We start from the raw sequence: 144,179 nt of genomic DNA, 5'->3' as shown, positions 1-144,179 counted from the left end.
CTGTTTAAATAGACTATGTGTGCTGCAGGGTGCTGGTTAAATAGAATTTGTTTGCTGTAGTTTGCTGATAAATAGGCACTGTTTGCTGTAGTGTGTTGTTTAAATAGATTCTGTTTGCAGTAGTGTGCTGTTTAAATAGACTCTGTTTGCTGTAGTGTGCTGTTTAAATGATCTCTGTTTGCTGTAGTGCGCTGTTTAAATAGAATTTGTTTGCTGTAGTGTGCTGTTTGAATAGACTCAGTTTGCTGTAGTGTGTTGTTTAAATAGATTCTGTTTGCGGCAGGGTGCTGTTTCAATTGACTCTGATTGCTGGAGTTTGCAGTTTAAATAGACTCTGCTGTCATGTGCTGTTTAAATAGATTCTGTTTGCTGCAGGGTGCCGTTTAACTAGACTCTGTTTGCTGTAGTGTGCTGGTTACATAGACTCTGCTGTAGTGTGCTGTTTAAGTAGACTGTTTGCTGCATTGTACTATTTAAATAGACTCTGTTTGCTGCAGTGTGTTGTTCAAATAGACTCTGTTTGCTGTAGTGTGCTCTTTAAATAGACTCTGTTTGCTGTAGTGTGTTGTTTAAATAGACTGTTTGCTGCAGTGTGCTGTTTAAATAGACTCTGTTCGCTGTAGTGTGCTATTTATATAGACTTTGTTTGCTTTAGTGTGCTCTTTAAATAGAGCCTGTTTGCTGTTGTGTGCTGTTTAAATAGACTCAGTTTGTTATAGTGTGCTGTTTAAATAGACTCTGTTTGCTGTAGTGTGCTGTTTAAATAGACTCTGTTTGCTATAGTGTTATGTTTAAATAGACTCTGTTTGCTGTAGTGTGCTCTTTAAATAGACTCTATGCTGTAGTGTGCTGGTTAAATAGAAACTGTTTGTTATAGTGTGCTGTTTAAATAGACTCTGTTTGCTGTAGTGTGCTGTTTAAATAGACTCTATTTGCTGTAGTGTTCTGTTTAAATAGACTCTGTTCGCTGTAGTGTGCTGTTTAAATAGTCTCAGTTTGCTGTAGTGTGATGTTTAAATAGTCGCTGTTTGCTGCAGTGTGCTGTTTAAATAGACTCTGTTCGCTGTAGTGTGCTGTTTAACTAGACTCTGTGCGCTGTAGTGTGCTGCTTAAATAGACTCTTTTTGCTGCAGTGTGCTGTTTAAATAGACACTGTTTGCGGTAGTGTGCTGTTTAAATAGACTGTCTGCTGCAGTGTGTTGTTTAAATAAACTCTGCTTGCTGCAGTGTGTTGTTTAAATAGACTCTGTTCGCTGTAGTGTGCTGTTTAGATAGACTCTGTTTGCTGTAGTGTGCTGTTTAAATAGAATGTCTGCTGTAGTGTGCTGTTTAAGTAGACTCTGTTTGCTGTAGTGTGCTGTTTAAATAGAGTCTTTTTGCTGCAGTGTGCTGTTTAAATAGACTCTGTTTGCTGTAGTGTGCTGTTCAAATAGACTCTGTTTGCTGCAGTGTGCTGTTTAAATAGACTCTGTATGCTGTAGTGTGCTGTTTAAATAGACTCTGTTTGCTGTAGTATGCTGTTTAAATAATCTCGGTTTGCTGTAGTGCGCTTTTTAAATAGAATTTGTTTGCTGTAGTGTGCTGTTTGTATAGACTCAGTTTGCTGTAGTGTGTTGTTTAAATAGATTCTGTTTGCGGCAGGGTGCTGTTTAAATTGACTCTGATTGCTGGAGTGTGCAGTTTAAATAGACTCTGCTGTCGTGTGCTGTTTAAATAGATTCTGTTTGCTGCAGGGTGCCGTTTAACTAGATTCTGTTTGCTGTAGTGTGCTGGTTACATAGACTCTGCTGTAGTGTGCTGTTTAAGAAGACTGTTTGCTGCATTGTACTATTTAAATCTGTTTGCTGCAGTTTGTTGTTTAAATAGACTCTGTTTGCTGTAGTGTGCTCTTTAAATAGACTCTGTTTGCTGCAGTGTGCTGTTTAAATAGACTCTGTTTGCTGTAGTGTGCTATTTATATAGACTTTGTTTGCTTTAGTGTGCTCTTTAAATAGAGCCTGTTTGCTGTTGTGTGCTGTTTAAATAGACTCAGTTTGTTATAGTGTGCTGTTTAAATAGACTCTGTTTGCTGTAGTGTGCTGTTTAAATAGACTCTGTTTGCTATAGTGTTATGTTTAAATAGACTCTGTTTGCTGTAGTGTGCTCTTTAAATAGACTCTGTTTGCTGTAGTGTGCTGTTAAAATAGAAACTGTTTGTTATAGTGTGCTGTTTAAATAGACTCTGTTTGCTGTAGTGTGCTGTTTAAATAGACTCTGTTTGCTGTAGTATGCTCTTTCAAAAGACTCTGTTTGCTTTAGTGTGCTGTTTAAATAGACTCTGTTTGCTGTAGTGTGATGTTTAAATAGACTCTGTTTGCTGTAGTGTTCTGTTTAAATAGACTCTGTTCGCTGTAGTGTGCTGTTTAACTAGACTCTGTTCGCTGTAGTGTGCTGCTTAAATAGACTGTCTGCTGCAGGGTGTTGTTTAAATAGACTCTGCTTGCTGCAGTGTGTTGTTTAAATAGACTCTGTTTGCTGTAGTGTGCTGTTTAAGTAGACTCTGTTTGCTGTAGTGTGCTGTTTAAATAATCTCTGTTTGCTGTAGTGCGCTGTTTAAATAGAATTTGTTTGCTGTAGTGTGCTGTTTGTATAGACTCAGTTTGCTGTAGTGTGTTGTTTAAATAGATTCTGTTTGCGGCAGGGTGCTGTTTAAATTGACTCTGATTGCTGGAGTGTGCAGTTTAAATAGACTCTGCTTTCGTGTGTTGTTTAAATAGATTCTGTTTGCTGCAGGGTGCCGTTTAACTAGATTCTGTTTGCTGTAGTGTGCTGGTTACATAGACTCTGCTGTAGTGTGCTGTTTAAGAAGACTGTTTGCTGCATTGTACTATTTAAATCTGTTTGCTGCAGTTTGTTGTTTAAATAGACTCTGTTTGCTGTAGTGTGCTCTTTAAATAGACTCTGTTTGCTGCAGTGTGCTGTTTAAATAGACTCTGTTTGCTGTAGTGTGCTATTTATATAGACTTTGTTTGCTTTAGTGTGCTCTTTAAATAGAGCCTGTTTGCTGTTGTGTGCTGTTTAAATAGACTCAGTTTGTTATAGTGTGCTGTTTAAATAGACTCTGTTTGCTGTAGTGTGCTGTTTAAATAGACTCTGTTTGCTATAGTGTTATGTTTAAATAGACTCTGTTTGCTGTAGTGTGCTCTTTAAATAGACTCTGTTTGCTGTAGTGTGCTGTTAAAATAGAAACTGTTTGTTATAGTGTGCTGTTTAAATAGACTCTGTTTGCTGTAGTGTGCTGTTTAAATAGACTCTGTTTGCTGTAGTATGCTCTTTCAAAAGACTCTGTTTGCTTTAGTGTGCTGTTTAAATAGACTCTGTTTGCTGTAGTGTGATGTTTAAATAGACTCTGTTTGCTGTAGTGTTCTGTTTAAATAGACTCTGTTCGCTGTAGTGTGCTGTTTAACTAGACTCTGTTCGCTGTAGTGTGCTGCTTAAATAGACTGTCTGCTGCAGTGTGTTGTTTAAATAGACTCTGCTTGCTGCAGTGTGTTGTTTAAATAGACTCTGTTTGCTGTAGTGTGCTGTTTAAGTAGACTCTGTTTGCTGTAGTGTGCTGTTTAAATAGAGTCTTGTTGCTGCAGTGTGCTGTTTAAATAGACTCTGTTTGCTGTAGTGTGCTGTTTAAATAGAGTCTGTTTGCTGTAGTGGGCTGTTTTAATAGACTCTGTTTGCTGTAGTGTGCTGTTGAAATAGACTCTGTTTGCTGCAGTGTGCTGTTTAAATAGACTCTGTATGCTGTAGTGTGCTGTTTAAATAGACTCTTTTTGCTGTAGATTGTTTTTTTAAATAGACTCTGTTTGATGAAGTGTGCTGTTTAAATAGACTCTGTTTGCTGTAGTGTGCTGTTTAAATGGACTCTGTTTGCTGTAGGGCGCTGTTTAAATAGACTCTGTGTGCTGTAGTTTGCTGTTTAAATAGACTTTTTTCCTATAGTGTGCTGTTTAAATAGAATCTGTTAGCAGTGATTGACGTTTCAATAGGCTGTTTGCCATGACATGTTGTTTAAATAGTCTCTGTTTGCAGTCATGTGCTTTTTAAATTGACTCTGTTTGCTGTAGTGTGCTGTTTGAATAGACTCTGTTTGGTGTAGTGTGCTGTTTAAATAGTCTCTGCTGCGATGTACTGTTTAAATAGATTCTGTTTGCTGTGACATGCTGTTAAAATAGACTCTGTTTGCTGTGACATATTGTTTATATAGGCTCTATTTACTGTGACATGTTTAATAGACTCTATTTACATTGACATGTTGCTTAAATAGACTGTTTGTTGTAGTGTGCTGCGTAAAAAGACTCTGTTTGCTGTAGTGTGCTGTTTAAATAGACTCTGTTTGCTGTAGTGTGCTGTTTAAATAGACTCTGTGTGCTGCAGGGTGCTGGTTAAATATAATTTGTTTGCTGTAGTTTGCTGATAAATAGGCACTGTTTGCTGTAGTGTGTTGTTTAAATAGATTCTGTTTGCAGTAGTGTGCTGTTTAAATAGACTCTGTTTGCTGTAGTGTGCTATTTATATAGACTTTGTTTGCTTTAGTGTGCTCTTTAAATAGAGCCTGTTTGCTGTTGTGTGCTGTTTAAATAGACTCAGTTTGTTATAGTGTGCTGTTTAAATAGACTCTGTTTGCTATAGTGTTATGTTTAAATAGACTCTGTTTGCTGTAGTGTGCTCTTTAAATAGACTCTGTTTGCTGTAGTGTGCTGTTAAAATGGAAACTGTTTGTTATAGTGTGCTGTTTAAATAGACTCTGTTTGCTGTAGTGTGCTGTTTAAATAGACTCTGTTTGCTGTAGTATGCTCTTTCAAAAGACTCTATTTGCTTTAGTGTGCTGTTTAAATAGACTCTGTTTGCTGTAGTGTGATGTTTAAATAGACTCTGTTTGCTGTAGTGTTCTGTTTAAATAGACTCTGTTCGCTGTAGTGTGCTGTTTAACTAGACTCTGTTCGCTGTAGTGTGCTGCTTAAATAGACTGTCTGCTGCAGTGTTTTGTTTAAATAGACTCTGCTTGCTGCAGTGTGTTGTTTAAATAGACTCTGTTTGCTGTAGTGTGCTGTTTAAGTAGACTCTGTTTGCTGTAGTGTGCTGTTTAAATAGAGTCTTTTTGCTGCAGTGTGCTGTTTAAATAGACTCTGTTTGCTGTAGTGTGCTGTTTAAATAGAGTCTGTTTGCTGTAGTGGGCTGTTTTAATAGACTCTGTTTGCTGTAGTGTGCTGTTGAAATAGACTCTGTTTGCTGCAGTGTGCTGTTTAAATAGACTCTGTATGCTGTAGTGTGCTGTTTAAATAGGCTCTTTTTGCTGTAGATTGTTTTTTTAAATAGACTCTGTTTGATGAAGTGTGCTGTTTAAATAGACTCTGTTTGCTGTAGTGTGCTGTTTAAATGGACTCTGTTTGCTGTAGGGCGCTGTTTAAATAGACTCTGTGTGCTGTAGTTTGCTGTTTAAATAGACTTTTTTCCTATAGTGTGCTGTTTAAATAGAATCTGTTAGCAGTGATTGACGTTTCAATAGGCTGTTTGCCATGACATGTTGTTTAAATAGTCTCTGTTTGCAGTCATGTGCTTTTTAAATTGACTCTGTTTGCTGTAGTGTGCTGTTTGAATAGACTCTGTTTGGTGTAGTGTGCTGTTTAAATAGTCTCTGCTGCGATGTACTGTTTAAATAGATTCTGTTTGCTGTGACATGCTGTTAAAATAGACTCTGTTTGCTGTGACATATTGTTTATATAGGCTCTATTTACTGTGACATGTTTAATAGACTCTATTTACATTGACATGTTGCTTAAATAGACTGTTTGTTGTAGTGTGCTGCGTAAAAAGACTCTGTTTGCTGTAGTGTGCTGTTTAAATAGACTCTGTTTGCTGTAGTGTGCTGTTTAAATAGACTCTGTGTGCTGCAGGGTGCTGGTTAAACAGAATTTGTTTGCTGTAGTTTGCTGATAAATAGGCACTGTTTGCTGTAGTGTGTTGTTTAAATAGATTCTGTTTGCAGTAGTGTGCTGTTTACATAGACTCTGTTTGCTGTAGTGTGCTGTTTAAATAGACTCTGTTTGCTGTAGTGTGCTGTTTAAATAATCTCTGTTTGCTGTAGTGCGCTGTTTAAATAGAATTTGTTTGCTGTAGTGTGCTGTTTGAATAGACTCAGTTTGCTGTAGTGTGTTGTTTAAATAGATTCTGTTTGCGGCAGGGTGCTGTTTAAATTGACTCTGATTGCTGGAGTGTGCAGTTTAAATAGACTCTGCTGACGTGTGCTGTTTAAATAGATTCTGTTTGCTGCAGGGTGCCGTTTAACTAGATTCTGTTTGCTGTAGTGTGCTGGTTACATAGACTCTGCTGTAGTGTGCTGTTTAAGTAGACTGTTTGTTGCATTGTACTATTTAAATAGACTCTGTTTGCTGCAGTGTGTTGTTTAAATAGACTCTGTTTGCTGTAGTGTGCTCTTTAAATAGACTCTGTTTGCTGTAGTGTGTTGTTTAAATAGACTGTTTGCTGCAGTGTGCTGTTTAAATAGACTCTGTTTGCTGTAGTGTGCTATTTATATAGACTTTGTTTGCTGTAGTGTGCAGTTTTAATAGACTCTGTTTGCCACAGTGTTATATTTAAATAGACTCTGTTTGCTGTAGTGTGCTCTTTAAATAGACTCTGTTTGCTGTAGTGTGCTGTTTAAATAGAAACTGTTTGTTATAGTGTGCTGTTTAAATAGACTCTGTTTGCTGTAGTGTGCTGTTTAAATAGAGTCTGTTTGTTGCAGTGTGCTGTTTAAATAGACTCAGTTGGCTGTAGTGTGCTGTTCAAATATACTCTGTTTGCTGTAGTGTGCTGTTTAAATAGACTCTGTTTGCTGTAGTGTGCTGTTTACATAGACTCTGTCAGCTGCAGTGTGCTATTTAAGTAGACTCTGTTTGTTGTAATGTGCTGTTTAACTGGACTCAGTATGCTGCAGTCTGCTGTTTAAGTAGAGTCTGTTTGCTGTAGTGTGCTCTTTAAATAGAGGCTGTTTGTTGCAGTGTGCTCTTTAAATAGAGTCTGTTTGCTGTAGTGTGCTGTTTAAATAGACTCTGTTTGCTGTAGTGTGGTGTTTAAATAGACTCTGTTTGCTGCAGTGTGCTGTTTAAATAGAGTCTGTTTGCTGTAGTGGGCTGTTTTAATAGACTCTGTTTGCTGTAGTGTGCTGTTCAAATAGACTCTGTTTGCTGCAGTGTGCTGTTTAAATAGACTCTGTATGCTGTAGTGTGCTGTTTAAATAGACTCTTTTTGCTGTAGTTTGTTTTTTTAAATAGACTCTGTTTGATGAAGTGTGCTGTTTAAATAGACTCTGTTTGCTGTAGTGTGCTGTTTAAATAGACTCTGTTCGCTGTAGTGTGCTGTTTAGATAGACTCTGTTTGCTGTAGTGTGCTGTTTAAATAGAATGTCTGCTGTAGTGTGCTGTTTAAGTAGACTCTGTTTGCTGTAGTGTGCTGTTTAAATAGAGTCTTTTTGCTGCAGTGTGCTGTTTAAATAGACTCTGTTTGCTGTAGTGTGCTGTTTAAATAGAGTCTGTTTGCTGTAGTGGGCTGTTTTAATAGACTCTGTTTGCTGTAGTGTGCTGTTCAAATAGACTCTGTTTGCTGCAGTGTGCTGTTTAAATAGACTCTGTATGCTGTAGTGTGCTGTTTAAATAGACTCTTTTTGCTGTAGTGTGCTGTTTGAATAGACTCTGTTTGCTGTAGGGTGCTGTTTAAATAGTCTCTGCTGTGATGTACCGTTCAAATAGATTCTGTTTGCTGTGACATGCTGTTAAAATAGACTCTGTTTGCTGTGACATATTGTTTATATAGGCTCTATTTACTGTGACATGTTTAATAGACTCTATTTACATTGACATGTTGTTTAAATAGACTGTTTGTTGTAGTGTGCTGCGTAAATAGACTTGTTTGCTGTAGTGTGCTGTTCAAATAGACTCTGTTTGCTGTAGTGTGCTGTTTAAATAGACTCTGTGTGCTGCAGGGTGCTGGTTAAATAGAATTTGTTTACTTTAGTTTGCTGATAAATAGGCACTGTTTGCTGTAGTGTGTTGTATAAATAGATTCTGTTTGCAGTAGTGTGCTGTTTAAATAGACTCTGTTTGCTGTAGTGTGCTGTTTAAATAGACTCTGTTTGCTCTAGTGTGCTGTTTAAATAATCTCTGTTTGCTGTAGTGCGCTGTTTAAATAGAATTTGTTTGCTGTAGTGTGCTGTTTGTATAGACTCAGTTTGCTGTAGTGTGTTGTTTAAATAGATTCTGTTTGCGGCAGGGTGCTGTTTAAATTGACTCTGATTGCTGGAGTGTGCAGTTTAAATAGACTCTGCTGTCGTGTGCTGTTTAAATAGATTCTGTTTGCTGCAGGGTGCCGTTTAACTAGACTCTGTTTGCTGTAGTGTGCTGGTTACATAGACTCTGCTGTAGTGTGCTGTTTAAGTAGACTGTTTGTTGCATTGTACTATTTAAATAGACTCTGTTTGCTGCAGTGTGTTGTTTAAATAGACTCTGTTTGCTGTAGTGTGCTCTTTAAATAGACTCTGTTTGCTGTAGTGTGTTGTTTAAATAGACTGTTTGCTGCAGTGTGCTGTTTAAATAGACTCTGTTTGCTGTAGTGTGCTATTTATATAGACTTTGTTTGCTGTAGTGTGCAGTTTTAATAGACTCTGTTTGCCACAGTGTTATATTTAAATAGACTCTGTTTGCTGTAGTGTGCTCTTTAAATAGACTCTGTTTGCTGTAGTGTGCTGTTTAAATAGAAACTGTTTGTTATAGTGTGCTGTTTAAATAGACTCTGTTTGCTGTAGTGTGCTGTTTAAATAGAGTCTGTTTGTTGCAGTGTGCTGTTTAAATAGACTCAGTTGGCTGTAGTGTGCTGTTCAAATATACTCTGTTTGCTGTAGTGTGCTGTTTAAATAGACTCTGTTTGCTGTAGTGTGCTGTTTACATAGACTCTGTCAGCTGCAGTGTGCTATTTAAGTAGACTCTGTTTGTTGTAATGTGCTGTTTAACTGGACTCAGTATGCTGCAGTCTGCTGTTTAAGTAGAGTCTGTTTGCTGTAGTGTGCTCTTTAAATAGAGGCTGTTTGTTGCAGTGTGCTCTTTAAATAGAGTCTGTTTGCTGTAGTGTGCTGTTTAAATAGACTCTGTTTGCTGTAGTGTGGTGTTTAAATAGACTCTGTTTGCTGCAGTGTGCTGTTTAAATAGAGTCTGTTTGCTGTAGTGGGCTGTTTTAATAGACTCTGTTTGCTGTAGTGTGCTGTTCAAATAGACTCTGTTTGCTGCAGTGTGCTGTTTAAATAGACTCTGTATGCTGTAGTGTGCTGTTTAAATAGACTCTTTTTGCTGTAGTTTGTTTTTTTAAATAGACTCTGTTTGATGAAGTGTGCTGTTTAAATAGACTCTGTTTGCTGTAGTGTGCTGTTTAAATAGACTCTGTTCGCTGTAGTGTGCTGTTTAGATAGACTCTGTTTGCTGTAGTGTGCTGTTTAAATAGAATGTCTGCTGTAGTGTGCTGTTTAAGTAGACTCTGTTTGCTGTAGTGTGCTGTTTAAATAGAGTCTTTTTGCTGCAGTGTGCTGTTTAAATAGACTCTGTTTGCTGTAGTGTGCTGTTTAAATAGAGTCTGTTTGCTGTAGTGGGCTGTTTTAATAGACTCTGTTTGCTGTAGTGTGCTGTTCAAATAGACTCTGTTTGCTGCAGTGTGCTGTTTAAATAGACTCTGTATGCTGTAGTGTGCTGTTTAAATAGACTCTTTTTGCTGTAGTGTGCTGTTTGAATAGACTCTGTTTGCTGTAGGGTGCTGTTTAAATAGTCTCTGCTGTGATGTACCGTTCAAATAGATTCTGTTTGTTGTGACATGCTGTTAAAATAGACTCTGTTTGCTGTGACATATTGTTTATATAGGCTCTATTTACTGTGACATGTTTAATAGACTCTATTTACATTGACATGTTGTTTAAATAGACTGTTTGTTGTAGTGTGCTGCGTAAATAGACTTGTTTGCTGTAGTGTGCTGTTCAAATAGACTCTGTTTGCTGTAGTGTGCTGTTTAAATAGACTCTGTGTGCTGCAGGGTGCTGGTTAAATAGAATTTGTTTACTTTAGTTTGCTGATAAATAGGCACTGTTTGCTGTAGTGTGTTGTATAAATAGACTCTGTTTGCTCTAGTGTGCTGTTTAAATAGACTCTGTTTGCTGTAGTGTGCTGTTTAAATAGAATTTGTTTGCTGTAGTGTGCTGTTTGTATAGACTCAGTTTGCTGTAGTGTGTTGTTTAAATAGATTCTGTTTGCGGCAGGGTGCTGTTTAAATTGACTCTGATTGCTGGAGTGTGCAGTTTAAATAGACTCTGCTGTCGTGTGCTGTTTAAATAGATTCTGTTTGCTGCAGGGTGCCGTTTAACTAGACTCTGTTTGCTGTAGTGTGCTGGTTACATAGACTCTGCTGTAGTGTGCTGTTTAAGTAGACTGTTTGCTGCATTGTACTATTTAAATAGACTCTGTTTGCTGCAGTGTGTTGTTTAAATAGACTCTGTTTGCTGTAGTGTGCTCTTTAAATAGACTCTGTTTGCTGTAGTGTGTTGTTTAAATAGACTGTTTGCTGCAGTGTGCTGTTTACATAGACTCTGTTTGCTGTAGTGTGCTATTTATATAGACTTTGTTTGCTTTAGTGTGCTCTTTAAATAGAGCCTGTTTGCTGTTGTGTGCTGTTTAAATAGACTTAGTTTGTTATAGTGTGCTGTTTAAATAGACTCTGTTTGCTGTAGTGTGCTGTTTAAATAGACTCTGTTTGCTATAGTGTTATGTTTAAATAGACTCTGTTTGCTGTAGTGTGCTGTTAAAATAGAAACTGTTTGTTATAGTGTGCTGTTTAAATAGACTCTGTTTGTTGTAGTGTGCTGTTTAAATAGACTCTGTTTGCTGTAGTATGCTCTTTAAAAAGACTCTGTTTGCTTTAGTGTGCTGTTTAAATAGACTCTGTTTGCTGTAGTGTGATGTTTAAATAGACTCTGTTTGCTGTAGTGTTCTGTTTAAATAGACTCTGTTCGCTGTAGTGTGCTGTTTAACTAGACTCTGTTCGCTGTAGTGTGCTGCTTAAATAGACTGTCTGCTGCAGTGTGTTGTTTAAATAGACTCTGCTTGCTGCAGTGTGTTGTTTAAATAGACTCTGTTTGCTGTAGTGTGCTGTTTAAGTAGACTCTGTTTGCTGTAGTGTGCTGTTTAAATAGAGTCTTTTTGCTGCAGTGTGCTGTTTAAATAGACTCTGTTTGCTGTAGTGTGCTGTTTAAATAGACTCTGTTTGCTGTAGTGGGCTGTTTTAATAGACTCTGTTTGCTGTAGTGTGCTGTTCAAATAGACTCTGTTTGCTGCAGTGTGCTGTTTAAATAGACTCTGTATGCTGTAGTGTGCTCTTTAAATAGACTCTTTTTGCTGTAGTGTGCTGTTTAAATAGACTCTGTTTGATGAAGTGTGCTGTTTAAATAGACTCTGTTTGCTGTAGTGTGCTGTTTAAATAGACTCTGTTTGATGAAGTGTGCTGTTTAAATAGACTCTGTTTGCTGTAGTGTGCTGTTTAAATAGACTCTGTTTGCTGTAGGGTGCTGTTTAAATAGACTCTGTGTGCTGTAGTTTGCTGTTTAAATAGACTTTTTTCCTATAGTGTGCTGTTTAAATAGAATCTGTTAGCAGTGATTGACGTTTCAATAGGCTGTTTGCCATGACATGTTGTTTAAATAGTCTCTGTTTGCAGTCATGTGCTTTTTAAATTGACTCTGTTTGCTGTAGTGTGCTGTTTGAATAGACTCTGTTTGGTGTAGTGTGCTGTTTAAATAGTCTCTGCTGCGATGTACTGTTTAAATAGATTCTGTTTGCTGTGACATGCTGTTAAAATAGACTCTGTTTGCTGTGACATATTGTTTATATAGGCTCTATTTACTGTGACATGTTTAATAGACTCTATTTACATTGTCATGTTGCTTAAATAGACTGTTTGTTGTAGTGTGCTGCGTAAAAAGACTCTGTTTGCTGTAGTGTGCTGTTTAAATAGACTCTGTTTGCTGTAGTGTGCTGTTTAAATAGACTCTGTGTGCTGCAGGGTGCTGGTTAAATAGAATTTGGTTGCTGTAGTTTGCTGATAAATAGGCACTGTTTGCTGTAGTGTGTTGTTTAAATAGATTCTGTTTGCAGTAGTGTGCTGTTTAAATAGAATGTCTGCTGTAGTGTGCTGTTTAAGTAGACTCTGTTTGCTGTAGTGTGCTGTTTAAATAGAGTCTTTTTGCTGCAGTGTGCTGTTTAAATAGACTCTGTTTGCTGTAGTGTGCTGTTTAAATAGAGTCTGTTTGCTGTAGTGGGCTGTTTTAATAGACTCTGTTTGCTGTAGTGTGCTGTTCAAATAGACTCTGTTTGCTGCAGTGTGCTGTTTAAATAGACTCTGTATGCTGTAGTGTGCTGTTTAAATAGACTCTTTTTGCTGTAGTGTGCTGTTTGAATAGACTCTGTTTGCTGTAGGGTGCTGTTTAAATAGTCTCTGCTGTGATGTACCGTTCAAATAGATTCTGTTTGCTGTGACATGCTGTTAAAATAGACTCTGTTTGCTGTGACATATTGTTTATATAGGCTCTATTTACTGTGACATGTTTAATAGACTCTATTTACATTGACATGTTGTTTAAATAGACTGTTTGTTGTAGTGTGCTGCGTAAATAGACTTGTTTGCTGTAGTGTGCTGTTCAAATAGACTCTGTTTGCTGTAGTGTGCTGTTTAAATAGACTCTGTGTGCTGCAGGGTGCTGGTTAAATAGAATTTGTTTGCTGTAGTTTGCTGATAAATAGGCACTGTTTGCTGTAGTGTGTTGTATAAATAGATTCTGTTTGCAGTAGTGTGCTGTTTAAATAGACTCTGTTTGCTGTAGTGTGCTGTTTAAATAGACTCTGTTTGCTCTAGTGTGCTGTTTAAATAATCTCTGTTTGCTGTAGTGCGCTGTTTAAATAGAATTTGTTTGCTGTAGTGTGCTGTTTGTATAGACTCAGTTTGCTGTAGTGTGTTGTTTAAATAGATTCTGTTTGCGGCAGGGTGCTGTTTAAATTGACTCTGATTGCTGGAGTGTGCAGTTTAAATAGACTCTGCTGTCGTGTGCTGTTTAAATAGATTCTGTTTGCTGCAGGGTGCCGTTTAACTAGACTCTGTTTGCTGTAGTGTGCTGGTTACATAGACTCTGCTGTAGTGTGCTGTTTAAGTAGACTGTTTGCTGCATTGTACTATTTAAATAGACTCTGTTTGCTGCAGTGTGTTGTTTAAATAGACTCTGTTTGCTGTAGTGTGCTCTTTAAATAGACTCTGTTTGCTGTAGTGTGTTGTTTAAATAGACTGTTTGCTGCAGTGTGCTGTTTACATAGACTCTGTTTGCTGTAGTGTGCTATTTATATAGACTTTGTTTGCTTTAGTGTGCTCTTTAAATAGAGCCTGTTTGCTGTTGTGTGCTGTTTAAATAGACTTAGTTTGTTATAGTGTGCTGTTTAAATAGACTCTGTTTGCTGTAGTGTGCTGTTTAAATAGACTCTGTTTGCTATAGTGTTATGTTTAAATAGACTCTGTTTGCTGTAGTGTGCTGTTAAAATAGAAACTGTTTGTTATAGTGTGCTGTTTAAATAGACTCTGTTTGTTGTAGTGTGCTGTTTAAATAGACTCTGTTTGCTGTAGTATGCTCTTTAAAAAGACTCTGTTTGCTTTAGTGTGCTGTTTAAATAGACTCTGTTTGCTGTAGTGTGATGTTTAAATAGACTCTGTTTGCTGTAGTGTTCTGTTTAAATAGACTCTGTTCGCTGTAGTGTGCTGTTTAACTAGACTCTGTTCGCTGTAGTGTGCTGCTTAAATAGACTGTCTGCTGCAGTGTGTTGTTTAAATAGACTCTGCTTGCTGCAGTGTGTTGTTTAAATAGACTCTGTTTGCTGTAGTGTGCTGTTTAAGTAGACTCTGTTTGCTGTAGTGTGCTGTTTAAATAGAGTCTTTTTGCTGCAGTGTGCTGTTTAAATAGACTCTGTTTGCTGTAGTGTGCTGTTTAAATAGACTCTGTTTGCTGTAGTGGGCTGTTTTAATAGACTCTGTTTGCTGTAGTGTGCTGTTCAAATAGACTCTGTTTGCTGCAGTGTGCTGTTTAAATAGACTCTGTATGCTGTAGTGTGCTCTTTAAATAGACTCTTTTTGCTGTAGTGTGCTGTTTAAATAGACTCTGTTTGATGAAGTGTGCTGTTTAAATAGACTCTGTTTGCTGTAGTGTGCTGTTTAAATAGACTCTGTTTGATGAAGTGTGCTGTTTAAATAGACTCTGTTTGCTGTAGTGTGCTGTTTAAATAGACTCTGTTTGCTGTAGGGTGCTGTTTAAATAGACTCTGTGTGCTGTAGTTTGCTGTTTAAATAGACTTTTTTCCTATAGTGTGCTGTTTAAATAGAATCTGTTAGCAGTGATTGACGTTTCAATAGGCTGTTTGCCATGACATGTTGTTTAAATAGTCTCTGTTTGCAGTCATGTGCTTTTTAAATTGACTCTGTTTGCTGTAGTGTGCTGTTTGAATAGACTCTGTTTGGTGTAGTGTGCTGTTTAAATAGTCTCTGCTGCGATGTACTGTTTAAATAGATTCTGTTTGCTGTGACATGCTGTTAAAATAGACTCTGTTTGCTGTGACATATTGTTTATATAGGCTCTATTTACTGTGACATGTTTAATAGACTCTATTTACATTGTCATGTTGCTTAAATAGACTGTTTGTTGTAGTGTGCTGCGTAAAAAGACTCTGTTTGCTGTAGTGTGCTGTTTAAATAGACTCTGTTTGCTGTAGTGTGCTGTTTAAATAGACTCTGTGTGCTGCAGGGTGCTGGTTAAATAGAATTTGGTTGCTGTAGTTTGCTGATAAATAGGCACTGTTTGCTGTAGTGTGTTGTTTAAATAGATTCTGTTTGCAGTAGTGTGCTGTTTACATAGACTCTGTTTGCTGTAGTGTGCTGTTTAAATAGACTCTGTTTGCTGTAGTGTGCTGTTTAAATAATCTCTGTTTGCTGTAGTGCGCTGTTTAAATAGAATTTGTTTGCTGTAGTGTGCTGTTTGTATAGACTCAGTTTGCTGTAGTGTGTTGTTTAAATAGATTCTGTTTGCGGCAGGGTGCTGTTTAAATTGACTCTGATTGTTGGAGTGTGCAGTTTAAATAGATTCTGTTTGCTGCAGGGTGCCATTTAACTAGATTCTGTTTGCTGTAGTGTGCTGGTTACATAGACTCTGCTGTAGTGTGCTGTTTAAGTAGACTGTTTGTTGCATTGTACTATTTAAATAGACTCTGTTTGCTGCAGTGTGTTGTTTAAATAGACTCTGTTTGCTGTAGTGTGCTCTTTAAATAGACTCTGTTTGCTGTAGTGTGTTGTTTAAATAGACTGTTTGCTGCAGTGTGCTGTTTAAATAGACTCTGTTTGCTGTAGTGTGCTGTTTAATTAGAAACTGTTTGTTATAGTGTGATGTTTAAATAGACTCTGTTTGCTGTAGTGTGCTGTTTAAATAGACTCTGTTTGCTGTAGTATGCTCTTTAAAAAGACTCTGTTTGCTTTAGTGTGCTGTTTAAATAGACTCTGTTTGCTCTAGTGTTCTGTTTAAATAGACTCTGTTTGCTCTAGTGTTCTGTTTAAATAGACTCTGTTTGCTCTAGTGTGCTGTTTAAATAGACTCTGTTTTCTGTAGTGTGCTGTTTAAATAGACTCTGTTTGCTGTAGTGTGCTGTTTAAATAGAGTCTGTATGTTTCAGTGTGCTGTTTAAACAGACTCTGTTTGCTGCAGAGTGCTCCTTAAATAGACTCTGCTTGCTGCAGTGCGTTGTTTAAATAGACTCTGTTTGCTGTAGTGCGCTGTTTAAGTAGACTCTGTTTGCTGTAGTGTGCTGTTTAAATAGAGTCTTTTTTTCTGCAGTGTGCTGTTTAAATAGACTCTGTTTGCTGTAATGTGCTGTTTAAGTAGACTCTGTGTGCTGTAGTGTGCTGTTTAAATAGAGTCCGATTGCTGTAGTGTGCTCTTTAAAAAGACTCTGTTTGCTATAGTGTGCTGTTTAAATAGACTCTGTTTGCTGTAGAGTGCTGTTTAAAAAGACTCTGTTTGCTGTAGTGTTCTGTTTAAATAGACTCTGTTTGCTGTAGTGTGCTGTTCAAATCGACTCTGTTTGCTGTAGTGGGCTGTTTAAATAGACTCTGTATGCTGCAGTGTGCTGTTTAAATCGACACTTTTTGCTGTAGTTCGCTTTTTAAATAGACTCTGTTTGTTGAAGTGTGCTGTTTAAATAGACTCTGTTTGCTGTAGTGTGCTGTTTAAAAAGACTCTGTTAGCTGTTGTGTGCTGTTTAAATAGATTCTGTTTGTTGCAGTGTGCTGTTTAAATAGACTCTGTTTGCTGTAGTGTGCTGTTCAAATAGACTCTGTATGCTGTAGTGTGCTGTTTTAATAGACTCTGTTTGCTATTGTGTGCTGTTTAAATAGACTCTGTTTGCTGTAGTGTGCTCATTAAATAGAGTCTGTTTGTTGCAGTGTGCTGTTTAAAGTGACTCTGTTTGCCATAGTGTGCTCTTTAAATAGTATCTCTTTGCTGTAGTGTGCTGTTTAAATTGACTCTGTTTGCTGTAGTGTTCAGTTTAAATAAACTCTGTTTGCTGCAGTGTTCTCTTTAAATAGACTCTGTTTGCTGTGGTGTGCTGTTTAAATAGACTCTGTTTGCTGTAGTGTGCTCTTTAAACAGACTCTGTTTGCTATAGTGTGCTGTTTAAATAGACTCTGTTTGCTGTAGTGTTCTGTTTAAATAGACTCTGTTCGCTGTAGTGTGCTGTTTAAATAGACTCTGTTTGCTGTAGTGTGAGGTTTATATAGACCCTGTTTGCTGCAGTGTGCTGTTTAAATAGACTCTGTTCGCTCTAGTGTGCTGTTTAACTAGACTCTGTTCGCTGTAGTGTGCTGCTGAAATAGACTCTGTTTGCTGCAGTGTGCTGTTTAAATAGACTCTGTTCGCTGTAATGTGCTTTTTAAATAGACTCTGTTTGCTGTAGTGTGCTGTTTAAATAGACTGTTTGCTGCAGAGTGCTCCTTAAATAGACTCTGCTTGCTGCAGTGTGTTGTTTAAATAGACTCTGTTTGCTGTAGTGCGCTGTTTAAATAGACTCTGATTGCAGTAGTGTGCTGCATAAATAGAATCTGCTTCCTGCAGTGTGTTTTTTAAATAGACTCTGTTTGCTGTAGTGTGCTGCTAAAATAGAGTTTGTTTGCTGTAGTGTGCTGTTTAAATAGAGTCTGTTTGCTGCAGTGTGCTGTTTAAATAGACTCTTTTTGCTGTAATGTGCTGTTTATGTAGACTCTGTGTGCTGTAGTGTGCTGTTTAAATAGAATCTGTTTGCTGTAGTGTGCTGTTTAAATAGACTCTGTTTGCTGTAGTGTGCTGTTTAAATAGATTCTGCTTGCTGTAGTGTGCTGTTTAAATAGACTCTGTATGCTGTAGTGTGCTCTTTAAATAGACTCTTTTTGCTGTAGTGTGCTGTTTAAATAGACTCTGTTTGATGAAGTGTGCTGTTTAAATAGACTCTGTTTGCTGTAGTGTGCTGTTTAAATAGACTCTGTTTGATGAAGTGTGCTGTTTAAATAGACTCTGTTTGCTGTAGTGTGCTGTTTAAATAGACTCTGTTTGCTGTAGGGTGCTGTTTAAATAGACTCTGTGTGCTGTAGTTTGCTGTTTAAATAGACTTTTTTCCTATAGTGTGCTGTTTAAATAGAATCTGTTAGCAGTGATTGACGTTTCAATAGGCTGTTTGCCATGACATGTTGTTTAAATAGTCTCTGTTTGCAGTCATGTGCTTTTAAAATTGACTCTGTTTGCTGTAGTGTGCTGTTTGAATAGACTCTGTTTGGTGTAGTGTGCTGTTTAAATAGTCTCTGCTGCGATGTACTGTTTAAATAGATTCTGTTTGCTGTGACATGCTGTTAAAATAGACTCTGTTTGCTGTGACATATTGTTTATATAGGCTCTATTTACTGTGACATGTTTAATAGACTCTATTTACATTGTCATGTTGCTTAAATAGACTGTTTGTTGTAGTGTGCTGCGTAAAAAGACTCTGTTTGCTGTAGTGTGCTGTTTAAATAGACTCTGTTTGCTGTAGTGTGATGTTTAAATAGACTCTGTGTGCTGCAGGGTGCTGGTTAAATAGAATTTGGTTGCTGTAGTTTGCTGATAAATAGGCACTGTTTGCTGTAGTGTGTTGTTTAAATAGATTCTGTTTGCAGTAGTGTGCTGTTTACATAGACTCTGTTTGCTGTAGTGTGCTGTTTAAATAGACTCTGTTTGCTGTAGTGTGCTGTTTAAATAATCTCTGTTTGCTGTAGTGCGCTGTTTAAATAGAATTTGTTTGCTGTAGTGTGCTGTTTGTATAGACTCAGTTTGCTGTAGTGTGTTGTTTAAATAGATTCTGTTTGCGGCAGGGTGCTGTTTAAATTGACTCTGATTGCTGGAGTGTGCAGTTTAAATAGATTCTGTTTGCTGCAGGGTGCCATTTAACTAGATTCTGTTTGCTGTAGTGTGCTGGTTACATAGACTCTGCTGTAGTGTGCTGTTTAAGTAGACTGTTTGTTGCATTGTACTATTTAAATAGACTCTGTTTGCTGCAGTGTGTTGTTTAAATAGACTCTGTTTGCTGTAGTGTGCTCTTTAAATAGACTCTGTTTGCTGTAGTGTGTTGTTTAAATAGACTGTTTGCTGCAGTGTGCTGTTTAAATAGACTCTGTTTGCTGTAGTGTGCTGTTTAATTAGAAACTGTTTGTTATAGTGTGATGTTTAAATAGACTCTGTTTGCTGTAGTGTGCTGTTTAAATAGACTCTGTTTGCTGTAGTATGCTCTTTAAAAAGACTCTGTTTGCTTTAGTGTGCTGTTTAAATAGACTCTGTTTGCTCTAGTGTTCTGTTTAAATAGACTCTGTTTGCTCTAGTGTTCTGTTTAAATAGACTCTGTTTGCTCTAGTGTGCTGTTTAAATAGACTCTGTTTTCTGTAGTGTGCTGTTTAAATAGACTCTGTTTGCTGTAGTGTGCTGTTTAAATAGAGTCTGTATGTTTCAGTGTGCTGTTTAAACAGACTCTGTTTGCTGCAGAGTGCTCCTTAAATAGACTCTGCTTGCTGCAGTGCGTTGTTTAAATAGACTCTGTTTGCTGTAGTGCGCTGTTTAAGTAGACTCTGTTTGCTGTAGTGTGCTGTTTAAATAGAGTCTTTTTTTCTGCAGTGTGCTGTTTAAATAGACTCTGTTTGCTGTAATGTGCTGTTTAAGTAGACTCTGTGTGCTGTAGTGTGCTGTTTAAATAGAGTCCGATTGCTGTAGTGTGCTCTTTAAAAAGACTCTGTTTGCTATAGTGTGCTGTTTAAATAGACTCTGTTTGCTGTAGAGTGCTGTTTAAAAAGACTCTGTTTGCTGTAGTGTTCTGTTTAAATAGACTCTGTTTGCTGTAGTGTGCTGTTCAAATCGACTCTGTTTGCTGTAGTGGGCTGTTTAAATAGACTCTGTATGCTGCAGTGTGCTGTTTAAATCGACACTTTTTGCTGTAGTTCGCTTTTTAAATAGACTCTGTTTGTTGAAGTGTGCTGTTTAAATAGACTCTGTTTGCTGTAGTGTGCTGTTTAAAAAGACTCTGTTAGCTGTTGTGTGCTGTTTAAATAGATTCTGTTTGTTGCAGTGTGCTGTTTAAATAGACTCTGTTTGCTGTAGTGTGCTGTTCAAATAGACTCTGTATGCTGTAGTGTGCTGTTTTAATAGACTCTGTTTGCTATTGTGTGCTGTTTAAATAGACTCTGTTTGCTGTAGTGTGCTCATTAAATAGAGTCTGTTTGTTGCAGTGTGCTGTTTAAAGTGACTCTGTTTGCCATAGTGTGCTCTTTAAATAGTATCTCTTTGCTGTAGTGTGCTGTTTAAATTGACTCTGTTTGCTGTAGTGTTCAGTTTAAATAAACTCTGTTTGCTGCAGTGTTCTCTTTAAATAGACTCTGTTTGCTGTGGTGTGCTGTTTAAATAGACTCTGTTTGCTGTAGTGTGCTCTTTAAACAGACTCTGTTTGCTATAGTGTGCTGTTTAAATAGACTCTGTTTGCTGTAGTGTTCTGTTTAAATAGACTCTGTTCGCTGTAGTGTGCTGTTTAAATAGACTCTGTTTGCTGTAGTGTGAGGTTTATATAGACCCTGTTTGCTGCAGTGTGCTGTTTAAATAGACTCTGTTCGCTCTAGTGTGCTGTTTAACTAGACTCTGTTCGCTGTAGTGTGCTGCTGAAATAGACTCTGTTTGCTGCAGTGTGCTGTTTAAATAGACTCTGTTCGCTGTAATGTGCTTTTTAAATAGACTCTGTTTGCTGTAGTGTGCTGTTTAAATAGACTGTTTGCTGCAGAGTGCTCCTTAAATAGACTCTGCTTGCTGCAGTGTGTTGTTTAAATAGACTCTGTTTGCTGTAGTGCGCTGTTTAAATAGACTCTGATTGCAGTAGTGTGCTGCATAAATAGAATCTGCTTCCTGCAGTGTGTTTTTTAAATAGACTCTGTTTGCTGTAGTGTGCTGCTAAAATAGAGTTTGTTTGCTGTAGTGTGCTGTTTAAATAGAGTCTGTTTGCTGCAGTGTGCTGTTTAAATAGACTCTTTTTGCTGTAATGTGCTGTTTATGTAGACTCTGTGTGCTGTAGTGTGCTGTTTAAATAGAATCTGTTTGCTGTAGTGTGCTGTTTAAATAGACTCTGTTTGCTGTAGTGTGCTGTTTAAATAGATTCTGCTTGCTGTAGTGTGCTGTTTAAATAGACTCTGTTTGCTGCAGTGTGCTGTTTAAATAGACTCTGTTTGCTGTAGTGTGGTATTTAAATAGACTCTGTTTGCCCAAGTGTGCTGTTTAACAAGATTCTGTTTGCTGTAGTGTGCTGTTTAAATAGACTCTGCATGTGGTAGTGTGCTGTTTAAATAGAGTCTCTTTGCTGCATTGTGCTGGTAAAATAGACTCTGTTTACTGTAGTGTGCTGATAAAATGGACACTGTTTGCTGTAGTGTGCTGTATAAATAGACTCTGTTTGCTTTAGTGTGCTTTTTATATAACTCTCTTTCATGTAGTGTGCTGTCTAAATAGACTCTGTTTGCTGTAGTGTGCTCTTAAATAAACTCTCTCTGCTTTAGTGTATTGTTTAAATAGACTCTGTTTGCTGTAGTTCGCTGTTTAAATAGACTCTGTTTGCTGTAGTGTGCTGTTTAAATAGACTGTTTGCTGCAGTGTGTTGTTTAAATAGACTCTGTTTGCTGTAGTGCGCTGCTTAAATAGACTCTGTTTGCTGTTGTGCGCTGTTGAAATAGTCTCTTGTTGTAGTAGTGTGCTGTTTAAATAGACTCTGTGAGCTCCAGTGTGCTGTTTAAATAGACTCTGTTTGCTGTAGTGTGCTCTTTATAAAGACTCTGGTTGCTGTGGTGTGCTGTTTAAATAGACTCTGATAGCTCCAGTGTGCTCTTTAATTAGACTCAGTTTGCTCTAGTGTGCTGCTTAAATAGACTCTGTTTTCTGTAGTGTGCTGTTTAAATAGACTCTGTTTGCTGTAGTGTGCTGTTTAAATAGAGTCTGTATGTTTCAGTGTGCTGTTTAAACAGACTCTGTTTGCTGTAGTGTGCTGTTTAAATAGACTCTGGTCGCTGTAATGTGCTGTTTAAATAGACTCTGTTTGCTGCAGAGTGCTCCTTAAATAGACTCTGCTTGCTGCAGTGTGTTGTTTAAATAGACTCTGTTTGCTGTAGTGCGGTGTTTAAGTAGACTCTGTTTGCTGTAGTGTGCTGTTTAAATAGAGTCTTTTTTTCTGCAGTGTGCTGTTCAAATAGACTCTGTTTGCTGTAGTGGGCTGTTTAAATAGACTCTGTATGCTGCAGTGTGCTGTTTAAATAGAGTCCGATTGCTGTAGTGTGCTCTTTAAAAAGACTCTGTTTGCTATAGTGTGCTGTTTAAATAGACTCTGTTTGCTGTAGAGTGCTGTTTATAAAGACTCTGTTTGCTGTAGTGTTCTGTTTAAATAGACTCTGTTTGCTGTAGTGTGCTGTTCAAATCGACTCTGTTTGCTGTAGTGGGCTGTTTAAATAGACTCTGTATGCTGCAGTGTGCTGTTTAAATCGACACTTTTTGCTGTAGTTAGCTTTTTAAAGAGACTCTGTTTGTTGAAGTGTGCTGTTTAAATAGACTCTGTTTGCTGTAGTGTGCTGTTTAAATAGATTCTGTTAGCTGTTGTGTGCTGTTTAAATAGATTCTGTTTGTTGCAGTGTGCTGTTTAAATAGACTCTGTTTGCTGTAGTGTGCTGTTCAAATAGACTCTGTATGCTGTAGTGTGCTGTTTTAATAGACTCTGTTTGCTGTTGTGTGCTGTTTAAATAGACTCTGTTTGCTGTAGTGTGCTCATTAAATAGAGTCTGTTTGTTGCAGTGTGCTGTTTAAATTGACTCTGTTTGCCATAGTGTGCTGTTTAAATAGTATCTCTTTGCTGTAGTGTGCTGTTTAAATTGACTCTGTTTGCTGTAGTGTTCAGTTTAAATAAACTCTGTTTGCTGCAGTGTTCTCTTTAAATAGACTCTGTTTGCTGTAGTGTGCTGTTTAAATAGACTCTGTTTGCTGTAGTGTGCTCTTTAAACAGACTCTGTTTGCTATAGTGTGCTTTTTAAATAGACTCTGTTTGCTGTAGTGTTCTGTTTAAATAGACTCTGTTCGCTGTAGTGTGCTGTTTAAATAGACTCTGTTTGCTGTAGTGTGATGTTTATATAGACCCTGTTTGCTGCAGTGTGCTGTTTAAATAGACTCTGTTCGCTGTAGTGTGCTGTTTACATAGACTCTGTTTGTTATAGCGAGCTGTTTAAATAGATTCTGTTTGCTGTAGTGTGCTGTTTAAATCGACTCTGTTTGCTATAGTGTTCTGTTTAAATAGACTCTGTTTGTTATAGTGTGCTGTTTAAATAGACTCTGTTTGCTGTTGAGTGCTGTTTAAATAGACGCTGGTTGCTGTAGTGTGCTGTTTAAATAGACTCTGTTTGCAGTAGTGTGCTGTTTAATTTGACTCTGCTGTAGTGTGCTGTTTAAATAGACTCTTTTGGCTGTAGTGTGCTGTTTAAATAGACTCTGTTTGCTGTGGTGTGCTGTTTAAATAGACTCTGTTTGCTGTAGTGTGCCTTTTAAATAGACTCTGTTTGCTGTAGTGTGCTGTTTAAATAGAGTCTGTTTGCTGTAGTGTGCTGTTTAAATAGAGTGTGTGTTTGCAGTGTGCTGTTTAAATAGACTGTGTTTGCTGTAGTGTGCTGTTTAAATACCCTGTTTGCTGTATCGTGCTGTTTAAAGAGTCTCTGTTTGCTATAGTGTTCTGTTTAAATAGAGTCTGTTTTCTGTAGTCTGCAGTTTAAATAGACTCTGTTTGCTGCAGTGTGCTGTTTAAATAGAGTCTGTATTTGCAGTGTGCTGTTTAAATAGTATCTGTTTGCTGTAGTGTGCTGTTTAAATAGACGCTGTTTGCGCTAGTGTGCTGTTTAAATAAACTCTGTTTGCTGCAGTGTGCAGTTTAAATAGACTCTGTTTGCTGTAGTGTGCTGTTTAAATAGACTCTGTTTGCTGTAGTGTGCCGTTTAAATAGACTCTGTTTGCTGTAGTGTGCTGTTTAAATAGAGTCTGTTTGCTGTAGTGTGCTGTTTAAATAGAGTGTGTGTTTGCAGTGTGCTGTTTAAATAGACTGTGTTTGCTGTAGTGTGCTGTTTAAATACTCTGTTTGCTGTATCGTGCTGTTTAAAGAGTCTCTGTTTGCTGTAGTGTGCTGTTATAATAGAGTCTGTATTTGCAGTGTGCTGTTTAAATAGTCTCTGTTTGCTGTAGTGTTCTGTTTAAATAAACTCTGTTTGCTGCAGTGTGCTGTTTAAATAGACTCTGTTTGCTGTAGTGTGCTGTTTAAATAGACTCTGTTTGCTGTAGTGTGCAGTTTAAATAGACTCTGTTTGCTGTAGTGTGCTGTTTAAATAGACTCTGTTTGCTGTAGTGTGCTGTTTAAATAGAATATGTTTGCTGTAGTGTGCTGTTTAAATAGACTCTTTTTGCTGTAGTGTGCTGTCTAAGTAGACTCTGTTTGCTATAGTGTTCTCTTTAAATAGACTCTGTTTGCTGTATTGTTCTCTTTAAATACACTCAGTTTGCTTTAGTGTGCTGTTTAAATAAACTCTGTATGCTGCATTGTGCTGTTTAACTGTGCTCTGTTTGCTATAGTGTTCTGTTTAAATAGACTCTGTTTGCTCTATTGTGCTGTTTAAATAGACTCTGTTTGCTGCAGTGTGCTGTTTAAATAGACTCTGTTTGCAGTAGTGTGCTGTTTAAATAGACTCTGTTTGCTGCAGTGTGCTGTTTAAGTAGACTCTGTTCGCTGTTGTGTGCTCTTTAAATAGACTCTGTTTGCTGTAGTGTGCTGTTTAAATAGACTGTTTGCTGCAGAATGCTGTTTAAATAGACTCTCCTTGCTGCAGTGTGTTTTTTAAATAGACTCTGTTTGCTGTAGTGGGTTGTTTAAATAGACTCTGTTTGCTGTAGTGTGCTGTTCAAATAGACTCTGTTTGCTGTAGTGTGCTGTTCAAATAGACTCTGTTTGCTGTAGTGTGCTGTTTAAATAGACTCTCTGTGTTGTAGTGTTCTGTTTAAATACAATCTGTTTGCTGTAGTGTGCTGTTTAAATAACCTCTGTTGGCTATAGTGTGCTGTTTAAATAGACTCTGTTTGCTGTAGTGTGTTGTTTAAATAGATTCTGTTTGCTGCTGGGTGCTGCTTAAATAGACTTTGTTTGCTGTAGGTGTGCTGTTTCAATAGGCTCAGTTTGCTGTAGTGTGTTGTTTAAATAGACTCTGTTTGCTGTAGTGTGCTGTTTAAATAGACTCTGTTTGCTGCAGTGTGCTGTTTAAATAGACTCTGTTTGCAGTGATTGCCGTTTAAATAGGCTGTTTGCTATGACATGTTGTTTAAATAGACTCTGTTTGCCATCATGTGCTGTTTAAATAGACTCTGTTTGCTGTAGTGTGCTGTTTAAAAAGACTTTGTTTGCTGTAGTGTGCTGTTTAAATCGACTCTGCTGTGATATACTGTTTATATAGACTCTGTTTGCTGTGACATATTGTTTAAATAGGCTCTATATACTGTGACATGTTTAATAGACTCTATTTACTGTTACATGTTGTTTAAATAGACTCTATTTGCTGTAGTGTGTTGTTTAAATATACTCTGTTTGCTGTAGTGTGTTGTTTAAATAGATTCTGTTTGCTTTAGTGTGCTGTTTAAATTGACTCTGTTTGCAGTAGCGTGCTGTTTAAATAGAGTCTGTTTGCTGTAGTGTGCTGTTTAAATAGACTCTGTTTGCTGTAGTGTGCTGTTTAAATAGACTCTGTTTGCTGTAGTGTGCTGTTTAAATAGACTCTGTTTGCTGTAGTGTGCTGTTTAAATAAACTCTATGCTGCAGTGTGCTGTTTAAATTTACTCTGTTTGCTATAGTGTTCTGTTTAAATAGACTCTGTTTGCTGTATTGTGCTGTTTAAATAGACTCTGTTTGCTGCAGTGTGCTGTTTAAATAGACTCTGTTTGCAGTAGTGTGCTGTTTAAATAGACTCTGTTTGCTGCAGTGTGCTGTTTAAATAGACTCTGTTTGCAGTAGTGTGCTGTTTAAATAGACTGTTTGCTGCAGAATGCTGTTTAAATTGACTCTCCTTGCTGCAGTGTGTTGTTTAAATAGACTCTGTTTGCTGTAGTGTGCTGTTTAAATAGAGTCTGTTTGCTGTAGTGGGTTGTTTAAATAGACTCTGTTTGCTGTAGTGTGCTGTTCAAATAGACTCTGTTTGCTGTAGTGTGCTGTTCAAATAGACTCTGTTTGCTGTAGTGTGCTGTTTAAATAGACTCTGTGTTGTAGTGTTCTGTTTAAATACACTCTGTTTGCTGTAGTGTGCTGTTTAAATAACCTCTGTTTGCTTTAGTGCGCTGTTTAAATAGACTCTGTTTGCTGTAGTGTGCTGTTTAAATAGAATGTGTTTGCAGTGATTGCCGTTTAAATAGGCCGTTTGCCATGACATGTTGCTTAAATAGACTCTGTTTGCCGTCAAGTGCTGTTTAAATAGACTCTGTTTGCTGTAGTGTCCTGTTTAAATGAATTCTGTTTGCTGTAGTGTGCTGTTTAAATAGTCTCTGCTTTGATGTACTGTTTAAATAGATTCTGTTTGCTATGACATGCTGTTTAAATAGACTCTGTTTGCTGTGACATATTGTTTATATAGGCTCTACTTACTGTGACATGTTTAATAGACTCTATTTACAGTGACATGTTGTTTAAATAGACTGTTTGTTGTAGTGTGCTGTGTAAATAGACTCTGTTTGCTGTAGTGTGCTGTTAAAATAGACTCTGTTTGCTGTAGTGTGTTGTTTAAATAGATTCTGTTTGCTGTATTGTGTTGTTTAAATAGATTCTGTTTGCTGTAGTGTGCTATTTAAATAGACTCTGTTTGCTGTAGTGTGCTGTTTAAATAGACTCTGTTTGCTGCAGTGTGCTGTTTAAATAGACTCTGTTTGCAGTGATTGCCGTTTAAATAGGCTGTTTGCTATGATATGTTGTTCAAATAGACTCTGTTTGCCATCATGTGCTGTTTAAATAGACTCTGTTTGCTGTAGTGTGCTGTTTAAAAAGACTTTGTTTGCTGTAATGTGCTGTTTAAATCGACTCTGCTGCGATGTACTGTTTAAATAGACTCTGTTTGCTGTGACATATTGTTTAGTCTCTATATACTGTGACATGTTTAATAGACTCTATTTACTGTGACATGTTGTTTAAATAGACTCTGTTTGCTGTAGTGTGTTGTTTAAATATACTCTGTTTGCTGTAGTGTGTTGTTTAAATAGATTCTGTTTGCTTTAGTGTGCTCTTTAAATAGACTCTGTTTGCTGTAGTGTGCTATTTAAAAGGAGTCTGTTTGCTGTAGTGTGCTGTTTTAATAGACTCTGTTTGCTGTAGTGTGCTGTTTAAATAGACTCTGTTTGCTGTAGTGTGCTGTTTAAATAGACTCTGTTTGCTGTAGTGTGCTGTTTAAATAGACTCTGTTTGCTGTAGTGTGCTGTTTAAATAGACTCTGCTTGCTGTAGTGTACTGTTTAAATCGGCTCTGTTTGCCGTGATTGCTGTTTAAATAGACCTTCTTTGCTGTAGTGTTCTGTTTTAATCGACTCTGTTTGCTGTAGTGTGCTGTTTAAATAGACTCTGTTTGCTGTAGTGTGCTGTTTAAATGGACTCTGTTTGCTGTAGTGTGCTGTTTAAATAGACTCTGCTTCCTGTAGTGTACTGTTTAAATCGGCTCTGTTTGCCGTGATTGCTGTTTAAATTGACCTTCTTTGCTGTAGTGTTCTGTTTTAATCGACTCTGTTTGCTGTAGTGTGCTGTTTAAATAGACTCTGTTTGCTGTAGTGTGCTGTTTAAATAGACTCTGTTTGCTGTAGTGTGCTGTTTAAATAGACTCTGCTAGCTGTAGTGTACTGTTTAAATCGGCTCTGTTTGCCGTGATTGCTGTTTAAATAGACTTTCTTTGCTGTAGTGTTCTGTTTTAATCGACTCTGTTTGCTGTGATTGCTGTATAAATAGGCTGTTTGCTATAACATGTTGTATAAATAGACTCTGTTTTCATCATGTGCTGTTTAAATAGGCTCTGTTTGCTGTTTATATGGAGTCTGGGCAGAATTGTCCCAGATTTGCACTAAGTGTGGTATCGGGCGTGAAAAATGATGTTTTACCCACTCACCGCAATTGCAGATTTTCGTGCTGTATCACCAGTATTCCTACCTGATAAACGATGCAGTCATGGGAAAATTTGCCAGTTTGTGGGCGACCAGCCACTGATTTGCCCACCATGTGGTTAGCTGGCCGCTTCCTCACACAGGGTGCATATTTAAACTGCAGGCACACGTACGCTTCTCAATGCTTGTAGGCTCAGGACTGCTCTGGTGAAGACATGGCCCCAAAAGCCAGGATTCAGTGAGGCATCCCTGGGATGCCTTTTGGATGCCGTGGAGACGTATCACGATGTCCCTTACCCCGTCTCTGCTGCGGGAGGCCACAGCTCACCACTCTGGCTGCAGATGTGGTCACTGCCAACACTGTACACAAGATATTGGCCATCCATTGCAAGAAAAGGATGAATGATTTCATCTGTGCCACCAGGGTAAGCCAACTATCTCATCACTGTCAACTCACACACTCACAAGGCCATCACACATTCATTGGCATCTCACCCACTGCCAGTTCAAGGGACATCACCACTCATTCTCTCACAGAGACCCTTACATCTCCATCTGGCCTCATCTCCTCTGGAGATCGCCTCCTCATCCTGCCCATGGCTCCGCTCAGCACACACACATGCCTGAAATCCTTCTCGTTTGGCCTGGCATACAACTTGCTTACACTCTCTTCATCTGACAAGGTCGCACACAAGCAACACATGGTCCCAGACCTCGGGGGGGAGGTGGTGCGGTGGGGGTAGGGGGGATGCGGTTGAGGGGGGGGGTTTGGGCGTGGGGGGGGGGGGAGGTGGGTGGTGAGGTGGGGGTTGGGGGGATGCAGTGGGGGTGGAGGGGATGTGGTTGAGGGGGGGAGGGGTGCGATGGGGGTGGGGGGGATGCGGTTGAGGGGGAGAGTGGTGCGATGGGGGTGGGGGGGTGGAGGGGGTAGGGGGGTAGGGTGGGGTGTTGGGTGGAGTGCCAGACATCAAGCCCCTTCCTCTGTTAGAGAGTTCCATGTTGGAACTGGCTGGAGAGGACGTGGACTGTTCCTGTTGCGATGGTGAGGTCAGCGGCAAGCTTCCACGTGAGGATCCTGCACCACATCGACTCTCTCTCAACGCTAGTCTGAGTCCATCGTTCTGTGTGTAACGCAGCTACCAAGCACTAATAATCTTCACTTTTCCCCCTCGACACATCTGACACGTCGCCCTCAGGCAACCTTGACCCTGACCCCAGTGCCGGGAGCACCTTGGATGAGGACCGTGAGGTCAGCACTGTTGAAGGGTCCTTCACGGCGCTCGCCCACACCCTCCACCAGCACAGCGACACACAGCTCGGTGGGACCTCATTGTAGAGCAGCCTCGGGAGCATAATATGGTGAGCACAGCACACAATCTGTTCCGCAGCAGGCGGAGGCAGCGACAACTGAGGTCGCCAGCGCTCGGAGGACTGCTGGGGGCAAGGAATCTGCTGAGTCCGAGTCAGATGATGAATCTCTGGACTCGGTCCTCAATTAGTTGCTGGAGCTTCTAAGACAATGACGGGAACATCAGGAAGGGATGTCCACTGCACGCCTCAGATTGCAAGGGATGATGGAGGAGTCCATCCGATTTCAGTCCGAGGTGATAGCGCCGACATGCCAATGCATGTGGTCAACACTGGTAGGATGGTGGCCACCATGGAGACCTTGCCTCAGGATATTTGTCCTGCACTGCTTCAGGAGTTGCGCTCCAGCACTGTAGCACTTGCAGGCATCCATCAGTGTCAACGCGAGAGGGGACAGGACATCTTGACCTCACTCCAGCTGCCCCTGCCTCTCAAGGAATCAGCCAGGGGCCCTCGGGCACCCATTGGGAGGAGGATCTGCACGTACACACCCCGAGGGCCATCCACCAAGGTGTCTCCGGGAGTGTCCGGCCCATCCGAATCCCCTCTTCCTGTGACCCCAGCAGCTCCAGCTCCACAGCTCGAGGAGGGTGCCACTGCCACACAGCAGGACCCCGAAAGCAGGCCGGGGCCATCCAGGTCTTGGCTCTTCAGAGGATGCCCGCCAAAGTCATCACAGACAGGATGTAGCAGTCAGCAGGCTGCCTCCACCTCTGTGGATGTCGGGGGAGCACCAAGACATAGCGGCAGGGTCAGGTAGGTTAAAAAGCTATAGCTGCACCGTGTAGGAACAGGTGTGAATCACTTGTATACACTGTTCACTATTGTAAATAAACTCCCAAGAATGTCTCCCTGCCTATGGCTCCTTGTTCTGATGAGCAGTGTTCGTGTCACTCAGACGTGAAACCTTTCTGCACAAGACAAAGGCAGGTGTCTCAGTCCAGGGCCTCTTCCCTGTGCTGTGTGCAACTTTCAGAGTAAGGTGATGGACACATCAGTGATGCCTGGACCTCAATGGTGCTGGTCATTGCTGCCAGTATGCTGTGGGCAGACATCACAGAGTTCTCTCATTCTCGCTGTCTGCTCTCAGCACCTTTAAGGTGGGGCTGGTCCCCTTCTCTTCAGCTTTTGTGTCTGGTGATGGTGGGCTCCTGAAGAGGACAGGCTGCCAGAGGATCAGGTGCATTTAAAGTTTCACGGGTGCGTCTTCGTGATGTGACGCTAATCGCCAGAGTGCTGGCGAGCTGTCCTCAGCCAGACAGGAGTCAGGCATTCACAGAGGCAACATGAAGATCTATGGAGTGTCCTTCCCGCATGTTGCCATCATCCTCCTGGAGTCTAGCAACTACTAGGGCCTCTGCTGTGTCTCCATGACATGTGCCTGAGCACTGAGGGTATGTGCGCTGCTATCATCCACACAGGAGTCACAGATGCAAGGTGAGGATGTCAGGACTGTCCTCACTGCATCTCGTCATCATCCTCCACGAATCCTGTGGCTATTAGGGCCTCACAAGCGCACCCACCTTGTCTGGCCAGTGTGATGACCTCATTGATGGCATCCTCGCCTTCAAGGAACTCATCACCCTCATCTTCTTCGACGTCCTCCTCATTGGAGGAGACATGCAGCTGTCCCATCTCCTCCTCAGCCGGCTCCTCTCCCTGTTACAGCGCCAGTTGTGCAGCGCACAGCAAGCTCCATTGATGCGCAGCACCCTCTGGGGACCGCAGTGTGCTATTTCACTAGCATCTATTTGCTGTAGTGTGTAGTTTAATAGACTCTGTTTGCTGTAGTGTGCTGTTTAAATAAGCCCTGTTTTTTGTAGTGTGCTGATTAAATAGACTCTATTCTAGTGTGCTATTTATATAGCATCTGTTTGTTGTAGTCTGCTGTTTAACTAGATTCTGTTTGCTGTTATGTCCTATTTAACTAGATTCTGTTTACTGTCATGTACTGTTTAACTAGATTCTGTTTGCTGTTATGTGTTATTTAACTAGATTCTGTTTACTGTCATGTACTGTTTAACTAGATTCTGTTTGCTGTTATGTGTTATTTAACTAGATTCTGTTTACTGTCATGTACTGTTTAACTAGATTCTGTTTGCTGTTATGTGTTATTTAACTAGATTCTGTTTACTGTCATGTGCTGTTTAATTGGACTCTGCTGCGACGTGCTGTTTAAATAGACTCTGTTTTCTATAGTGTGCAATCGGCAGGTCCGGGAGCAGACGGGAAATCGCACCCCCCCGGCCGCGATCGGCATCCAACCACGATTTCACACCGGCCAGCCAATTAACGGCCAACCAGCATGAAATGCGTGCCGAGAAAGGCTCAGCACTGCAGGTGGGGGCAGGAAGGGGGCGGGTGCTGACATCACCGTGGGCGCTGGTGAGCGCTTCCACTGAGCTACCCGAAGGCGGACAGCTGCCCCCAGGGAGCTGCAGACCTCCACAGGATGAACAAAACATCCTGAAAAAATGCTGCAAACAATGTCCATGCAGCACCACCAAGCGCCTGAAAGCATACCTCACTAAAAAAAAACAGTCCCCAGATATTTCTTCTTATTTTAAATCCTAACAGCGATTTCATCTCGTCCTTGGATGAGGGTCCATCAAAAATGTAAAGCCCACCTGGCCGATTGGCCCGTCCGCCAACTGTAAAGTTGGCCGGGCCTTGAAAAATCGCTCAGGATTGGGCTGTTCATGAGCTTACTTGCCCGCTTAATGGTTGGTGGGCACTCTCCTGACTTTTGCGAATACCAGCCGAGAGAAATATCGTGTGAGTGCGCGATGACGCTGGGATACTTGCCCGACGTGTCATTTTACGCTCGCTCGGGTCGGGCGCGTGTCCACCCAACAAGCTAAAAATTCTGGTCCTAGGCTCTGTCTGTTGCATGCTGGGTAAAAACACTTCCCTCTGCAAGGTTGCTTCTGCCTGATGTGAGCTCCATGTGGGTCATGCACTTCTTCCAGCTCGCCGTCTAGACAGAGTGACATCACTATTCGCTTTGTCTCTTCAAATATCGGCAGAGTGTCGGGATTCGAGACCCCTGGGAATATCTTGGGTTTTGATGAATTCTTGAGAGAGTTCCAGTGTTTGAAAAGCATCTCCGTGATTGTGTGTCAATATTTGCAGGATTCTTGGGATGTGTCAGAGTTATTGGGAGTGCGTCATTACGTGAGTTCACTTTTCACAGCCTGTTGTTAACTATTTTTAAATGAATGTCTTTACATCCATTTCAAGTTGTCAGTCGTTTTGACTGACAAGGTAAGTGTTCAATCTTTGTCATTCATGGAGTGTTTACAGCGCAGTTACATGCCAGCTTGTTCATTCAGTTATACTAAGGATAGATTTAAGCATTTGCTTCTGACATGGCAAGAGGAACAACATTTACCAAACTACCCAACAAATCAGACAATGCTGTACCTTAAAAGGAACGCAGATGGTTTATTCAATGGCAGGCAGTCTTATCCTATGGATATTACAAGCCCATTAATTATACTCAAGCTTTGAACAAAAAGAGCACTTACGGGGGCAAAAATAATTCAGAAATTAAATACGTGGAAAACAAATTGCTAATGAGTACATAAATCAGTCGCTTAATTTATTCATGCATTCCTCGTTAACTTATTCGCAAACATGTTTTCTAATTGTTTAATTCACTTATATTCATATCTTAACCCAATTGATAAATATATTGGCATATTCAGTGCTAAGTTGGTTAATTAGCATGCAACTCAATTCATTTCATCACACAATGCAGATGTTGAGGTTATTGCTCATGACAGTGTGTGGCAGCAAATCTGTTCTGTGTTTTTACTGATTGGGTGTGCAAATTCGGAGTCTTGCTCAAATTTGATGGCAAGTGTTTTTTTTTAACCTCAAACTACAAGCAACATAATTAAAGAACCAATTCACAATGTTCAACCAAAATACATTCATTTCATTGATAAACAAAATCTCAGCAAAAACAAAGTCCATCCGCAGCTTTCTGAGCAGGTTAAGGATAGTATCAGATTAAAACAAGAGGCTGAGAATGTTGCAAGGAATAGTGTTCAGTCCGAAGATTCGGAGTGTTTTAGGAACCAGCAAAGGGTCATCATCAGGCACCGACTGAGCATGTGCCTGGTCCCCTGCAGTCCTCCGACTGCTGGCGCCATGGGCACTCTCTGTCTCTGCCAGCTCCTTCAGCGGCTGTGAAGTGCCCTCACCGCTGTGCCCCGGGACACTAGCCGATGTTTTAACTCCCACCGAGGTGCTAGTATCTGTGCTGGTGCCCGCCTGGCAGAGATGGTGTGACGCTGGTGAGACTTCAGGGCCCTCGGGTGTGAGAGGGGCCACTGCTGCTCCTCCTCCCAGCCCTGCTCCGCTGATGCTGAAAGGAAGAACAAGGACATTGTCTCCACGTTAACTGATCCAATGTCAATGTGTATCCCTGTCCCCCGGGTCATTATGCGCTCATCCTTCCATGAGCAAAGGTCAAGCCATGTTGCAAACTTCAATCACTGAACACTCAGCACTGCCATGGCTGTTGGGGGAACAATGGTGACCTCACTGCTGGGCAAACATACCTGCCCGTGGCACCTGTATTGGAGAAAACAAGTATTGGATGAAAACTTAACAAATCCCCAGGACCTGATGGCCGACATCCTAGGGTTCTAGCTGCAGAGACAGTGGGTGCTCTGGCTATGATTTTCCAAATTCCAAAATTGGACTGCAGTGGTTCAAGAGGGCAGCTCACCACCACCTTCTCAAGGGCAATCAGGCATGGGCAATAAATGCTGGCCCGGCCAGCACCGCTGGCACGAACGAATAAACCAAAAACAGTCCCAGCAGTTTGGAAGTTAGCAAATGTCATCCCGCTATTCAAGAAAGGAGGGAGAGAGAAAACAGCAAACTACAGACCAGTTAGCCTAATGTCAGTCACCAGGAAAGTGCTGGAATCTATTGTTAAGGAAGTCTTAACGGTGCACTTAGAAAATCTGATGTGATCAGACAAAGTCAATGTGGTTTTTGGTCACCAAAAGGGTAAAGGGGAAACAGTAGATGTAGTATACTTAGATTTCCAAAAGGCATTTGATAAATTGCTGCACAAGACAGGGGCTCATGGAATTGAGGGTGATAAAATAATATGCAGAGGATAGGAAGCAAAGATAGGAATAAATGGTGGGGGGGGGGGGTGTGGGGCATTGGCGGGTGGGAGGGAGGCTTCAAATTGGCAGGCTGTGTCTGAGGAGGTGCCACAGGATCAGTGCTGAGGCCTCAACTATTTACAATCTATAATAATGACTTAGTCTAAGAGACAGAGAGTAATGAATTTAATTGTACAGGGCTTTGATGAGACTACACCTGGAACACTGTGTGCAGTTTTGGTCTCCATATTTAAGGAAGGATACACTGGCACTGGAGGCGGTACAGTGAAGGTTCACTAGGTTGGTTCCTGAGATGAGAGGCTGAGTAAATTGGGTTCATATTCTCTGGAGTTTATGAGAGGCGACCTCTTTGGAAGATATAAGGTACTGAAGAAGCTTGAGAGGGCGGACACAGAGATGTTGTTTCCCCAACCTGAGGAAGCTAGAAAACGAGGCACAGTTTTGGGATAAGGGGGTCGATTATTTAGGACTAAGATGAGGGGAAATTTCTTCACTCAAAGGATTGTGAACCTTTGAATTCTCCAACCCAGGAGGATGTGGATGCTTGATTGTTGAATATATTTCAGGCTGGGATAGACAGATGTTTGGTCTCTCAGGGAATTAAGGGATATGGGGAGTGGGTGGGAAAATGGAGTTGAAGCTGGAGAGCAGCCAGGATCGTATTGAATGGCCACCGAGGCTCAATGGGCCATATGGTCTACTCCTGCTCCTATTTCTGACGTTCTTCTGTTCTTAAAATGAGTATACAAGTTGGATATTGGGTGCTGTTCACCCAGGATGTATCATAAGTATTGTAGACACAGGATAGTGGCTTAAAAATTGGCTCTTGCAACAGCCTTTTGTTGGGTGCTAAGTGGCCAACTGGTCCCCAATATTGAGGGCAGGAAATGTGCCTTTCCAGCTGGAAATATGTCATCTACTATAAATTTGCAGATGATACAAAGATAGGTAGCAAAGCAAGCTGCAAGGAGGATACAAAGTGTCTGCAAAGGAATATAGATCGGTTAAGTGAGCGTGCAACAATTTGTCAGATGGAGTATAATGTGGAAAAATGTGAGGTTGTCTATTTTGGTAGGAAGAACAGAAAAGTAGAATATTATTTAACTGGACAGAGAGTGCAGAATGCTGCAGCACAGAGGGATCTGGGCATTCTTGTACATTGTCATGAATACTTGGATCACAGAAAATGATTTATCTCCAAGGACTAAGAACATTCTGGAAGAATTTGTGTTTTCACAAAACACTGCCCCTTAAAGGGTTAATGCAAGGACTCTGGTTGCTGCTGTTCTTGGAAAAGAGGGCATTTTAAAAGAAAAGGTAATTAAGCAGTTTCAAGGAAGCTGGAAGCCTCTTGACCCTGGTGCACTGTTTACAAAAGGGGCCACATGGTGGTTTACGGCTATGAAAAAAACCATGCCTGGAAAAACTGTGTTTAAAAAGCTAGTTTTGGTTTTGTTTCGGGATCAACTGCTTATGTAAAGAAGACCACAGCTCTTTCCAGTCCAGAGCCAATCCAAAGCCGAAAGTGAATAGAAGCTGCTCCGAAGTTGCTCCGAAGGTGCTGAAATTGAGTGCCCGCAAGTTTTCCTTGAGTCCGCCTGAAAGCAGTGCAAGAGTCAACGATTGTTTCACAGACCAGCACTGAGAAGCCAACCATATAACCCAGACATCATTTCAAGGACTCCACCATCTATCCTTTTCCCTTGAACCATTGATTTTAAATTTTTTGGCAGAATTCCTCTATTTGGTGTGTGGGTGTGTGTGTGTGTGGGTGGGAGTTAGGGTATTTAGAAAGAGTAATTACGATACTGTCATATTTCGTACTGTATGTTAATAAGCTTTGCCTTTCTCCTTGACAAGACTGGTTTTATCATAAACGAATAACTTTGTTGTTTATTGAAGCAATTTGGCACTGAGTGGTCATTCAAGGATTCACAGGTAAAGTACATCGTTGGCTGTAAAAGTAGCTGGAGAAATCATTTAAATAGATGTTGTGACCCGTGAATTGGTGGAACTATATACAGACAGGCCACTCCTCCCATCTTGGCTTTAGCAGCATGAATCACAAAAGGTTAGCATCACAAAAGGTTACAACAAGTAATGAGGAAGGCAAATGGGATGTTGGCTTTCATTGCAAGGAAGATGGAGCATCAAAGACAGGAAGTCTTGCCAAAGCTGTACAGGACGTGGGCACAATCACACGTGGCGCACGGTGTACAGTTCTGGTCTCCTTACTTGAGTCGGGATGTACAATATACTTGCATTGGAAGCAGCTCAGGGAGGGTTCACTGGGCTGATTCCTGGGATGAAGGGGTTGTCATGATGAGGAAAGGTTGAGCAGGTTGGGCCTGTACTCATTGGAGTTCAGGAGAGTGACAGATGATCCCATTGAAACATATAAGATCCTGAGGGGACTTGACAGGGTGGATGCCCTCGTGGGGGAATCTAGAACGAGGGAGCACAGTTTCAGGATATGTCATTTCCCACTTAAGACGGAGATGAAAATGAATTTCTTCTCTCAGGGGATCGTTAATCTTTGGAATTCTCTACCACAGTGGAGGTTGGGCCAGGGAGTATGTTTGAGGCTCAGTTAAACAGATTTTTGATTGACAAGGGTTATGGGGGGTGCAGGCAGGAAAGTGGAGTTAAGGGCACAATCAGATCAGCCATCGTCTTATTGAATAGCGGAGCAGGCTCGAGGCGCCAAATGGCCTCCTCCTGCTCCTATCTCTTATGTCCTTACGTTCATACCGAAATAGGAGGTGAGGCTATCAGCCTGAACACATGCTGACAACGGTAAGGAATAACAGACTGGATCTCTTCTCCATCCAGAGGGTGGTGAGAATGTGGAACTCGCTACGAGTGGTTGAGGTGAATAGTCTAGATGGGTTTCAGGGCAAGCTGGATAAACACATGAGGGAGAAAGGAATAGAAGGATAGGGTGATGGGGTGAGATGGAGAAGGCTGAGAGGAGACTGGTGTAAAGCATGAACTCTGGCTTGGAGCAGGTTGACCTGTTTCTGCGCTGCACGCTGGGTGTAATGTGTGGAATTGAAGCTCCTTTGCTTCTTGGAGAACATGTTCAATTATCACACGCAGAAATCTCAAAGCACAGCGTGACACTAACTGGCATGAACGTTCCCTCTCCAGCATTTTGAAAAGGCATAATTCAGTACCTACAGGTTATTGGCTGCTTTAGTATTTTTGTCTTGCAGGTGTTACCTGCTCTGATCTGTCACTTTGGGATGCGTGGATTGACAGCTCTGAGAAACCGCAATGCTTCTGCCCTGTCTGCCTCCTAGAAAGTCTGGCTTTAGGCATGCGTGGCCTTTGGGAATTGTGGATCAGAGGGACCAGCAAAGAAGATACCCTACAGCAGGGGAAGCTGCTCTAAGAAGGAGGACTGAATAGGGGGTCAGATCCACAGAGAACTCCTCCTTCCACAGCTTCACCAAGGAGCAAGCTCAGAGGTGAGGAGGCTGCCACTGTGATCCATCAGCTGCTGCAGACACAACTCAACTCTCACACCAGGTTGCAGACAGCACTCCCAAATGCCGTCTCAGGTCACCACTGCAGTCCTCAACCAATACGCTGAGAGCTCCTCTCAGCTTGCGCCAGCAACATGAATGTGTGAGCTGCAGGGGACTTGAGCTGGCTGAGTCCACCCAATAAGGCAACTGGATGGCATTGTGACCATCCTGAGACCTGCCTCTCTCACAGAGCTGATGGCATACCCCTGGGGCCTGACCTCAGTGCTCCGAGGGCTCTGTGGTGCTTGTGAGGCCATCTACTTCCAACAGAGCCCACCACCGCCCCCCCCACCCAAAGCCAAGTTGGCGCCACCTGAGAATCCATGGCAGCCACACGGGGTGGACATCAGGATTACTCTGGATTACTTCTGGTGCCATGTGTCAGTGAGTATAGAAATAGGAGGTTAGTCCAGATGACTGCGTGGCTGGAGAGATGGTGCAGGAGGGAGGGCTTTAGACTTCTGGGACATTGGGACCATTTCTGGAGGTGGTGGGACCTGTACAAGGTGGACGGGTTGCACCTGAACCGGAATGGGACCAACATCCTTGCGGGGAGGTTTGCTAGTGCTATTGGGGAGGGTTTAACCTAACTTGGCAGGGGGATGGGATCCTGAGAGGAGGTTCAGCAGGGGGAGATACGCAGCCAAAATTGGAAGAGAGAGCAAGTGAGTCTGGAAGGCATGGAAATTATAGGCCAGTTAAGGTACAAGGGAGTTTGGCAAGGTTGAATGGTATTTATTTTAATGCAAGGGGTCTGATGAATAAGGCAGATGAGTTGAGGGCACAAATTAACACATGGAAGTATGATGTAATTGCTGTCACAGAGACATGGTTGAGAGAGGGGCAGGATTGGCAGCTCAATGTTCCAGGATATAGGGTCTTCAGGCGAGACAGGGAAGGAGGTAAAAGAGGAGGGGGTATCGCAATATTGATCAAGGAATCAATTACAGCAGTAAGGAGGGATGACATCTTAGAAGGTTCCTCAAATGAAGCCATATGGGTAGAACTGAAAAACAAAAAAGGAGCAATCACATTGCTGGGAGTGTACTATAGGCGCCCAAACAGTCAGAGAAATAGCAGATATGTAGGCAAATTTCAGAGAAGTGTAAAAATAATAGGGTAGTAATAGTGTGGTTTTCAACTTCCCCAACATTAACTGGGTTAGTCATAGTGTGATAGGCTTAGAGGGAGCAGAATTCTTAAAATGCATCCAGGAGAGTTTTTTAAGCTGGTCTGGAGAAGGTCCTACAAGAGAGGGGGTGGTCCTGGACTTAATTTTAGGGAATGAAGCTGGGCAAGTGGTAGAGCTATCAGTGGGGGAGCATTTTGCAGATAGTGATCATACCTCCGTTAGATTCAAGGTTGTTATGGAAAAGGACAAGGATGGGCCAGGAATCAGTGTTCTAAATTGGGGGAAGGCCGATTTTAATAAGATCAGACATAATTTGGCCAGAGTGGACTAGGAGCAGCTACTTTTAGGTGAATCTGCAACGGAGCAGTGGGACTCATTCAAGAAGGAAATAGGGAGAGCACAGGGTCAACATATTCTAGTAAAGACAAAGGGTGGGACCAACAAATCCAGGGAACCCTGGATGTTGAGGGATATACAGGATTGGATAAAAAGAAAAAGGGAGGCTTATGGCAGATACCGAGGGCTCAAAACAGCGGAAGCTCTAGAGGAGTATAGAATGTGTAGGGGGGAAACTTAAAAAGGAAATTAGGAGAGCAAAAAGGGGGCAGGAAAAAAACATTGGCAGGTAAAATAAAGGAAAATCCAAAGTTATTTTACAAGCACATTAAGAGTAAGACGATAACTAGGGAAAGAGTAGGGCCTATTGTGGAGCCGGAAGATGTAGGTAGGGTTCTAAATGAATACTTTGTGTCGGTGTTCACAAGTGAGAGGGACGACATGGGTATGGAAATCAGGCAGAAGGACTGTGATATAATTAAAGAAATTAGCATAGAAAGGCAGGAGGTTCTAACTGGCATGCTTAAAATTAGATAAATCTCCAGGCCTGGATTAAATGTATCCCAGGCTGTTGAGTGAGGCAAGACAGGAGACAGCAGGGGCACTGGCAATAATTTTCAATACCTCTCTGGCCACAGGAGAGGTTCCAGAAGATTGGAGGACAGCCAATTTGTGTACCTGTGGTACCTGTGGTACTGTTATTCAAGAAGGGAGGAAGGAATAAACCAAGAAACTACAGGCCAGTCAGTCTAACTTCAGTGGTGGGGAAACTATTGGAAGCAATTCTGAGGGACAGAATTAACCTACACTTGGAGAGGCAGGGATTAATCAAGGACAGTCAGCATGGTTTAGTTAATGGGAGGTCATGTCTGACCAATTTGATTGAATTTTTCGAGGAGGTGACCAGGTGTGTAGCTGAGGGCAATGCATTTAACATAGTCTCCTTGGACTTCAGCAAGGCTTTTGATAAGGTCCCACATGGGAGACTGATAATGAAGGTAAGAGCCCATGGGATCCAAGGCAATTTGGCAAAATTGGATCCAGAATTGGCTGAGTGGCAGGAAGCAGAGGGTGATGGTTGAGGGGTGTTTTTGTGACTGGATGCCTGTGTCCAGTGGGGTTCCACAGGGATCGGTGTTGGGTTCCTTGCTGTTTGTGGTGTATACAAATGACTTAAACTTGAATGTAGGAAGGTTGATCAGTGAGTTCGCGGATGACACGAAAATTGGTGGGATGGTAAATAGTGAGGAGGATAGCCTGAGATTACAGGAGGATATAAACGGGCTGGTCAGATGGGTTGATCAGTGGCAAATGAAATTTAATCCGGATAAGTGTGAGATGATGCACTTGGGCAGGACAAACAAGGTACGTGAACACATGATGAATGGAAGGACCCTGGGAAGTACCGAGGATCAGAGGGACCTTGGTGTGCATGTCCACCGGTCCCTTAAAGTAGCGGGACAGGTAGATAAGGTGGTTGAGAAGGCATATGGGATACTTGTCTTTATTAGCCAAGGCACAGAATATAAGAGCAGGGAGGTTATGCTGGAACTGTATAAAATGCTGGATAGGCCACAGCTAGAGTATTGCGTGCAGTTCTGGAATCCGCATTATAGGAAGGATGTGATTGCACTAGAGAGAGTGCAGAGGAGATTTACCAGGATGTTGCCTGGGCTGGAGAGTTTTAGTTATGAGGAGAGATTGGATAGACTGGGGTTATTTTCCCTGGAGCAGAGGAGATTGAGGGGGGAACATGATTGAGGTGTATAAAATTATGAGGGGCATAGATAGGGTAGACAGGAAGGAACTTTTCTCCTTGGTGAAGGGATCAATAACCAGGGGGCATAGATTTAAGGTAAGGGGCAGGAGGTTTAGAGGGGATGCGAGGAAGAATTTTTTCACCCAGAGGGTGGTGGGAATCTGGAACTCACTGCCTGAAAGGGTGGTAGAGGCAGAAACCCTCATAACATTTAAGAAGTATTTGGGTGTGCACTTGCGATGCCATGGCATACAAGGCCATGGCCTAGTGCTGGAAAATGGGATTAGAATAGTTAGGTACTTGTTTGACCGGCGCAGACTCAATGGGCCGAAGGGCCTTTTTCTGTGCTGTAGAACTCTATGACTCTATGACAGGGTGGCTTCCACTGTGAGGTTAATCGAGCCGTCCACGTCGGGCAGAATGGATGCCAAGCTCCAGTGCAAAGCCTTCACCCGTGTCAATAGGATGCTCTGGCAGTGCAGCATTTCCCGGTTTATGTCCCATAGCTTTCCTCTGTAGCTTGTATCGAGACAGAATAGATAGCTCGTCCTGCCTTTGTAACAGGCTGACTCATGGAACATCATTACAATTTGTCCAGTCAGACAATGATTTGGCTTGTTTGTTGTCAATGGGGCTCGAGCTATTCATGGTAAAAATACCAAAATAGGCAATTAGAATCAGTTCATTTTCAGATTTGAACAATTCACCACATCACCCCTAATCTCGCCTGACCTTCTTTGAAGTCTGAAATCTATCATTCGGATTGTAGGTCAGCGCGTTGGGCAAGAGGTGTTTATCCTATAACCTGACAAGACATACATCAGTTTTGCTTTTAAATAGCGGAATGTCTGAACCAGAAGGCAAAAAATAGAATAAGGTAATTAAGAATAAATAAAGAAATTTAGCTGGCAGAGGCCTGATGGAAGAGATAGCCACAGGTGCCTGCGAATTGCTTATCTGACTGTACAATTAAGTAAGCTAAAATGAAAGTTTTGATGTTCCCAGAGGCACTTCACTCAATGCTGGTCAGTTTTAATAAAGTCTAAAGCTGATTCAGATGAAAATGAACTCTGCTAAAATTGTTCTGATGTGGAGCTGTTTGATTCTGTCAAAGGCAAGCTTCCCTCTGGCAACTCAATGGTTCAGCACTCCAACCTTTAATTGATTCTAATGAAATAAATGTTACAATTTAATTCAGAGGCAGCCTCTGGTCATGGTACGTGATGCAACAGGTCACATAGAGAGGGTAATCCAGTAATAATAATACAATTAAGAAGTGCAGTGCCTGGCATGCCCTCATTGCAATGATTCTGCCCAATCTGTTGAAAGCTTACTGTACCCTGCACCGATGTTTAAACGTGGTGAAACCTCTTCTTCCATCATCCTGAGTTCGAAGGGGTATTCAGATCGTAAGTGCCAATTGCTGAACTTCAGGCAGGGAGAGTTGGAAAAATTGCTGATCGCCCTCAACACTTTGTGGGAAGAGCTTCCATCTCAATGTGGGCAAACTGGACGCAAACCACCCATGAAAGTTGTGTCGCTTTCCCAAGGCGAAATTCTGGTTCAAGTTTCAGCGCAAACCCATTCACACAAGCCTAAATTCTTCCCTAAACCTGCCCAATCGCCCATAATCATTTCTTTTTTTCTGCCTTGCATTAAAAGTATCCCTTGATATATTTAAGAGTAGTGTAGCGTTATTAGTACAGCTGAAAATTGGTTTCTCACAATAGTTATTTTAGATTTGTATAGCTAGCTATATGAGTTCTAATGAAAGATCATTTGACTTGTTAACTTTAACAATGTAATTGACATGATATTAAGAGAAACAGGTGATGGGTATTAATTGTCTTTGAGCACGTATAAATAAGGGGCAACTAGGACTCTGGGTTGTGTAGGAGGAGAGTTGTGAGACTGAACAAGTCTCGAAGCTGTTGATAAAGGAAAGCTCCGTGTCTTGGTTTTGGCTTCACTGACTGGCTTTGATCCAATTCACAACGTTAACTCTGTTTCTCTCCACAGATGGCTGCCTGGCCTGCTGAGTATTTCCAGATGGGCCAATCTATTGCATATACTGCACTTGCTATCTATTCTGTCCTGATACAAGCTGCTGAGGAAGGCTAAGGGACACACAGAAGGAAATGCTGCACTGCCAGAGAGTCTGGTTTGTAGTAATTTTATATTCTTAGGTATTTATCACATGGGTTTATCAAAAAATAAAGACTTTTAGTAAGTGTCTTGTCCTTCATCTGTGAGTAGCCTGATTTTAAAATCACTGGAAATGGCTTAAAAAGAACGATACTCCACCAGTTAACCGTTGTATTAGTGTACTCCAGTTAGTCTGTCAGTAAATTTAAATATTTTTTAACGTGTAAAATCTACATCACAACATTGAGGGACTGAATAGCATCCCTGCAATGCAATAAGCAGAAGGCCCAAGAAATCTCAATCATTATATAAATCTTTGATTCAGCCCCTCAGACCAAGTGGTTAATCTTCCAATTTCTGTTAAGTTTCTGAGTTGGGCTTTGGTGGGTGGGTGGGGGGGGTTGTAAATAAAATGGGTATGGAAGGAAATTTGAGTAAGAAGTGTGATTGAAATTATAAGTAACTGTATTCATTGTACTTTTAATATGTTTAATGTAACTGGCTAAGATAGAGTGTGGTTATTAGTATTCATGTTGCTTGAGTTTGGTCTAGTGAAATTATTTTGTTTTAAACCATGAACTTGCGGCTTTATTCTTTTAGTAAATCCTTGGATTTTCAGATTCTAAAAAGAAAATAAAAAATGTTACTGGTGCCGACTGGGATCAGAACAGCTGTGATTGTGGTAAATAGGTCAGAAGTGAAACTCACACCAGCAAGGAAAGGATGGGCTGGAAAGCTTCCTTTTCTCAAATGAAATTCCTACGATATTCCTACGATCCAGTTGGCAGGAGAATGAAAATGCCTTGAGACATGCCAGGAGGAGGTAAAACACCATGACTCCGAGAAGCAAAACTCCGAGACCAGTTTGATCGATGCGCACAGGCGACTGAGAACAAAGCAGCGAAATCAATCTGAAAAGAAGATGAGTAAATGGGAGAGTCCAGCTGTGATTATGAGCAGATTCTCATTCTGGTCTTTGCTGCCTCTGGCAGGTTGTAAGTGCCAAGTGATTGAACGCAGCTTGGTTTGATCGTGTCTCAATCAGAAGGCAAAATGAGGGCTCATTTACTGTTTTATTAAATATAATAATTAGATCTTTCTCATTCACATCTGTCTGTGCTCTGTCACTAAAAACTGTTGCTCTTCTCCTGGGAGAATGTGTTGTGGTTCAAACACAACCTCAAGTGCAGTGTCTGCACAATGAATAAATATCTGTATAATGAACCAAGACCATCTGTATACTGAGTGAATATTTCTGTACAATGTACCATCTTCTGTCCAATGAACCATCATTGTGCGATGAATCGTCCTCTGTGCAATGAACTGTCGCCTGTACAATGAACCATTGTCTGCGCGATGAACCATCGTCTGTGTGGTGAACCAGCATCTGTAGAATGAGCCGTCGTCTGTACAATGAACCAACATTTGTACAATGAACTGTCGTCTGTCCAATGAACTGGCGTCTGTGCAATCAACTGATCAACCATTGCCTATGTAGTGAACTGTTGTCTGTACAATGAACTGTCACCTGTACAATGAACTGTCATTGTGCAATGAACCATCGTCAGCGTAATGATCTGTCACCTGTACAATGGGCCAGCGTCTGCACAATGGACCAGCGTCTGTACAATGAACTGGTGTCTGTGCAATCAACCGTTGTCTGTGCAATGAACCGTTGACTGTACAATGAACAGTCATCTGTGCAATGCGAGAACTTTGTCTGCACAGAATCTTCAATCATTGTCTGTATACTGAACTAAAATCGTCTGTATGATGATTCGTTGTTCATACAATGGTCTGTATAATGAACTATTCCTGTCTGCATATGAACTGAGGGGACATAGTGGCACCGTAATAATGTCACTGGATGAGTAATCCAGAGGCCCAGGCTAATGTTTTGGGGACATGGCTTCAAATCCCAACATGGCAGCTCATGGAGTTTAAATTCAGCTAATAAATTTGTAATTTAAAGTTAGTCTAGTGGTGACTGCAAACCCATTGTTGATTGTCGTAAAAACAGGAAGGAAATCTGTCGTCCTTACCTGGTCTGGCCTACATATGGCTCCAGACCCACAACAATGTGGTTGACTCTTAAATGCCCCCTGAAATGGGCCCAGGGAGACACTCAGTTGTACCAAATGAGTGTCAAAAAGGAATAAGACCTGACAGATCACCCGGCATCAACCTAGGCAACAGAAATGACAATAACACACCCAGCCCTGTTGACCCTGCCAAGTCCACCTTCCAAAAATCTTGGGGTTTATACCAAAATTGGGAGAGCTGTCCCACAGACTAGTCAAGCAACAGCCTGGCATAGTCATACTTAAAAGAATCATACCTTACAGCCAACGTCCCAGACACCGCCATCACCATCCCTGGGGCATCGATGTCCACCACCAACAGTGGCTTGGTAGCATCAAGGGCAGCAGACACATGGGAACACCACCAACTTTAAGTTCCCCTCCAAGTCACTCACCATCTTGACTTGGAAATATATCGCCGTTCCTTCAGTGTCACTGGGTCAAAATCCTGGAGCTCCCTTCCTAAGAGCACTGTGGCTGTACCTACACCACATGGACTGCAGCGGTTCAAGAAGGCAGCTCACCACCACCTTCTCAAGGGGCAACTAGGGATGGGCCTTAAATACTGGCCCAGCCAGTGAAGCCCACATCCTGTGAATGAATAAATTTGAAAAAATGAGCTGCTGCCTGTATAATGAAGCAACATTGCGGTGGAGATGATAACCAAGACCTATTCTTTAATCAACCCCATGATCCCTGAATCCAAACCAGGAACATCAATTGACAGTTCAGCTGCGCTACCTTTTTGAGTGACAGAGGCTGAGGAATAGCAACCTCCTGGCTACTCAATTGGAACGTGCCACATAGATGATCACACTCACTGCTTCACCTGCAAACGTGGCAGATGAACCTTCAAAGAAAATCATGTTGCACTGTCAGTTCAGGAGTGGGAATCTTGCCTTGAAAGGCAGAGCTGGTTTGGCAGAGGGTGCCTTTCATTTGGATCTGCATCATCCCATTGGTGTTCACTGGCCATGTGGCTTGCACTGCCTTATGATGAGTCGTTCTACAGTCAACTTTACGCGAGGTTGGAAATAAATGCTTTAGCTGAGTGAAACGAAAAACCCGCATTGAAACATTTCAGTTGAGCCTCAGTGGGTAGCACTCCTGCTTCTGGTTCAAGTTCCCACTTCCAAGACCTGAGCACAAGACCCAGGGTGACACTCCTGGGGCCAGCACTGAGGGAGTGCTGCACTGTCAGAGGTGTAATCCTCCATTGTCTCCTGGAGGAAGGTGACACTCACTGAGAACACACCTCATCAAAGATCGACTGGTGTCAGTTTGGATCTCTTGGCAAGGTTTTATCTGTTACAAAATATGCTAGAAGAATTTGACCACTAATGTTGCTCCTCTTGTGTTGCTTAGGTTGAGTCTCCGCAACAAAACAGATTGGCCGGAATTTTCCATTCTGGGACTAAGTCCTGTGGTGGGGGCGGGAACCGGGAGTGTTTCTCACCGCGGAGGCTGGAGGGAATTCACGCCATCCCATGTGATGCCAGCCTCATTTATTATGCATTTGGGGGTTTCCCGGTGTTTTTTGCAGTGGGCTGGGTTGAATGGTGCACGCCGCACTATCATATCAGGGCACCATGTTTAAAAGGCGCCTGGACACCAACTTACCCACAACTGAAGGAGGAGATGGCCTGCTGATTATAGGGAGCTCCGGCTCCTAGAATCGGTGACGCTTCCCTGGAAGTCCTGCTCAATGCAGTGGAGGCCGGGAGGGGCAACCTCTACCCTGAGGGTGGAAGGAGGAGGCTGAGGTATCAACCCTGTATGGGAGGACGTCTCCAGGGTGGCCAGTGCCCATGGCCTCCTGTAGGGGACTGCCCTTCAATGCTGGAAACAGATGAATGACCTCATCTGCGCTGTCAGGGTGAGTGAACCTTCAACTGCTCACATTTACTTCACTGAATGGTCGAGGGGACAAGGGCCTCAGAGGCAAGGGCACCATCCGTGTGGCCCATCCATAAAAGAGCTACTCAATGTGATAAGATGATGCCTCATAGCCCCAATGCAGTCTGCAGGTGGAGAGGCCACTGTGGGTCCCTCACCCTTCCTTCCACACAGGGAGCTCAGATGCTGTCTGGGGGCAGGGGGAAGGGGGTTTTATGCATTGAGGGCACCACTACTGACATGCCTCTTTGAGTCTTATCCTTCTATCTGCATGGGCTCACCACTCTGGAGGGTGCTGCCCCAGAAACCTTACGGACAACCTGCCGTGCATCAATCACATGGCACAATATCCAGTGTAAGACTGGAAGAATGAGAAGGATAACTGAAGCCCAACTGCTCTCAACCCCATCTTCCCTCTTTGCACAGGAAATGTTGAGGCACAACAGGAGAGAGGGAGAGAGAGGAGATGGGAGGAGGTTGGCCTGACCTTAAGAACCTCATGGACTTGGAGGAGGGGGCAGCCCAGCTGGCGAGAAAGGAACCAGGCTGAGCCTGTGTGGATGGTGAGGTCAGTGGGCAGTCTCCATCCAATAGGAATCCATGCATAATACAGTCACATAAAAACCTAAGGGCCATACGTTCTTGAATGTCGGGAGCAGCACATGCAGTCACTTGCTTTCACCTCTCCCACTTACATCAGGAAGAGGGCAAGGGAACAAGAGGAGACCCTCTTGTCCAGCAGTTCCTCCAGTCCAGAGAGGACTAAGGACATTGGGGAGGAGGAAAAAAGTGCATCTGTAGAAGCTTCACAGCATCACCTGCGCCCTCCATCAGCACAGAGACACACACGCGAGGTGTAGTTGAGGCCGGGTGTCACATTCTGGTGGTTACTGCAGGGACACGTGTCCGCAGCAGGAGGAGACAGGGTTAGCCAAGCTCGCCGGCATTTGGAGGACTGCTGGGGAAGAGGCACCCAAGTCTGATGACGAGCTTCTGGGATCGGGCCTGCACGAGATGCTAGGGGAGTTGCAAGAGGAGGTAGATCTTCAGGCAGAGGTGGCGGAGGCTCTCGACAGAGAGGCATGTGAGGCGGAGAAGTCCGGTCTGCCTGCTGGCCGATGAAGTGGTACCGACATGCGTGTTCATCGAGGTCTCCATGTGGAGGGTGGCGGACGCCATGGAGAAGCTGGTCCAGCAGAATCCCCAGTTTCTGCCAGAGATGCACGCAGACCTGCATTCCATTGCTGCAGCCCTGGGTGCGCTTTTGCAGTGGCTATAAGAGAGGGGGACGGGATGCCTCGATCTCCCTCCAGGTGCCCCTTCCCCTCAAGGAGTCACGCAGGGGCCCTCAGGCACCCAAAGGGAGGAGTTGCAGCTGTTGGGTACCCCTGCGACCTCCGCTCAGGTCTCTCTGAGGCTGCCCAGCCCTTTGGAATTACCCTGCCTGCGACCCCTTCAACTTCATCCTCTGCGATCACAGAGGGAGCAGATGCTCCACAACACGACAGCCAGAGTAAGCCAGGGCCCTCCAGGCCTCAGGTCTCCAGAGGACGGCCGCCAAGATCACCCAAGGCAACAGGGCCAACCGGTCAGCAGGCAGCCTCCACCCCTGCTGCAGATGTCAGGGGAGCGCCTAGAAGACGTGGTATGGAACGCATTTCACATGTGGTTGCATGGGTGCACTGTGATTGTTAATGTTGTGACATTTGCACTTTAATGAGGTCTGATGTGGTTTATTTGCAATCTAGTCCTTGAGCCTATCCGCACCCCCCTCCCCCCCCCACCGCACCCATCCCACCATCTTCTGAGGGACACCCCAGGCCGGGAATCAGGCATGTGCAAGGGGGCAGAGGTATTTGTCAGGGCCCTTGTGAGCCATGTGCAAGAAGCCTCCTGCACACGCTGACCCTTTGCTCTGCACACCCTCATCTGTCCCAACGCCCTGGCACTGGGACAGATGAGGGTGTGAACCTGCCCCATCTCCCTCAGTCCCATGCAGGTGAATTTTACATCAGCGGGGAACCAATTTTTCACTTCTCCCGCATTGTCCCGCCCCATCCCTGCTGCCATTAAACCCATCTCAGGCGGGGGTGGGGGCACTGGAAAATTCCGCCAATGGCCCTTTCACATTAACCTCTGCTTACAAGTCACTGAGGTGTTTTAGGAATGAATCTGCATCTCCTTGCAAGCCCTATGACAGAACAGCAAAACACACCAATACAAGGATGTTGCATTCAAATGTAGCCAGGCTAATTAAAGGAGTGTGGAAGGACTGATTGGCCTTCTTCTGTGAATTGTCCATTTGTGCCTCTGTTCATTGTGACAGAGAACTGTTTTTCACCAAGGAGAGTAGATTTAATCCTCGCTTGTGAAGAGGGACTGGCCAGAAAACTGAACATGTGGCTCAAAGCAGAATTTTACCTTGTTCCTTATCCTATTATTCGAGGAAAAAGGTGACCAAAACCAACTGGTTTAAAGGCTCAATGGCTAATTATCAAATGAGCTACCTGTCAATTTTATCTAGCACAACGATCTAGTTCAATTCATCAGCCTGATTCAAACATAACTGGTTTACAACTGGACTGTTAGCTACAAGCAGATACCATCAGACTGCACGGAATCTAACCTTGCGGCTGTTCACGTTGAAGGTACAAAAGGAATCGATGGAAGATTCTGGCAGCAAATAGCAATCATAACAAGCTCCCCTCCCAGTCACGCGACACCCTGACTTGGACGTACACCACTGCAGAGTCATCATCCTAGAATTCCCAATCCAACGTCATCATGGGAGGACCATAGCTAACAGGGCCATCACTGTGGAAGGACAAAGCTCATTCCTATCTTCATGGGGCAGCTCGGGATGGGTATAAATGGAACCTTCACAAGTGTCACCTCTGTCATGAAACCAAGGGGGAAAAATGAAGTTTGCTTCAGACGCAGATGACATGAAAACTGGTGGGGTGGTAAATAGTGAGGAGAATAGCCTTAGGTTGCAGGTGGATATAGACGGGCTGGTCAGATGGGCTGATCAGTGGCAAATGGAATTTAATACGGATAAGTGTGAGGTGATGCACTTGGGCAGCATAAACAAGGCCCAGGGTCCCACCATACACAATGAATGGTGGGACCCTGGGAAGTACCGAGGATCAGAGGGACCTTGGTGTGCATGGTGTAGCTGGACAGGTAGATAAGGTGGTTTAGAAGATTATGGGATATTTGCCTTTATTAGCCGAGGCATAGAATATAAGAGCAGGGAGATTATGCTGGAACTGCATAAAATGCTGGTTAGGCCACAGCTAGAGTATTGCGTGCAGTTCTGGAATCCACGTTATAGGAAGGATGTGATTGCACTAGAGAGATTGCAGAGGAGATTTACCAGGATGTTGCCTGGGCTGGAGAGTTTTAGTTATAAGGAGAGATTGGATAGACTGGGGTTATTTTTTGGAGCAGAGGAGATTGAGGGGGGACATGATTGAGGTGTATAAAATTATGAGGGGCATAGATAGGGTAGACAGGAAGGAACCTCTCCCCTTGGTGGAGGGATCAATAACCAGGGGGCATAGATTTAAGGTAAGGGGCAGGAGGTTTAGAGGGGATATGAGGAAGAATTTTTTCACCCAGGGGGTGGTGGGAATCTGGAACTCACTGCCTGAAAGGGTGATAGAGGCAGAAACCCTCATAACATTTAAGAAGTATTTGAATGTACACTTGCGATGCCATGGCAACAAGGCTATGGGCCTAGTGCTGGAAAATGGGATTAGAATAGTTAGGTACTTGTTTGACTGGTGCTGACTCGATGAGCTGAAGGGCCCTCTTTCTGTGCTGTAGACCTCTATGACTCTATTCTCCTGTTATCTCCTGTTTTAGCTTTAGACTTGCATTACTGATTGCCCTCTAGCCAATTCTCACAAACTCAGAAGTACCAGACAGAAAGACTAACACCTCTACATCACCTTTCAGGACCGTGGGATGTCTCCAAGTGCTTTACAGCCAAGGAGGCACTTTTTGAAGTGCAGTTATAATGTAGGAATCACAGCAACTAATTTGTGTGCACAGCAAGATCCCACAAACAGCAATGTGATAATGACCAGATAACCTGTTTTTTCATGATGTTGAATGAGTGATAAATATTGGCCCCAGGACACTGGGGAGAGCTCCCCAGCTCTTCTTCAATGTAGTGCTGTGCGATTGTTCACCTCCACCCAAGAGAGCAGGTGGCACTTTGGTTTAACACATTAGCGGAAAGACAGCATCTCCGGCACTGCAGCACTCCTTCTGCGTTGTGCTGGAATTAGCAGCCTCGATTTGTTTGGGCTGAAGTCTCTGGGGTGGGGGTGCAGGAGCCTGAGGAACCTTAACTAAATCAAAAACAAAAATACCTGGAAAAACTCAGCAGGTCTGGCAGCATCTGCGGAGAGGAACCCAGTTAACGTTTCGAGTCCGAATGACCCTCGTGAGGGGTCATCTTCCGACCAGGCACTTTACAGCCTTCTGGACTGAATATTGAGTTCAACAATTTTAGATCATGAACTCTCTCCTCCATCCCCACCCCCTTTCTGATCCCCCCCTTTTTTACCAATAATTTATATAGATTTTTCTTTTCCCACCTATTTCCATTATTTTTAAATGTGTTTCCATCCATTGTTTTATCTCTACCTTTTAGCCTATTTCGATCCCTTCCCCCCACCCCACCCCCACTAGGGCTATCTGTACCTTGCTCGTCCTGCTTTCTACCCTTAATTAGCACATTCCTTCGATAATATCACCACCTTCAACACCTCTTTGTCCTTTTGCCTGTGACATCTTTTGGTTATCTCCACCTATCACTGGCCCTCTATCCAGCTCTACTTATCCCATCCCCGCTTAAACCAGCTTATATTTCACCTCTCTTCTATTTTTCCTTAGTTCTGTTGGAGGGTCATTCGGACCCGAAACGTTAACTGTGTTCCTCTCCATCAGACCTGCTGAGTTTTTCCAGGAATTTTTGTTTTTGTTTTGGATTTCCAACATCTGCAGTTTTTTGCTTTTAACCTTAACTAAATGATTGATTAGGTCAAGTGTATAACTTTAAATATAATTAAGTTCAGTAGTAAACTCATGCATCTGATCTGAAGAATAACATTTAAATTAGCCTAATAGAGGATACTAACAACTAAGTGTTTTGGATTTTCATCAAATTAAATGCAACACACATAAATAGAAAGTTAAGTACAAGACAAAGGAGCTGATAAACACGTAACTGCGGAGTAGAATATCAGACCAAGGACTGGAGCATCTTTAAAAAAAGCCCCTAATTTGAATTCAATTTTAATTAAATAAATCAAAAAAAGGCATGATAGAGATAGTGGTATGTCACAGCTGCAGCATCTGGGGAGTTTCACGGAGACCACTGAGAATGAGGTGATCTGACTGAATCATATAAAGTGCTTCCAGGGCTTGACAAGGCAGAAGATTCTAGAACTAGAGGTCACAGTCTCAGGATAAGGGGTCGACAATTTAGGACTGAGATGAGGAGAGATTTCTTCACTCAGAGGGTTCTGAATCCTTGGAATTCTCTCCCCCGGAGAGCTGTGGATGCTCATTTATCGAGTTCATTCCGTGACTGATGGACTTTTGAATACTAAGAGAATCAAGGAACAGAGGAACATAGGAAACAAGAGCAGGAGTAGCCCATTCGGCCCATCGAGCCTGCTCCACCACTCAAATAGATCATGGCTGATCATCATCTGCCTCTACCCCATTTTTCCCACTATCCCCGTATCCCTGGATGTCATTGGTCTCCAGAAACCTATTGATTTCTGTTTTGGACATGCTCAATGATTGAGCTTCCACAGCCCACTGGGGTAGAGAATTCCAGAGGTTCACCACCCTCTGAGTGAAGAATATCCTAAAGTGTGTCTCTTGGTTCTCGATTCACCTGCCAGGGCAATGGATATGGGGACAGTGCAGGAAAGTGCAGTTGAGGGGGAAGATTAGCCACGATCTTATAGAATGGCAGAGCAGGCTTGAAGGGCCAAATAGCCTACTCCTGTTCCTCTTTCTTCTGTAAACCTGAGCTCATCCAAAACCCTGCTGTCCGTATCCGAATTTGCACCAAGCGTTGTTTGCCTCTGACCCACTTTGGCTTTCAGCTCAACGATGGCTTGAATTCAAAACTCAAGTTGTTGCTTTCAAATTCCTTCATGGCCTCGGCCTTGCCCTATTTGTGTAAACTCCTCCAGCCCTCTGTGCTTCTCAAAAAGTGGCCGTTTATGTTTCTCCAATTTCCCTCACCACAGTAATGGTGGCCATCCCTTCAGCTGCCTGGGTCCCAAGCTCTTGAATATCCCCCCTATACCTCTCCCCGTCTCTTTCCTCCCTCTAAGATGCTTCTCGAAGCCGACCTCTTTGACCAAGCTTTCGGTCATCTGACCTAAGATCTCCTTAACGTGACTCGGTGTCAATTTTGTCTCTTAGTGCCTCTGCTGTGAAGCAGCTCGTGATGTTTTGCTGCACTAAAGACATGATTTACTTGCAAGGTGATGTTAAGTAGCAGTTGGTTTAGTGAAGATAAAGTGCATCTCGCACACTTGGAAAGAAAGCTTCCTCAACTCTACAGGTCCTGCTCCAGGTCCATGATCTCGCACACTCCACCATCCAGGACTATTTGAGCACATGGGCAGAGATTGCGAGGTGGGGGAATGCAAAACCAGGATCTTAAGTATTGAACAAACCAGTAGAACAATTGGTAAACTGGAATATGACTGATAATTTTGCTTCAGTGCAATTTCGAGGGAAACGCTGTTCAAATAGTTATAATCCAACCGAATAGGTTTTTTTTTTAATAAAGGTTTATGACTTCATGACTTATTAAAATTATATTTCCTGCTTGGATTGAATTACAGGGGCTGTGCTTCAGCCTGTTTGAGGTCACAATATTGCTCACTCCTTATAGTCTCAGATTAATCATTTTTATTAGGTGTTAATTTACCACCTAGATAGACCTACACATGGATACAGATGCACAGGCTGTTTTTTTTCAATGCCACAGTTATTGCCTCGTGTCGGTTTAATGAGGCTGTACATCACAACTATCACACAGGCAATCTTTGGAGCAACCCTTTTTACAGCAGCCCATCCCTACAACTCGCTGCTGGGGAATTCGATCACAATACTTATTAACGTCTGTGCCCTAAGTCCAGTGGGGATCAGTTTGCATCTAACCATTTCCCCTAATTCCAGCAGCCTTACAGTGCCCATCACCTCTTTCCCCACTGCTCTTAAAGGGGAGGCACACAGGGAGACTGATCAACATCTCATCTGTCAAAAACAAAAACAGAATTACCTGGAAAAACTCAGCAGGTCTGGCAGCATCGGCGGAGAAGAAAAGAGTTGACGTTTCGAGTCCTCATGACCCTTCAGTTCTGCCGAAGGGTCACGAGGACTCGAAACGTCAACTCTTTTCTTCTCCGCCGATGCTGCCAGACCTGCTGAGTTTTTCCAGGTAATTCTGTTTTTGTTTTGGATTTCCAGCATCCGCAGTAGTTTTTTGTTTTTATCTCATCTGTCAATGTCATTGGTATCCAGAAGCCCTCTGTTCTAAATACCTGCATTAAACATCTATATTCTGCTCTCATTCGGAATGAAATTTTTCTTTACCTTCCTTTGCAAGCCCACTATAACACTTGAACCATATTTTTATAGTTGTAAACGTATAGAACCTTCTTCATTGTGGCCCTCATGTCGTGAATGGTGGGAAATTTCCCCTACGATTGCCGAGCTCATCTCTTCTACTAACCTTTCCCTGAGGGGGCAAGTTTCTCCTTGTTAGATGCAGTACAGCTTAAATATCTATCCACTCTGACTGGACAAGGTGTGTAAACATTGCATACATTTTCCAATCAAAAGATTTGCGTGGGAAATTCCCAACAGGTATTCCATCCATTTGTTTTAATGGATGAAAAGGATGTGATGGCTTCAGAGCTGGGGGAGTGGGGTGGTGGGGGGGGGCAGAGAAAATTTATGAAAATGGTTCCAGGGATCAGTTTGATCTGCACTCTTGATTCCTGTGCCCAAATTTCAGGCTGATACTCCTAGTTGAGGGCTGAGTGTTAACAGGATCCAAGCCCGACGGTGAAGGAGAAACCAAGACACAGAACGTTTCTTTACTGAGAGAGTTTATTGACTTGTTCAGTCTCACAGCTCTCTTCCCACACAACCCAGTGTCCCAGCTATCCTCTATTTATACTCTTCTGATCTTAACAAAAATCCAGGTGTGCAAATTAACATTAAATTAAAGTGATAGCCCCCTGAAATGATCATTGTAACAAAAGGCAAAATCTCAAAGGAAACTTATCAAAATTTTGGGGCTGCTGTGCCCACCGGTCATGCAAGGCCCATGTTGTGCCCATGTTGCTGCCCACTGGTCACGGAAGGCCCATGTTGTGCCAGTGAACACCTTGTGCACCCTGTCTAAGGACACCTGGCTGCAAACATAGATGTGAAAAAGGGGCAAGACAATTGGGCTGGTGATCCCATCGACCACCCATTGCCTGGACCTGTTGATGGTCAACTTGGCCAGGCCCAGGAGCAGGCTTACAAGGAGGTCCTTTGTCCTGCCTGGCCCCACCCCGGACCCCTTCATAGAGGGTGGCAAAAGATCAGGAGCATGGGGGTGGTGGGGGGGCTGAAGCACAGCTAAAATTTGAGGAGCAGCCCCTTCAGATATTCCCCTACTTATAGTCTCCTTAGAAACTAAACAAAATAGCCAATAAAATAAACTAATAAAGGGGGTGACAGCCCTTGATGAGGCACTGTAACAAAAATCAAACCGTCAAAGGTAATTTAACCAACTGAACCAAAATATCATTCTTCTGGGTGATGATATACCCAGCCCCCGTCAGGCCTACTGGTTGTGGAAGGCCTCAAGTGTTCCAGTGGACACCACGTACTCCCTCTCCAGGGTCACCCTGCCACAATTTAGCTGTGGGAGAGGGGCAGACAGTCCAGTAGGATGACCCCCGCCCCCCTCGACTGTCCTCTGCCTGCGCCTGCTGATGGCCACCTTGGCCAGGCCCAGGAGTAGGCTTAGAAGCAGGTCCCCCACCCTCCCCGCCCCCTTCCGCACCGGGCAGCCAAAGATCAGGAGTGTGGGGCTGAAATACAACTAAAAATTGAGGATATTTAGGTATTCCCCTATTTATAGCTCTTTTGATTAACTAAGTAAACTAAGTTAACAGAACGAGGGGCGAAGTCAAAGGCAGCCCCTTAAAGGGATACTGCACAAAGAAAAGCAAAATCTGAAAGGAAACTTACAAACACCAAATCAAAATGTGATTAAAGGGAATGTTAAAGCACCCAGTCCCCGCTGTGCCCAGTCAGCATGGAAGGCAGCAGACACCACGTACTCCCTCTCCAGAGACACCCGGCCACGAACATAGTTGCAGAAGAGAGCAAACGGTCAGGCCGGATGAGCCCCTTGATCGACCACTGTCTGTCTCTGTTAATGGCCAACTTGGCCTGGCCCAGGAGCAGCTTCATGAGGAAGTTCTCCTCCCTCCCCACCCATCTCTGCACCGGGTGGCCAAAGATCAGGAGTGTGCAGTCTGAGGAGCAGCCCCTTCAGATAATCGCCTATTTATACGTGCTCAAAGACAATTAAGGCCCTTCACCCACTTCTCTTAACCTGAACAATGTAATTGACATTAGCAAACCTTAACAATGTAATTGGAAAGACACTAACACTGAGGGAGGGCTATCCTGTCAGATGGATATAAAGGACCACAACCTCCCGCACCCTCCCCCGACCACCCCCCGCACCAATCCTGCCACCATCCTAAGCAGAAGAAGGCAGTTCTCCCCAGTATTCTGGCCAATATTTATCCTTCACTCAAACAGATTATCTGGTCATTTTCTCATTGCAGTTTGTGAGAGCTTGCTGTGGGCAAATTAGTTGCCAGGTTCCTGACATGACAACAGTGATTGCAGTGAAAGCATTTAATGGCCTTCCAAGTGCTTTGGGATCTCCCATGGCAGTCAAAGGTGATACTTAAACACAAGTCTTTGCTTCATTGAATGCAGGAAACAGAAGTTGACTGTTGGGTTTCTATGTGTGCCTGGTTGGTGAGCATGTACAGGAATGCATCAGTTATAAGCTATCTTGGAAACCAGGGGGAAAATAGACTGACGTTTGGAACAGTCAGAATAATTTTCCATAGAAAGCTTCCGTTCAAGTTGTAACAATAGGTTCTGGCTCTCAGACATCCCACCTGGACAAAGATACCTTAGAGGTGACTCTTAAAAGATGGTTACAAAGTAAGGAGACCAAACAAAAGTGAAACAGATTCAAGAGAAGTGATGACTGAAGTGAAATCAGTGCAAGGGGTATCTTTGAATAGAAAGAAACTAAGGGTGGGATTTTCCTGCCCCGCCCACTGCCGGGGTCAGCCAGTCCCGCCAAACGTCCACGGACTTTTGGCCGGGCCACCGAATCTCGAAGAGGCCGGAAAACCCCGGCCTCAGACTTAAAAGAAGAAGTGGAGCTGTAGCATGGGACAGTACAGTTCGGGGTATAGACACTGCAAATATGGACATGACTTCCAGAGGCTGTGTTGCCTGCCCAGGAGCAGCATTTTCCAAAGCTAAGAGCATGATTCCACAAGGCCTGCTCAGTACCAGGGTTAAGGGCATCTCCCGGCTGGCAAGGAACTGGGAGTGGGAGGGGAAGGATCCAGTTGTTATGGTCCACACTGGTACCAATGACCTAGGTAGGACTAAGAAAGAAACTCTGCTGAGCAAGGGTGCGTGATTAGGGTCTAAATTACAAAGTAGATACATCAAGGTAACAATCTCTGGGTTACAACCGGAGTCACGAGCAAATTGGCATAGGGCAAAATAAGATCAGTGAGTTGAACACGTGGCTCAAAGATTTGTGTGGAAGAAATTAATTTTGATTCATGGGGCACCCATACCAGTACTGGCAAATGAGGGATGGTCTTCACCTGAACAGTACTGGGACCAGTGCCCTGGTGAGTCATATAACTAGGGCTGGAGAGAGGGCTTTAAATTACATAGTGGGATGGGGTTGTTGTGATATTGCTTTTGGAGAGAATATGCCAATGAGTAAGTAGCCAAGGTGTAAACCATGTGATCAGCAGACATTGATAGAGTCGCTTCCAGCTTAGCTAGCAGCATGTGATGTGAAGGAGTTGCGGCTGTACTTTCATGTTAACAATAGCTGTTGAATCTTTATAGTAAATCTGCCTCATGAGCAACAGTGTACTATATCTTTAAATAAACTGAACTTTTATTTTGTTTACCAGCCCTGTGTGAGATTGGTAAATTTGTTTTCAGCAAACATTGAAATATAACAGAGGGGTTCACGTGAGAGGAGATTTGGAAAGTTAAAGGGGAAGGACAAAGCAATAGTGCAGCATTTCAATACAGGTAATGGTAAATAGAATGTAACAGGAAGGGACAGAATGTACAAACTAAGAATGCACCAGCAAATGTGGCCAGAGTTGGGAAAAATAGCTTTAAACTAACAGCTCAACTGATTCTCTTAAATTGGCTGTTAGTGTAGCAATTAGCACACTCACATGGTTCAGCCAACCAATCAATAACCTTTTCTCCTTTGTCATAAGTTGCTGAGAGTGTTTGAAATTTAGCATTCTTGCATTTGTCCAGATGCGTGCAAGATGAAAAGCTTCAGCAACATGCCTGTCTTTTCAACAACAGACAACTTCTGTACTACCAAGTGGCTATAAGATGATTATACAGAAGCCAAATATAGAAGAAGGAACTAGCAGTGCAAGTTTAAAACAAGAAAGATAGAATAAGGTCAAAAGGGGCTAAAATGCTCTTGTTAAAATATAATTTCGGGGTAAACTGTAAGACTTGTTGATGAAACAGGCTTTTGTCGACTTCTCAATACAATCTCATATAAACAATCCTTGCGTTCAAAATCCGGGGGTGGTGGGTGGGGGGAGGGGCGGTGGATTGGTGGTGGTGGAGTGAGGATGGGACAAGTGTGACATTAATGGTGTTAAGTGGAATTGGGGGTGATGATGTCAAGAGGTACACACCACGTACAGGACTAGATACACATCATAATATAAAACAACTTTCTCCTCAGTAGTATTCTGCTGCCCAGTTACCCATCTACCCTGTGCTTGCTGACCTACACCTGGCTCCCATTCCGGAAATGCTTTGAGTTTAAAATCCTCATCCATGTTTTCAAATCCCTTCCCGGCCTCGTCCCTCCCTATCTCTGTAACCTCATGCAGCCCGACAACCTTTGCACTGTTCCAATTCTGCCCTCTAACAAACACCTGATTTTCTTCAGCAGGATTGACCCTAAGTTTTTTCGCCAGGTGCCTCTGCTTCTCTACTTCTCTCTCCTCCTTGAAGATGCGACTTAAATGGTCACCTTTCCACATATCCCTTGTATGGTTTAATTCGTTCATGTAACGTGCTAAGGCCAGCACTTATTGCCCGTCAGGCATTGTCCTTGAGAAGGTGGTGGTGAACTGCCCTCTTGAGCCACTGCAGTCCATGAGGTGTAGGTTGTTTGATTTCAATCCTGTTCAGATAACACTACTGCAAAGTGACTTGGGATGTTTTGTGATGTGAAAGGCGCTGTATAAATGCCAGTTGTTGCTGTTGGTGAATGTAGGTCACAAGAAGCTTCGGTACTTATTGCAGTTAAAAGACTCTTGGGGTTTCAGTGATCCATCAGCTAACATCAAAGACAGAGTGCGGCAAAGTGTGCTCAGAATGACTAGACACACAGATGTTTGTAGCTCTTTCAGGCCTCAGAAGTCTATTGATGCTTTGACCATAAAGAATTTGATTATCAGCTGTAACAGAGCAGCTGTATCTTGACTAATTTACATTTCAAACCCGTTCCTATAACCAGTTTGTCTCTTTCTGCCTGCACCTTAAAAGTCGTCCAGGGCAAATCCGTTTCCATATTAACTCGAGTGTGATTTAAGATTCACAACTGTTCTTCATTGGTGGATGGAGACTTGGCTTTTGTTGAATAGGATTATTCAGATGACAGGATAATGTGACAATGTTTTCTTATTAGAGTTTCTACGACAGTGTGATGAACATTTGTAATTGCGTAGACTAAAACTATGGACCATGAATGCAAGATAATCACCAATCTACCCAATTGGGCGTTCAGGAGAAACTTCTTTGCCCATCGAGGGGGTGAGACTGTGGAACTTGCGACTGCAGGGAGTGGTTGAGGCAGCTTGATTAACACATGAGGGAGAAATGAGTAGAAGGAGATAGACTCTCTGTATGGTGAAATGGGCACTGGGTCATAACCTCCTGGGCTTCCAGCCCTCCGCTCCAAGGACACCTACAAGTGAGATGTGAAGATGGCAGACATTGGCAACTGCAAGACTGTGGCTGAGGACAAGGACTCTGATTGTTTTGAGGGGCATTGGAAGAGGAGAGGAGAAATGCGGTGAGTTGCTGCAGAGCGTCTTGTAGATGCTACACACTGCTGCCACTGTATGTCGGTGTTGGGGGAGTGAATGTTTCAGGTGGTGGATGGGGGGTCGATCAAACAGGCTGCTTTGTTCTGGATGGTTTCTTGAGTGTTGTGGGAACTGTACTCATCCAGGCAAGTGGGGAATATTTCACACACTCCTGACTTTTGCCGTGTAGATGGTGGACAGACTTTGGGGAGTCAGGAGGTGAGTTACTCGTTGCAGGATTCCTAGCCTCTGACCTGCTCTTGTAGCAACAGTATTTATATGGCTAGTCCAGTTCAGTTTCTAGTCAATGGTAACCCCCAGGATGTTGATAGTGGGGGATTCAGTGTTGGTCATACCATTGGATGTCAAGGGTCAATGGTTAGATTCTCTCTTGTTGGAGATGGTCATTGTCTGGCAATTGTCTGGCGCAAATGTTACTTGTCACTTATCAGCCCAAGCCTGGATATTGTCCAGGTCTTGCTGCATTTGGACATGGACTGCTTCAGTATCTGAGGAGTCATAAATGGTGCTGAACATTGTGCAATCATCAGCGAACATCTCCACTTCTGACTTTGAATGGAGGGAAGGTCATTGATGAAGCAGCTGAAGGTGGTTGGGCCTAGGACACTACCACGAGGAACTCCTGCAATGATGTCCTTGATCTGAGATGACTGACCTCCAACAACTACAACCTTCTTCCTTTGTGCTAGGTATGACTCCAACCAGCGGAGAGTTTTCCCCCTGATTCCCATTGACTCCGGTTTTGCTGGGGCTCCTTGATGCCACACTCGGTCAAATGCCTCCTTGATGTCAAAGGCAGTCACTCTCACCTCACCTCGGGAGTTCAGCTCTTTTGTCCAGGTTTGAACCAAGGCTGTAATGAGGCCAGGAACTGAGTGGCCCTGGCGGATCCCAAACTGAGCGTCAGTGAACAGGTTATTGCTGAGCAAGTGCAGCTTGATAGCACTATCAACAACTCCGTCCATCACTTTGTTGGTGATCGAGAGGAGGCTAATGGGGAGGTAATTGGCTGGGTTGGGTTTGCCCTGCTTTTAATGTACAGGACATACCTGGGCATTTTTCCACATATCCGGGTAGATGCCAATGTTGTAGCTGTACTGGAACAGCTTGGCCAGGGGTGTGGCAAGTTCTGGAACACAATTCTTCAGCGCTATTCAGTGGTCCTGTGTTGTAGCTTCACCAGGTTGACACCTTGTATTGAGATATGCCTGGTGCTGCTCCTGGCATGCCCTCCTGCACTCTTCATTGAACCTTTGGTCCTTCACATTCTTCTTTGTCAATTTGAGCCAATTCTGTACACAACAGCAGCAGATTTAAGTTGCCTGACAAAAGTGTAATCAAACGGAACAATACGACAATTTGGGGTGACCAATGAAAGCAGCCATCCCAACAACGCTGACAGTCTGAGAGCCGCTATTGTTAAACAAGTGAGCATATCGGTGATTTTTCGAGGATTCAGGAAGCTATATTTTATTTTCCTTCTTCATTCCTGATGAGTTGTTGGCAGTGGAGAACAAAACTGGTACCAAATGTCCTTCACTCTCTGACAGTGATTCCTTCCCCATGGCAATAAGCAATGTCAGTAATCAGCCCTGTCAGAAAGTGATGGGCTATTTTTTATGAAGGATGCGTGGCATTGCAGAGGACAAGACTTCCCTAATTTCTCGCTTGAATTCCTACTTGGCTCTTTGAGCTCGCAGGATATCCGTCCCATTTTGCAGGACCCAAATGACATGCGACAGCAGGCAGGCAGAAAATAAAAAACCCTCTGGGTCAGGAATGTTGACATCTTCTGTAAATAAGCACAAACTCCCCTCATTCTCATGTTTTCACTGACTGAATCATTCTCACCTATCAATGGTAGACAGGCTCTGTAACGCTTGGACCCAGGAGAATAATCCAGACCACCACCACCCCCCCGAACTTCAGTGCAATACTTAGAGAGGGCTACCTCGTCAGAGATGCCCTTTTTCCAAACAGGCGTTCAGTCTTCTGAGCGTGAGGTGGACATCAAAAGTCCCGCAGCATTGCGGTGATTTGATCAAAGTTTACAAGATATTGAGGAGAAATGAGAGACAAACTAGTTCCACTCGTTCAGGAATCTTGGTCTAGGGGCAAGTCCAAAAATAAAAATCCAGACCTTTCAGTAGTGAAATTAGTTCTGAAGAGGAGTCCTATGGACTGGAAACTTTAACTCGGTTTCTATCTCCGCACATGCTGCCAGGCCCTGAGCGTTTCAGTTTTTATGTGATATTAGAAATCCTGGCTTGAGGCAAAGGGTGAGAGAGGTTTGGAGGAAGCAAAGGCTGGGTGGGTGCATGGACTAATGTACAGAGTCATCAGTCAAAAAGCAGACACATCAGTTAGACGATAGAAACATGGGTCAGCGAGCAGAGACATGGGTCAGAGAGCAGAGACATTGATCAGAGAGCAGAGACATGGATCACAGAGTAGATCATGGGTCAGGGAGCAGAGACATGGGTCAGAGAGCAGCGACATGGGTCAGAGAGCAGAGACATGGGCCAGAGAGCAGAGACATGGATCACAGAGTAGATCATGGGTCAGGGAGCAGAGACATGGGTCAGAGAGCAGAGACATGGGTCAGAGATCAGGGACATCGGTCAGGGAGCAGAGACATGGGTCAGAGGGGAGAGACATGGGTCAGAGAGCAGGGACATGGTCAGAGGGCAGGGACATGGGTCAGAGAGGAGAGACATGGGTCAGAGTGCAGAGACATGGTCAGAGAGCAGAGACATGGGTCAGAGAGAAGGGACATGGGTCAGAGTGCAGAGACATGGACCAGAGAGCAGAGACATGGGTCAAAGAGCAGAGGCATGGGTCGGAGAGTAGAGACCATAAGACCATAAGACATAGGAGCAGAAATTATGCCATTCGGCCCATTGAGTGTGCTCTGCCATTCAATCATGGCTGATAAGTTTCTCAACCCCATTCTCCCGCCTTCTCCCCGTAACCTTTGATCCCCTTACCAATCAAGAACCTATTTATCTCGGTCTTAAATACACTCAATGACCTGGCCTCCACAGCCTTCTGTGGCAATGAATTCCATAGATTCACCACTCGCTGGCTAAAGGAGTTCCTCCTCATCTCTGTTCTAAAAGGTCTTCCCTTTACTCTGAGGCTGTGCCCTCGGGTCCTAGTCTCTCCTACTAATGGAAACATCTTACCCACATCCACACTATCCAGGCCTTTCTGTATTCTGTAAGTTTCAATCAGATCCCCCCTCATCCTTCTAAACTCCATCAAGTAGAGACCCAGAGTCCTCAAACGTTCCTCATATGTTAAGCCATTTATTCCTAGGATCATTCTCGTGAACCTCCTCTGGACCCTCTCCAGGGCCAGCACATTCTTTCTTGAGATACAGGGCCCAAAATTGCTCACAATATTCTAAATGTGGTCTGACTAGAGCCTTATAAAGCCTCAGCAGCACATCCCTACTTTTATATTCTAGTCCTCTCGAAATAAATGCCAACATTGCATTTGCCTTCCTAACTACCGACTCAACCTGCAAGTTAACCTTAAGAGAATCCTGAACTAGGTCTCCCAAGTCCCTTTGCACTCCAGATTTCTGAATTCTCTCCCCATTTAGAAAATAGTCTATGCCTCTATTCTTCCTACCAAAGTGCATGACCTCACACTTCCCCATGTTGTATTCCATCTGCCACTTCTTTGCCCATTCTCCTAACCTGTCCAAATCCTTCTGCAGCCTCCCCACCTCCTCAATACTACCTGTCCCTCCACCTATCTTTGTATCATCTGCAAACTTAGCCAGGATGCCCTCAGTTCCTTCATCTAAATCATTAATGTATAAAGTGAAAAGTTGTGGTCCCAACACTAACCCCTGCGGAACTCCACTAGTCACCGGCCGCCATCCTGAGAAGGACCCCCTTATCCCCACTCTCTGCCGCCTGCCAGACAGTCAATCTTCTATCCATGCTAGTACCTTGCCTCTAACACCATGGGCTCTTATCTTACTGAGCAGCCTCCTGTGCGGCACCTTGTCAAAGGCCTTCTGGAAGTCCAAGTAGATAACATCCATTGGCTCTCCTTTGTCTAACCTACTCATTACCTCCTCAAAGAATTCTAACAGATTTGTCAGGCATGACCTCCCCTTGATTAAAACCATGCTGACTTTGCCCTATTTTACCATGCACTTCCAAGTATTCTGAAATCTCATCCTTAATAATGGACTCTAAAACCTTCCCAGCAACCGAGGTCAGGCAAATCGGCCTGTAATTTCTCGTCTTTTGCCTCACTCCCTTCCTGCACAGGTGGGTTACATTAGCGATTTTCCGGACTTCTGGGACCCTCCCTGACTCCAGTGATTCCTGAAAGATCACCACTAATGCCTCCACTATGTCTTCAGCTATCTCCTTCAGAACTCTGGGCAGTAATCCAGGTGAATTATCCACCTTCAAACCTTTCAGACATAGGTCAGAGAGCAGAGACATGGGTCAGAGAGCAGCCACATGGGTCAGAGGGCAGAGACATGGGTCAGAGGGCAGAGACGCTGATCAGAGAGCAGGGACATGGGTCAGACAGAAGAGACAACATTCAGAGAAATGGGTCAGAGAGCAGAGAAATGGGTCAGAGAGCAGAGACATGGGTAAGAGAGCAGAGACATGATTCAGGGAGCAGAGACATGATTCAGGGAGCAGAGATATAGGTCAGAGAGAAGAGACATGGGTCAGAGAGGAGAGGCATAGGTCTGAGAGCAGAGACATGGATCAATGAGCAGAGACATGGGTCAGATAGCAGTGACATGGGTCAGAGAGCAAAAACGTGGGTCAGAGAACAGAGACATGGGTCAGAGAGCAGGGATATCGGTCAGATAGCAGTGACATGGGTCAGAGAGCAAAGACATAGGTCAGAGAGCAGTGACATGGGTCAGAGAGCAGGGATATCGGTCAGAGAGCAGAGACATGAGTGAGTGAACAGCGACATTGGTCAGGGAGCAGGGAAATGGGTCAGAGTGCTGAGATATCGGTCAGAGATCAGAGACATGGGTAAGAGAGCAGGGACATCGGTCAGAGACCAGAGACATGGGTGAGAGTGTAGACTCATGGGTCAGACAGCAGAGACATGGGTGAGTCACAGAGACATGGGTCAGAGAGCAGAGACACGGGTCAGGGAGCAGAGACATGGGTCAGAGAGCAGAGACATGGGTCAGAGAGCAGAGACATCGGTCAGTGAGCAGAGACATGGGTCAGAGAGCATAGACATGGGTCAGAGAGCAGAGATATGGGTCAGAGAGCAGAGACATGAGTCAGAGAGCAGGGGAATGGGTCAGAGAGCAGCGACATGTGTCAGAGAGCAGGGGCATGGGTCAGAGAGCAGATACGTGTGTCAAAGAGCACAGATATTGGGAAGAGAGCAGAGACATGAGTCATGGAGCAGTGATATGGGTCAGAGAGCACAGACATGATTCAGGGAGCAGAGACATGATTCAGCGAGCAGAGTCATGGGTATGAGAGCAGGGGCATGGGTCAGAGACATGATTCAGGGAGCAGAGACATGATTCAGAGAGCAGAGACATGGGTATGAGAGCAGGGGCATGGGTCAGAGAGCAGAGACATGATTCAGGGAGCAGAGACATGATTCAGAGAGCAGAGACAAGGGTATGAGAGCAGGGGCATGGGTCAGAGAGCAGAGACATTTATCAGAGAGCAGGGATATGGGTCAGAGAGCAGATACATGTGTCAAAGAGCACAGATATTGGGAAGAGAGCAGAGACATGAGTCACGGAGCAGAGACATAGGTCAGAGAGAAGAGACATGGGTAAGAGAGGAGAGGCATAGGTCTGAGAGCAGAGACATGGATCAATGAGCAGAGACATGGGTCAGATAGCAGTGACATGCGTAAGAGAGCAAAGACATGGGTCAGAGAACAGAGACATGGGTCAGAGAGCAGAGACATGATTCAGGGAGCAGAGACATAGGTCAAAGAGAAGAGACATGGGTCAGTGAGGAGAGGCATAGGTCTGAGAGCAGTGACATGAGTCAGAGAGCAGGGACATGGGTCAGAGAGCAGAGACATGGGTCAGAGAGCAGGGACATGGGTGAGTGAACAACGACATTGGTCAGGGAGCAGAAACATGGGTCAGAGTGCTGAGATATCGGTCAGAGAGCAGAGAAATGGGTCAGAGTGCTGAGATATCGGTCAGAGATCAGAGACATGGGTCAGAGAGCAGGGACATCGGTCAGAGAGCAGAGACATGGGTGAGAGTGTAGACTCATGGGTCAGACAGCAGAGACATGGGTGAGTCACAGAGACATGGGTCAGAGAGCAGAGGCATTGGTCAGAGAGGAAAGAAGTGGGTCAGAGAGCAGAGATATTGGTCAGAGAGCAGAGACATGGGTCAGAGAGCAGAGACATGTGTCAGAGAGCAGGGGCATGGGTCAGAGAGCAGATACGTGTGTCAAAGATCACAGATGTTGGGAAGAAAGCAGAGACATGAGTCACGGAGCAGTGATATGGGTCAGAGAGCAGAGACATGATTCAGGGAGCAGAGACATGGGTGAGTGAACAGGGACATTGGTCAGGGAGCAGAGAAATGGGTCTGAGAGCAGAGACATGGGTCAGATAGCAGTGACATGGGTCAGAGAGCAAAGACATGGGTCAGAGAGCAGATTCAGGGAGCAGAGACATAGGTCAGAGAGAAGAGACATGGGTCAGTGAGGAGAGGCATAGGTCTAAGAGCAGAGACATGGATCAATGAGCAGAGACATGGGTCAGAGAGCAAAGACATAGGTCAGAGAGCAGAGACATGGGTCAGAGAGCAGGGATATCGGTCAGAGAGTAGAGACATGGGTGAGTGAACAGCGACATTGGTCAGGGAGCAGGGAAATGGGTCAGAGTGCTGAGATATCGGTCAGAGATCAGAGACATGGGTCAGAGTGCAGAGATATCATTCAGAGATCAGAGACATGGGTCAGAGAGGAGAGACGTGGGTCAGAGAGCAGAGACATGGGTCAGAGAGCAGAGACATGGGTCAGAGAGCAGAGACATAGGTTCTGAGAGCAGAGACATGTGTCAGAGTGCAGAGACATGATTCAAGGAGCAGAGACATAGGTCAGAGAGAAGAGACATGGGTCAGTGAGGAGAGGCATAGGTCTAAGAGCAGAGACATGGGTCAGAGAGCAAAGACATAGGTCAGAGAGCAGAGACATGGGTCAGAGAGCAGGGATATCGGTCAGAGAGCAGAGACATGGGTAAGTGAACAGCGACATTGGTCAGGGAGCAGGGAAATGGGTCAGAGAGAAGAGACATGGGTCAGTGAGGAGAGGCATAGGTCTAAGAGCAGAGACATGGGTCATTGAGCAGAGACATGGGTCAGAGAGCAAAGACATAGGTCAGAGAGCAGGGGCATGGGTCAGAGAGCAGATACATGGGTCAGAGAGCAGGGGCATGATTCATGGAGCAGAGACATAGGTCAGAGAGAAGAGACATGGGTCAGAGAGCAGAGACATAGGTCAGAGAGAAGAGACATTGGTCAGAGAGGAGAGGCATAGGTCTGAGAGCAGAGGCATCGGTCAGAGACAGAGACATGGATCAGTGAGCAGAGACCTGGGTCAGAGACCAGGGGCACGGGTCAGAGAGCAGCGACATGGGTCAGAGAGCAGAGATGTCGGTCAGTGTAGAGAGGCAAGGGTCAGACAGCAAAGGCATCAGCCAGAGAGCAGAGACATGGGTCACAGAGCAGAGACATGGGTCAAACAGCAGGGACTTGTGCCAGGCAGCAGAGACATGAGGCATGGGTCAGAGAGGAGATTCATGTGTCAGAGAGCAGAGACATGGGTCAGGGAGCTGGGACATGTGTCAGGTTCCAGAGATATCAGTCAGGGAGCAGAGACATGGGTCAGATAGCAGAGACATGGGTCAGAGAGCAGAGCCATGGGTCAGTTGGCAGAGACATGGGTCAGAGAGCAGTGACATGGGTCAGAGAGCAGTGACATGGGTCAGAGAGCAGAGCCATGGGTCAGTTGGCAAAGCCATGGGTCAGAGAGCAGAGCCATGGGTCAGTTGGCAGAGACATGGGTCAGAGAGCAGTGCCATGGGTCAGAGCGCAGGGGCACGGGTGAGAGAAGGGATGTCGGCCAGAGAGCAGAGACAAGTTTCAGAGACAGAGACATTGGTCAGAGAGCAGCGACATGGGTTAGAGAGCAGAGACATGGGTCAGAGAGCATAAACCTGTGTCAGGGTCCAGCGATATCGTGATGGTTACACTGCACTCTATGCGGCTATAGTGCACTCTGTGTGGTTCTACTGCACTCCGTGTGGTTATACTGCACTCGGTACTGTTACGCTACAATCCGTGAGGGTTATATCATACACAGTGTCGTTCCTCTGCACTCTGTACGGGTTACACTGCACTCCATGAGGTTACACTGCACTCTGTGTGCTTATACTGTACTCCGTGTGCTTATACTGCACTCTGGGAGGTTATATTGCACTCCGTGTTGTTTCACAGCACTACGTGTGGTTACACTGCACTCCGTGTGGTTACACTGCATTCCGTGTGGTTATACTGCACTCCGTGTTGTTTCACAGCACTCCGTGTGGTTACACTGCACTCCGTGTGGTTACACCACACTCCGTGAGGGTTACACTGCACCCCGTGTGGTTACACTGCACTCCGTGTGGTTACACTGCACTCCGTGTGGTTATACTGCACTCCGTGTGGTTATACTGCACTCCGTGTGGTTATACTGCACTCCGTGTGGTTATACTGCACTCCGTGTGGTTACACTGCACTCCGTGTGGTTATACTGCACTCCGTGAGGATTATACTGCACTCTCTTTGGTTGTACTGGACTTTTTGAGGTTATACTGAACTCTCTGTGGTTATAGTGCACTCCATGTGTTAATACTGCACTCTGTTTGTTTATACTGCACTCTGTGTGGTTTTATTGCACTCCGTGTGGTTATACAGCACTCCGTGTGGTTATACTGCACTCCGTGTGGTTATACTGCACTCTGTGTGTTTACACTACACCCCGTGACCCTTATACTGCACTCCGTGAGGATTATACTGCACTCTATGTGGTTACACTGCAGTCTGTGTGGTTATAATTCACTTCGTGTGGTTATACTGCACTCTGTGAGTTTACATGGTACTCCGTGTGGTTATACTGCACTCCGTGTGGTTATACTGCACTCCCTGTGGTTATACTGCACTCCCTGTGGTTCCACTGCACTCCGTGTGGTTATACTGCACTCCGTGTGGTTATACTGCACTCCGTGTGGTTATACTGCACTCCGTGTGGTTACAGTGCACTGCATGTGGTTACACTGCAATCCGTGTGGCTATACTGCACTCCGTGTGGTTACAGTGCACTGCATGTGGTTACACTGCAATCCGTGTGGTTATACTGCACTCTGTGTGGTTATACTGCACTCTGTGTGGTTATACTGCACTCTGTGTGGTTATACTACACTCCGTGTAGTTACACTGCACTCCGTGAGGGTTATATTGCACTCCGTGTGGTTATACTGCACTCCGTGTAGTTACACTGCACTCCGTGTGGTTACAGAGCACTGCATGTGGTTACACTGCAATCCGTGTGGTTATACTGCACTCTGTGTAGTTATACAGCACTCTGTGTGGTTATACTGCACTCCGTGTGGTTATACTGCACTCCGTGTGGTTATACTGCACTCCGTGTGGTTATACTGCACTCCGTGTGGTTATACTGCACTCCGTGTAGTTACACTGCACTCCGTGTGGTTACAGTGCACTGCATGTGGTTACACTGCAATCCGTGTGGTTATACTGCACTCTGTGTGGTTATACAGCACTCTGTGTGGTTATACTGCACTCTGTGTGGTTACAATGCACTCCGTGTGGTTACACTGCACTCCGTGTGTTTATACTGCACTCCGTGTGGTTATACTGCATTCAATATGGTTATATTGCACTCCGTGTAGTTACAATGCACTTCGTGTGGTTATATTGCAATCCGTGTAGTTACAATGCACTCTGTGTGGTTAGACCGCACTATGTGTGGTTATACTGCACTCCATGTGGTTATACTGCACTCCGTGTGGTTACACTGCATTCCGTGTGGTTATACTGCACTCCGTGTAGTTACACTGCACTCTGTGTGGGTACACTGCACTCCGTGTGGTTACACTGCACTCCGTGTGGTTACACTGCACTCCGTGTGGTTATACTGCACTCCTTGTGGTTACACTGCACTCCGTGTGGTTATACTGCACTCCGTGTGGTTATACTGCACTCTGTGTGGGTAGACTGCACTCCGTGTGGTTACACTGTACTCTGTGTGGTTACACTGCACTCCGTGTGGTTATACTGCACTCCGTGTGGTTATACTGCACTCCGCGGGGTTATACTGCACTCCTTGTGGTTACACTGCACTCCGTGTGGTTATACTGCACTCTGTGTGATTATATTGCACTCCGTGCAGTTACACTACACTCCGTGTGGTTACACTGCACTCCGTGTGGTTATACTGCACTCTGTGTGGGTACACTGCGCTCCGTGTGGTTATGCTGCACTCCGTCTGGTTATACTGCACTCCGTGAGGATTATATTGCACTCTCTTTGGTTGTACTGCACTTTTTGAGGTTATACTGAACTCTGTGTGGTTATAGTGCACTCCATGTGTTAATACTGCACTCTGTGTGGTTATATTGCACTCCGTGTGGTTACACTGCCTTCCGTGTGGTTATACTGCACTCTGGGTGGTTACACTGCACTGCGTGTGGTTATACTGCACTCTGTGGGTACACTGCACTCCGTGTGGTTATACTGCACTCTGTATGGGTACACTGCACTCCGTGTGGTTATACTGCACCCTTTGTGGTTACATTTCACTCTGTGTGGTTATACTGGACCCTTTGTGGTTACACTGCACTCCGTGTGGTTATACTGCACTCCGTCTGGTTATTCTGCACTCCGTGTGGTTATACTGCACTCCGTGTGGTTACACTGCACTCCGTGTGGTTATACTGCACTCCGTGTGGTTACACTGCACTCTGTGTGGTTATACTGCACTCCGTGTGGTTACAATGCACTCTGTGTGGTTATACTGCACTCCGTGTGGTTATACTGCACTCCGTGTGGTTACAATGCACTCTGTGTGGTTATACTGCACTCCGTGTGGTTATACTGCACTCTGTGTGGTTACACTGCACTCTGTGTGGTTATACTGCACTCCGTGTGGTTATACTGCACTCCATGTGGTTATACTGCACTCCGTGTGGTTACAATGCACTCTGTGTGGTTATACTGCACTCTGTGTGGATATACTGCACTCCATGTGGTTAATCTGCACTCTGTGTGGTTACACTGCACTCTGTGTGGTTATACTGCACTCTGTGTGGTTACACTGCACACCGTGTGGTTATTCTGCACTCCATGTGGTTATACTGCACCCTTTGTGGTTACATTGCACTCCGTGTGGTTATACTGCACGCCATGTGGTTATACTGCACCCTTTGTGGTTACATTGCACTCCGTGTGGTTATACTGCACCCTTTGTGGTTACATTGCACTCCGTGTGGTTATACTGCACTCCGTGTGGTTATACTGCACTCCGTCTGGTTATTCTGCACTCCGTGTGGTTATACTGCACCCTTTGTGGTTACATTGCACTCCGTGTGGTTATACTGCACTCCGTGTGGTTACACTGCACTCCGTGTGGTTACACTGCACTCCGTGTGGTTACACTGCACTCCGTGTGGTTATACTGCACTCCGTGTGGTTACACTGCTCTCCGTCTGGTTATTCTGCACTCTGTGTGGTTACACTGCACTCTGTGTGGTTATACTGCACTCTGTGTGGTTATACTGTACCCTTTGTGGTTACACTGCACTCCGTGTGGTTATACTGCACTCCGTGTGGTTACACTGCTCTCCGTCTGGTTATTCTGCACTCTGTGTGGTTACACTGCACTCTGTGTGGTTATACTGCACTCTGTGTGGTTATACTGTACCCTTTGTGGTTACACTGCACTCCGTGTGGTTATACTGCACTCCATGTGGTTACACTGCTCTCCGTGTGGTTATACTGCACTCCGTGTGGTTATACTGCACTCCGTGTGGTTATACTGCACTCTGTGTGGTTATACTGCACTCCGTGTGGTTATACTGCACTCCGTGTGGTTACACTGCTCTCCGTGTGGTTATACTGCACTCCGTGTGGTTATACTGAACCCTTTGTGGTTATACTGCATTCCGTATGGTTATACTGCATTCCGTATGGTTATACTGCACTTTGTGTGGTTACACTGCACTCCGTGAGGGTTACACGGCACTCCGTGTGGGTCACACTGCATTCCATGTGCTTATACTGCACTCCGTGTGGTTATACTGCACTCGGTGTGGTTACACTGCACTCCATGTGCTTATACTGCACTCCGTGTGGTTATACTGCACTCGGTGTGGTTACACTGCACTCCATGTGCTTATACTGCACTCCGTGTGGTTATACTGCACTCGGTGTGGTTACACTGCACTCCATGTGCTTATATTGCACTCAGTGAGGGTTACACGGCACTCCATGTAGTTATACTGCACTCCGTGTGATTATTTTGCATTCAGTGATGGTTAAACGGCACTCCTTGTAGTTATACTGCACTCCGTGTGGTTACACTGCACTGCCTGTGCTTATACAGGACTCCATATGGTTACACTGCACCTTGTGAGGGTTACACTGCACTCCGTGTGGTCGTAATAGACTCCGTGTAGTTACACTGCACTACGTGTGGTTACACTGCAATCCATGTGGTTATACAGCTCTCCGTGTGGTTATACTGCAATCCATGTGGTTATACAGCTCTTCGTGTGGTTATACTGCAATCCATGTGGTTATACAGCACTCTTGAGGTTATGCTGCACTCCGTGTAGTTATACTGCACAAAGTGTGATTATACTGCACTCCGTGTGGTTACACTGCACTCCATGTGGTTATACTGCACTCCGTGAGGGTCACACTGCACTCCATGTGTTTACACTGCACTCCTTGTGGTTACAGTACACTCCGTGTGGTTATACTGCACTCCGTGTGGAAAAACTGCACTCAGTGTGGTTACACTGCACTCCGTGAGGGTCACACTGCACTCCTTGTGTTTACACTGCACTCCTTATGGTTTCACTGCACTCTGTGCGGGTACACTGCACTCCGTGTGGTTATACTGAACTCCCTGAGGGTTACACTGCACTCCATGTGCTTATACTGCACTCCGTGTGCTTACACAGCACTCTGTGTGGTTATACTGCACTCTGTGTGGTTACACTGCACTCCGTGTGGTTATACTGCACTCTGTGTGCTTACACAGCACTCTGTGTGGTTATACTGCACTCTGTGTGGTTACACTGCACTCTGTGTGGTTATACTGCACTCTGTGTGGTTATACTGCACTCTGTGTGGTTACACTGCACTCCGTGTGGTTATACTGCACTCCGTGTGGTTATACTGCACTCCGTGTGGTTATACTGCACTCTGTGTGGTTACACTGCACTCTGTGTGTTTATACTGCACTCTGTGTGGTTATACTGCACTCCGTGTGGTTATACTGCACTCCGTGTGGTTATACTGCACTCCGTGTGGTTATACTGCACTCTGTGTGGTTACACTGCACTCTGTGTGGTTATACTGCACTCTGTGTGGTTATATTGCACTCTGTGTGGTTACACTGCACTCCGTGTCGTTATACTGCACTCTGTGTGGTTATATTGCACTCTGTGTGGTTACACTGCACTCTGTGTGGTTATACTGCACTCCGTGTGGTTATACTGCACTCTGTGAGATTACACTGCACTCCGTGTGGTTACACTGCAATCCATGAGGTTATATTGGGTAGTGGCCTGGGAACTAGATTTTAGTAAAAGGCCAAGTTCTGCAGATGCTGGAACTCTGAAACAAAAGCAAAAAATGCCAGTGAATGTCAGCAGGTCTGACAGCATCTGTAGATAAAGACAGTGTTAATGTTTCGAGTCTGTGTGACTCTTCTTCAGAGCTATTAGGAAGTAGAAATGTGGTGAAATAAAAACTGTTTCAGGGAGGTAGAATAGGTGAAGCTGGATGTGGGCCAGTGATAGGTGGAGGCACAGGAGCGATTGTAAAAATGTCATATACAAAAGGTCAAAGGGTTGTTGATGTTGGTGATCCTGACTAAAGGGGGTGCTAATGGAGACATGACGAGTGGAAAGCAGAATGAGATAATGGCGGGATCAGGGTAAGCACTCTGGAAAGTGACAGATGGCCCTAGTGGGGGTGGGTGGGGGAGGGGACGGTGGTGGGAAAAAAGATCGAAATAGGCTAAAAGCTGGGGATAAAACAATGAATAAAAATGGAAATAAATTTAAAAATTATTGAAAACAAAAATAAGTGGAAAAAAAAAATGACATTTAAAAAAAGGGATCAAAAAGGGGGGGATCGGGAAGGGAGTGGGGATGAAGACGAGAGTTCATGATCTAAAGTTGTTGAACTCAATATTCAGTCCGGAAGGCTGTAAAGTGCCTAGTCGGAAGATGAGGTGCTGTTCCTCCAGTTTGTGTTGGGCTTCAATGTTCCAGTGTTAGCTGCAATGTTCCAGTGAAGCTCAACGCAAACTGGAGGAACAGCACCTCATCTTCCGACTAGGCACTTTACAGCCTTCCGGACTGAATATTGAGTTCAACAACTTTAGATCATGAACTCTCTCCTCCATCCCCACCCCCTTTCTGATCCCCCCTTTTTTCAATGTCATTTTTACTTTTTAATTTTTATTTATTTTTTCCACTTACTTTTATCAATAATTTTAAAATTTATTTCCATTTTTATTCATTGTTTTATCCCCAGCTTTTAGCCTATTTTCGATTAACACTGGGATAAGAAGCTAATTTGATGTTGTTAACCTTTTTCAACAAACTAACCCAAAACAGTACAAAAACAGAATTACCTGGAAAAACTCAGCAGGTCTGGCAGCATCGGTGGAGAAGAAAAGAGTCGACGTTTCGAGTCCACATGGCCCTTCAACAGAACTGAGTATAGTTAGGAGAGGGGTGAAATATAAGCTGGTTTAAGGTGGGGGGCGGGGGGAGAACAAGGCAGAAGAGACAGGCGGAAATCCTGTCGGAGAACAGAGCAATACTTCTTCAAGGAAGGCATTTCTTGAAGAGAAGTGGCAGTCAATTAAACACAGATAAAAACAAAAAGCTACTGCGGATGCTGGAAATCCAAAACAAGAACAGAATTACCTGGAAAAACTCAGCAGGTCTTAAGAAGCAGCACCAGATGCTTTCTTTAGAATAAAGTGTCTCAATTACTCTGGAAATTGAAGGATAAGTTATTAATAATCAGTTGGTAATAATAAGTAATTAATAATCAGTAGTTAGTTGGAAGTCACTTCATGTTATTTATGTATTTCTCAATTAGCTTTTCTTATGAGAAAATTAAAGTGCTGTAACAGTTGGGAAAGAAATGGGATAAGCCTTGGACTCCCTCCCTATCAGGAACACACATTATCCTTGATTGTTGAGTCTGTAAGATAAGAGACATAGCTTAAAGAAAGGCTTAAGTTTAAGACAATGTGCATAATTAGCTAGAACCAACGGAATTAATTCGAATCACATTATTGACAAATTATAGACCAATTAGCCATTTCCAATGACGTCTTTTGAGTATTAAAAAAAAGGGGTTGCGGAATCGACCTTTGTGTACATCAAGTGTGGAAGAACCGGTTTAGATCTTCGGGGATAGTTGAGGATTCCATCAGTGAAGGTCATTTCCAATAAACCTCACAGGGCGGATGAGGAGTTAGCACTGAAACTGGTTCAGTGCCGGATTCCCTCCTGGTGGAAATCCCAGGAAGGTGTAGTGCTTCCCGGAGGAAGTGGCTGTTTCTCTGTCAGCGTGAGGAGTTCATGTTGTTCCCACTTCTCGTGGACTAATCCCCCATTTGAAAGTGCGGAGTTGGTAGAGTTTCATCGATAAGTACAATTTACCTATATTCTGCCTCCGGTAGTTGATAAGTTTCTATAACTTGTTTATAATCAACAAACCTCAATACTATTTACTGAAGTGGCGTCTGAGTTTTTGCCTGATGGTTATATCTCTGTTCAATTCAGTTTAAAAGAGCAGTTTGAGTTCCAGTATTAGGCAGTGCACAGCTAAACCAGAATTGTCTAAAATAACAAACACTTTTTATACTCATAACAACTGAGGAAATTGCAAGGAAAGTAGCTGGAACTTTCACAACAATTCAGCACCTTTCATTTTCATTTCCTGTGAACCTTTTCATTTCTCAGTTGCAAACGTCTGGGAGCTGAGGAGTGAAAAGCTGGCTGGTGGACTGGGTGGGGCGGCGGTGGAGGTGGGGGTGGTGGTGTGGTTAGAGACTACAGGCCGTGTGAGTAAACCTCCAGGCATACATACAACCAGGTGTTGAAAACTCTGCCTGGAAGAGATCTGAAAAAGGGTGGAGACAAAGACATTGACTTGGGGGAAGGAGAGAACGTGAGGAGAGGAGAGGCATTCTGCATTGCTGGCTGCAAGATCCCTGTCAAGTCCGTCTCAGCTTCCTTTTGTTGCATTCGCTTGCTGAGTGTAAAGGATGATATTGTGCGTGTCAGGAGCGTTAAGCAACAGTTATTTCAGGTAGATCTCATGGGACGATGCTTCATTTTCAGTGGACCTTTTCCACAGCATTCAGGGTAGATTTCTACCTTCTGCAGAAAAATATCACACTTCTCTGCAGCCCACAGAGAACACAGATACTCAGCTCCAGGGAGTGGGGAGGGAGATGTAGTGAATACGATGATGCATCTTCCAATGTCTCCACTCCCGGTGGTCACCTCGCTGGTCTCCTGACTGATAAATAATCACACCTTCCTTTGTCTCGAAGGCCGAGGGAGTGTATTGTGTCAGGGAGCCAAGGCTAACCACCATAACGAGAAGTGTCGTCTGTCTCGTCAGGTCGGTCGCATTCTCACCCGTCGATGCTGACACTCTCCACGCCAGTACTGAGGGAGTGCTGTACTGTCAGAGGTGCCCCGTGGCTTTGTGGAACCTTGCTGTCTCAAACACACAGTCCAGCTCTGCCCCTGAGTTAGCTCTGCTGCAGAAACCCTATTCCTTCCATTTGTTACCTCTTGACTATTCCATTGCTCTCCTGGCTGGCTTCACATTCCATGCTGCATAAAACTGGGCTCACCTCAAACTCAGCTGCCCATGTTCTGAGTCACAGCAAGTCCCACTCCCCTTTCACCCCTGCGCTCTCTGACCTACATTGGTTCCTGGTCCAGCAATGCCCTGATATTAAAGTTCCCATCCTCTTGTTTTCAAAATCCTCCATGGCCTCACCCCTCCCCATCTCTGCAATCTCCTCCGGGATCTCTGCTCCCCCAGTCCTGGCCTCCTGTGGATTCCAAATTTTAACCGCTCCACCATTGATGGCCCGTCCTCCAGCTGCCTGGGCCCTACCTCTGGAATTCCCTCCCTAAACCTCTCCATGCTCCTTAAAACTGACCTCTTTGACCAAGCTTCTTGGTCCCTTGTCCAAAAACCTCCTTATGTGGCTCGGTGTTAAGTTATTTTCATTCTTTCATGGGACGTGGGCATTGCTGACAAGGCCAGCATGTGTTGTCCATCCCTAATTGCCCTTGAACTGAGTTTCAGCCCCCATTTCAGAGGGCTGTTAAGAGTCAACCACGTTTCAGTGGATCTGGAGTTACGTGTAGCTCAGATCAATAAGGGACAGCAGATTTCCTTCCCTAAGGAGCATTAGTGAACCAGATGGGTTTTTACAACAATCGATGATAATTTCATGGTCACCATGACTGAGACCAGCTTTATATTCCAAATTTATTAATTGAATTCAGATTGCACAAGCTGCCATGGTGGGATTCGAACCCATGTCCCCAGAGCGTTAGCCTGGGCCTTTGCATTACTCGTCCAGTGATATTACCACTATACCATAAGACCATAAGACATAGGAGCAGAAATTAGGCCATTCGGCCCATCAAGTCTGCTCCGCCATTCAATCATGGTTGATAAGTTTCTCAACCCCATTCTCCCGCCTTCTCCCCGTAACCTTTGATCCCCTTACCAATCAAGAACCTATCTATCTCGGTCTTAAATACACTCAATGACCTGGCCTCCACAGCCTTCTGTGGCAATGAATTCCATAGATTCACCACTCTCTGGCTGAAGAAGTTTCTCCTCATCTCTGTTCTAAAAGGTCTTCCCTTTACTCTGAGGCTGTGCCCTCGGGTCCTAGTCTCTCCTACCAATGGAAACATCTTCCCCACGTCCACTCTATCCAGGCCTTTCAGTATTCTGTAAGTTTCAGTCAGATCCCCCCCTCATCCTTCTAAACTCCATCGAGTATAGACCCAGAGTCCTCAAACTTTCCTCATAGGTTAAGTCTTTCCACCTTCTCCCCATGCAAGTTATTTGATGATGCTCCTCTCAGGAGCCCTGGGATGTTTAATGACATTGAAGGCACAATAGGAATAAAGTGTTGCTGTTATTGTTCATTCTGCCTGTACCACCAAGCGCAACTTCTCCCATAAACATCTGTGCACAGGGGATGCCTCAGCATGAGTTAAGCCTGATGGCATGACTTACTGCATCTTTCAGAGCTTAGGAAAGGACCTGACACAATGCAGCCTAACCAAGGTCACTGAAATATTATATTTAAACAGGGCTAAAGTGCTCTGATTGATTGAATTGTGTGGCTGAAGGTTGAGTCATTTCTTCTGTCAGCCTGCACTTACTTCAACACATGGTTGCTTCAATCAATCACGCTGTTCAATGATGAGAGAGAAATGATGCTCTGTATTTTTTTCCCTCTCCCTCTCAGTGCTGGAACATTTCCCGCAGCCCTTGTTACTTTGTCGTTTCCCATTGCCCCGTGACAGACAGGAACGGGCTGGAGGTCGATTACACTTGGGGTGTAACCATGACGTGGGGTGATTACGATGAACCAGGGGAAAGATTGTGCGCAGTTCCCTGTGTCATTCTCAATTGCCCTCCTCCAGCCCCGCAAGGAATCCCAAGAATAATAAGGATCACCTGGGAGTCACGCACTGAGGCTGCAGTCTAACTGAGAGGCTTGGATTGTATCCATATCGGGACAAAACCAGAAAGTGACAGCAGTGCTAGATTGCAAGATCTCCACAAAGTCACCCCTGACATCTGTTGATTTTCTTTTTCACTGATATATTGTGCTGCTCTCTTCATTTTCAAAGGGGGTTTTGGGCGCTTACCACCAGACAGCAGTCCCAAGCTGGAGAAGAGTGTTAGGAATCCATATCTCCCAAGAACTGCATGCTTTTTTAAAAAATTGGAAGGACACTGAATTATCTGGACACTCTGCTGAGTTTTTTTTTCTAACAGGTTACAAGTTCACTTTGGCCTGTGAGCAAGCTGCTTTTTCCAAGAAATCATACAACTTCAGCCAAGTGACCAGCAAGATATCTGGGGAGATAAGGGTTATTTTGTTTACTTGAGTTAATTTTTTTTTTAAAATACTGCTGTTGCCAGGCTGTGGGCTCCTGCTGATTGGCTGAAAAACACCCAGCCTGGGAGAGGTTCTGTCTGAACATGTTTTTTGAACTGTGTGTCTTGGGAGTAAACTGTGAAGGAAGATTGGTCCTCTCGCTCTCTCGCTCTCTCTCTCTCTCTTTTTCTCCCTCTATTGCCTGCTGTCCAGAGTGGGCATTCGCCTTCAGCCATAAAATCTTCATCTCAGTATAACTCATCTGTATTTGAAAGTCTGCAACAAGCAAGAGTTAACAAAGACTGAAGCTTCAACAAAGATCCTTTACAAAGTACTTCCAGACAACTATTGTAGCCAGTCTTTGCAATGCAGGAACACCAAATCAACAGGGTCAAGACAGTTTTGAACGTTATCCTTTTTCATTAAGCGTTCCCTTATGCCAACCTCTGCAGAGGCCTCATTTGTCTTGTCCTTTTGTGTGTCTGTGTATGTGTGTTGGGATTTTAAAAGGGGTAAACAGTTACAATTTGTAATCTGGAAGTGTATGTCAACCAGTTTTGTAACTTGTTTTAAAAAAGTAGTTTTGTTTTAGAATAAACCAACTATGCTGAGTTTATTGAAAGAAGCTTCTTTTATTCTGGGTGTAGCATTACTGAGGGTAAACAATTGGCCATTTTTACTGAATGATTTAAACATTTACATTTATGATGTGACCTGTGGAGTAGTTGGTCATAACAACAGCCTCACATTCTGTTTGTGCGTGTGATGGCATTGACACAATAAGGGAAGGCAGACTATTAATCCAGAGACCCAGGGTAATGCTCTGGGGACCCAGGTTCGAATCCCACCACAGCAGATGGTGAAATTTGAATTAAATAAAAAAAAAATCTGGAATTTAAAGTCTGATGATGACCATGAAACCATTGTAAATTGTTGTAAAAACCCACCTGGTTCACTAATGTCCTTTAGAGAAGGGAATCTACCGCCCTGACCTGGACTGGCCTACATGTGACTCCAGACCCACAGCAATGTGGTTGACTCTTAAATGCCCTCTGAAATGGCCTAGCAAGCCATTCAGTTCTCAAGGGCAATTAGGAATGGGCAATAAATGCTCACCTAGCCAGCGACGCCCCCATCCCATGAACAAATTAATAAAAATAAGATTGCGGCAGCATTGCTGCAGATTCATCAGTGGGTTGAAGGCATCTAACGGAGAATTGTACAGTCACCAGAAGAGAAAAATGTAGACATCTGGCATCAACATGACAGGCCGAATGGCCTCCTTCTGTGCTGTAACCATTCTGTGATTGTTGTAAGATCCACGATAAAGTGCTATTTGACCTAAAATACCCAATGGCACTTAATCCATCAGCTTGTAGCCATGAGTCACTGCCAGGACTGTAGCTATGCTGTCACCATACAGGAACAGGGACACAAGAATTCGGAACAAGATTAGGCTATTCAGACTCTTGAGCCTGTTCCGCCACCCAATAAGGTCATGGCTGATCACATTATGGTTTTAAGTCTACTTTCCTGTCTGTTCCCCATATCTCCTTATTAACTGGATTCAAGCTGGCTGGTGAAGCAGAAACTAAGACACAGGGGTTATCTTTATTGAGACAGTTTATTGACTTGTTCAATCTCACAGCTCTCCTCCCACACAGCCCAGTGTCCCAGCTATCCCCGACATATTATTCTCTTTGAATAAAAACCCAAGATCAATAAATCAAACTAATAAAGGGGGTGACAGCCCCTGATGGGGCACTGTAACAAAAATCAAGCCATCAAAGGAATCCGAACTAACTAGGCCAAAATATCATTCCCAGGGGTGATGATGCACCCCAGCCCTCGTGGTGCCCACTGGTTGTGGAAGGCCTCAAGCACATGAGTGGACACCACGTGTTCCCTCTCTAGGGACACCCAGCCACGAATGTAGCCACAGAAGATGGGCAGGCAGTCGGATTGGGCAACCCCCTTGACAGCCCGCTTCCTGGACCTGTTAATGGCCACCTTGGCCAGGCCCAGGAGCAGGCTTACAAGGAAGTCCTCATCCCTCCCCACCCTTCCTCTGCACCAGGTGACCAAAGATCAGGAGCACAGACTGAAGTGCAGCCAGAAATTGGGGTGCAGCCCCTTCAAATAATGAAACAGGGATCCCCTATGTATATGTGCTCAAAGACAATGCTCCAGAACTTGCCGCACCCCTGGCCAAGCTGTTCCAGTACAGCTACAACACTGGCATCTACCCGTCTATGTGGGAAATTACTCAGGTATGTCCTATACACAAAAAGCAGGATAAATCCCACTTGGCCAATGACTGTCCCATCAGTTTACTCTCCATCATCAGTAAAGTGATGGAAGGGGTCATCAACAGTGCTATCAAGCAGCACTTGGTTAGAATTAACCTGCTCACTGATGCTCAGTTTGGATTCTGCCAGGATCACTCAGCTCCTGACCTCATCACAGCCTCGAATCAAACATGGAACTGAACTCGAGTGACTGCCCTTGACATCAAGGCAGCATTTGACCGAGTGTGGCATCAAGGAGCCCTAGTAAAACTGGAGTCAATGGGAATCAGGGGGAAAACTCTGCTGGTTGGAGTCATACCTGGCACAAAGGAAGATTATTTGATTGTTGGAGGTCAGTCATCTCAGCTCCAGGGCATCGCTGCAGGAGTTCCTCATGGTAGTGTCCTCGGCCCAACCATCTTCAGCTGCTTCATCAATGACCTTCCCTCCATCATAAGGTCAGGAGTGGGGATGTTCGCTGATGATTGCACAATGTTCAGCACCATTCGCGACTCCTCAGATACTGAAGCAGTCCATGTCCAAATGCAGCAAGACCTGGACAATAGCCAGGTTTGGGCTGACAAGTGGAAAGTAACATTCGCGTCACACAAGTGCCAGGCAATGAACATCTCCAACAAGAGAAAATCTAACCATTGCTCCTTGATGTTCAATGGCATTACCATATATGAATCCCTCACTATCAACATCCTGGGGGTTACCATTGACCAGAAACTGAACTGGAATAGCCATATAAATACTGCGGCTACAAGAGCAGGTCAGAGGCTAGGAATTTTGCGCCGAGTAACTCACTTCTTGACTCCCAAAACCTGTCCACCATCTACAAGGCACAAGTCAGGAGTGTGATGGAATACTCCCCACTTGCCTGGACGAGTGCAGCTCCAACAAAACCCAAGAAGCTGGACACCATCCAGGACAAAGCAGCCCACTAGATTGGCACCCAAACCTCAAACTTCACTCCCTCCACCGCCATCGCACAGTGGCAGCAGTGTGTACTATCTACAAGATGCCGCTCACCATCCTGACTTGGAAATATATCGCCGTTCCTTCGCTGTCGCTGGGTCAAAACCCTGGAACTCCCTCCCTAACAGCACTGTGGTGGGTGTATCTGCACCACATGGACTACAGCGGTTCAAGAAGGCAGCTCACCACCACCTTCTCAAGGGCAATTAGGGATGGGCAATAAATGCTGGGCCCAGCCAGAGAAGCTCACATCCCATGAATGAATAAAAAACACAAATATGCATCACCTGTTTCCCTTAACCTTAAGAATGTAATTGACATAGCATTGACACCCCTGACTCTCTCGTCGATCCAAAATCTGCCTCACTCAACCTTGAATATACTCAATGACCCAGCCTCCACTGCTCTCTGGAGAAGAGAATTCCACAGACTAGTGGCCCCGAGAGAGAAGAAACTTCTCCCAATCTTAGTCTCAAATGGGAAACCCCTAATCTTTAAACTGTGTCCCCTTGTTCTGGACTCCTCATGTAGTGCTTACAATCAGGAGGTGGCTATTTTCGAGTGCATGTCTTTTAGCATGCCCCCGTCCATCACCAAATGTGTTACTTTACTGTGAGCGCAACTAACTGCCTGCACTTACTCAAAGCTGCAGAAAACCCACTTATCACAACTGTTTCTACTGAAATCTGACCCAAGTGCGGCATCCACTGCAGTGTGGAACTGCTAAATCTGAGCCGACAGCAAGAATACATTGCTAACGAGTTCACAATGAGAAAGCTGTTTGCACAGTTAAAAAGTGATGAGCTGCAATTTATCACCTCTCCACGGATTGTTCACAATGTGCATTTATCTGTACCAGAAGTTAAAGACCGGGAGATGCAGAGGCGAGAGAGATCTTGCATTCATGTGCTGTAGCTCCTCGTCATTCGCACAAGGTTCCCCCCAATTGCGTCAGAGTCAATGAATAACTTTGTGACTCGTTATCCAGCCCAAGGCGGCTCCCAGTTTGCATGCAGTAAGCACGCAAATTGGATGACACCCAAATCTGCTTGCGATGGGGGTGTTGGTACCTCCCTTTTTGGAACAAGAAGTTCATCGAGAGGTGAGAGGAATAGATGAAGCCAACATCAACGAGGGCCTCAAGGAGGAAGTAAATGAAATGCAGAAAGAAGGCGAAGACTGATGAATTTTTTGAGATGAATTGTAAGAGGGAATTGTCAACACTAAATAGCCCAACCGTCTACTGGTGTGATTCAGAAATACAGGGAACACTGTCCTGAACTTTACCTGTGGCGGGTGTGAGCGATCGGCAGGCCCAGGAGCGCTCAGGAAATGGGCCTCCGACCGCAATTTCACACTGGCTGGCCGATTAATGGCATGCTAGCGTGAAACGGGCGCCGGAAAGCTCAGCGCTGCCGGAGCGGGGGGTGGGGGCGGGCGAGTGCTACAAGGAAGCTCCCTGAATGCAGACAGCTGCCTCAGGGGGCCTGCAGGCCTGAAAATCATCAAATAAAGGTTCAAAAATCTGCCCCAAAAAAATGTCCATTCACCACAATCAATCATCTGAAAATACAGCTGATAAAAATGCTGTCCACAGGGATTTATTTCTATTTTATTTCAGAACGGAAAGCTCATCCCGCCCTTGGATGTGGTTTGATGAAAAATGCAAAAGCTGCCCGGCTGATTTGCCCGTCCGACAACCGGAAGGTTGGAGGGGCCACAATAAATAGGAGACAATTGCGCCGTTAATGGGCTTAGTTATCCTCTTAATTGTCGGTGGGCGCGCTTCCAACCTTTGCACGCGCCCGCTGAGTGAAATATCGCGCAAGTGGGCGTGACGTCGGAATGCTCGCTCAGAGTTTTCTCGCGTGATTTTATCCCAATTTAGCCCAATCGGGTTTCACGCCCATGGGACATAAAATTCAGCCCACCAGGCGTGAGGACTGTGCTGAGACTAGAAAGTCGTGCGAGAAACCACAATGAAGAACCCACGTCTCATCACCCAGAAACATCACAAGAACACAAGAGTCAGAAACAGGAGTAGGCCATTCAGCCCCTTGTTCCTGCTCTGCCACTCAATAAGATCAAGGCTGATATGATTGTGGCCTTAACTCCACTTTCCTGTCTCCACCCCCCTCCCCCCCCCATAACCCTTGACCCCCTTGTCGATCAAAACTCTCTCTCACTCAATGACCCAGCCTCCATTGATTTCTGGGGAATAGAATCCCACATTTCAATGACCCTCTGAGAGGAAAAAAAAATCTCCTCGTCTCTGTCTTAAATGGGAAACCCCTGATCTTTAAACTCTAGGCTTTCCCAAAAGGGGAAACATCCTTTCAGCACCCACTCTGTCATGTTCCCACAAGACTTAGTGTTTCACTAAGATCATCCCTTATTCTTCTAAACTCCAATGAGTTTTGGCCCAGCCTCTTCAACCTTTCCTCTTCAGGAAAAAACCCTCATCCCAGGCATCACTCGAGTGAACCTTCCCTGAATTGCCTCTAATGCAATTATATCATTTTTTAAGGAGACTATGGCAGATGCTGTCTAACTAAGGCCCTGTTCTGCTGTAGCAAGACTTCCTTACTTATATACTTGCTTCCTCTTGCAATATAAATTTAATATAATACTTATGCCTCCCCAGTAAACAAGTGCCTCAATTTAGAGCAGGAAAAAACTTCAAACTCGCCAATCACCGAGCTTCTCACCTAATTAATATCTCCTGGCTTCAGCTCCTTGGGTTATGCTTTCTCTGGTCCCCTCTCAGGGGCTACTCTTTGAGGAAGCAACAAGCAAGATGGATAAAAGGGGAACCTATAGATGTGGTGCACCTCGATTTCTAAAAGGCATTTGATGAGGTGCCACATAAAAGGTGACTGCACAAGATCAGTGCACATGCTAGATAAAAGCAAAATACTGCGGATGATGGAAATTTGAAACAAAAACAAAAATAGCTGGAAAAACTCAGCAGGTCTGACAGCATCTGCGGAGAGGAACACAGTTAACGTTTCGAGTCCGTATGACTCTTCATCAGCACTAAGGAAATATAGAAAAGAGGTGAAATATAAGCTGGTAGAGGGGGTGGGACAGGTAGAGCTGGATGGCGGGCTAGAGACAGGTGGAGGCAAAGAAGAGAGTGCCAAAGATGTCACAGAGAAAAGGACAAAGAGGTGTTGACGGTGGTGATATTATCTAAAGATTGTGCTAATGGGGACATAAAGGGTAGAAAGCAGGACAAGCAAGTGACAGATGGCCTGACTGGGGGTGGGGTGGGGGGAAGGAATCGAAATGGGCTAAAAGGTGGAGATAAAACGATAGATCAAAATAAATTTAAAACTAGGTGGGAAAAGAAAAATATATTAAAAATGATAAATTATTGGGAAAAGGGGGGATCGGAAAGGGGGTGGGGATGGAGGAGAGAGTTGATGATCTGAAGTTGTTGAACTCAATATTAAGTCCGGAAGGCTGTAAAGTGCCTAGTCGGAAGATGAGGTGCTGTTCCTCCAGTTTGCGTTGAGCTTCACTGGAACAATGCAGCAGGCCAAGGACAGACATGTGGGCATTAGAGCAGGGTGGATTGTTGAAATGGCAAGCGACAGGGAGGTCTGGGTAATGCTTGCGGACAGACTGAAGGTGTTCCGCAAAGCGGTCGCCCAGTCTGCGTTTGGTCTCTCCAATGTAGAGGAAACCGCATTGGGAGCAACGGATGCAGAAGACTAAATTGAGGGAAGTGCAAGTGAAATGCTGCTTCACTTGAAAGGAGTGTTTGGGCCCTTGGACGGTGAGAAGAGGGGAAGTAAAGGGGCAGGTGTTGCACCTTCTGCGGTTGCATGGGAAGGTGCCGTGGGAGGTGGTTGAAGTGTAGGGGGTGATGGAGTGGACCAGGGTGTCCCGGAGGGACCGAACCCTGCGGAATGCTGCCAGGGGGGTGAACGGAAGATGCATTTGGTGGTGGCATCATGCTGGAGTTGGCGGAAATGGTGGAGGATGATCCTTTGAACGCGGAGGCTGGTGGGGTGATAAGTGAGGACAAGGGGGACCCTATCATGGTTCTGGGAGGGAGAGGAAGGTGTGAGGGTGGATGCGCGGGAGGTGGGCCGGATACGGTTGAGGGACCTGTCAACCACCGTGGGTGGAAAACCACGGTTAAGGAAGAAGGAAGACATGTCAGAGGAACTGTTTTGGAAAGTGACATCATCAGAACAGATGTGACGGATGTGAAGGAACTGAGAGAATGGGATGGAGTCCTTACAGGAAGCGGGGTGTGAGGAGCTGTAGTCGAGGTAGCTGTGGGAGTCGGTAGGCTTGTAATGAATATTGGTAGGCAGTCTATCAATCAGAAATTGAGACAGAGAGGTCAAGGAAGGGAAGAGAAGTGTCAGAGATGGACCATGTGAAAATGATGGAGGGGTGGAAATTGGAAGCAAAATTAATAAATTTTTCCAGGTCCAGACGAGAGCATGAAGCAGCACCGAAGTAATCATCAATGTACTAGAGAAAGAATTGTGGGAGGGGGCCATAGTAGGACTGGAACAAGGAATGTTCCACATACCCCATAAAGAGACAGGCATAACTGGGGCCCTTGCAGGTACCCATAGCCACACCTTTTATTTGGAGGAAGTGAGAGGAGTTAAAGGAGAAATTGTTCAGTAAGAGAACAAGTTCAGCCAGACAGAGGAGAGTAGTGGTGGATGGGGATTGTTCGGGCCTCTGTTCGAGGAAGAAGCAGAGAGCCATCAGACCATCCCGGTGGGGGATGGAGGTGTAGAGGGATTGGACGTCCATGGTGAAGAGGAGGTGGTTGGGGCCAGGGGACTTGAAATTGTTGATATGATGTAAGGTGTCAGAGGAATAGGTGGGAAGGGACTGGACAAGGGGAGAGAGAATGGAGTCAAGATAGCGAGAAATGAGTTCCGTGGGGCAGGAACAGGCTGACACGATCGGTCTGCCAGGACAGTCCTGTTTGTGGATTTTGGGTAGGAGGTAGAAGCAGGCCGTCCGAGGTTGGGAGACTATGAGGTTGGAAGCTGTGGAAGGAAGATCTCCAGAGGAGATGAGGTCAGTGACAGGAAACAATGGCTTGATTTTCAGTGGTGGGGTCATGGTCCAGGGGGAGGTAGGAGGAAGTGTCTGCAAGTTGATGCTCAGCCTCTGCAAGGTAGAGGTCAGTGCGCCAGACAACAACAGCACCACCCTTGTCGCAGGTTTGATGACAAAGTCAGGGTTGGACCTGAGAGAACGGAGTGCAGCAAGTTCAGAAAGAGACAGGTTAGAGTGGGTGAGAGGAGCAGAGAAATTGAGATGACTTATGTCATGCCGACAGTTCTCAATGAAAAGATCAAGAGCAGGTAAGAATCCAGAGGGAAGGGTCCAGGTGGAGGGAGAATATTGGAGGTGGGTAAAAGCATCCGTTGAACGGGGAGAGGACTCCTGCCCAAAGAAGTGAGCACGGAGACGAAGGCGGCGGAAGAAGAGTTCAGCATCGTGCCAAGCCCGAAATTCATTGAGGTGAGGGCGTAAGGGTATGAAACTGAGCCCTTTACTGAGCACTGAACATTCAGCATCAGAAAAGGGAAGGTCAGGGTGTGAATACACAGCTGGGGCTGGGATTGGAAGACAGGATGGGGTCAGAGGGACAGGCAGGGGTGGAGGGTCCTGGATGGGTGTTGGTGTCGATGAGTTGTTGGAGCTTGCGTTCCTTTGCACCTGAAAGAAAAAGACAAAGTTTATTGTTGAGGTGTTGGATGAGATGAAGAATAAAATGAAACTGGGGGCAAAGAAAGCTAAGAGATAGGATGAGTCGGTGCTGCTGGAGGGAGAGGTCGAGTGTGTTCATATGGCGGTGCATGGCACTGAGTGTGGATCTCAGGATGCGAAGAGAACAGCAGTCTGAGGAGCGTTGCTATGACATCTTTGGCAATCTCTTCTTTGCCTCCACCTATCACTGGCCCTCTATCCAGCTCTACCTGTCCCACCCCCCTCAACCAGCTTATATTTCACCTCTTTTCTATATTTCCTTAGTGCTGATGAAGAGTCATATGGACTCGAAATGTTAGCTGTGTTCCTCTCCGCTGATGCTGTCAGACCTGCTGAGCTTTTCCAGCTATTTTTATTTTTGTTTCAGAGCACATGCTGTTGCGTTGAGATATAAGCATGGATGGAGATTGGATAACTAACAGGAAACAGAGAGTTGGGATAAATGAGTCATGTTCAGGTTGACAAACTGGAACTAGTGGAGTGTCGCAGGAATCAGTGCCAGGGCCTCAACTATTTATGACCTATATTCATGACTTGGATGAAGAGACCAACTGTATTGTAGCCAAATTTACTGACGATACAAAGTAGGTAGGAACGCAGGTTGTGAGGAAGGTACAAAGAGATGGGATGCAGGTAGGTTAAGTGAGTGGGCAAAAAATTGGCAGATGGAGTATAATGTGGGAATATGTGAGGTTGTCCACTTTGACAGGAAGAATAGAAAAACAGGATATTTAAATGGAGAGGAACAGCAGAATGCTGCAGCACAGGGGGATCTGGGTGTCCTTTTAGATGAATCAGATAAAGTTAGCATGCAGGTACAGCAAGGAGTTCAGAAGGGAAGTGGAATGTTGGCCTTTATTGTAAAGGGGGTGGAGTATAAAAGTCGGAAAGCCTTGCTATAACTGTACAGGGCATGTGTGAGACCACACCTAGAGTATTGTGTACAGTTTAGGTCTCCTTATTTAAGGAGGGATGCAATTGCATTGGAGGAGGTTCAGAGAAGGGTCACTGGGCTGATTCCTGGGGTGAAGGGGTTGTCTTAGGAGGAAAGTGTAAGCAGGTTGGGTCTTTACTCATTGGAGTTTGGAAGAATGAGAGGTGATCTCATTGAAACATGTAAAATAATGAGGGGGCTTGACAGGGTAGATGTTGAGAGGATGTTTCCTCTCATGGGGGAATCTAGAACTAGGAGGCATTGTTTAAAAATAAGGCGTTTACCATTTAAGGTGGAGATGAGAAGGAATTTTGGCTCTCAAAGGGTTATTAGTCTGTGCAATTCTCTTCCCCAGATAGGAGTAGATGCTGGGTCATTGAATAGATTCAAGAGTGGGTTTGACACAAGGGAGTCAAGGATTATGGGGGACAGGCAGGAAAGTGGAGTTAAGGCCACAATCAGGTCAGCCAGGATGTGATTGAGTGGTGGAGCAGGCTCACTGGGCCGAATGGCCTACTCCTGCTTTTCTTTCTTATGATCTTATGTAGCAAAACTTCTTTACCGTTGTACTCCAATCACCTTGTAATAAAGGCCAACAAGCAAGACACATTCCTCATTGCTTGTTGCCCCTGTACGCTAACTTTCTTGTATGAGTATACCCAGGTCCCTCTGAACATCAACATTTACAGGCTTCAGGTCCTGTAAAAATATTCTGCTTTCCTGTTCTTACAACCAAAGCGCATAACCTCACACTTGTCCACATTACACTCTGTCTGTGACTTTGTTGCCCATTCGCTGAACCTGTCTATGTCTCTTTGCAGCCTCCTTACGTCCTCCTCCGAGCTTGCACTCCCACCTAGTTTGGTATCACCAGCAAAATTAGACAAAGGGGCCAAGAGTAATGTATCTAAATCATTGATATAGATTGTAAGTAGCTGATCCTTGCAGCACTCCACCAGTTACTGCCTGCCAACTTGAAAATGCCCATTTACCCCTCCTCTTTGCTTCCTGTCCATTAACCAATCCTCTCTGCACGCTAATACATTATTCCCAACTCAATGAGCTCTTATCTTGAGGATTAACCTTTCGTGTAGTACCTGATCGAATGCCTTTTGGAAATCCAAGTATGCTTCATGTACTGGTTCTCCTTTATCTACCCTACGAGATACATCCACAAAACAAATCAACTCAACATGTCAAACATGATTTTCCTTTTGTAAAGCCATGTTGGTTTTATCTGATCATATTGTGGTTTTCTCAGTGCGCTAAGACTTCCTCAATAATAGATTCTAGCACTTTCCCGATGACTGATATCAGGCTAACCGGTCTGTATTTTCCTTTTCTCTCTCTCTTCCTTTCTTGAACAACAATGTCACATTCTTCTAACTTCTAATCTGCTAGGGCTTTTCCAGAATCTGAGGAACTTTGGAAAATCATAACCAGTGTATTCACTTTCTCTGCAGCTATCTCTATTAGGGCCCAGGAATGTATGCCATCAGGTCCTGGGGGTTTGTCAGATTTTTGTTCCTTACATTTCACCAATACTTGTTCGTTTTAGGTATTAATTGACTAAGATCCCCTTCCGAAAAGTTTGACATAATTTTCGTGTTCAATGTGCTCAGAATGATCAGCGATTATTTGACATTGAATGTTCTAATTTCGAATGAGTTTGATCGCAGATCAGCAGCATTTTGCCATCTTTGACATCGAATGCGATCAAGTGGCAAAAGGCGCTCAAAAGCATCGAGTGCACTCAAAGCTATCCGATACGCTCAAAGCTATTCAATGTGCTCAGCAACCTGCATTGAAAAATACAAGGAAATTAACTACTAAAAGAATATTTGAATTTATTCAGTTTTTTCATTGAGTCCAAAAAGTCTTCCCGCTATACAGTACATGCTTGAGGGCACCACCAGATCCCCATCAGCTCTTAATTCATTTTAGTCTCAGAGATTATACTTTCCACCCATTTAGCCCCCCAAGTCTCAGGGCCTAAACTCACCCCAGCCCCAATCTCCCCAAGTCTCAGGGTCTAAACTCACCCCACCCTCAACCTCCCCAAGTCTCAGGGCCTAAACTCACCCCACCCCCAACCTCCCCAAGTCTCAGGGTCTCAACTCACCCCACCCCCAATCTCCCCAAGTCTCAGGGTCTAAACTCACCCCACCCCCAACCCCTCCCCGAGTCTCAGGGTCTGAAATCTCTTTCACTCTCTCCAATCCCCAACGTCTATCCTCCCTCCCTCCAGCTGCCGAACTCCAGGCCTCGAGACCCGGCCATCTCCAGGCCCTGGTGAATTCAGGGCGTCAGACCCCACCGAACTGCGAACTACTTACCTCATTGATGGTGTCATCGCTGCTTTCCGACTGTCTGCAAAGCCGCAGCAGGGCTGGCCTCACCGTCGCTTCTGGTTTTGGCTGGCCCTGCAAACTGAGCTCCAGTGGGGGAAGGCGGGAAGAGGGGGAGGGAAAGGGGAGAGAGAGAGAGCGGGAGGGCAAGAGGAAGAGGGAGAGGAAGGGTGGATAGAGAGTGGAGAGGGAGAGGGGAAGGCAATGGCTGCAAATCTGGGGGTGGGTTGGGGAGTTCAGGGATGTAATAGAATGGACCACATGGGCTGCAGTGGTTCAAGAAGGCAGCTCACCACCACCTTCTCAAGGGCAATTAGGGATGGGCAATAAATGCTGGGCCAAGCCAGCGAAGCCCACATCCCGTGAATGAATAATAAAAAAATAATAAAATTGGCCCAGAGGGGTGGTGAGGGAGAAACTGCTCCAGCATTGAGCGGGGGTGTTGGGGGGTGGGGTGGTGTGTGGTGGGGACAGTGCTGGTGATGTTTGGGGAGAAAATTGCTTGTGGGGGGAGGTTTTATGGAGAATATTGCTCGGAGGTGGGGTGGGGTGGGGAGGGTGGCGGGGGAGAGAACTGTTGCAATCTGGTAAGGTGGGCGGCAGGATTGTGAAGTTATGAAGAAAAACTCAAAACCAGCTTACCGGATCCTTTGTTAAAACAGAGTCTGCTTTTTGTAAAGTTGGCTCAGTTTTAGGATGTGTGAAACTATGGAAATTCAGAAAAATGGCAAATAAACTGTATGATCATTTTTGGTGTCCAAATACTTAAATGGTGTTGCTAATCGCCGATGTTTGAGCGTTGCACTATGGGGCGACTGGTGGCATTGATATCAGTTACCTGCCTTGCAATATTACATGATAGCTAAATGACTGCTTTTGTGCACAACTGATGTCAAATGAGTACAGATGAGCACCGTTGAATGCAAATGGTGTCAACATTTTAGGATAGGATAGGGAAAAAATTCCTCACTCTTATTAGCTTCTTGAGGTATGTAATTTATGTCTTCTTCTGTGAAGATAGACACAAAATATTTGTTTAATGTCTGCCATTTCTTCATCCCCATGATAATGTCTCCTGTCTCTTCCTCTAAGGGACAAACATTTCCTTTAGCCATTCTCCGGCCTTTTTGTATCATTGTAAAAGCCCTTTACAATCTGTTTTTATATTCCTGCCTGGTTTACTTGCATGTTCTATTTTTCCCCTTTTATCAACTTTCTGATGGCCCTTTGCTGTTTTTAAAACATTCTCATCCTCATGCTCACTGCTATTGTTTTCAACATTATTAGCCTCTTCTTCTATGCTCTCCTTAACCTCCTTGGTTAGCCGTGGATGGATCTTTCATGCGAGTTCTTGTCTTTTACTGGAATGTCTTCTGGATGAACATTGTGAATTATTTCTTTAAATGCTTCCGTGGTCTGTTTATGGCCATACCTTTTAGCCTATTTACCTAATCAGCCTTAGCCAACCCTCCCCTCCTACCAATGAAATTGATGTTGTTTAAGTTTAAGATTCTTCTTTGCCAGTGCATCTTTTACTTTGAGATTACGAATGAACACTACCTCACTGCACAGTATTAGATCTCATGAAGCTTTATCCCTAGTTGGTTCCATATTGTTCCAGGAAACTGTCATGAAAACATTCTACAAACTTATCCTCCAGACCACCTTTGACTGGTCAAGTCCATATAAAGATGAAAGCCCCCACATTTATTCTATTGCCTTTTGTTCCACACCTCAATTATGTCTTGCTTAATGCACTGTTCGGTGGTGGAAGTATGGTTATTAACAACTCCCAGCAACATTTCCTGATCTTTGTTCTTCCTCAACTCCACCCAGACTGATTCTACTTCCTGATTTTCTGAGCTAAGGTCCTTTTGTACTTACGTCAGCCTGATCTATCAACATTACCCCTCCACCTTTTCAAGTCTGTCCATCTTTTCGAAATGTTGTGTGCTGTGGAATATTTATTTCCCAATCTTGGTCACCTTGTTACCATGTCTCCGTAACGGTAAGTAAATCTGAACCATTTCTTTCTCTTTGTGCAACAAGTGCGTCTATCTTGCAAATCCTTCTCACATTCAGATGAAGAACCTTGAATTTTATTTTTTACGAATATTATTTGCACGGACCTTATATGCTGATGCACTGTTACCATTAATCTCTCTGTCCCTTCCTGTCCCACTCTGCTTGCCCTTAACCAAATCATTGCACTGCTCCGTTGTCTCGAATTTTCTCTTTATGTTCCTAAATCTCGGTTCACCTGAACCCTCCCCACAAAGACTGGGGAAGAATCACAGAAGTCTGGTCTGTACGAAGATGAGAAAAACGTGAAAGAGAAAGACATTATGAAGTTATCAGATTTGCATCAGATTAATTATAAATATGGAAGTCACTTGAATATTTCTGGTCTCCGTGTCACAAAGTGGATATCGGCGCGCTGCAGAAGGTAAAAAACGAAATAGATTTATGAGGATGATACCAGCATTGGGAGGTTATACTTCTCAGGAAAGGTTGAACAGGCTGCAGCTCTTTTCTCCAGAAGAGAAATAAAGATCTGAGTTTGACCTGTTACAGGTCTGTAACGTTCTGAAAGGATTCAGTGGGCTAGATGCAGAGAAGATACTCCCCCGACTTAGAGGGGCGACCAACACAAGGGTCATAAATTTCAGAAGTGAATTCAGGAGAAACTTCTTTACTCTGACAGAATGTGGCAATTGCTACCAGAGGGAGCGGTTGAGGTGAATAGTATAGATGGATTTAAGGGGAAGCTGGATAAACACATGAGGGAGAAAGGAGTAGAAGGATATGTTGATGGGGTGAGATGAAGGGAGGTGGAGCATAAACACCAGCAAAGACCAGTTGGGCCAAAAGGCCCGACCCTGTGCAGTAAATTCTGTGAAATACCCTTCTACAAAAGCATAATAGAAAGCTAAGAAGGAAATAATACAAGGGCACTCAAACAAGCCCAGGTTGACAGGACTTGCAGGAACCATAAACACCCTGCTTTCCATATTTATGAGGCTGCCTGGACCTATTAACTGTGCTAAAGTCTGATAGATCCCAACTTGGAGACAAGTACTCTGTTGGTAAAATGTCAGAAAGATCAGATTCGGATTCTGCTTGTGTGTGCACCTCATCACACTCACTTCCTGCGCAATGGTGACGCATTTGAGCTGCAGGTCAGTCCCAGGACACTCCCAGCGGATTCACTCAACAAGCTTATTTGTAGCCCGTCCAAAGTTATTTACTCCCCATTCAGACCTGTGTGCATTGACAGTGTTGGTTCTGTTTGAGAAGGATTCTGAGCAACAGCCCAATTACAATGTTTGACCACAATTCACGTCAAATTGCTGGAATCTTTGATCATGTGGAACATTGAATTTTATTTATAGAGTGTCTTTAACTCAGTAAAATGGTTCAAGGCACATCAAAGGAGTGATCACCAAACAGAGTTGGACACTAAAAGGAAATATCAGGACAGGTGACCAAATGCTTGGTCAAAGGGGTAAGTTTGAAGGAGGGAAACGAGAGAGAGAGAGAGAGAGAAAGTAAAGACGTGGAGAGGTTTATGGAGCGAATTACAGAGCTTAGGGCCTAGGCATCTGAAGACATGGCCTTCAGTGGTGGGATCACACAAATTGAGGAAGTGCAAGAGGCCAGAATTGGGGGAGTGCAGCAAGGGTTGTGGGGCTGGAGGAGGTTAAAGGGCAGGGTGGGGGCAAGCATGCATGGAGGTGTTTAATAAATAAGATTGAGACTTATTCAACTGTGGCATTTCTGCACTGGTAACCACTGCAGATCAGGGAACACAGTCGCTGATGCCTGAGCAGGACTCGGTGCGGGTGAGGAAAGGGGGGGCAGAGTTTTGGATGCGCTCAAGTTTTTGGAGGGCAGAAGATGCATTGGAATAGTCAAGTCTAGAGGTAATCAAGGCATGGAGAGGGCTTCCGCAGCACAGGAGCTGCAGCAGAGGTGGAGCTGGACAATGTTCTGATGAAGAAAGGCTTGTAATCCCTGGAATACAGCTGGGTAAGGGGTGACTGCAGTGGTTCAAGAAGGCAGCTCTCCATCATCTTGAATGAATTCAAAAAATGCCTTGATTCAGGTTTTTTGAATTTTGTAAGGGATTGGTATATAGAAACACCCACCAGTGGAGCAGCATTTTGTCTTTTTTTCAATACATTTACGAGATGTGGGCATCGCTGGCTGGGCCAGTATTGATTGTCCATTCCTAACTGCCCTGGAGAAGGTGGTGGTGAGCTGCCTTCTTGAGCTGCTGCAGTCCATGTGGTGTAGGTACATCCACAGTGCAGTTAGGGAGGGAGTTCCAGGATTTTGACCCAGCGACAGTGAAGGAACGGCTGATATATTTCCAAGTCAGGATGGTGAGTGGCTCGGAGGGGAACTTGCAGGTGGTGGTGTTCCCATCTATCTGCTGCCCTTGTCCTTCTAGATGGGAGTGGTCAAGGGTTTGGAAGGTTCCTGCTGAAGAGTTCACAAGGCCAAGGCAAGCAGTACAAAGAGTGTGGGCACTGGATCCCCACCTGGTGCCTCATAGCTTCCAGATAATTATTACTCTGGTCTTGGTCTTTTCTGTGATGTAATTTCAGGTATTCGATGTACGTGAGGCCTATTTGGTCCAGAGTGATTCCAGGGTACATGGGATATGGTTTAATATGACCGGTTTTGCACAAAAGGCGACCTGGGATTTGCTGTTAGCCAGTCACTTGCTGGCGTGGGAAGCAGTGACTGTGGTCTCAGTTGGGTTTGGGCAGAGATTCCAGTCATTGAAATACTGCCCCATCACTTCTGGGTCCTTCTGATAGTGAAGGTGAGAACTGGAACTGATCCACTGCAGGGACCTGAGCATCAATTTTAAGCTGACACTCCCAGCGCAATACTGTCAGAGGGGTGTCTCTCGGGTGAGATGTTAGACCGAGGCCCTGTCTCCCCTCTCGAGTGGACAAGGCACAGTTCCGAAGAAGAGCAAGAGATTTAATCCATCCAAAATTTATCTCTCTTCCGCTACCTTAAAACTGATTATCTACTCATTATCACATTGCTGTTTCTGGCATCTTGCTGTGCATAAAATTGGCTGTTGTGTTTTCCTTTTGTACATGCCAACTCTCTGAAGGAGCAGCTGATTTTGGTTCATCCCTCCTCACCCTTTGAAATTTGTCATTAAAAATCTTTGTCTGCTTTCTTTTAAAGAGGTGCATTGATTCTGCTTCCATCACTGGCTCTGATTGGACATTCAACATTCTATCAATCCTTCTAACTTCTCCCAACGACTTCTTTCAGTGAACTTTTACTTGCTTCAATTCTCTGACCAGTCAAACCGGTGGTCCCAATTCACCGCATCATAATGCACGATGGAAAACAAGATTTTCGGAATTTTGTGCTCGCACTACAAGGTATGTGATAAACCTCAAAGAAGGTCCAATTCTAGCCCTCAACTTAAGGCCCATTTTTCTGCACAATACAGCTTCAGGCAACACGTTGTGGAGTGATCTCTCTTCAGAAGATTACGTAGTTCCAGGGTCTACACTATTGTGTTTCATCAACATACTCCAGGTTTCATGAGTGTGGGTTTTGGCGGGGTGGGAGTGGGAGCTGGGCTGTTGGGCCACATATCTTTCCATGCCCAGTAATTTCAAATGAGCGTACAACCACTTCCAACTTATTCTGATAAAGCGACTCTTCACAGAGCATTGGGTTTGAAGCACAAAGGCTGTAATACAGAAAGACATCAATCATCATTTGGTGAAGTGGCTCTTCCAGAGTATGATTCTGCAACCCCCCACCCCCACCCCCAATCCTCGCTCCCGCCTCACCATGTGCTTGACTTCCCACTGAGAGCGTTCCTCTGCAAAAGGCACCGGCAACCAGAGCTCTCCAATCCCTCGCTCAAATAGACAGCGTTGCCTAGGTCCTCTTGGAGGCCACAGGGGTAGAAAGAGCATTGTGGAAAATCTCAGATCTGCCTCTTGCCATTGTCCCACGCTCACACATTCCAACATCGTGCCAGTGAATTCTAATTGCAGAGTCAGAACTCTGGCTGATCAACTGCTCCCTCCAATCACCAGCTCAAGGCTACCCAGACCATTGTGGGTGCGTTAAGCTGACATATGGATGTAGTATACTTGGATTTTCAGAAGGCTTTTGATAAATTCGCCACAGGAGGTTGGTTAGCAAAATAAAAGCACGTGGGATAGGAGGAAGTGGAATGGATTAAGGATTGGCTAACAGGCAGAGAACAGAGAGCAGGAATAAACAGGTCATTCTCACACTGGCAGGCTTTGACTAGTGGGGTACCACAAGGATCAGTACTTGGGCCCCAGCTGTTCACAATATACATCAATGATTTGGATGTGGGGACCAAATGTAATATTTCCAAGTTCGCGAATTATACAAAGCCAGGCCGGAATGTGTGTCCTGAGGAAGATGTAAAGCAGCTTCAGGAGGATTTGGACAGACTTAGTGAGTGGTCAAGAACATGGCAGATGGAATATAAAGTGGAAAAATGTGAGGTTATGCACTTTGGTAGGAGGAATAGATATTCAGAGTATTTCCTAAATGGTAAGAGATTAGAAAGTGTAGATGTACAAAGGGACCTGAGAGTCCTTGTCCATAAGTCACTGAAGGCTAACATGCAGGTGCAGCAGGTGATTAGGGAGGCTAATGGAGTGTTAGCCTTTATCACAAGAGGATTTGAGTACAGGAGTAGCGAAGTCTTGCTTCAATTGTATAGAAGCTTGGTTAGACTGCATCTGGAGTACTGTGTGCAGTTTTGGTCCCCTTACCTCAGAAAGGATATTATTGCCATAGAGGGAATGCAACAAAGGTTCACCAGACTTGTTCCGGGGATGGTGGGATTGTCTTATGAAGAGAGATTGGGGAAACTGGGCCTGTATTCTCTAGAGTTTCGAAGAATGAGAGGTGATCTCATTGAAACCTACAAAATACTTAAAGGACTAGACAGGGTGGATGCAGGTAAGATGTTTCCTCTGGTTAGGGAGTCTAGGACCAGGGGACACAATTTCAAAATAAGGGGAAGCCATTTAGGAAGGACAGAGATGAGGAGAAATTTCTTTACTCAGAGGGTTGTGAATCTTTGGAATTCTCTACCCCAGAGGGCCATGGAAGCTCACTCATTGAGAATGTTTAAGGTAGAGATTGATAGATTTCTGATTAACAATAACGTAAAGGATTAAGGGGATAGTGTGGGTAAAAGGCATTGAAGTGTTCGATCAGCCATGATTGTATTCAATGGCGGAGCAGGCTCGATGGGCTGAATGGCCTTCTCCTGTTCCTTTGTTCCTATATCATAGGAATATAGGAAAATACGACTTAGGAGCAGGATTAGGCCATTCAGCCTTTCAAACCTGCTCTGCTGTTCAACACAGCCATGGCTGATCTGGTTGTGTCTCAACTCCAGCTGTGACCCTTTACTCCCTTGTCTGTCAAAAATCTGTCCACCTTAGCCTTGAATCCATTCAATGACCCAACCTCCACTGCTTTCTGGGGAAGAGAATTCTACAGACCAACGACCCTTGGAGAGAAAGAAATTCTCCTCATTTCCATCTTAAATGGTGGGCCTTTTAGACTTAAACTGTGTCCCCTGGTTCTAGCCTCTCTCACAAGTGGAAACATCCTCCTGGCATCGACCCTATCAAATCCCCTCAGGATCTGATATGTTTCAATAAGATAAGCACATGAGGGAGAGAGGAATGGAAGTGTGTGCTGATAGATTGAGATGAATTAGAGTGGGAGGTAGCTTGGGCGGAACCCAAACACTGGTACAGACCAGTTGGGCTGAATGGCCTGCTTCTGTGCTGGAACGTTCAATGGCATAAACCTTGCACACCCTCACCAGTTGAAAGCCGGGTGGGTGACGTTGCGATTCTGCAAAGGAACACTTGGTGGGCCACCTGCCTTTGAAATGCTCGGGGAGCACTGAACATCACTTCAACAACTGCTTATTACTCCCTCCTTTTACACACTATTATCTGCTTATCATCATCGAGTTCTGAAACACAAAGGTATTTCCTATTTATTTCGTGCAAACATGTCCAATTTTACGAGATAACAGGGCCTGTTCAGTAAGATAAATGCTTCGCAGTCCAGGCACTTCTACAAGCCTCATCCAATCTGAATTTATAATGTGAAATGCATCACAACCTTTATTTTTGAATGCCTCGCTGTGATTTTCCTTAATATTAACCCTGGAAACGCACACCAGGGAAACAACTCCTTCAATCTCCCAATTTCCTTCAGATTTCATCTCTCACTCGGATTCAATCCTTTTCATGCTTGTTTTTCTAGACCTGCGGTGTGTGCTGGCGCACTGATAATTGGCCTCCCACTTCACTTTCAAATGATGTTCTCTCGAACTCTCATCATCCACCATCTGTCGAAAGAATGGCACCTATTAAACTTGTTCGCTTAACCACAAGTGGGATATCATTTCACAATTAAGACAGGTCCCAGGATTTGGCCCACTCCACTGCCTCAAGTGGTCATGCAGCCTGTGAAGCAGACTTCAACCGACAACAGTTACCAGGAGCTGCTCCAACACCGGCGACAGCAGGAGGTGATAGACATGAGCAGAGGCAAATCCTTTCCCTTTCGGGAACCGCTAAGAGTTCACATCCCACCGAGGCAGTTTGAGAACTTGGTTATTTTTTTTTTAAGATGTCACGAGATAAGAAGCTGGTTCATTCATATTCTGCAGGGGAGGAGATTGGGCGGTGACAGGCTGCGAGATTGTGATGGGCTGGAGGGTGATGTTTAGTGATGATGTTTACCATAAGAGTTTGGCAGGTGATTGAGTGCAGCGCCAGGGTACAGACGCCAATGGCACTGGAGTGTACGGAGAGTGATGGCACTGCTTTGTCTGACCTTGAGATACAGCGAGGAACATAAAACCCAAACTTGGCCAGCGTTCTGTCCATCACCTCCAGGCTCCATTTTTCCAATCCTGCTCACCCCATTCATGTGATCTGTCCCCTCCAGCAAGCTGCCCATCTTTCTGGGAATCCCACTCACCATCACCTTCGCTGAGCTCCGCTCCTTGGTGCATTATAGAGTCATTGGCCGGGATTTTTTGGCCCCGCCATCGGCGGGCAGGGCGGGAAATTTCGGAGAGCCGTTGACTTTTAACGATGCCGACCAGTGCCGGGGCCAGAAAACCCCACCTGTAGAGCCACAAGGAGGCCATTTGGCCCATCGAGTCCATGCTGGCTCTCTACGGAGCAATCCAGTCAGTCCCGCTCCCCCACTCGATGCCCAGAGCCCCCCGCGGGTTTATTTCCTTCAAGTGCTCTTTCGAAATCACTGATTGTCTCTGCTTTCACCACGCTCGTGGGCAGAGAGTTCCAGGTCATTGGCGCTCACCATGTGAAAAAGCTCCGCCTGACGTAGCCACTGCGTCTCATTGGCCTCCAACTTTGTACCTTCTTTTTGAAACAAATCCTGGTCTGGGCTCCTGTTGCCCTCCTCCCCCCTTACCTATCCAAGGCTGAGCTGTCAGCCAGTACAACCCTGCCCTGGGCCATTCCCTTCTCGCTCGACTGGGAGGAGAGGAAGAGAAAGGCAGAGCCAATTTTTACCGCTGGCAACGACTAGCCTAGCTGGCCACAACGCAATGTAGACATCAGCAGAGGACAGGGCGGGTTTTGGCTGCCGCGTCTCCTGCCTCTCAATGGTCAAACAGCCCAACTGAGAGTTAAAATACGAAGCATAGAGTCATGTGGGAGAGGTACCGTGGAATGGCTACCAGTGGAAAAAACACCTCTCTCGAACTTCAAGTGAAGCACAGCGGATCTTTCAGATGCAAAATAAACTGGTTCAGGGATCTTTCAAGGCAAATGTAGATATTAAGTGGTGAGGTTTACTTTCTGCAGAGAGCCAGTGTAACTCTCTGCACTCTCATGGTACGACTTCTGGCATTTCTTTCTGCATGGCCGGTCTCCTCACCCTCAGGAAAATTTCCTTTCCCTCAGGTTAGCTTTCTGGGTCACTTTGAACTGCCCCCCTCTGACTTAAATTGACACATTGCTTTGCTTTTCTGTTGTAAACAGGCATGAGTGCCTGAATGAATGTAGCCTGTGACTGCCTCATAACCATGCTGTGATTTGTAAGGACAGCATGGGTCTAATGTAGTCGGCTCTGAGGCTGAATCTTCTCCCTGCCGTGCAAACGCTTCCCAAAAACCAGCACAGCTCAGGCGATTAAACAACCCCGTGCATTTCCCTTAAGTGACACTGAATTCACAGCGCTGGGACCGGCTCTTCGGCCCATCCGCTTTATACTAGTCTTTCTACTCCACACCAGCCTCCAATGCTCACTGCCGACATTAAGTTAGGTGGCAGAGAATAGACATGAGCAGAGAGGAGTCCAAAGGGACATTGACCAGGTCGAGTGAGCGAACACAACTGCGGCAGGTGGAGTTCCACGTGGGTGAGGCGCCAGGTACTCAGAAAGTTACTTCTAAACGGTGAGAGGCTGGGGACTGTGGAGGAGGCCAGAGATTTAGATGTCCACGTACGGAAGTCGCGAAAAACTAGTCGACGGGGACAAAAAAAAATTTAAAAAGCAAATAGGATGTTCGCCTTCATCCACGTTTGCGAATACAAGACGTTAGTAACTTAACGAATACGGGTGGAGACGTGAGGGGCTCATGAAACTGCAAACAGGGAGATAAGGAGGTTTCTTATCAGTAGCCAGCTGTTATGACTTGGGATGTGCTGCCCGAAAGGGCAGTGGAAACGGATTCAGTAGTAACTTTCAAAAGAGGATTGGGCATATTGTTGAAAATGGAGAAGAGATTTACAGGTCTATGGGGAAAGAGCAGGGTGGGGAGAGGGATAACTGGATTGGAAACCGAAGCATGACGGAGCGAATGGCTTCCATCTGTGCCGCACAAATTGGAGCAATAAACTGCTCCACAACATTTTAATTGTACGCTGGGTTCCTCAGAGCTCTGAATGGCTGGTCCTGTTAGAATTGCATTCCATTCTAACCGCCCCACTGGGCCGCTTACTTAAGGTTACTTTTTTTTTATTCTTTCATGGGATGTGGGAATCGCTGGCTGGGCAGGCTTTTATTGCCCGCCCCTAACTGCCCCTGAGGTGGTGGTGAGCTGCCTTCTTGAGCCGCTGCAGTCCACGTGGTGTGGGCACACCCACAGCGCTGTCAAGGGAGGGAGTTCCAGGATCCTGACCCAGCGACAGTGAAGGGATTCTACGCAATTGCATGAGGAGGCCATTCAGCCCATTATACCTGTGCTGAAGCTGGCTGTTCAACTTGGGTCGTCCGACTCTATTTCTTAGCCTGTTGCCCGAATGCTTTCAAGTTGTACCTTTCAAATACCAGCCTTTTTAAACGACATGATAAATCATGTCTCAATAACTTTCCTCCCTTTCCCTTTCCGGCTTTACCCGCGTTTACTGGGGTCACCACAGTGCCGGTTAGTCGCCTTTCATATTGACCGTTTATTTTTTGGATTTGGCTGGTAGTTTTACAGCCTATCACTCTCCCCATTTCTCCGGGTTGGGGACCGGCCCCGGTACCCACCCACCCCCCACCCCCCCAGAGTCTGGGTTCTTCACAGCCAACAAGTCCTGGAGTGGGACTTGAACCCTGGGGCCTTCTGGCTCAGAGGCCGGAGAGCTGGGCCACGGCAGCTCCCAAGTCGTGTCTCGTTTAATGCTTGTGGAAAATCATGACCGATCTAGTCCCGCAAACCCCTTCTAAATGTGTTTTTTTTAAAAAAAGCCCCTCGAATATTTGCATTTACATAGCGCCTCAACATACCTCTCGAAAACAGCTTGGAAATGCATCATATGCAATGGAATGTTTGGCAATGCAGGGGCAGTTGTCACACAGTCGGACACAGCAGGATAGCTGCACAACCTGAAACCCCACAAGCAGTGAAATGTCTGAGTGACGGATTTGAGATACCTTTGGGTGATGTTGCTCGAGGGAGGAAAGTTAATCCAGGACAATTGGGCATTTTACAGTCGTGTGGACTCAACGCCGAGTTCAACAAGTTCAGATGGTATTTTGGTGGATGGCAGCCGTTGGCGATGGTTCTGCTCTTCCCAAGAACGCCTCCTCGAGACCCATCCTTTACCTCTTCACCCACTGCCCTCTCCTTTGGTCATTTAATCTCTCCAGCCTTCTGCCCTATCACAGGCCTTCCCTTCTGTTCTCTCCTCCCTTTCCCTGTCTCTGTATGGGTTTAAAACTTCTTACATCTCTAATTTTCCCCCCGGTTCTGATCATCAAGCTGAAACGTTAACTCTGTTTTCCTCTCTCCACACATGCTGCTCGATCGGCTGAGTTTTCCAGCATTTTCTGTTTTTATTTCGGATTTCCACCAGCCACCCTGTTTTGCTTTTGTAATATCACTCATAACGCAGGGAGAACTGAGCAACCGGGTGCCAAGCCAGCTTTGATGTTCTACAAAAGCAGCCTGTTTTGATGTCCACAGGACAGGGCTTTGACAATGTACCTTCCCCAGCACTTTGCTGCCCTGCCAGCTTAGATTGCATACTATATCCTGTAGCTCGACTGAAAAACAGCAGCTCTGACAGTGCAGCACTCCCTCAGTACTGACCCTCTGACAGTGAAGCACTCCCTCAGTACTGGCCCTCCAACATTGCAGCACTCCCTCAGTACTGACCCTCTGACAGTGCAGCACTCCCTCAGTACTGACCCTCTGACAGTGAAGCACTCCCTCAGTACTGACCCTCTGACAGTGCAGCACTCGCTCAGTACTGACCCTCTGGCAGTGCAGCACTCCCTCAGTACTGGCCCTCCAACAGTGCAGCGCTCCCTCAGTACTGACCCTCTGACAGTGAAGCACTCCCTCAGTACTGACCCTCTGACAGTGCAGCACTCCCTCAGTACTGACCCTCTGACAGTGCAGCACTCCCTCAGTACTGACTCTCTGACAGTGCAGGACCCCCTCAGTACTCGTCATTCCCTGTTTGAATGTTAATCGCTCCTATAAAGGCCCTTGAAACAATTTTAACAACCATCACCTTAGGGCATCCAATCAATGAAGTAATTTTTCAAGTGTAGCCATGATTGTGATCTAAGAAATATGGCTGCCACACAAAATGATAACGATCTAATAACCTGCATTTTTAATTATGTTGGTTTTAATATCATAGAATCATAGATTGGGTTCAGCAGTACAGAAGGAGGCCATTCAGCCCATCATATCTTTGCCGGTTCTCTGCAAGAGTAATTCACCTTGCCTCACTCTCCCTTCCTTTCCCCATAGCCCTGCACCTTTTTTCCTCTTCAGATAGTGATCCAATTCTCTTTGGAAAGCCACGACTGAACCTGCCCCCACCACACTCTCAGGCTGACGCATGCCAGACCTGAACCACTTGCTGCGTGAAAAAAGCTTTTCCTCACGTCGCCATTGCTTCTTTCGTCAAACACCTTAAGTCGGTGTCGTCTTGTTCTCGATCTTTCCACCAGCGGGGATAGTTTCTCCCTATCTACTCTGTCCAGGATTCTCCAACCTTCTATCTAATCTCCTCTCAGCCTTCTCTTTTCTAATGTTAAAGGCGGTATATAAATGCAAGTTATTGATGAGGTACCTGAGAAAAACAAATTTGAAAGGGGAAGGCAGGAGGTCAACAGCAACAGACCAGAAGCTGATACTTACTGCAACTTTTGACTGTTTCCTTATCAGGGACATAACCCTGGTCTGAGCTGACAGGAGTGAACAAAGCATTTGTACTTTTGTGCGAAAAGTGGACGCTCTCATTGTCAGTCAGAGTGTCCACAGCAACAACTTCTTCAACTCATAAAGGAGTGAGGAAGAGATGGAATCCTGAGCTCTGAGCTCGTGACCGGCCCATCGTAGTTTATAAAGTCCGGGGTGATTTAGAAGCACCGTGCTCGTTCCCCAGAGTAAACACCAATCAAGGGAATGATGTTCTCCCTCCCAAGGGGGAGTTTTCCCACCTCCGCAGTGTTACTGTTCATGTCACTCTGGGTCAAAAACCCAAGGAATGAACTCTGAAGTACAACACTGATCAAATGGGAAGAGCGTTCCCTTGAATGACGCACAGCATGACTCGGTTACAGGATGCTCTGTCCTTGCACCCAGGCGGTGAGGGGGCTCTATTAAATGACAGCCGCGTCTGGCTTGATTGGTTTCAGATGATACATAAAAGCTTTTTGTTCTCATCAGATCTGCAGTTGTTGGGTCAGGCCCCATCACACATAGCCAATCCGCACTGTAATCCTTATTAATCTTCTTCTGTGTTGGCCAGGAGATTTGTGCTAGACAGTTGCTGGCAAATGCAACTCAAAGGATGATCCATTACGTAAACATATAATCCCCGAGCTTTTGTGTGACCATTGACAATAGAACAGGAGTGCCTGTCTATACCTGTGCCTGCCTCGATCATTTAACTTTACCATCTACAATGTTTCCTTTCCAGTGTATCTGCTCAAAAATATTTTCTGTCAACCCCCAACAAAATATGGCACATTTTACTGTCTCGTTGGTAACTAGGCCCCCTTGGTGACTACAGTTACAGAAAACATCTTCGGCAGAATTTCCTGCTGGTTCATCGCCAGTTGTCTTTCCATCTTCCACCGATGTTCATCCTCAGTTGCAAACAGCGTCACCCGTGCGCAGCATCACCTGTGCCAGGGGCTCACCCTGGCAGTGAATGGCCCAAACATTGTGAATACCAAACCTCACAAAACCCACTGTCCCTATAGCCCTGTGTGGTGGACTGAGTTCCTGTGAGCGTCCCAGCTTTGATGCTGTGTCAGGCTGAGCCACTGGTCCTGCGTACGTGGGACTGCGTAGCAGCCTACTGCACACTAACAGGCCACTCAGCTCAAATGAAACCAAAAGAGCTTATCTGTGATGTCCCAACCTGGTCGAATAGCTCGCTGGGACTCTTGCAGGTGAATTATTTAAGAACAGCCAGCATTCCTGGAAGAGCATGGAAACAACTGGCATCAGGAGAGGAAGGGGTGGGGTGGGGTAGTGGTACATTGGGGTAGGAGGAACAGTACACTGTTGAATCCTCGTAGGATGTGCAAGTTATTTGGACAGGCACTAAAAGCATGGTCAAAGAGGTAGGTTTTAAGGAACGTCTCAATAAAGGAGAGGTTTTGGGAGGGAATTCCAGGGCTGAGGTGTCAGGCGCCGGAAGGCACTGCTACTAAGGGTGGAACAGAAATCGGGGAGGTTGAAGTGACCAGAATTAGAGAAGCTCGGATACCATGGAGGGTTGAGGACCTGGAGGAGGTGACAGAGATAAGAGAGCAGCTGAGACCATGGAGGGGCGAGGATGAGAATGTATAATTTGAGCTATCGCTGGATGGAAGCCAATGAGTGTCAGTGAGCGCAGGGTTGATGGGTGAATGGGAACTGGTGTGTTTTAGGATAGGGCCAGCAGAGGTTTGAATGAGCTCACGTTTCGAGAGTGTGAAGGACGAATGGTGGGCTCAGGAGAGCTTGAGTCTGGAGCTAAAAAAGGCACACCTGAGCCTTTCACCAGCAGGTGGGCTGAGGCAGAATGGTGACCCTGGCTGTTCCCTAATGCTACTCAATATCAGATCTCCTGCTACAACCCTCACAAAGTTTCTCTCCGACTGTGCTAATTGGGATTTTAGAAAATTCAGAGTTGGAAGTTGAGTGCCCAGATGAGGCACAATCAACTTTCATGAAAAAAATGGACAGAAATGCAAGAGTCAATGTCCAAATCGCAACCAGCTTATTCAGTCCTTGTAAATCAGTGGTCTATCATGAGTTACTTGCCATAATACACCCGTTCTTTTGAAGTATCATGTTCTGCAGCTCACTGTTAGGAGGGTCACAGAAAATTACCTGCAAGTTACAACATGAAACTCAGTCTTTGAGACATCCAGCCTATGTTTGGGGGCCAGGGGAGGGGGTGCGGGCGGTGGGGGGGTGGGGCTTATTCCCACACATGAGCAATATCCTAATCCCATGTATCCACCCTTCTCCCATATTCCTTTACCCTTTATCCCTTTCCTTCAACCATCTACCTAACCTGTTCTTAAATATTGCCCTGGTCTCTGCTGTTTATGTTGGAATCCTGTTACAATGGAGTGCATGCTCTAACCCCGACTGGGAGCAGCTGTTACTACCTGGGGAAAGCTAAGGGCATTATTCTGAAGTATACATAAGAAGTGGTTTCCAATCTGGGGGAGGGAAAGGGAGTCTGCGCCTGTGTTCTCTGTGCTTTGTGAATAAACCCGTGTTGAGGAAAGACTGGCTCCAGATTCCTCCCCTACCCAGTGAATGAACAGTGAATTTTAACCTCACCTACAGTTCGAAGAGAGCAATCCAGAATCACACAACCCTCTGTATAAAAAAACGTTTTTTCTCCATCTCCCATATCCTAAATCTCTCACTTTTAATCTTAACTCTAAGCCCTTCTGTTCGAGATCTCTCAAATATTTGTCCCATCTCTTCATAACTTTAAACACCTGAATCCAATCGCCCTTTAAATCTTCTCTACGCTGTTTAAAACAACCCCAAGTTTTCACAGTACCATCTACAAGATGCACTGTAGCAACTTGCTCAGGCTTTGTCAACAGAACCTTCTAAACTCACCTCGAAGGGCAAGAGCAGCAGACGCATGGGGACACCACCACCTGGAAGTTCCCCTCTGAGCCACACTCGCCATCCTGACTTGGAAATATATCGGCCGTTCCTTCACTGTCGCTGGGTCAAAATCCTGGAACTCCCTCCCTAACAGCACTGTGGGTGTACCTACACCACATGGACTGCAGCGGTTCAAGAAGGCAGCTCACCCCCACCCACTCAAGGGCAACTAGGGATGGGTAATAAATGCTGGCCCAGCCAGCGATGCCCATATCCCGTGAATGAATTTTTAAAAAAATTAAATATGTCTGCTTCAGACCTATTGGCCCAATGTCCCAGCAGCCTCCCTTTAAAAGTGCTCTAAGCACTGATTAAAACAATGCGCTTCACATCAGTAACTTAACAATTTACATCCACCTCTGTAACATCACCCACGCCCACCCTTGCCTCAACCAGAAGGTGCAGAAACTCTCATCCATGTTTTTGTTACCTCGACACTCGTCTGTTCCAATGTCCTCCACACCAGCTCAACCATCTCTACCCTCCAAAACCTTGAGGCGATCAAAAACTCTGCTGTCCTACCTTACACCACGTCCCATTCGCCCATCACCCCTGTGCTCACTGACCGAGATCTATTCCCAGTTCAGCAATACCTCGATTTTATAATCCTCACCCTTGTTTTCAAATCCCTCCATAGTCTCACACCCAACCCTCCCTTCCCCCTTCTCCAGCCCTACAACCCCCAGAGATCTCTGCACTCAGCTAAGTCTGGTATCTTGAGCATCCCCGATTGGAATAGCAGCACCACTGGCGACCGTACATTCAGTTGCCTGGGCCCGAGCTCAGGAATTTCCCCCCCTGAAATTCTATGCCTCTTGACCACCCCCTCACCCCATCCGTCCCCTCCTTACCATCTATCTCTTTGCCCAAGCTTTGGGTCAGTAATATCTCTCTACGTGGTCAGTGTCAAATATTGTTAGATCATGTTCCTGTGAAGTGCCCTGGGGACCTCAAACCCCCATTTAGGCAATTTCTCAGGTGATTTGTTAGTGTGAACGGAGAAGCAGTTGCTTTTAATGAACACACAGGGTCAGTTATGTTTCATCAATTCAAAGGAAAAGAGCTAAAGCTGGAAAATTAATGTTTCTTCTCCAAATTTATTTATTTTTGGTTAATCGCTTTCAATGAAGCTGAAAATATCCACTGCAGTAATAACTGAAAATACACCTGACTGTTCATTGCATTTTATTTCAAATGAGCATTTCATTTTGTGTCTTTTGTTGTGAACAATAATCTGCATTTCTTTCCTTAGATATATTTCTTTCCCAATTTAGTTCCCTCCTTTTCTAGGCGCATTTGCTGAGGTGGTGAATGATCTCTGGCGTAGTGTCCATTCCTCATTTGGCATTCATGCCTTTGTCACCTCGAGAGTTGATTATTCCACTGCTCTGCAGTCTGCACTCCCACCCTCCATAACCCTGAACTCATTCAAAACTCTGCTGCCCATATCTTAACTTGGATTCAGTCCCTTGCACCCATCACCCCTGTGATCGATATTGGCTCCTCTTTCCGGCAACCCCACAATTTCAAAATGCTTATTCTCTCTTTCAAATCACCCCATTTTCTGCCCTGCTCCCTATCCCTGTAACTTCCCTCAGCCCCACAATTCTCCACGTGTCAGAGTTCCTGTAACTCCGGCCTCTTGAGAATCACTCATTTCAATCGCTCCACCATTGGCATCTGTGCCTTCAGCTGCCTGGGCCCTAAGCTCTGGAATTCCCTCCATAATAAACCTCTCCACCTCTCTATCCTCCTTTAAGACACGCCTTAAACCCACCTCTGTGGCCACCTATCCTCATCTCTCATTGTGTGGCTCAATGTCAAATTTTAATGCGCTGATATTACACTATGTTAAAGGTGCTATATAAATGCAAGCTGTTGTTATACGTTGGCAGGTATTTTCCTGAAGGCCAATTGTATCCGCCCTGTTTCCTGCAATGACCAGGTGGGGCCATTGAAACTGATCAACGGTAATTAAACTGATCACTTCCTCATTCGAACCCACAATCTGGATCAGGAAAGCACAGCAGAAGCTGCCACGTCACATGCCTCTCTCCTCTGTTGCTTCACTGTATGCTACATAAACGGGAGCGACCTGATTGTTTGTGGGTTATCTCATGGCCTAATCTATACTGGTTTCCCTCGACACATGAATGTCTCAGGCCTGACTCAAGCACATTACTTCAAAGCTACTTTATTTGCCAAACTACACAGTCAGTTACCAGATAGGCACATCTCTCCTGTGTGCACACTATGCCATCTTCTCTCCAGAGTCTCTAGTGTGAGGTGATGCATTTTGATAGGAAGAACATGGGGAGACAATATAAAATAAGGGGGACAATTCTTAAGGGGATGCAGGAGCAGAGGGACCTGGGTGTATATGTGTATAGATCATTGAAGGTGGCAGGACAGGTGGAGAGAGCACTTAATAAAGCAAACAGAATCCTGGGCTTCATTAACATGGGGCATAGAGTACAAGAGCAAGGAGGTTATGCTGAGCTTATATAAGACATTAGTTAGACCTCAGCTGGAGTATTGTGTACATGGTGCTGGGTGCCACACTTTAGGAAGGATGTGAACACATTTGGGGAGAGTGCAGAAGAGGTTTACAAGAATGGTTCCAGGAATGAGGAACTTCAGTGATGAAGATAGATTGGAGAGGTTGGGACTGTTCTCCTTGGAGAGGAGAAGGTTAAGAGGAGATTCGATAGAGGTGTTCAAAATCATGAGGGGGCTGGGCAGTGTAGATAGGGAGAAAGTATTTCCACTTGTAAAAGGGTCAAGAGTGAGAGGGCAAGGTTTAAAGTGATTTGCAAAAGAAGCAAATTGTGATGTGAGAAAAAACTTTTTCACACAGCAAGTGGTTGGGGTCTGGAATGCACTGTCTGGAAGTGTGGTGGAGGCAGGTTCAATTGAGGCATTCAAGAGGGCATTGGGTGATTAATTAAATAATGCGGGGTCACGGGGAAAAGGCAGGAGAATGGCATTGAGTCAGAATGATCATTTAGATAGCTGGCGCAGACACGATGGGCTGAATGGCCTCCTTCTGTGCTGTAACAATTCTATGATTTTAGCACATGACTGCTGATGTCACTGTTTCAGCTTGTTGCAGTTCACTATCCCATTACCATAACTATTAACCCAGTATGCTACACAGATCCTTCAGCTTACCTCTGTCAGTCACAGCTCAGTGGGAAGCCCTCTTCTCTGTCCCTTTGTCAGAGGGCTGTGCCTTGGAGTTCCACTGCCGAGACTGGGAACACAAAATCCAGGCTGACAGTCCATCGCAGCACAGAGAGAGTGCTGCATTGTCAGGGGAGCTGTCATTCAGCTGAAACTTGAAAGCAATGTTCTTCTCAAGTGTACATAAAAGATCCCTAGGCGCTATGTGAAGAAAAACAGGACTTTCTCCCCAGTGTTTATCCCTTACTCAACACCATTGAAACAGATTATCTGGCCATTGCTGTTTGTGGGAGTTTGCAAATTGACTGCTGTGTTTTTCCACGTGTAACCTGGCTGTTTAAGGACCAGTCATTCATTCCACCCACCACAGAGATCATCAATACAGTTCAATCAATACAAAATTCGAGAGCGAAATGTAATGAGATGTGGGCATCGCTGGCTAGGCCAGTATTTATTGCCCATCCCTAATTGCCCTTGAGAAGGTGGTGGTGAGCTGCCTTCTTGAGCCGCTGCAGTCCATGTGGTGTAGGTACACCTACAGTGCTGTTAGGGCGGGAGTTCCAGGATTTTGACCCAGTGACAGCGAAGGAACGGCCGATATATTTCCAAGTCAGCAACTGAGCTCCACCTCATCTCCTCACTTGCTGCGATAAGTCTCGGTGGTCTGAAAGTTACAGGGCAGTGGAGCACATGCCCAGCTGAGCAGAGGGGTACTATAACATACACTGCCCTGCTAACTCTCTGCAAGCCCTCGTACTTACCTCTGCTGTAGTTGCTTTACCGTTTATCACTTAAAAGACGCAAGAGCTCTGCCTCAGATCTACACAGCAGCCAGGTTTTCTTTGCTCTTGTGCAAAGAAATCCCCCCTAAAGTTTCCATTTGCTGTCAGTCGCATACTCTGTCCTGTGATACACTCTGCCCATGTGTCAAATATGACTTCAATCGGTGTAAATACATGTATTTGTTTATTAATTACATACAGAATTGTGTTTTTACTGTTCTTTTCGAAAGCGTGCTCAGCAGTGCACTGCTGAGTGTTTCTGCTCACTTGTTAGGGGATGCAATGCAGCACTCCCTCATTACTGAACCCCCGACAATTCAGTACTCCTTCATTACTGACTCTCTGACAGTGCAGCACTCCCTCATTACTGAACCCCCGACAATGCACCACTCCCTCATTACTGAACCCCCGACAATGCACCACTCCCTCATTACTGAACCCCCGGCAATGCAGCACTCCTTCATTACTGACCCTTTGACAGTGCAGCACTCCTTCAGTACTGAACCCCCGACAGTGCAGCGCTCCCTCAGTACTGACCCTCTGACAGTGCAGCACTCCCTCAGTACTGACCCTCTGACAGTGCAGCACTCCTTCATTACTGACTCTCTGACAGTGCAGCACTCCCTCATTACTGAACCCCCGACAATGCACCACTCCCTCATTACTGAACCCCCGACAATGCACCACTCCCTCATTACTGAACCCCCGACAATGCAGCACTCCTTCATTACTGACCCTTTGACAGTGCAGCACTCCTTCAGTACTGAACCCCCGACAGTGCAGCGCTCCCTCAGTACTGACCCTCTGACAGTGCAGCACTCCCTCAGTACTGACCCTCTGACAGTGCAGCACTCCTTCATTACTGAACCCCCGACAGTGCAGCACTCCCTCAGTACTGACCCTCTGACAGTGCAGCACTCCTTCATTACTGACCCTCTGACAGTGCAGCACTCCTTCATTACTGAACCCCCGACAGTGCAGCACTCCCTCATTACTGACCCTCTGACAGTGCAGCACTCCCTCAGTACTGACCCTCTGACAGTGCAGCACTCCCTCATTACTGAACCCCCGACAGTGCAGCACTCCCTCAGTACTGACCCTCTGACAGTGCAGCACTCCTTCATTACTGACCCTCTGACAGTGTAGCACTCCTTCAGTACTGAACCCCTGACAATGCAGCACTCCCTCAGTACTGACCCTCTGACAGTGCAGCACTCCCTCAGTACTGACCCTCTGACAGTGCAGCACTCCCTCAGTACTGACCCTCTGACAGTGCAGCACTCCCTCAGTACTGACCCTCTGACAGTGCAGCACTCCCTCAGTACTGACCCTCCGACAGTGCAGCACTCCCTCAGTACTGACCCTCCGACAGTGCAGCACTCCCTCAGTACTGACCCTCTGACAGTGCAGCACTCCCTCAGTACTGACCCTCTGACAGTGCAGCACTTCTTCAGTACTGAACCCCTGACAATGCAGCGCTCCGTCAGTGCAGACCATCCAAGAGTACACCGTTTCCTCAGTACCGCACCTCAGACAGGGTAGCAATCCTTCAGTAGCCAGTGTAATACACAGCCACAGGCATTAAACCTGCATCCATCTGTCACTCCAGCTCACCCATAGGAAGGCAGAACCTAGCTTCGTCAGACATTAGCATACGCCAACTCTACAAATCACAAAGAACAACTTCTCTCAGCTATTAAAAACTTCCAGTGTAGTGCTGAGGGAGTGCTGCACTGTTGGAGGGTCAGTGAAGAGGGAGTACTGCACTGTTGGAGGGAGTGCAGCACTACCGGAGGGTCAGTACTGAAGGAGTGCTGCCCTGTCTGAGGTGTGGTACTGAGGGAACGGTGTACTCTTGGATGGTCTGCACTGAGGGTGTGCTGCACTGTCGGGGGGTCAGTACTGAAGGAGTGCTACATCATCAGAGGGTCAGTACTGAGTGAGTGCTGCATTGTCGGATGAACAGTGCTGAATCATTCACAGAATCACACAGTGCAGAAGAGGCCCTTCGGCCCTTCGAGCCTGCACCGACGCATGAGAAACACCTGACCTACCTACCTAATCCCATTTACCAGCACTTGGCCCATAGCCTTGAATGTTATGACATTCCAAGTGATCATCCAGGTACTTTTTAAAGGATGTGGGGCAACCCGCCTCCACCACCCTCCCAGGCAGTGCATTCCAGACCGTCACCACCCTCTGGGTAAAAAAGTATTTCCTCACATCCCCACTAAACCTCCTGCCCCTCACCTTGAACTTATGCTCCCTTGTGACTGACCCTTCAACTAAGGGGAACAGCTGCTCCCTATCCACCCTATCCACGCCCCTCATAATCTTGTACACCTCGATCAGGTCGCCCCTCAGTCTTCTCTGCTCCAACGAAAACAACCCAAGTCTATCCAACCTCTCTTCATAACTTAAATGTTTCATCCCAGGCAACATCCTGGTGAATCTCCTCTGCACCCCCTCCAGTGCAATCACATCCTTCCTATAATGTGGCGACCAGAACTGCACACAGTACTCCAGCTGTGGCCTCACCAAGGTTCTATACAACTTCAACATGACCTCCCTACTTTTGTAATCTATGCCTCGATTGATAAAGGCAAGTGTCCCATATGCCTTTTTCACCACCCCACTAACATGCCCCTCAGCCTTCAGAGATCTATGGACACCGGCGCCAAGGTCCCTTTGTTCCTCAGAACTTCCTAGTGTCATGCCGTTCATTGAATAATTCCTTGTCAAATTACTCCTTCCAAAGTGTATCACCTCACACTTTTCAGGGTTAAATTCCATCTGCCACTTATCTGCCCATTTAACCATCCCGTCTATATCTTCCTGTAGCCCAAGACACTCAACCTCACTGTTAACCACCCAGCCAATCTTTGTGTCATCCGCAAACTTACTAATCCTACCCCCCACATAGTCATCTATGTCGTGTATATAAATGACAAATAACAGGGGACCGAGCACAGATCCCTGTGGTCCGCCACTGGACACTGCCAACAGTGGCATACCACCCACTCCCTGTTGGACGTGTTGTCAATGTGTTGTTGAAGGTGTCGTCTTATCAGATGAGATGGTAAACTGAGACCTTGTCTGCCCTCTCACGTGGATGGAAGAGATTCCCCACATTTTCAAGGAGAGCAAATTGGGGGGATCGGGATTCTCCCCTCGGACCTGCAGCCGGTATTTACCCCTCAACCAACATCACCAAAACAGATTACCTTGTCACTGTCATATTGTTAGGTGTGGATCTTGGTGTGTACAAACTGGCTGCCTCATTTCCTTCATTACAATGGGTAGTGCATTTAACTGGCTGTTTAAATCCAAGTCATTCTTTCCACCCACTACTGAGTTCATCGATACAGTTAATCAATATTAAATTGGAGAGAGAAATGAAATGAGAAGAGTCCTATTAAAAATGTCACCTTTGTAGCAGCGAACCCAGAATGAATAACGAATCCTAATTGGTTTATATATTAAACTGGAGTTCACATGGCGATGCTCATCACATGCTGTTGGAAACAACAGAAACAAAAACCCAAATTATAACAGTCCCTTGTGGTGTTTTACCATGAGAATGACTGAGCTTGACTCACTGCAAGCTTGAATGCCTTTTCCATTCGAAAAAAAATTGATATGTGGTTCTCTGCAGATCACTGTTCTGATCAACAGAGCACACAAGCAAAGCCCACAATCAATACAAACCACCTCGCAGGGAATACACTCAAAGGAAACATATCTTTTGACCTGAAGGACAAGCTATGGTTGTGTTCTACTAAAAATCTGAGGCTTGCCAGTTTCTTCAACGTTCCTTGGCTGCACACCGTGACACCGTCACGTTCTGGAAAGAATGGAGGTGATTGGCTCATCTCCTGTCAATCGTGCCTGGAGCCTGCTTTGCTGGAGGTGACTGAGATTAAATTTACGCACATCATGTGTGACATGCAACTATCCAACCACCACTCACTGCACTCTCTAGGGGAAATATTCTGTTGTATTTGGGATATACCGCTCGGTCAGGGAGTTGAGGGCGAGTGGTGGCTTTTGGGTGAAGTAAAATGTCAAGTTACGACACACACCACCTAACTCATCAGCTAACAGAGCAGTGTCTGACCTTAATTTTCTCTCTGACTACCCTGTGTAGTGCCTTTGTTATGATCCTGCTCTGACCTTCCAAGATGGGGTGCACTCACACCACACTCCCAGTCCGTCAAGTTCCTGCTCCCTAGAATAACACAAATGTTCCATCTCGTCTGTTTCCGCTGGCTCCCTATTTCTTGGACCTCCTCAAGCCCCACAACCCTCTGTAGTGTCTGTGTCCCTCCAATTCTGGCCTCTTGTGCATCCCTGATTTCCATTGCTTCACCACTGGTGGGCACATGTTCAGCTGCGTCTGGAATTCACCCAAACCTCTCCATCTCTCTCTCTCTCTTTCTCTCTCTCTCTCCCATCCTTAAAACTTCACACATCTTGATATCTCCTTTCTTTGGCTCAGTCTCAAGTTTTGTATCGGCAGCGCTGCTGCGAAGCCAGCTTGAGACACTTTACTGCCTTAGAGGCTTGAAACAGTTGGTTGTCGGTGTTGTTTGGTGCAATTTTCTTGTCAAGATAGCAAAAGGCAGAGTGAAATCACGTAATTGTTCAAGGCTTGATCAACCTGCTGTTTATCTTCAGCAATTGATGATTCTTGTAAAAGTGCTGGGAACCTCCTTCTTGCGTTGTTCTGATCGCTCTACCGTGAATTTGGTGGAAGCGCGGCAGAAAAAGAAATGAAAGAATTGACGTTTCCAAAGCACCTGTCACCACCTCAGAATTCCCGAACGCCTTTGACAGCTCTACTGAAATACTTTCTTGACTGGTAGTCACTGCTGTAGCTCTCAAGGGACAGAACAAAACTGTTATAATTTGGGCTTCTGTTGGTTGTTTCCAATAGAATGTGATGAGCATCATCATGTGAACTCTGCTGTAATATATATACCAAGTAGGATGAGTTATTTATTCTGGGTTCACTGCTCCAGGGGTGACACTTTTATGGGGCGTCTCCTCCTTACATTTTGCTCTCGCATTTTGTATTGATTGAACTGTATTGATGATCTCTGTGGTGGGTGGAATGAATGACTGGTCCTTAAACAGCCAGGTTACATGTGGGAAAACACAGCAGTCAATTTGCAAACTCCCACAAACAGCAATGGCCAGATAATCTGTTCCAATGGTGTTGAGTAAGGGATAAACACTGGGGAGAAAGTCCTGTTTTTCTTCACATAGCGCCTAGGGATCTTTTATGTACACTTGAGAAGAACATTGCTTTCAAGTTTCGTCTGAATGACGGCTCCCCTGACAATGCAGCACTCTCTCTGTGCTGCAGTGGACTGTCAGCCTGGATTTTGTGTTCCGAGTCTTGGCAGTGGAACTCCAAGGCACAGCCCTCTGACAAAGGGACAGAGAAGAGGGCTTCCCACTGAGCTGTGACTGACAGAGGTAAGCTGAAGGATCTGTGTAGCATACTGGGTTAATAGTTATGGTAATGGGATAGTGAACTGCAACAAGCTGTAACAGTGACATTAGCAGTCATGTGCTAAAATCATAGAATTGTTACAGCAGAGAAGGAGGCCATTCAGCCCATCGTGTCTGTGCCAGCTATCTAAATGATCATTCTGACTCAGTGCCATTCTCCTGCCTTTTCCCCGTGACCCCGCACATTGTTTCTATTTAATTAATCACCCAATGCCCTCTTGAATGCCTCAGTTGAACGTGCATCCACCACACTTCCAGGCAGTGCATTCCAGACCCCAACCACTTGTTGTGTGAAAAAGCTTTTTCCTCACATCACAATTTGCTTCTTTTGCAAATCACTTTAAACCTTGCCCTCTCACTCTTGACCCTTTTACAAGTGGAAATAGCTTCTCCCTATCTACACTGCCCAGCCCCCTCATGATTTTGAACACCTCTATCGAATCTCCTCTTAACCTTCTCCTCTCCAAGGAGAACAGTCCCAACCTCTCCACTCTATCTTCATCACTGAAGTTTCTCATTCCTGGAACCATTCTTGTAAACCTCTTCTGCACTTTCTCCAATGTGTTCACATCCTTCCTAAAGTGTGGCACCCAGAACCATTGTACACAATACTCCAGCCGAGGTCTAACTAATGTCTTATATAAGCTCAGCATAACCTCCTTGCTCTTGTACTCTATGCCCCATGTTAATAAAGCCCAGGATTCTGTTTGCTTTATTAAGTGCTCTCTCCACCTGTCCTGCCACCTTCAATGACCTATGCACATAAACACCCAGGTCCCTCTGCTCCTGCACCCCCTTAAGAATTGTCCCCCTTATTTTATATTGTCTCCCCATGTTCTTCCTATCAAAATGCATCACCTCACACTAGAGACTCTGGAGAGAAGATGGCATAGTGTGCACACAGGAGAGATGTGCCTATCTGGTAGCTGACTGTGCAGTTTGGCAAATAAAGTAGCTTTGAAGTAATGTGCTTGAGTCAGGCCTGAGACATTCATGTGTCGAGGGAAACCAGTATAGATTAGGCCATGAGATAACCCACAAAACAATCAGGTCACTCCCGTTTATGTAGCACAGAGTGAAGAAACAGAGGAGAGAGGCATGTGACATGGCAGCTTCTGCTGTGCTACCCTGATCCAGGTTGTGGGTTCGAATGAGGAAGTGATCAGTTTAGTTACCATTGATCAGTTTCAATGGCCCCACCTGGTCATTGCAGGAAACAGGGAGGATACAATTGGCCTTCGGGAAAATACCTGCCAACGTATAACAACAGCTTGCATTTATATAGCACCTTTAACATAATGAAATGTCAGCGCATTAAAATTTGACATTGAGACACATAATGAGAGATGAGGATAGGTGGCCACAGAGGTGGGTTTAAGGCGTGTCTTAAAGGAGGATAGAGAGGTGGAGAGGTTTATTATGGAGGGAATTCCAGAGCTCAGGGCCCAGGCAGCTGAAGGCACAGCCGCCAATGGTGGAGCGATTGAAATGAGTGATTCTCAAGAGGCCGGAGTTACAGGAGCTCTGACACATTGGAGAATTGTGGGGCTGGGGGAAGTTACAGGGATAGGGAGCAGGGCAGACAATGGGGGGACTTGAAAGAAAGAATAAGCATTTTGAAATTGTGGGGTTGCCGGAAAGAGGAGCCAATATCGATCACAGGGGTGATGGGCGCAAGGCACTGAATCCAAGTTAAGATATGGGCAGCAGAGTTTTGGGTGAGTTCAGGGTTACGGAGGGTGGGAGTGCAGACTGCAGAGCAGTGGAATAATCAATTCTAGAGGCGACAAAGGCATGAATGCCAAATGAGGAATGGACACTACGCCAGAGATCATTCACCACCTCGGCAAATGCGCCTAGAAAAGGAGGGGACAAAATTGGGAAAGAAATATATCTAAGGAAAGAAATGCAGATTATTGTTCACAACAAAAGACACAAAATGAAATGCTCATTTGAAATAAAATGCAATGAACAGTCAGGTGTATTTTCAGTTATTACTGCAGTGGATATTTTCAGCTTCATTGAAAGCGATTAACCAAAAATAAATAAATTTGGAGAAGAAACATTAATTTTCCAGCTTTAGCTCTTTTCCTTTGAATTAATGAAACGTAACTGACCCTGTGTGTTCATTAAAAGCAACTGCTTCTCCGTTCACACTAACAAATCACCTGAGAAATTGCCTAAGTGGGGGTTTGAGGTCCCCAGGGCACTTCACAGGTACATGATCTAACAATATTTGACACTGACCATGTAGAGAGATGTTACTGACCCAAAGCTTGGGCAAAGAGATAGATGGTAAGGAGGGGACGGGGTGGGGTGAGGGGGTGGTCAAAAGGCATAGAGTTCCAGGGGGGGGATTTCCTGAGCTCGGGGCCAGGCAACTGAATGTACGGTCGCCAGTGGTGCTGCTATTCCAATCGGGGATGCTCAAGATACCAGACTTAGCTGAGTGCAGAGATCTCTGGGGGTTGTAGGGCTGAGGAAGATTACAGAGATGCTGGGGGATAGTGGGGTGGACGGGAGGGTTGGGTGTGAGACTATGGAGGGATTTGAAAACAAGGGTGAGGATTATAAAATCGAGGTATTGCTGAACTGGGAATAGATCTCGGTCAGCGAGCACAGGGGTGATGGGTGAATGGGACGTGGTGTAAGGTAGGACAGCAGAGTTTTTGATCGCCTCAAGGTTTTGGAGGGTAGAGATGGGTGAGTTGGCGTGGAGGACATTGGAACAGACGAGTGTCGAGGTAACAAAAACATGGATGAGAGTTTCTGCACCTTCTGGTTGAGGCAAGGGTGGGCGTGGGTGATGTTACAGAGGTGGATGTAGATTGTTAAGTTACAGATGTGAAGCGCATTGTTTTAATCAGTGCTTAGAGCACTTTTAAAGGGAGGCTGCTGGGACATTGGGCCAGTAGGTCTGAAGCAAACATATTTATTTATTTTTTTATTCATTCACGGGATATGGGCATCGCTGGCTGGGCCAGCATTTATTGCCCATCCATAGTTGCCCTTGAGAAGGTGGTGGTGAGCTGCCTTCTTGAACCGCTGCAGTCTATGTGGTGTAGGTACACCCACAGTGCTGTTAGGGAGGGAGTTCCAGGATTTTGACCCAGCGACAGTGAAGGAACGGCGATATATTTCCAAGTCAGGATGGTGAGTGACTTGGAGAGGAACTTCCAGGTGGTGGTGTTCCCATGCGTCTGCTGCCCTTGTCCTTCTAGGTTGTCGTGTGTTTGAGAGGTGCTGTCTAAGGAGCCTTGGTGAATCCCTGCAGTGCATCTTGTGGATGGTACACACTGTTGCTACTGTGTGTCAGTGGTGGATGGAGTGAATGTTTGTGGATGTGGTGCCAATCAAGCAGGCTGCTTTGTCCTGGATTGTGTCCAGCTTCTTCAGTGCTGTAGGAGCTGCACTCATCCAGGCAAGTGGAGAGTATTCCATCACACACCTGACTTGTGCCTTGTAGATAGTGGACAGGCTTTGGGGAATCAAGAGGTGAGTTACTCATCGCACGATTCCTACTCTTTGACCTGCTCTTGTGGCCAAAGTATTTATATGGCTAGTCCACTTCAGTTTCTGGTCAATGGTAACCCCCAGGATGTTGATAGTGGGGGATTCAGTGATTGAACATCAAGGGGCATTCTCTCTTGTTGGAGATGGCCATTGCCTAACACTTATGTGGCGCGAATGTTACTTGGCACTTCTCAGCCCAAGCCTGGATATTGTCCAGGTCTTGCTGCATTTGGACATGGACTGCTTCAGTATCTGAGGAGTCCCAAATGGTGCTGAACATTGTGCAATCATCAGCGAACATCCCCACTTCTGACCTTATGATGGAAGGAAGGTCATTGATGAAGCAGCTGAAGATGGTTGGGCCAAGGACACTACCCTGAGGTACTCCTGCAGTGATATACTGGAGCTGAGATGACTGACCTACAACAACCACAACCACAACCATCCTCCTTTGTGCTGGGTATGACTCCAACCGGCGGAGAGTTTTCCCCCTGATTCCCATTGACTCCAGTTTTGCTAGGACTCCTTGATACCACACTTGGTCAGATGCTGCCTTGATTTCAAGGGCAGTCACTTTCACCTCACCTCAGGAGTTCAGCTCTTTTGTTCATGTTTGAACCAAGGCTATAATGAGGTCAGGAGCTGAGTGGCCCTGGCGGAACCCAAACTGGGCATCAGTGAGCAGGTTATTGCTAAGCAAGTGCCGCTTGATAGCACTGTTGATGACCCCTTCCATTCCTTTACTACTGATCGCGAGTAGACTGATGGGGCGGTAATTGGCCGGGTTGCATTTGTCCTGCTTTTTGTGTACAGGACATACCTGGGCAATTTTACGCACAGCTGGGTGGATGCCCATGTTGTAGCTGTACTGGAACAGCTTAGCTAGGGGTACGGCAAGTTCTGGAACACAAGCCTTCAGTACTATTGCTGGAATGTTGTCAGGGCCCATAGCCTTTGCAGTGCCTGTGCCTTCAGCCGTTTCTTGATATCAAGAGGAGTGAATTGAATTGGCTAAAGACTGGCATCTGTGATGCTGGGGACTTCCAGAGGAGGCCGAGATGGATCACCACTCGGCACTTCTGGCTGAAGATTGTTGTGAATGCTTCAGCCTTATCTTTTGTGCTGCTGTGCTGGGCTCCTCCATCATTGGGGATGAGTTGTTTAATTGTCCACCACCATTCATGACAGGATGTGGCAGGTCTGCAGAGCTTAGATCTGATCTGTTGGTTGTGGGATCGCTTAGCTCTGTCTATCACTTGCTGCTTACGCTGTTTGGCATGCACGTAGTCCCGTGTTATAGCTTCACCAGGTTGACACCTCATTTTTAGGTATACCTGGTGCTGCTCCTGGCATGCCCTCCTGCACTCTTCATTGAACCAGTGTTGATCCCCTGGCTTGGTGGTAATGGTAGAGTGGGGGATATGCTGGGCCATGAGGTTACAGATTGTGTTCGAGTACAATTCTGCTGCTGCTGATGGCCCACAGTGCCTCATAGATGCCCAGTCTTGAGTTGCTAAATTTATTTTAAATTTCTCCATTTAGCATGGTGCTAGTGCCACACAACACGATGGAGGGTATCCTCAATGTGAAGGTAGGACTTCGTCTCCACAATGACTGTGCGGTGGTCACTCTGACCGATACTGTCATGGACAGATGCATCTGCGGCAGGCAGGTTGGTGAGGATGAAGTCAAGTATGTTTTCCCCTCATTGTTGATTCCCTCACCACCTGCTGCAGACCCAGTCTAGCAGCTAAGTCATTTAGGGCTCGCCCAGCTTGGTCAGTAGTGGTGCTACTGAGCCGCTCTTGGTGATGGACATTGAAGCCCCCACCCAGAGAACATTCTGTGCCCTTGTCATCCTCAGAGCTTCCTCCAAGTGATGTTCAACATGGTAGAGCACTGATTCATCAGCTGAGGGAGGACGGTACGTGGTAATCAGCAGGAGGTTTCCTTGTCCATGTTTGACCTGATGCCATGAGACTTCATGGGGTCCGGAGTCGATGTTGAGGACTCCCAGGGCAATTTAATGCTGCATTTTGCAAATAAACCTGTTGTCAAGAAAAGTATTAGTGTCTCATTTCATACTTCATCAACTGGTTTGGGATCGGATGAACATAGTTGGTCTTGCATGTTAATTGCATCCAAGCCAGTTGGTGAAGCCAAAACCAAGACACAGATCTTTTCTTTATTGAGAGAGCTTATTGACTTGTTCAGTTTCACAGGTCTCTCCCCGCAAAACCCAGTGTCCCAGTTATCCCCTATTTATATGTGCTCAAAGACAATTAACACCCATCGTCTGTTTCTCTCAACCTTAACAATGTAATGACATTTACAAACCAAAACAATCTTAATGACAAGAGGTTAATGTTGCACACACCAACACTGGGGATGGATGTAAATGCAGCTTAATCCTAGAATCAGAGCCAGGTCTGATGTTGGAGTAAAGTGAAGACACAGTTCGCGTCGAAGAGAATCTCGATCCACTTCACTTTGGATTCTGTTCAAACCTGATTTACAGTGCACTCTGAAAGCAGCTTGCACCAAACGTTGTAGTGTAAATAGACTGTAAGTGAAGTGGGGGTGCAGTGTCGTGTCTGCTCCAGGTTTAGTCTCACTCTTTCAGAATGTGAACCTGACTCCGCAGTTCATAAATAGAAACAAGGCGGAGGTATGGAGTGTGGTCGCTTTGTACCATTGCTGCATTGGCAGTCTTCATCATTTTCCCTTCTTGAAGTACCTGACTCTGGCTTTCAGCTCGTTTTAGCACTGAATCGGTTAAAATAATCTGCAGGAGTTTCACTTGCAGCTCTCCATTCATGTCTCACAAATCCCTCCTGCCTAATTTCTGTTGTCTATTGGGCGCCGTGTATTTTTTTCCAGTTCTTTGCCTGGAATACTAACTCAATCAGAATGTAATATAAAATCAGACACTGGGGGAGTTGAGAGTTATGTGCAATTTTTCACACTCCCAGGACTGGGTTTGGACAGCCCACAAAGAAACCATCACAAAACAAGAGCGAAGATTGCAGCCTTTGACTTTCTCAGGCAGGGCAGCAGCAGCATTAATGTTAAAATATGACTTGCATCCTGGGGCATCATGCTGTGTACAGCCCAAGCTGGAGAGCAGCAGGTTTACAATCTGGAAACAATGCAAGTGTGATCAAGCCCTCGCGCTGACTGGAAGGATATGGTTTGAATTATTGTGTGGAGAAAAATGAAACAACATATTATCAGGAGCCCATCCTGCTCCTGGCCCACCATTCGATTAGACTGCGGCTTATCTGCATCCTAGGCTATTCTGCCTGCTGTACTTTTATACCCCTTAACTCACAAAATCTCAGTTTTGGCGTTTCAATTGATCCCCAGCCTAAACTGATGTTTTGGAGAAAGAGTTCCAGATTTCCACTACCCCCCCAGCTGTTTCTCCACAGTGGCCTGGCCGCAGGAACAGAAGAAATAGGAGCAGGAGTAGATTGTATGGCCCCTCAAACCTGCTTTACTCTTCAGTAGGATCATGGCTGATCTTCTGCCTCAACTCTTCTGCCCACTTTCCATGTCCCTCGCTTCCCTGAGAGACCGAAAATTTATTTCAGCCTCAAGCAACTTCATCGATGGAACACCCACAACCCACTGTGCCAGACAATGCCCATGGATTCACCATCCTTTGGTGTCTGTCATAAATGACCGGCCTCTTCACCTGAGACTGCGCCCCCGTGTTTAGATCCCCCAGCCAAAGGAAACAGCTTCTCACTGTCTACCCAGTCAAGCCCCTGCAAAGCCTTCCTTGTTTCCACCTCTCATTCTTCTAAACACCAGAGAATATCGACCCAATTTACTCAGCCTTGCAGCAGAGGACGACCCAGTCATCCCAGGGACCAATCTCCTGAACCTGCCTCCAAGGCAAGTAGCTTGCTTTGTTAATCCATCGGCTATATATCAATTCCAACGCAAGCCTTATCCTTCCTTAAAGATGGAGACCAAAACTGCGCACAGTATTCCAGGTGTGGTCTCGCCAAAGTCCTGTACAACCTCAGCAAGACTCCCTTATTCTTGTACTCCAATCCCCTTGCAAGGCCAACACATGCCATTTGCCTTCCTCATTGCTTGTTGTACCTCCATGTTCCTTGCATGAGTACACTCAACTCTGTTGAACATCAATATTTGCTTCTAAAAAATATGCAACTTTACTATCCTTAGTGAATAACCGTACACTTCCCACATTATATTTAACCTGCCATCTTGATGCCCGCTCAGATCACCTGTCTATTGCTCTTTGCGGCCTCTTTGTGTCCTCCCCACAGCTTAAATTTCCACCTAGCTTGGTATCATCAACAAACTTAGATCCATTACTCTCTGTCTCTTCATCTAAATCATTAATATAGATTGTAAATAGCTGAGGCCCCAGCACTGATCCTTGCAGCGCTCCACTATTCACTGTCTGCCAACTTGAAAATGCTACATTCATACGAACATATGAACAAGGAGCAGGAGTAGGCCATTCAGCCCCTCGAGCCTGCTCCAGCATTTAATAAGATCATGGCTGATCCAATAGTAACCTCAAATCTGCATCCCACCTACCCCCGGATAACCTATCCCCCACTTGCTTATCAAGAATCTATCTAGCTCTGCCTTAAAAATATTCAAAGACTCTGCATCCACCACCTTTTCAGGAAGAGAGTTCCAAAGACTCACAACCCTCTGAGAGGAAAAAATTTCGCCTCATCTCCATTTTAAATGGGTGATCCCTTATTTTTAAACAGTGACCCCTAGTTCTGATTCTACCACGAGAGGAAACATCCTCTCCACATCCACCCTGTAAGGACCCCTCAGGATCTTATATGTTTCAATCAAGTTGCTTCTTACTCTTCTAAACTCCAGCGGATACAACCTTTCCTCATAAGACAACCTGCCCATTCCAGGTATTATAAAAGCAAAATACTGCGGATGCTGGAAATCTGAAACAAAAATGAAAATGCTGGAAAAACTCAGCAGGTCTAACAGCATCTGTGGAGAGAGAAACAGGGTTAACGTTTCGAGTCCGTATGACCCTTCTGAAGAAGGGTCCCTTCTCTGAACTGTTTCCAACGCACTTAGATCCTTCCTTAAATAAAGTGTACACACTGTACATAGTACTCCAGATGTGGTCTCACTAGTGCCCTGTACAACTGAAGTATAACCTCCCTACTTTTGTAATCAATTCCCCTCACAATAAATGATAACATTCTATCAGCTTTCCTAATTACTTGCTGTACCTGCATACTAACCTTTTGCGACTCATGCAACAAGACACTCAGATCCCTCTGCATCTCCGAGCTCTGCAATCTCTCACCATTTAGATAATATGCTTCCCTTTTATTCTTCCTCCGAAAATGGACAATTTCACATTTTCCCACACTATACTCCACTTGCCAGATCTTTGTCCACTCACTTAACCTATCTATATCTTTTTTCAGCCTCCTTATGTCCTCTTCACAACTTACTTACACACTTACTTCCCTACTCTTTGCTTCATGTCCATTAACCAATCCTCTATCCATGCTAATATATCAACCCCAACTCCATGAGCCCTTATCTTGCTTATTGACCTTTTGAGTGGCACCTTATTGAATGCCTTTTGGAAATCCAGGTAATTACATCTACTGGGTCTCCTTTATCTAGCCTCCTCGGTACATCATCAAAAAACTAATACATTTGTCAAACACAATTTCCCTTTTGTAAACCATATTGACTTTATCTGATCGCACTATGATTTTTGAAATGCATTGTTACGCTTCCTTAATAATAGATCCCAGTATTTTCCCAACAGCTGATGTCAGGCTAACTGGCTTGCTGTTCCTTATTTTCTCTCTCCCTCCTTTCTTGAATAAAGTTGTTACGTTTGTTAACTCCCAATGTGCTGGGACCGTTTGAGAATCTATGGTAATTTGGAAAATCATAACCAGCACAGCCACCATTTCTGCAGCTATTTCTTTGAGATCCCAGGCATGTCGGGCTTCAGGTCCTGGGGACTTGCAGGATTTTACTTTTTCTCAGCTGATATTAATGACCTCAGTTTCCTCGCTCTTTTTAGCCCCTTGGTTATCCTCTATTTCTGTTATGTAAGTTGTGTCTTCTACTGTGAAGACAGACACAAAATATTAGTTTTATAACTCTGCTATTTGCTCGATCCCTATGATAATTTCTCCTGTCCCCTCGTTCAAGGAACTCATGTTTTCTTGAGACGTTCTCTCCCTTTTTATATACTCTTAAAAGCTCTTACGCTCTAGTTTTATATTCTTGACTAGTTTATTCTCATCTTCTATTTTCCCTCTATACGAAATTTTTGGTGGCCCTTTGCTGATTTCTGGAGCTCGCAATCCTCAGGTTTACTACTCATCTATAAGCCTGCAAACCACTTCTTCTCTATCTTTAACTTCCTTAGTAAGGCATGCATGGGTCTTACTTGTTGAGTTTTGCTTTTCTTCATGAAATTATGTTTGTTGAACATTTCGAATTGTTTCCTTCAATGTTTCCCACAGGTTATTTGTCCCCATAGCCTTGTAGTCTATTTGCCAAATCAACCTTAGCCAGCTCTCCATAACTCCACCCCCTGCCCCACCCAAACCCCTGTCATTGGCTTTGTTCAAGATTCTTGATTGGAACTGAAATACGTCACTCTCAGACTCAATCTGGAATTCAATTTTATGACGAAAATGTTTTCCTCGTGAGGTTACTAATTAACGCTGCCTCATTGCATAAGGCTAGATCTCAAACAGCTTTTTGCCTACTTGGATCCATAACGTACTTTACCTGGAAACTGGCACAGAAACTTTCTCCAAACTCATCTTCCAGACCATCTTTGCCAATTTGATTGGTTCAGTCTGTTTGAAGATTGAGGTTCCCCACATTTATTGCATTGCACTTCAATTTACACTTCAATTATTCCTTGCTCAATGCTCTGTTCAGTGGTGTAACTACTGTTAGGGGGCCTATTCACAATTCCCACCAAGATTTTCTGGCCCTTGTTCTTCCTAATCTCCACCCATACTGATCTTCTGAGCCAAGATCCTTTCTCATTAACGTCCTTGTCACAGTCCTGGTTATATAATTCACCAGGACAATGGTCCCAGCATGGTTCAAATGAAGGCCAACCCAATCGAAGAGCTCCCTCTTTTCCCAGCGCTGATGCCAACGTACCATGAATCAAAAACCCTTCTCCCCACACCACCCTTTGAGCCTCATGTTTAATTCTCTAATCTGCTGGACCCTATGTCAATTGGCATGTGGCTCAGGTAACAAGACAGCAATTGTTACCTTTGATGTTCTGCATTTTAATTTTGACTCCAACTCCTCAAACTCTCTTCGCAGGACATCAATCATAGTTTTATTTATGTTGTTGGTTCCTACCCCTCCCACTCCAACTTCATCTCGAGCCGTGAGGGGATGTCCCTAACCCTGGTACCGGGCAGACAACACAACCCTTGGAACTCCTGATCTCAGCTGCAGAGAACAGTCTCTATGCCCCTGACTATAATGTCCCCTATCACTACCACTTTCCCTGGCACTCCCCCCACAACTTGAACGGCACCTTGCACAATACTGCCACGCTCAGTTTGTTCATTCACCCTGCAGCCCTTGTTTCCAGCCACACGGGTAGCAAGTACCTCATACTTGTGGTCAGAATCAAGGGCTGAAGCTCCTTCGTTGCATCCTGGATCCCCATACCTGCCTGACTCACGGCCACAGCTTCCTGTCCCTGACCATTGATCACTTTGCAAGTTCTCCTTCACCTCAAGGGTATGACTGCCTCCTAGAACAAAGTGCCCACGTAACTCCCTGATGCCCTGTCACATCGGCAACTCAGACTCCAGCTCAGCAACTCTAACTGCAGTGCATTCCACAGATTTCCACATGTTTAATTCACAGCACACCACCATCCCTGCCATGTATGCCTCACCTTATTTATTTATTCTATTCCTCCACTAAATGAGTAACTGGTAGCTCAAGTAAGAGCAAGTGACACTCTCCGAGCTTGGGGACAAAATTAGAATCCTCACCAGCCACTGGAGGTGAAAGAATAAGAATAAGCAACAGTATCTCCTTGGCCTCCTCCGCCGAATTCCCACTTGCACCAAATTCCTAAATTTGTACTCGGTTCCCGAAAGCACTCTGTTCCCAGATCTCTCTGAACTTCCCATTCTAATTTTAAGTTTATGTACCACCCCCACCTGCCCCTACCCCAAGTTCATACCTTTTCAGTATTTTAACACTTCAGTCAAACCACACCTTCATCTTCTACACTCAGAGGGACACAAGCAATGTGTCTTTGAGATTTAATCCTTCTACTCCCAGTATGACAGTCCGAGAGGTCAGGGCAGCTGGGTCCTGGGTGAAGGTTTCCCTGGCATTCTTGGTTTCAAGTCCGTCTACGTTGACATTCCTGACACTCCTCTCAATCTGACTTCGGAACGTATGGAAGACAAACATACCAACATACGAATTAGGAGCAGGAGTAGAACATTCGGCCCCTCAAGCCAGCTCTGCCATTCAATAAGATCATGGCTGACCTGACTGTGGCCTCAGCTCCACATTCTGCCTACCCCTGATAACCTTTGACTCCCTTGTTAGTCAAAAACCTATCTACCTCTGCCTTAAAAATATTCAATGACCCAGCCTCCACCGCCCTCGGGGAAGAGAGTTCCAAAGACCCATGAACCACTGGGAGAAAAAAATTCTCCTGATCTCCATCTTAAATGGGAAACCCCCTTATTTTTAAACTGTGTCCCCTAGTTCTAGTCTGTCCTACAAGGGGAAATAGCCTCTCAACATCCATCTTATCAAGCCCCCTCAGTAGCTTAAATATTTCTATCAGATCATCTTTCATTCTTCTAAACTGTAGTGGATATAAGCCAAGCCTATCTAATCTTTCTTCATAAGATAACCCCACCACCCCTTTCCCAGGTATCAATCAAGTGAACCTTCACTGAACTGCTTCTAAAGCATTTATATCCTTTCTTAAATAAGGAGACCAAAACTGTACACAGTACTCCAGATGTGGTCTTACCAACACCCTGTACAACTGCAGCAAAACATCCCTGTTTAACTATTGCATTCTCCTTGCATTAAGATGTTCCATTTGCCTTCCTAGTCACTTGCTGTACCTCCATACTAGCTTTTCCTGATTACCAGGACACCCAGATCCCTCCATATCACAGAGTTCTGCAATCTCTCTCCATTTGTATTCTTCCTGTCAAAGTGGACAAGTTCACATTCTCCACCAAATTTTAGCCAACTCACTTAACCTATCTATGTCCCTTTGCAGATTCTTTCTGTCATCTTCACAACTTACTTTCCTCCCATCTTTATGTCATCAGCAAATTTAGCAACCAGACATTCACTCCCAAGTATTCCCGGGATAAAGAACTGTAGCTATGAGGGTAGATTGGAGAGGTCTGGACTGTGTTCATTGGAGAAAAGAAGGCTGAGAGGAGACTTGATAGAGGTATTCAAGATCCTGAGGGGCATGGACAGGGTAAATAGTGAGAAACTGTCCCCACTCAAGAGAACATAAAGAACTAGAGGGCACAGATTCAAAATAATTGGGAAAAGGAGTAAAGTGATGTGAAGAAAGCTTTTTCACCCAGAGGATGGTCGGGGGTCTGAAACAAACATCTGAGAGGGGCGTGGAGGCAGGTTCGATCGAGGTATTCAAAAGGGGAATTGGATCGCTACCTGAAAAGAGAGAATATGCAAGGTGACGGGAATAAGGCAGGCGGGTGGGACTAGGTGGAATACTCTTTCCAGAGAGCCACTGCAGACTAGATGGGCCGAAAGGCCTCCTTCTACACTGCAAAGATACTGTGATACTGTGGAGTACTCAGAGTCTCCTCAAGCTCAGTAATTAGGCTGATAAAGAGGCGTTTCCTGTAAATTGATCAAATGAAACTGAGTGCTCAGTATGCAGTGGGAGTGCTGAGATTGGTAAGAGTGCTGGCTTTTAAGCACTGAGGATGATTACATAGGATATGTGGCACAGAAGTAGGTCATTCTACTCAACCAGTGCATGCTGGTGTTTATGCTGCACACCAATCTCCTCATCTAAATCTAACATTGTAACCCTCTATATCCTTCTCCCTCCTATTCATGGCTGGCCTTTCCTTAAATCGGTGTCTAGGAACACCGGAGAATGGATGTTTTGGAGTATAAACATTGTGAAGTACTGTGCGAAGGCCTCAACAGGCCTGCCAATACTGTTGAGCCGTGTCTGAGCTCAGAGCTACTCTGAGAGCCCTTTCTGGTTGACTGACATGCCCCCTGTGATGTCAGCTCCCTCCCTAACAGCGCTGTGGGTGTACCTATACCACAGGGACTGCAGCGGTTCAAGAAGGCAGCTCACCGCCACCTTCTCAAGGGGCAACTCGGGATGGGTGATAAATGTTGGCCTAGCTAGCGCGGCCCACACCCCGTGAATGAATAAAAAGCACTTTCTTTGGGTTTTGGAAATGAGTGCTGTTGCTAGGTTACTAGGCTGTCTCTACACATTGCACATTTTTTTTTAATGTGATATATATTTGTGGCTTGGGCTGAGTAGCAAAGTAAAGAAGGTGCTACAGCATTGGCTGGACCAAGGTCAGCCCCACAGTCAATTACAATGTGACGTTAGACCATGTTTCAGTTTGTGGGGCCCATTCTTTCACTGGGTCTGACTGGCACCAAGAAACCTATTGAATTGCAATTGATCCCATCAGAAATGGCAATGCTTCTACATTGGTGTTCCATTCTGAATGACAAGGGATGGCTGATCCATAAGAACCACCAAGACTGCCTTTGGCTACATGGTTACAAGGAATATTTGGGCTCCTGGGAGTGCAGCTCACAGCGAGCTGAGGAATCATGTGTTCTTGCAGCAATGAACTGGGAGTTCGAGTTCCTTATCCAATTTCAGCCTGCCCACACTCGAGTATTCTGCATCTTTTCACCATGAACTTCTTCAAGAAAAGTTATTCTTAAGACGCGGGCACCTCCTGGTTCCCCTGAGAAAGTCAGGGTGAGGCTTCTGCTGCACTGATTTTCACTGTTATTGTTTGATCAGTCACTTCAGACAGCATTAGGACTCAATTGCCCAAGTACCTGTGTAGTATGTAGACTCATATATAGACCAGTCCATCTGAGAGAGATACTCATGCCTCCTTAAGGGAAATAGACTTTCAGATCTTTTCTTGTAATACTCTGTTTCCTCCTTTCCTTTTCTGAAGATATTTCTTTAGGTTGTATGGGATTTTGCAACACAGAATCAGGCCTGTCAGCTTAACTGGTGTGTGCTGCTGTTTTACTCCACACAACCCTCCTCCCACCCCCTCCTCATTTCACTCCATCAACATACCCTTCTCTTCCTTTCTCCCTCATGTGTTCAACCTGCTACCCCCTGAAATGTATCTATACTATTCACCCCAGCCACTTCTTGTGGTCCTGAGTTTCCACATTCTCACCACTCTCTGGGGAAAGAAATTTCTCCTGAACTCCCCTTTTTGGGTTTACTATTGACAATCTTCTATGGATGGGCAATCGTTCTGCTTTTCCCTGCAAATGAAAATGTGTTTTCTGCACCTACTCTGTCAAACCTTTTCATAACCTTCAAGCCTTCTCTTTTCTTGAGAAAAGGGTCCCAGCCTATTCAATCACTGCTGATGAGTGGAACTTCTCAGTTTTGGTATCTTCATGCCCCTTTTCCAATGCCTCAGAATTATTTTATCAACATGGAGGCCAGCTATGTTCAAAGTAACATCAAGTGTGGCCGAACCAGGGAGGTAATGCTGAATTTATATAAGACACTGGTTAGACCTCAGCTGGAGTACTGTGTACAGTTCTGGGTGCCACAGTATAGGAAGGATGTGAGCGCATTGGAGAGAGTTCAGAAGAGGTTTGCAAGAATGGTTCCAGGGATGAGAAACTTCAGCCATGAGGACTGTTTTCCTTGGAGAGAAGAAGCCTGAGAGGAGATTTGATGGAGATGTTCAAAATCATGAAGGGGCTGGACAGAGTAGATAGGGAGAAGCTGTTCCTGCTCATAAAAGGATTAAGAATGAGAGGGCAGAGGTTTAAAGTGATTTGCAAAAGAAGCAAGTGCGACGTGAGAAAAACACTTTTTCACACAGCGAGTAGTTAGGGTTTGGATTGCACTGCCTGGAAGTGTGGTGGAGGCAGGTTCAATCGAGGCATTCAAGAGGGTATTAGATGATTATTTGAACAGAAACAATGTGCAAGGGTATGGGGAAAAGGCAGGGTAATGGCACTCGGTCATAATGCTTATCTGGAGAGCTGGTGCAGACATAATGGGCCAAATGGCCTCCTTCTGTGCTGTTAAGATTCAGTGATAAGTTTAACATAACTTCTCTTTAATTCTCCAGAAAGAAACACCAGTGCTTGGATTGTTTTTTTTTCTGTGGCCCTTATCAGGCCATGTCGCTACCTTTAGTGATCTATTTATTTTTATCTACAGATCTCTTCGCTCCCCGAACCCATTTAGACTCTTATATTCCACGGAGGGTGTAACTCTCTGCACCAAAATGAACCACCTCGCATTTACTTTGGTTGAAGTCAGTTTGCTGTTTGGGCTCTGCTTTGGGTTGGGTTGGTGCAGGACAGGCATGATGGATCAGAGCTTTACTCACTCCGTCCTGTTGATTTAGTGTGTTCCCCTTAGTTCTACCAACATCGCACACAGAAGTGGTTATTTATTCCTTCCCAGACGACAGAATGTGCCACAGCCTCCCTGCCCCAGCCTTATCAATGTCTGCAGGTGCGTACAGGAGGTGACTGAATGGGGATCAGGAGAGGCATCGGGTCCAATCCTTTCCCTCCTGGTGGAAAATACTCTGAGCTCTTCTCAGTCCGAAAGCAGTAAACCACGCACAAACCCAGGGCCTGCTTGGTTTAAAACGTTTTAAAGATTTATTCTTTCATTGGAAGCAGCATCGCTTCTGGCTAGTCCAGCAACTGGTCAGCAGCTTTCTGGCTCGAACAACGTGGAAACCAAGGGCTAGGCAGGGGGCCGGTGGGTGTGGTCGGGAAGCCTGCCATCAGGCCCGGAAGGCAATCTCGCATTGGCGGGCCAATTAAGGCCCGCCCAGCGTGAAACGCGAGCGGGTGGGGGTGGGGAGAGGGTGAGCTGGGCGAGTGTGACCTTCGTACATGGGCGCGAGTGCACGTTACATAACCTCCCTGAGGCAGAGAGCTGACTCAGGGAGATGGACTGATTTTTTATTAAAAAATTAAAGATTTTATAAATGTTACGAATCATGTCCCCTCGTGTGACTGTGTCACATGGAGCAGGGACATGGACGAATGAAAAAATATAGTTTCTATTTGACTTTTATTTGCTTTTGGAAACCTGATCCCGCCCGGGATGTTTGAGGCTTCCAAAAAAGTGCAAAGGCCGCTTGGCCTTTTTGTCCGCCCGCCAACTGTAAGGTTGGACGGGCCAATGAAAAATTTCTTTTAATTAACTCTTGAATGGCCACAATAGGCCTTGTCATTGTCGGCGGGCCTGTGCTGGGGTCGGCAGTGGCCCGTCGACTGAAATATCGCGAGTCATTTAACGCTCGGTCGGGTCAGGCACACGCCCGCCCCGCCGAGCTGAAGATTTTACCCCACGTGCTACCCTCCAGGGGTACCAGGTGGAACACCGCAAACGCACAAAGTAAAAATTCCTCTCAGGTCTATTTTTGGATTTTCTGAACCATTTTCGACCTGTCCTCTAAATCCACCAGGCAGCAGGCAACACGTTCTCATAACTCCCTCCCTCACAATTAAGTGCTGACAACTGCAATTCAGGCAACGGGAGGCCTCGTAACTTATGGCACATTTCCCCATTCCTTCTTCAATATCACTCTGGATTATGTTATTTCTGAGAGCAAAGAAGCCAGGAGACAAAAATAGTCCCTCGCCGACATCTGAGAGAGAGATGGTCGGCAGAACCAAACTGAAAGAAATTCACTCGGGTATTTTGGCGGAACCACGTGCATCTTTTAAAACCCCGTCCGCGGGTATCATTTTGTCACCGCTTTGCAAGGAAACAGGTAAAATGATGTCGGAATGGAACGGTAATGTCGGCCAAAGCTGGATTTCAGATCGTTTTAAACTCGAGGCTTAAGAGAGATAGCTTACCTTCTCTGGAAGCCCATTTCGCAAAGCCCATTGGAACACCCATCAAGTCGTCTGCAAATTCCACTCAATGCCCGAGTTGCGTCACCGCCTGCAAAGCTGCTCCGACTGTCTCTTGGACTCCGTGAGAATGTAAGAAATTCTGGCGCAGAGACGATGGTCCAAATAGCCTCCTCTGTGCCGCTGATGTTCCGTGAGCAGAATTTCAGGCCGGCGGGATGTTCCAGTCCCGCCGAGGTCAATGGGCTTTCGAACGGATCGCCGCATTGGGACGGTAAAATTCCACCCTATATTTCTAAATCGGAGCAGGAGTAGGCCATTCGGACCTCCGGGGCTTCTCTTCCATTCCGTAAAATCATTGTTGATCTTCTACCTAGAGTCGGCCTTCTCACTTTCTCCATCTCCCTTTATCGTGAAGAGTTGGTATGTTTGATTCTGTTGAAGGCGCTATATAAATACAGGTTGTTTTTTTTATTTCGATTCCCCCTGAGTATCCAAAAATCTACTGACCTCAGCCCTGGGCGTACTCAATGCCTGAGCATCCATGGCTCCCTGGGAGAAAGAATTCCAAAATTCGCAATTCCTCTGACTGGAAAAATTTCCCCCGCAGTCCAAAATGGCCGACCCCTTATCCTGAAATTGTGACCCCGCGTCCTAGGCTCCCCAACAGGGGAAACATTTTCTCCGCTCAGTCTGGCTCCTTCCTGTTTCAATAAGATCCCATCTCATTCTCCTAAATTCCAGGGACTGTCAGTCCAGTTGACTCACTCACTCCTCATTAAAAAATCCTGAGGCACAGTCTGGTGAATCTTTGTAATACTCCAATCAAGGCCCCATCTACTTGCTGCAATGTTTCAGATCCTATTTGTAAAAGTGGGGAAATTTCCTATTACCCCGACCAATATTTCTCCCCAACCAACAGCCCTGAAAAACAGATTAACCCTTCACTACTCTCTTCTGGTCTGTTTGCGATCTTGCTGTGTGAAATCCAGCTGTTGCATGAGTACAGGTCAACAGTGCCTGCACATCCAAAACGATTCATTTCTTTTGAAGTGTTCAGAGAGTGTCTCCGCGCTCACTCAATTAAAAATACTTTGAAGATATGGCAATTTCTGGAATATAAAGGTGCCCTTTGCAATGACGGTGATGTGCAGAAAGTTGGCAATAGGCATACAGACATTCAGTCATCATCCAGTCACACATTTTGTGAGCAATATTTTCCTTTGTACATGTTTCAAAGTTCATTTTTTGACACTCCTTTCACACCTAATTATCTCTACCTTGGACAGCGTCTCTCTTTCAGGGAAAGGGGCAACTTGGATTTGAGAAAAGATTGATTTTAGACATAGTAAGGAGGAGGAGAACAGGGGCTAAGACAGCATCAAAGGACTGTTACAACCTCCGTATAGACTGATAACAGTTTGAAGAGAAATTTAAACTTCCAGTTATTTGCTGAAAGGATGACATGTCAAAATGTCATGTTTTGGAATAACTCAAGCTGTACCAATGACTAATGTTGGGACCCTATGACATGAAAAGAAATCCTAAACTTGATTCGTTTGCCATGTTTAAAAAATGGACTTTCTGCTGAACCAAAAAAAAAAAAGGCTGCTACAAGTCATATGACCACAGGGTTGGCCCTTTGTTCTTGGAGCTACCATCAAGAGCTACAAGAACAAAATAATTCCTCTCTCAGCCTGTGCAGCCTCACACCTCATTGTGCAGACCCCAAGTAATCAACGAAGGAAGAGGAAGTGCGGCAATAACTGGCTCCCTAACCTGAATATCACAAAAGAGAGAACAAAACTTATTATGTTGGAAAAGGTGCACTTTGTGTCTCCCTGAAGGGGGAAACAATGGAATTCTGGCCAGGAGCACAGAAACTGATAGTTAAGATGCGAATTAACCATTAATGGGCCATGTCACATGACATAAGCCTCTGGCCTTTTGGACAGTTTTAACATTACATATTTTTCTATTCATTCACGAGATGTGGGCTTCGCTGGCTGGGCCAGCATTTATTGCCCATCCCTTGTTGCCTTTCAGAAGGTGGTGGTGAGCTGCCTTCTTGAACTGTTGCAGTCCATGTGGTGTAGGTACACCCACAGTGCTGTTAGGAAGGGAGTTCCAGGATTTTGATCCAGTGACAGTGAAGGAATGGCGATATATTTCCAAGTCAGGATGGTGGGTGACTTGGAGGGGAACTTCCAGGTGGTGGTGTTCCCATGTGTCTGCTGCCCTTGTCCTTCCAGATGGTAGTGGTCGTGGGTTTGGAAGGTGCTGTCTAAGGAGTCTTGGTGAATTTCTGCAGTGCATTTTGTAGATGATACACACTGCTGCTACTGTGCGTCGGTGGTGGAAGGAATGAATGTTTGTGGATGTAGTGCCAGTCAAGTGGAGCTGCTTTGTCCTGGACGGTGTCGAGCTTCTTAAGTGTTGTGGGAGCTGCACTCACCCAGGCAAGTAGGGAATATTCCATCACAGTCCTGACTTGTGCCTTGTAGATCGTGGACAGGCTTTGGGGGGTCAGGAGGTGAGTTACTCATTGCAGGATTCCTGGCCTCTGACCTGCTCTTGTAGCCACAGTATTTATATGGCTAGTCCAGTTCAGTTTTTGGACAATAGTAACCACCAGGGTGTTGATAGTTGGGGATTCAGTGATGGTAATGCCATTGAATGTCAAGGGGCGATGGTTAGATTGTCTCTTGTTGGGGGTGGTCATTACCTGGCAGTTGTGAGGCGTGAATGTTACTTTCCACTTGTCAGCCCAAGCCTGGATATTGTCCAGGTCTTGATGCATTTGAACATGGACTGCTTCAGTATCTGAGGAGTTGCAAATGGTGCTGAACATTATGCAATTATCAACGGACATCCCCATTTCTGACCTTATGTTGGGAGGAAGGTCATTGATGAAGCAGCTGAAGATGGTTGGGCCGAGGACACTATCCTGAGGAGCTCCTGCAGTGATATCCTGGAATTGAGATGACTGACCTCCAACAGCCACAACCAACTTCCTTTGTGCTCGGTATGGCTCTAACCAGTGGAGAGTTTTCCCTCTGATTCTCATTGACTCCAGTTTTGCCAGGGCTCCTTGATACCACACTCGGTCAAATGCAGCCTTCATGTCAAGGGCAGTCACTCTCACCTCACCTCGGGAGTTCAGCTCTTTTGTCCATATTTGAACCAAGGCTGTAATGAGGTCAGGAGCTGAGTGGTCCTGGTAGAACCCAAACTGGGCATCAGTTTGGCAGACTTCTGTTTTAGCATCAACTGGAAAGGACTCCAGCCGCCCTGCTGAAGCAAGCAGCCAGCTACCATCTCTCAACGCCTCAAAGCCTGCTAGATTTTTAAAGGTCTCTGATCAGCACCTGCCAAGCGTTCTAAATGCAGAAAGTCCATCATGTTGCAGCATCATTTGCTTCAAGTATTTTGCGTTGTTTCCAACCAGAAACTCACTGGGACTGAACTCAGCCATGAAAGAAACACCCTATGGGATTTGACTTCTCGGACTCTGGAAATCAATATCTATTTCTGTGGCTCTTGTACTGTTACTGTCCATAGTTGTAAAACTCCTTTACCTATTCCCCCCACCCCTTACTGTGTGTGTGTGTGTGTGTGTGTGTAGTGGAGAGGGAAGTTGTGTGTGTGTGTGTGTAGTGGAGAGGGAAGTTGCGAACACTTCTCCCCTGGGTTTTGAATGTGAAATAAATTAACCTTCTGAGTTAATCATAACGTGAGTTGCTGTGAGTTATTAGTAAATTGGATCACACAAACCGAGGATTTGGGAAAATATTCCACCTCACACTTCAAAAATACTTCAAAACATCTCCTATTTACATACAGTTGGTGAGAGGAAATCAGTATAGTTTGCCAGCTGCCTCTCATGTCCGTAAAACTAAATACAAAACATCATTAACAAAATACTACTTTATTTTTGTAGGTAACTTATATTTTAAACTGTCAGAATTTGCCCCTTTCTGCTTTGAATGACACTTGAAAAGTCCAGTACTTGGTCTCTTAATGATGCATCTAATCTCCTGGAACCAACCTAAAGTGTTTCAAAGCTCCCTAGGATTTACTTCTGTTCTTTTTTTTTCCCTTCATTATCTTTCTCTGTGATCATTTTCCCCGAGGATTCTCCCTCTAGCTTCAGCTTGGCAAACCCGCTAGCCTTGCTTTAACTTTTCGTGGATTTGGTCTTCAAGTTGAGTGTGAGCTCCCGCTGCCTTCTGAGTGCTGAATGATACAGTAATAATTTTCCCTGCTGAAGGTGCAGGCCTGGCTAACGTTTATCTTTTTGCTCTCCAACTTTGAGTTGGCTATGGATTGCACAAGACAAAAAAAAACTGCAACTGCCTTTCTGTCTGAGATATCTCTGAGTTTATAGGGAAGCCTGTAACCTAATCTCAAAATGGCTTCTTCTACTCCCCTCTCCGTGGCCTTTGGAAACACACCAGTCCTGCATTCAAGGGGAAATATTAATCAGCTATCTCTGATCACCATGTCACTTTATCTTAGAAATAAAGGAACAGGTTTCAGCACAACTATTTATCACTTGATACTGATAACACCTTTCTGGGTTTGAGGGGACTTAGGGTCTCTTGAATGTGGACTTAGAAACAGCTGCTTTGGCCCCAGGTGTTAACATTTGGCATCTCCCTTTCAATAACAACATGTGACTCTCCCTTTGATCTAACAATTAAACCACCCAGAGTTTACGGTCAGAGGACGCCCAGCTTTGGTCACATGACTTCATTAATTTAACCTCTAGATACAGTCCCAGACTAGGATATTCTTATAAATTTCACACTTGCAACAGGACTGAGAGAAAGAGATGGAGAGAGGAATCATAGAAGGTAGGGAGGGAATGAGAAAAGAGAAACAAAGAAAGGTATCAAAGAACAGGGGAAGAAGACAGAGAAATGAGAGAGAGAGAGAGAGAGAGAGAAAGAGAGAGACAGAGACAAAGATGGACAAATTCAGCAATGGTTGGAAAAATTTGGATATATGGAGTGAATTTCCATTGCTCCTCTTGAACCAACCTTGACTGATTGGCTCCGCGGAGCAACAGCCTGATCCCCGACTCTCCGAGTGGTGAGACAGCCTTTGTGTCTTGTGCTTTCCAGACTATAAAATCATCACACTTTTTGACACAAATACTGAAGCTTACATTGAATATATTTCTCCAGATCTCCTCACGCACTGGAGGAGTGAGCAACGTGGCACCCTGTACCTGTAGACCTACGCATGATAATATGGTCCCTGAAGCATTTCGGAAAAATATAACAATATAGATAGTGGGGTGAGGAGGAGGGGCCTTACAGATGATGAGCTGCAATCCTGCAGCCGTGGAATAAGCAGGAAGGTGGATAATGATTGGAGCGATCATACAATGTTCCTGTGCGTTTCTCAGCTGTGTGGATTTACCACACAGCAGTTTAGCCTCACTGCAGTTCCAGCCTCAGCTTACTGAGGGGCTCAGACCTGCGTCCATCCCCCTCAGCATCAGCAACAGATTGGAATGTGATTGTGCTGCTCGTTGCTCCACTCCTTGTTCATTCACCATTACATTTACAGTGACCTTTCTCTTCCTCGTCTGCAGCTTTAACGAAGGGGATGTGGGGGGTGGGTGGTTGGGTGGGAAAAGGGGCCAACCAGCAGGCCTGTCAAAATACAGACTGTGCAACTCACTGTCAGCAGCTTCAACATGAGGAACATTTCTATCATGCAGTCTCAATTCCTTTACATAGTAATTGTAGGTCGAGGACTATTCTCCTGAATTGCCAACTGCATTTACTTGTGACTATCTTAAAAGTATGGCTTCTAGCCCTGGTCTCCCCCACAAGCAGAAACATCTTCTCTACGCCCACGCTATCTGACCCCTCTCACGCTGTTGAAGACCACAATCAGGTCATGCTCAGCCCTCTCCAACGAGGAGCTAGATGAATTCAGAGGTCAGCCACCAGTGCACAAGGAGAAGTCAAAGCAGAGAAAGGCCTCTTATTCCAGCAAGAGCACCACCCCTCTACTCAGAAAGGTCATTCATCATGTCCTGTAAAGGTAACTCACCTGCCTGTACCACAGATTGTCTTTGGAAACAGGAATCTGTTCCTTAATTCTCCTCTGTCGCTTTCCTGCCAAGTTCACATTTCTGTGCTGCTTCCACACACATTGACTCAAACAGTTTAGTGGCAAGCAATGTCTTGGCCCAGCAGGGATTTATTCATTCCTGACTTGGAAGTTTATGATTTCTAAGCACCCCTGCCCAGAACGAGACAAAATAGAGGCAGACACATCATGGGGGGCTGGGGGGGAACTGAGAAAGCAGACAGTGCAGGATCTTAGGTGCAAAGTTAAACCAATGCTTTGTCTGCTTGTTGAACTGAACACTAGATTCCCTGACAACTTTGAGGAAATGTAATGAGGAGTCTTGTTCAATGTTCGCCTCTGAAACAATACCACAATAGAAACAAGATTCACCAGTAATTTCCTCAAAGCTGTTTGTAGGACCATGCTGTGCACAAAGTCATGTCTGCGGCCGTTGCTGGAAAGGCAACATGTTTATTGGCCGTGAAGTGCTTTGGGACATCTTGAAGACATGAAAGATGCTATATAAGTGCAAGTTTTTCTCTTCTATTAGACTTGGCTCACGGCTTTCTGTTATCTGGTTTACAGCTTAATTTCGTTAAGCTTCCTCCTGGTTTGTGACTATTTAATATCACTCCGAAGAGTATAATGTTCATTATCAGCTCTTTGATAGGGATCTGCTGCCTTTTCAATATGCTTCTCACTGAGCTGGTTCCAGTATTACGCCTCCAAAGGAACATGAAGCCATATTGGCTTGATATATCTCCAGTTATACATTTCTCAGAAAATTCACAACAATAAACAGTTTCTAAGTAAACCATTATTCCCCATAATTTGGCTGAGGCACAAAGGTTACATTATATAGGCAGGTATATTTCACTGCTATGAGGCAACAGTCAGAGCTCACTAAGTAACACGCTTGTCTTTGAGACAGAACCACATACATTCAAGTTGCACTCCAGAGACTTGAGCGCATAATCTAGGCTGATAGTTCTAGTGCAACACTGAAGGAGGGCTGCACTGTCATAATAACAGAAGAACACAAGAAATAGGAGCAGGAGTAGGCCATTCGGCCCCTCAAGCCTGTCCTGCCATTCAATAAGATCATGGCTGATCTGCCCCAGGCCTGTTTCAGACCACGACATCCAACAGCATGCAGACGGACTCCTCTATCCATTGCGCTAGTCTGTTGACTGCCTCTCGCAACTCTGCCTGATGTTCCACCGCTGCCTGTCACTGTATCTCCAGCATGTGTGACAAGGCCGCTTCCAGATGCTCATCATCTGACTCAGTCTCAGTGGGTGCCCGGTCTCCAGCAGTGTTCCAAGTGCCAGAGACCTGGGCTGTCACTGGCTCCACATGCTGCAGTGACGTGTCTGTGAGGTGTTCTCCAGAAAGTGACCCCGAGCCTAATCTAGATCTATGACCATTGGGGTGTGTCTCTCTGCGCTGGTGAATGCAGTGATGGTTCTTCCTCTGATGCATCCTCCTCTGAGGTGGTCTGGGGGTGCTGGGGCTTATGGTCTGGCTGGACCTCTGTCTGAGCCTGCCAGAGAGAGAAGATAGATTTAGTTCATAAGCAGCCAGAATACATCATTGCATGTTCCCCACTGTGAATGTCAGGATGAGGTCAGCTCATGAAGGGCTCATCGTTGTGATTTGCTGGGAGAGGCCAGCCTCACCTTCCCTCAACGGGAGCAATCCCTGTCTTCCCCTGCCAACTTGGCAGCACCCTTCTCAAAGCAACTGAGCTTC

Source organism: Cetorhinus maximus, chromosome 20, assembly GCF_964194155.1.
Source record: "Cetorhinus maximus chromosome 20, sCetMax3.hap1.1, whole genome shotgun sequence".
Lineage (NCBI taxonomy): Eukaryota > Metazoa > Chordata > Chondrichthyes > Lamniformes > Cetorhinidae > Cetorhinus > Cetorhinus maximus.
This window is presented reverse-complemented; position numbering follows the sequence as displayed.